Source organism: Callospermophilus lateralis, chromosome 7, assembly GCF_048772815.1.
Source record: "Callospermophilus lateralis isolate mCalLat2 chromosome 7, mCalLat2.hap1, whole genome shotgun sequence".
Taxonomy (NCBI): domain Eukaryota; kingdom Metazoa; phylum Chordata; class Mammalia; order Rodentia; family Sciuridae; genus Callospermophilus; species Callospermophilus lateralis.
In genome coordinates this window covers 33,672,592-33,816,770 of record NC_135311.1, presented here as the reverse complement: position 1 = coordinate 33,816,770, position 144,179 = coordinate 33,672,592, and the positions used below count along the sequence as shown (strand labels likewise).

General features: G+C 35.8%; 3 pseudogenes; 1 reads left to right on the top strand and 2 right to left on the bottom strand.

The window, feature by feature from the left end:
• Positions 1-35,877: 35,877 nt before the first annotated feature.
• LOC143641952 (tripartite motif-containing protein 43B-like) lies at positions 35,878-103,870 on the bottom strand (annotated as a pseudogene).
• Positions 103,871-105,197: 1,327 nt separating this feature from the next.
• On the bottom strand, positions 105,198-106,432 carry LOC143641951 (upstream-binding factor 1-like protein 1; annotated as a pseudogene).
• A 30,737-nt stretch (positions 106,433-137,169) lies between these two features.
• LOC143641950 (upstream-binding factor 1-like protein 1) lies at positions 137,170-138,404 on the top strand (annotated as a pseudogene).
• Positions 138,405-144,179: the final 5,775 nt, after the last annotated feature.

Sequence of the window (144,179 nt, the reverse complement as noted above, 5' to 3'; positions counted from 1 at the left end):
TTTGTTTTTTAGGGATTGGCTAACTTGACTTAGCATAATCTGCTCTAATGCCATCCATTTCCCTGCAAATGCCATGAATGGATAAAAAAATGTGGCATTTATACACAATGGAATATTATGCAGCACTAAAAAATAACAAGATCATGGAATTTGCAGCTTTCTTGTTTATAATCTTCTAAATGGATCAATAAAACAGGATCAATTCTCCAAATTATGAAAATACTTTTCAGAAATATTTTCTTATTTTTTCTGTCTGTACCAACTAGATTCCATAGTTGACACTCTTCTCCTCCTGTTCATTTTGCACAGTCCTTTATTAGCTAAGTATTTTATTAAACTTTTTTTCTCACTGTGACCAAATACCTGACAAGAACAACTTCAAAGAAGAAAAGTTTATTTGAGGCTCATAGTTTGGTTTTAGAGGTCTTAATTCATAGATGGATGACTCCATTGCTCTTGTTAAGAGTGAAGCAGCTTTCCATGGGGAAAGAGCCCATCAGAGGGAAGCTGCCCCACTTGTGGTGGCTATAGGTAAAGAGAAAGTGGAAAGAATAGTATACAAGGTAGATGCACCCCAGGAAAAAAATTATGAATCTATTTGGCAACTTTTTTTCAACTTTTTTTCTTACTTTAATGATGCTTCAGCAAATATTTAATTTTATTTATTTTTAATATTTTTGTGGTATTGGAGATTAACCCAAGGGCACCAGCATCTCACTGCAGCATCTCACTATGATGCTGAGGTTGGCCTCCATTTTGCAATCCCCCTGCTGCAGAAATTCAAATCATTGGCATCACAGGTGTACTCCACTGCATCCAGTTTGTTACATTTACTTACTGTATCTTTCAGCTTTGAAGATCTAAATGAGAGTTATTATTACACAGGAAATACAATAGACGACTGAACAAGGTGAGAACAGTGGAATCCTTGCCAGTTACATTAATGATATTGCTAATTCTTTTGCTTCCTTTTTTTCTTTTGGCAAAAGTATACTTTTTCATAGAAATAAGAATAAAAACTGATGTGGAGAACATGGAACATTTTGAGTTTTTTTTTTTACTTGGTTTTAGAGATCTTAATTCATAGATGGATAACTCCATTGCTCTGGTTAAGAGTGAAGCAGCTTTTTAATTAATTATCTATTTAATTATCCATGACAGCAGAATGCATTTTCATTCATGTACACAAATGCAGTACAATTTTCATTTCTCTGGTAATACACAATGTATTTGTTGTGTTCTAACAAAGCAGATGAAATGATAAAGCAGTCAGGTATGTATTGAAGAACATCATTGATAATAAAAATGAGGAGAAAGTCATAATATGAAGGATACACTGAAAAAAGTCAAGATACTAATTGAGTTGGCAAATATTGTATGTAAAAGAAAAGAGTTTGTAGCAAAAATAATAAAAGGAATGAAAAAAGCAAAAATGGCATTTTTGTCCTGAGACCTCAATGTTACCAGCAGCAACCTGTTTATTGCCCCCAAAATTACTAAGGATATTGTGAACTTGGAGGGGACATCTTCCCATTGCTTTGCTGTTATATTCACGTTGATTCATTGCTAGTGACCAATGATTCAGGAGTATGTTTCAAAGCCATTATGTAATGGAAACTGTACCACTTTCAAATCAGACAATGTTATTTTGGCTTCCACCTAAACTACTGGTTGTGTGTGTAACTGGGATCCAATTTCTTCATCTCTCTCTCTCTCTCTCTCTCTCTCTCGCTCGCTCGCTCTCTCTCTCTGTCTCTTTTATTATTTTTCTGGATATGTCTGTTAAATAAAATTTATGGGAGGACATTGATTTGGACTGAGCTACTAAAGTAAGCCTAACATACCAAGCCTGGGGCTGTGGTGTATGCCAGTAATTCCGTTGGCTAGAGAATGCTTCAATTTCAGGATCAAAAAAAAAAAAGACTATCAGATTAAGTTGTTATGGAGTTTAACCACAGTATCGGAGCTTCTATTAATCATAGAAGGCTCTGTAGACCATTATCCAATTGACTTGTCTCTAACCTCACTTCCATATTCTATAAATGCTGTTAGATCAAGTCCTGGGCTGCAGTTCCCTGAATTTGTCTTATTTCTGGGGATTTTCTGATTTGATAACTACTTTTGTTTCATTTTGCATTTCTCTTTTTTATATATAATTGCTAAAATAAATAGTTTGTATTGAATTAATTTTTTTGATTCATTTAAAGACTTTTATTTTCAACTCATGAATATCATATCATCTAAAAATAAAATATTTGTGGATCAACTTAATGAAAGTGATGAAAGATCTATATAATGAAAATTACCGAACCCTAAAGAAAGAAATCAAAGAAGACCTTAGAAGATGAAAAGAACAATCTTTCTCTTGAATAGGCAGAATTGATATTATCAAAATGATCATATTACCAAAAGCACTATAGAGATTTAACAAAATTTTCATCAAAATTCCAATGACATTCCTCATAAAAATAGAAAAAGAAATTATGAAATTCATATGAAAAAATAAGTAACCCATGATAGCTAAAGCAATTCTTAGAAGGAAGAGTGAAGCAGGTGGAATCACTGTACCAATTTTCATCTATACTACAGAGCAATAGTAACAAAAACAGCATGGCATTGACACCAAAACCGACTGGTTGACCAATGTTACAGAATAGAAGACACAGAGACTAACCCCCGAAACTGCAATCATCTTATATTAGACAAAGTTGGCAAAAAATACATTGGAGAAAAGATAGCCTCTTCAACAAATGGTGATGGGAAAACTGGAAATCCATTTGCAACAAAATGAAATTAAAGCCCTATCTCTCACCAGGCACAAAACTCAACTCAAAATGGATCAAATATCTAGGAATAAAACCAGAGTCATCATTATCCAACACATGTATGAAGACACAAATTGGTGTCAACACACTTTATATACAAAGATATGGAAAATTGTGCTGTATATGTCTACTAAAAATTGTACTGCATTGCACTGTCCTATATTTTTTTCGAAAATCAATTAAAAAAGAAACCATGTATCTAATAAAAGAAAAAGTAATCTCCTTCATGTGGGATTAAGCCCCGACTTCCTTAATAAGACTTCTGTAGCTCAAGAAATAAAATCAAGGATCAATTAATGGGATGGACTCAAATAAAAAAGTTTCATCTAAGCAAAAGGAACAATCTTTGAGGTCAATAGAGAGTCTACACCTTGGGAACAAATTTTACCCTTCATAGATAGAGCACTAGTCAGATAGGTCACTAATCTCTAGGGTGTATAAAGAACTCAAAAAGATAAGCACAAAAAAATAAATGGGCCAAGGATCTGAATAGACACTACTCAGAAGATGCTATACAATCAATTAACAAATATATGGAAAAAAGTTTAGAATCTCTAACAATTAGAACAATGCAAATTAAAACTATTTTAACATTTCATCTCACTCCAGTTAGAATTACAGCTATTATGAAGACAAACAACAATAAACGTTAGTGAGAATGTGGAAAAAAAGGTACACTCATACACTGCTGGTGGACCTGTAAATTGGTGCAGTCAATATGGAAAGCATTATAGAGATTTCTTGGAAAAATTTGGAATGGAACCACCATTTGTCCAAGCTATCCCACTCTTTGGTCTATACCCAAATGAGTAAAAAACAGCATACTACAAGGACACAGCTACATCAATGTTTATAGTAGCATGATTCACAATAGTTAAACTGTGGAACCAACCTAGATGCCCTTCAGTAGATAAAATGATTTAAAAATGTGACATATATAGACAATAGAATATTGCTAACCAATAAAAGAGTATAAAATCATGGCATTTGCAGGTAAATGGATGGAGTTAGAGAAGGTAATACTAAGTGAAGTTAGCTAATCCCAAAAAAGCAAAAGCTGTATGTTTTCTCTAATGTAAGGAGGCTGATTCACAGTGGGGAAGGGAGGGGAGCATTAGAAGGATAGAGGAACTGTAGATAGGGCAGAAGGGTGGGATTTGAAGTGGGGGGGCATAAGGTTAAAAATGATGGAGGAATGTGATGGACATTATTATCCAAAATACATGTATGAACACACAAATTGGTGTGAATGCACTTTGTATACAACCAGAGATGTGAAAAATTGTGCTGTCTATGTGAAATAAGAATTGTAATGCATTCCAGTATTGTATATAATAAATAAATATAAATAAAAATTACAAATAGAGATACACAAAAAGCAAACACAAAAATAGACATGCATTACACCCAGTTTTTATAAGGTAGTTTGAACAGAAGCTGGGGAAGGGCATAAGACAAAGCAGACTGGTTAATATCACCTTACTTTCCTCGTAAGGATTAACACACAGAACATTCTCTTACTGTGTTGGCAAAAACTGGTCTGTTTAGGTGATTGGCCATTCTCCAGAGTTTCTCAAAAGGTCAAATAAACTATTTGGTTTTTGTTTAGTGGTGAGGAACATTAGTACAAGTGGCTTTATTTTGGTTTGGATTACTGAGGACAAGTTCAAATTAGTGAATACCTATTTATTTTAGTTAACAGAATATACATTTTAAAAACCATTTAACTATATGCAGGTATAGTGAATAAATTATAATTTGAGAACATATTTAAGTGTCAAATTTCTTTAATGAGATTTAGTTTCCTATTTTCATATTTTCTGATTATTACTTGTAAAGGTTGTGGGAAAAAATAAGGTTGAGGCCAGTCACCTAATGCATATAAAGTTTTGAGACCTCAAAATCTTTCAATTGAAAACTCAGAAATTTACAAGGATGTCCTTGGTTTAAGTTGGGAGTTTAAATTCAGCATTTCCTTAATTGAGAAATTCCAAGTAAGTACAATTTTGAAAAACAGAAAGAAAATTTAGAGAAAAGTGGAACTGGAAGGAAATGATAATTATTTTTTTCAATTCTTATTATTTTAATAATTTTATATTATTATTATTATTATTATTATTATTATTATTATATTTTTTGAACAAGGTATTGAACCCAGAGGCACTTATCCACTAATCTACATTCCTAACCCTTTTTCTTTTTCTTTTTTAATTTTGATACAGAGCCATGCTAAATTGCTTAGGCTGACTTTGAAATTTTAATTCTCCTGCTTCAGCCTCCTTTGCAGCTGGATTTACAGGCACACACCACTGCTCCCAGCTCCTTCAATTTAATCTTGAAGAGCAATATTTCACTCATGTGTTCCCTTACCCCCATCCACAGGTATATCCTTCATCTACTTTCTGCATATCTAGTCCATTTCCAAAAGAATTTTGGAACATCCATAAGTAACTTTATATTACTGTAATTCTATTAAGAAATGAAAAATAATATCCAGTCCCAGTGGAGAATGCCTGTAATCTCATTGACTCAAGGCGGAGAAAGGAAGATCACAGATTTTAAGGACAGCCTTGACAATTTAGAGAGGCCCTCAGCAATTGAGACCCTATTTCAGAAATAAAATAAAAATTTATGAGGTTTATCAAGGGTAAAATTCCCCTGGGTAATCTCCAGTACCAAAAAACAAAACAAAACAATCAAACCAACAAAATAATTGAAAAAGCAGTTTACAAAGTGTTAGAAAAGGATTATAATGAAAAATTCCTCTGGTTTTTATACACCTGTTCTTTGAAGATCCACTTTGTTTTTAGAGACCTGGAGTAGTTAAATAGTTCAGTGAAGTTTTTCCTTGTTTTGTGGTATTGGGGAATAAACTCAGTATGGTTAACCCTAAGCTACATCTCCAGTCCTTAATATTTTGTATTTTGTGATAATCTCTCCCTAGGTTGCTGATGCTGCCCTCACACTTTGCATCCTCCTGTCTCAGCCTCCTGAGTTGACGGGATTACAAGTGTGACTCACCTCACCCAGCCAGGGAAGCTTCCACTATGGAGTGAAGGAAGAATTGCTTCAGTTGAAGTTCAGAACTATCTGACATCCTTTTTGTCATATCTTTACTGACATCCTTGGAAAGTAAAATAAGAACAAAATCTAGAGTTTGTTACTTTACCCATCTTCTTTTTCTTCAATACTTACCTGTAATTCTACATACTATGTATCATCAAATTGTTTTTTCCTAGAAAATGTGTTTATTATTTTCCTTTGACAATCATGTATGCTTACTTTGTGTAGGAAAAGCTTGTACTGATAATAACCAGCCCTCCCAAACAATTTTTTTTAAATCACCTTGTTCGTTTTTCCATTCTGGTCTTAGATTCTTTATCCTTCCAGGTAGCCTCAGTCTCCTGAGTACCTGGGATTATTGACATAAACCCCTGTGGATACCACTGTCTCAAAATTTTTGCCTGAGCTAGACCTTTTATATAACTGCTTTATCCAAGGTGTCAGAAATCACTGTGATTACACTGCACCTTCCAGATGTAAAGTATGGCTGCCCAAGCCAGTGTCTTAGATTTTGTATCTCCTTGATTTCTCTTTTAGGAAAGAAATTAAGCAAATGTGAACACTTGAGTTCTCTAAAAATGAGGAGCTTTCCTCATATAACACTTTGAAAATCTGTGGAAAAAAACAGGGCCCCTTGGGAAGCCTAATGCCTTTGTAGCTCAGGAAATTTCAGGGAAGTTATTTCTCCTGACCACTCTCCCTTAAAGCCCAGGATTCTTGTATTAGAAATCAAAGCTTGGGTTTTCATACCATATGGTATTTTTAAAAGTGTTGATTTTACATCCTAAAATCATAATTAGTATCAATTGAACAAATTCATTCTTGATACTAATCTGTGTACAAGGGAAGTTCTAGGAAAGTCCATTCAGTGTATAAAGAGTCTGTAAAGGCCTCCAGGTGGTACCTTTTGCATTCGAAACAGAATGGGTTGGAGGATGTGTCCTCATCTGCTCTTGCCAGTTACACTGAATATATGGTATTCCTTAAGAAGCAGTTTCAAGGCAGGACCCTAGGTCTCTTACTGGAAAGCATTAGATTGAAGTGAGAAAAACAAAATTCTTTTCTTTTCTTTATTTTTATTTTTATTTTTATTTTTGTGTGTGTGTGTGTCTGTCTATCTATACCAGGGATTGAACTCAGGGCACTTAGTCACTGAGACACATACCAGCCCTTTTTTACACTTTTGTTCAAGATAGGTCCTTTCTGACTTGCTTAGGACCTTACTAATTGCTGAGGCTGGGGTTTGAACTGCTGAGCCACCTGCTTCAGCTTCCCCAGCTAGGAATATAGGCTTGACCTCCACACCTGGTGAGTAAAATAAAATTTCTAAACTAAATACCTCTAATAGTGACAGAATAAAACTAAAATCCATCTCAGGCAAAATATTTATAAAGGATCAAAGATATTTACTAAAAATCATATACGGATGACATCCTCTTTCTATGTTTTTAAAATCAAAAAATTAAAAGAAAACAACTAAAATAATTAGATACAATCTGAAACTGAGGATTCACTTTGTTTTTTTTGTTTTGTTTTGTTTTGTTTTAAATCAGTGACTGTTGGTGAGCCTGTGAAGTTTTATTTATGAAGATTAGATAAAGTGATATTTCAATATTCTGTACCTGAAAACTAATCATCCTTAACCACCGGCACTAATCCAATCACCCACACTAACCCAATTACCTACACTAACATTGATTGGAAGCATCTTGAAATGCAATCAAGGAAAAACTGGGTATGATCTTCAGGCAATCAGTAAAAGGGCACTCCTGGAGATAAACTCATTCTTCTCTAAAGCACATTTTAGAACTTACCTGTCTGAGAGACTTTTAATCTACATACTCTACAATTTGAGCACGTGATCCTGGAGCTGACTTCATATTTTCCCTTCGGCAAAAAACACTGTGAAACCATGGACCCACTGATTCAGTAAGCACACAATTTATAGTGGAACTGTAGCTACTTTCCCAAGCCAAATCAAGTCAAATTTTATATTTTAAATGATTATCAAATTAAGTTATCTCTATGAAATGATGCTGTTTCTCTACTTAGTATAAATTATCATTCTTCTTCTTTCTTGGCTCAGATACTGTTTGGAATTAAGGTGGTAATTAATTTAACTTTGTTAGTTGTGTATTCCATAGTTGGTCCTCTGTATTTTATAAGAACTCAGAAATTAGTTTGCAGATAACTTGTAATTTTGCACTTGTAGATCTAAAAGCATATTTAGGAATATTCTGTCCCTCATATTTCTAGAAATTCAACCACTGTAGAAATGAGAACCCAAATCTTTAGCTAAATAAACTTATAAATGATGCCTTGTTTTCTGGAATAGATTAAAATAATTTCATATTTTCACAATGTGAAGTGCTGCTTTGTAATAGTTTAGACTTGGTAGAGAGTGATATTCTCTTAAATGCATAATTTATTTGTTTTAACTGTCTATTTATTAATTTTTTGTATTATATAAAAGGAAGTCTATTTTGCAATAGGCAGAAATGTGCTATTCAATAAGAACTCGAGTAACATTTTATTCAGGACTTTTTCTCTTCAAAGATAGATGAATAAAACCTATTGATATCCCTCAGAAAATGGACTTAGAAATCTCACAAGCCTTCAAGAAAGAATGCGCCTGCTCCATCTGCCTGAACTACTTTATGGACCCAGCCACCATAGGCAATGGGCACAGATTTTGTTGGCCCTTTCTCTGCCTTTCTTGGGAACAAGCCCAAACTCCTGCCTGTTGTCCTGTGTGCAGAGAGTCATCACAACAGAAATGTTAGAGTCTCTAAACAAGTATGGATGGCGCCTGGCAAAATGCCATAGGGAGTGGTTTGTGAAGTAATGCCAGTGAGCCATTAAGTGTGAAGATTCCTGATTGGTTGACTGCTGTATCTATTTTATGCTAATTAAGATAAGCTGTGTGGAATGTATAAATACCACTCCTGTCCTTCAATAAACGGCTCCCGCTCCTACTGTATCAATCTACACAAGTTGTTCATCACCCCCCGGCTTTTTTTTTTGCAGCCAGACAGCGGCAGATAGAGGCCCCGTATGGGGAGCACCAGGACACTCGGGGGTTAGTGATGAAAAAAAAGCTGCCTGTCCCTAGATAGGACGGAAGCAATCTGCTCATCTCTAGGCAGATAGGGCGAGAGGAAATATGGCCATTTCCAGAAAATGGAAAAGATTGATACAGTATGTTTGTGTCTTGTTTTGTCTCAGTGTATTGTACTGTCTTTGTGATGAAAATATGGAAGGGGTGAGAAGTAAATTACTAAGGGAAGGAGGCACCCCAGTGGAACCAAGAATATTTAGGGCATGTGTTGATGGATGCCCCGGAACTCTAGTCAGAAAGAAGAAAGTTCAGAGAAGGAAGGATTATCAGGAAAAAAGTTGCAGCAAAAGGCTATTACTGAATACTTTTCGTTATTGGAGGGTGCATGAATTGGCGCAGCGGCTGCCACCTGCCCGAGCAGGTCATGGTGCAGCAAGGATTTTCCAAGTGGCAGTTGTCGGCTCTTCCCCGCACCCTTGCCTGGGGGAGCAGGACGCCACTTCGAGAGCTCAAATCTAGACCTGACCTGGAGGCACAGTCTTGCAGGCCCTTGCTCCCTGTGCCCAGTGGCAATTTAAGTCCTTGAAGCTCCCCTCTGGGGCTGCCAGAGGACGCTGCAGCTGGGTGAAGGACGCACATGGCATCCCTGAACTTTGATTATTTCCAAGGCCAGTAGCTACAATGTTTTTCCCACACCTGGAGGCTGATAAGCAATAAGCACTATTAAGGCTTATTTCAAATGTAAAAAAACCTTGAGATAACCTACTAAATTGTTCAGAAGGTTGTTTTCTTAGTGGAATACTACAGGATTTTCTTTAGCCATCCGGAGTTCCTGCCTTCGTCCCAGTGCCGGTGAAAACAAAGGTGGCAGAATTTCCAGTGTTGCTGAAAACCGGAGGAGACTTCAGCTGAGAACCGGAGGAGATTTCGGATCAGGCTAGCTGCCTGCAGAACTTACCTGGATTGTGATTTAACTGGACTGTGAGTTAATCTATTGAGACACTGCTTTACCTGGACTGAGACAACAAACTGTAATGTATAACAAATTGTAACTGTATCTTTGCTAAGGGTGTCATTGCTGGTATAATTTTTCCAAAGGCTTCTTGCAAGGAGCCCTCAATTGGCTTGTTGTTGTGGCATTGTATTCTCCCTTTATGTTTGTAGCAGGTTATTTATGGTGTTTGTGTAAAAACCACTATGGTCGTTATTTAAGTTAAACAAAAGGGGGAAATGTTAGAATCTGTAAACAAGTCTGGATGGCGCCTGGAATTTTGCCAGAGAAATGTTAGAGTCTGTAAAGAAGTCTGGATGGTGCCTGGCAAAATGCCAGAGGGAGTGGTTTGTGAAGTAACTCCACTGAGCCATTAAGTATGGAGATTCCTTATTGGTTGACTGCTGTATCTAGTTTGTGTTAATTAGATAAGCTGTGTAGAATGTATAAATACCACTCCTGTCCTACAATAAATGGCTCCCTCTCCTGCTGTATCGATCTGCACCCCCCGGTTATTTTGCTGCAGCCGGACTGTGGCAGAGTGGCACAGAAATTTGTCAAAAACAATATTCTTCTGAAGAATTTGATGTCTACTTCCAGAAAAGCCAGTCTCAGAAAATTTCTGAGTTCTGAAGAAAATGTATGTGATCCACAAAGAGAAAAAGAAGATGTTCTGTGAGGAGGAAAAGCCCCTACTGTATTTGCTCTGCTCCAGCTCTCAAGAGCACAGGGCTCAGGAATTTTCTTCAGTATAAGAGGCTGCTGAGGAGTACCAGGTAAGTGAGTGAGAGATCTGAGGGATTATAACAAAGATGAGGATCTTGATGATGATTGCCTGTTCTTTACTGCATGCTACATAATTAGTATAAAGGAAGAAGCTAAGTACCAAATGTGTAAGCAATAAATAAATTATACAAATATACCTGCCCTAGTGAAGCTTGCTACTACAGGGCTATTGATAAGGTACATGGCTACTTTAATTTTGAGTTTAATACTAAGACATTAGAAAGTTTTCATTTCAGTAGAGTTACAGGATACTAAAATAATCAATACAAAATATTTCTATATAGCATGCATATATACTAACATAAGGGAATAAATAGTATAAAGTGGTTTGTAATTATTGGGGGATAGCATCAGAAAAACCCCAATTCTGATGTCAATTGCCACACTATCTGAAACCTATATATCACTATCCCTGGCTACATTATATTTTGCACTTTTTCAGCCTGAAATCTTCTAAAATTCATAATCATCAATGTTAAAAGAAGAAAGTATTACAATTTTTTTCTTCCTACTAAAGTATTTATATCTTATTTGTTGATTCTATCATTGTGAGATGGAAACAAATGTATTTTGTTCTCAACTGTTTTAATTTATATATATATATATATATATATATATATATATATATATATATATATATATATATGAGAGAGAGAGAGAGAGAGAGAGAGAGAGAGAGAGAGAGAGAGAGAAAGTAATTGTAATTTTTTCATAACATAGAATGGATCCTCAATGAAAACTAATGGTTTTATGTGGTTGGAAACATGAAATTTTCTTTATTATACTTCTCATCTGTGGCTCATCTAATCATAAATTGGAATTCATGTTTTTATTGTCATTTCCGACCATTTTCTAAATCATTACAAAGTTAAATTGTTGACACTGTTTTTTTAGAATGTGCTTATAAAACACTCAAAGTGTAGTTTCCATGTGCATGACTTCTGACAATCATAAAGTTCACATAACTTTCTGATCTGTTGGAAAAAAAAAAAAAAACAATTCTGCCTACATGTGATCCAAAAAAACTAAAAGTGAGATCAGTATATCAAAGGTTGAGGTATCCAGGTGGCCTCTAGTGTTTTGATGACACAACTGCAAAGGATACTTTTTCAAAATTGCTATTCCATCCTGGGTCCTGCAATCAGTCCTCTTTGTGCATATGAATACATTCATATCCATATTATCACTATGTTTCTGGTGATCAAATGTGATCCTGAAAGGGACGTCCATGACTCACAATTTAGCATATATATATGTATATCTCCACATGTTGAGCACAACGGAGGCCAAATTCAGAACATTCTGAAGGCAGTCCCTGTGTATGCCATCAGATTTTAGCTTCCTCTTGGAAGTCCTCTGAAGGCCAAAGGCTCTGTTATCTGGGTAGTGCCAGATACCATCCACTCTGATGCCCAAGTTGTGCAAGCAAATCAATTTCCTTCTGAATATGATACTTAATCTCTTCAGAGAAACCTTCAGACATGTTCCTGGTCATCACTCTTTTGCCCCCTGTTTCGATGGCCTTAGCCTCCTCTAGGTGGTCCTCTTGCAACAGCAGCTCAGATTCCTTCTCAGTCTTACCCATGCTTCTATTTGTAACTCTATTTTTTGAACTAGGTGCAGGGAAGTCTCTTGACTGAGGGGCCTCCAGAAGCAAAGGAGGGAACAAACATAAGGTGTTGTGGCCTTCTCCTAAGCAATAACAATCATTTTGAAGTGTGGTATATTTATTTATTGGATGTGGATTTTTTTAAAAAAAATTTAAAAAGGCACAGATGTACCCAGGTGAGGAAGGCTTAGGTATCTGACTCACTGCCAAGATAAAAGTCTGTGTCTATGCACAGTGTTGGGCAACCCATCTGGGGAACCCTTTTTTCACCATTTATATCACAAAAGTTGTATACCTGATGAACCAACAGGAAGAAACCTTTAAACATGTGGCCATTGCAGGGACTTTCAGATCCCTCCCATATCAGATTATGAACCTGGAAATCAATCTTTTACTTGTCTTGTGTTTAGTTGAAATTACTCATTGATATTTTCTGTCCTTACTTGTTAGCTGCAAGTTTGAGAGCATTCTAATACTATAATAGTGTTTATTGGTGCTTATATTGGTTCGTTAATCCATTCTGTCACTCTATTTGTATCATGTATTACCTTCTAAGCATTGCATTTTTAATAATGGGAATATGCTAGTAAACATGAAAAACATTACCTTCTGATCATGAATTTTAGAGTCTAATAGTAATAAGTATCTCTCATTTGATGAGAGTTTGTTGGAAATTAGGAGATGGTATACTATGCTTGGAGTGTGTAATAAGAGGAACTGCCATGATCCAGGGAGGTAGGGATGGCTTCCCTGAAAAACTTTTGAGCTGATATGTGATGAATGACTAGGAATTGAAGACATGATAATCTGTCAGATGCCAGGATCTACTCAGCTACATCAGACTTTAGAGAAATCATGTAGGGGCTTTCTGTTATTTAGTTAACTAAGATATAAGTCACTTTGTCCTTCTGCAAGTGATTGCCTGAAATATGTAGATAAAAAAATTTAGTTTGCAATGTGGGTGAACATTGACAGTTTTATACTAAATGATACAAAGAAGACACAAACAGTGACTGATATACTTCCATTTTCATGAAGTTTCTAGAACACAAATCCATAAAGACCTAAATAGTTAAGAGATTTCTGGGTGGTGGGGAGGGGGAATTAATAGGAAGTAAACATAAATAGGTATGGAATTTCTTTGACAGGACTGACAAACAAGCTTCAATTCCATAGTGGTACTTTCACAACTCTTTATTAAAATAAAAGTTAATAAACAGACATATAAATTCAATGTGATTTTTACAATTTATGATTTTAAAATGACTATATTTCTTAAATTAACACAGGCCCACAAATATCTTGTGTGGACTCTTACCAATAAATGAGAAGATCTCCAGAATGCTTTCAATAGAAATGGGCATTCAACAATGAATTAGCATTTTCTTTTCTTTTCAATTTTATTTTCCATTACTAAGAATGAACCCAAAGTCTCAAACATGGTAAACAAGTACTCTACTACTGGGTTACAGCCCTTCCCTTTCCCCCATTTCAAATCTCTTGAAAATGCCCATTCTGGCTTAAAAATTTTGTGGTCCTCCTGTCTCAGCTTCCTGTGTAGCTAAGATCATATGCATTTGACACCTTGCCCAGGAAAACTTCAATTTTATATAGAATCAAAGAAAAAAAATGGGATTCAGAGAGGAGATTAAGGAGAAAGAAAATAAAGTATATATTAGGGAACCTCAGTAAACATCATAGAAGCTCATGTTTGCATTGTTATGATCCAGAAGTACCACAACCTGACCCTCAGACCTTTGTACATAATGAGATAAGTGTGGGAAGTCAGTGGAGAGACTGCAGTGGTTTTTAATCTTCGAAGAAAAATAGAAAAAAATTCTTCCTTGCTATCAAAACTGTCACTTTTGAAATCTTTACTGATGCTGAGAATACAGTTGGAAATATTTGACACATGTAGCTCCCAATAGTTCCTACCAGGTTAAAGGCCTCAACACCCCATGCAACATAACATCCCACTCTCTGGGACCCTTCAGTTGCACTATCATCTCCAAATATTCTATTTCTAACTTCATCAGAAAAATACTTATCATTGTTGGCCCAACTTTGAATCATTCTATTATCTATTGGACAATAAAAAAAATTAAATGAGTAAATGATATTTACATATCTTGGAGCAAAGATTGACTACGTAATCAATCCCTTCTTTTGTCCCACCTGTAAGGAATGGTGGAAAGCAGAGAGAGTTCAGACTTACTGATGTATGTAGAAGGGTTCCTATGCTCTCACTAGCACACAGAAATCTTTAAACTATAGCACGAAAGAGAGAGAGAGAGGGAGAGAGAGAGAGAGAGAGAGAGAGAGAGAGAGAGAGAGAGAGAACTAAACAGAATGTATCAGGTACTGTGTGAAGGGGTGATTTAATATCTAATATTCAATAAAAAACTAAGGACATGCCCAAAAGTCTTTTTTTTAGTAGAAATTTCTTCTTGAGATGTTTTGACATCATTAATAAATAGATATCACTTTGCTCTGATTGTGTCTGATCCTTTATCAGACATCAAATAATTTAATGAAAAGTAACAACTGCACACTTTATGGAAAATAATCTCTGACTTGCATAATCTGTTGAGACCATGCATTCAATCTAACTTGGGTTTCAGCCTTCTGCTCTCTAGACCTCTTCTCTACTGGGGCACAAACATGGCTTTGTAATGTTCAGAGATCTCTACTGGGGCACAAACATGGCTTTGTCATGTTCAGAGATCACTCACCTTTCACTTGTTTTGAAATATATTTGATTGTATTAAAATTGTTCTATTTATGGCAAACGTAGTTATTTTTTTTCATTGAAACTTGGATTTTGTAAATAATAATTACTATTTCCCATGCATAGCAGAAATACACTTGAGATATAGAATAGATTTAAATCGATCAATATCTTATTTAAATCTTCAAAATTAGATTGAACTGAAATTTCACAAAATATTGATTGCTTATCTAAAAAGGAAGGATGGTATTGCTTAATAACCACAAAACACCAATAGTATTCCTTGTCTTGTACTACCTGTTTCAGAATTAAAATATGGATCTGAGCTATAATTAACAAGTGTGGTCTTGATCATTGTATTATGACTAGACAGAGAAAGAAGATATTAATTATTCCATGACCGAAAATTAAAAGTGAGAAGCGTCTTATTTGAGGAACCTATTTAAAAAAATGAACCTATTTGCCAAAGGCTCACTTTTACCTCCAAACTTATTCAGCATGTCCAGGATTCCAGTAATACATAATGAAGAGAGCTCTGGGTTCACTGGCTGGGGCTTCTGCATCTGCACCAACTAAATCCTGGGAAGAATGACATCAGTTATACTTTCAAATCAAAGGTTAAATACAAATCATTACAGAAATATCAATTTTTAATCCAAGATATTTTGCAAATCTCCTATTTTGGTGAATTAATTCTACATTTTATTCAACACTCTTGGGGATATAAAATATGCTACTTTTTTCTAACAGTAATGCACTAAAGTCCAATCTCCTTATACTTCTCAAATATTATCTAACTTAAAAAATTAATAATTGTTATTCCCTCTATTTGTGAACCCATCCTCCAGGAGTACAAAGGTCCTTGGAATCTCACAGAGAGCAGAAAGTTCAACCTTTGAAACATCATTCTGCAGAGGTCAACCAAGATATGGTCACTGATTTCTAAAGGAGAAAGTACCTTGAACCAGTGATTTTGATAATCTCTACCCATTGAGGGGATCCAGTGTAGCCTGGCAGTACTGATTTTGAGGGTTTTATGGCAGCTCTTGCCCTCTGAGTTCTGTCTACCTGGGCTGTGCAGTGATGAAAAAGAATATGCTCTTGCTACTTATGGTAATGAAGCCTCCTCCATTTCCTATCCCTGTGGAGTATTACTCTTTCCTGTCTTATTTACCTTCTACCTTACTAGAATAGAACACTTTTCCAGGATACCTTAGAAAATTTTATTTTCTAAGATTTATTGGGACTGGAATAAAAAGGATAGAAGGAATGGATAAAAGAAAGGCAAGAACACTAAATCATTTGTAGATATAATTGAATTCATCCATGTAAGAAGGATATTGTTGAGACCAAGGGATATATTGTCTTGGAGCCTCTTTTCAAACACAACATTTAACAACCACAAGAAAAGATGTTAAGAGCTGAAATCATGAACATCCTCTTTTCAACAACAACAACAACAACAACAACAAAAACAAATTCTCATGAGCCAGATTTTCTCAGGGGAAAGTGGTGCTTATTTCTATAGGCAAAACAAAAAGCTTGTTATAAAACCTTTGAAAACTTTTAGAGAATCATACATTATTTTTCTCCCAAACAAGGCAAAAACGTATTTAGATTTTACTTGCAATTACACAAGAAAAACATGGATTTGAATTATAAGGATTTTATAAAATACCAAAAAATAAAGTAATAAAATTAAACAATTTTACTCTCATTACATCTACAGAAACTTTGTAAATACTTTGGGAAAATATATACAATAGTTTCTTTTATTTTTCTTTCTTTCTTTCATTTGTTGTTGTTGTTGTACACTGAACTACATCTCCAGCCCTTTATCATTCTAAAGATCAATTTTATCTTTTTTTTGGAATGGAACCTAGAGAGAATTAATTATTGTTATATATATATATATATATATATATATATATATATATATATATATCCATTTAAATTTTTAAGACACAGTCTGTCTAAATTTCTTAGGTCCTCACTAAATTGCAGATGGTGGCTTCAAACTTTTGGTTTTTTTTCTGCCTCAGCCTCCTGAGTGACTGAGAATACAGGTATGCATCAACACTCCTGCTTGGATTTTCTTAGTATATATCATTGTTTTATATTTTACTGAGTTGAAGATGGTGCTAGGAACTTTGATTTAGAACTGGAAATAAAGCCTTTGGGTTCGACAATTTTGGGTCCTGAGAGTGTAGCACATTATAATGAAAATGAGAAACATACAGAATTTTAAAAGCCACAAGAGAAAGGAATCAGATTATATATAGTGGAAAATCAATTAGGATAATGGCAGAGTTTTCAACACAGACACTGAAAGTTAGAAGATCCTAAGATAACATATTTCAATTTCTGAAACTTAATGGGTGCCAACCAAGAATCTTGTATCCATCAAAATTAAGCTTTTTTTGAAGATGAAATAAAAACCTTCCATGATAAACAAAAGTTAAAAGAATTTATATCTAGAAAACCAGCATTACAAAACAGCCTTTACAAAATATTTCATGAAAAGGAAATAAAAAACAACAATGAATATTATCAGAGGGATGTCATACACTAAAGAAAAGACTAATCAAAGAGGAAAACTGATTCAACTTTACTAATCCTTATAATGCTACTACCCTGGCCCTGCTGTTCATAATAGTAATAATATTTTCTTGTTTTGAGATGTTTATGTCACCATATAAAGGACACAGGGGAAAAAAACAGCAATGCTGGCTGAAGTCCTTGCAGCACAGTCAGAAAGGGAAGATGTGAGTACAAGTGCATAAAGTATTGCATACATGGCATATGTTAAGAGTGTCTGCATGGCAATCCACTCTCCTCATACTAGGTGAATGAGCAGCAGGCTGCTCTCCCTGTAGACACAGCTTTGGGTGTGAGGACATCTGTTGCCATCCCTGCCCTTGCTCCACAGCCCTCTCCTTGATTGGTTGCTACAAGGACAGTTAGCAGACATTGCTTTGATGGCTGCCTGTAGTCTGCTTAGCTACAGCCTGAGTATATATACCTGTTAACAGCACAATAAAATCAGACCTGCTCCCTGTTTGGTATCTGAAGGTCTTCATTAGCAACTCCACAGCCACACTATCCTCTAACCTGTTCCAAGGACCTCCTCACAGGACAAGAGATAGCTCAAACATATATCCTTAGCTTTTTTATTTTTTTTAAGACAGGATATCAAGTAATTTCCCAGGCTTATTTCAAACTTTACTTTCTTATGCCTCAGCATCCCTAGCACCTTTTTTTTCATGACCAACTATATTTTATCAAAGAATGTTTTAGCTGGCAGCCAGGCAAAAATCTTTTGTTTTCTTTGTATTTCCTAGTCTTTTATTTTCAAAATTTCCTTATCAAAATGCTTTAGTGTCTATTCTGTGTAACAAATTGCCATTTATGTTGTTTGGTCTGATATAAAATTATCTATTTCTTCACTGGTCAATTTAATCTATTTATATTAAATCTAGTTATTATCTGTTTAATTCTTAAAGCTCATTTTTCTTGTATCAATTCATTTTTCTTTTTCTTTTGGTACTGGGGAATGAATCCAGGAGTTCTCTATTCTTGAAATACTTCCTCAGTCCTTTCTTTCTTTCTTTCTTTCTTTCTTTCTTTCTTTCTTTCTTTCTTTCTTTCTTTCTTTCTTTCTTTTTCTCTCTCTCTATTTCTCTCTCTCTTCTTTTCCTCTTTCTTTCTTCTCTCTCCCTCCTCTCTCTGTCCCTCTCTCTCTTCTCTTTCTCCCTCGCTCCTTCTCTTCTCTCTCTCTCTCACTCACTCTCTCTCTCTCTCTTTGAGATACAGCTTGCTAAATGGCTGACATTGGCTTCTATCTTCCAGACCTCCTACTTCAGACTCCTGAATCACTAGCCATACAGGGGTGCACCACATTGCCTGGCCTTTCGTCTTCTTCTTCTTTCCCTAGTGGTGACATCAATCAATAAAATTTTGCCTCCATGTCTATTTCCATTTTCAAAGAACAATAATGCTCTTATTTTTAAAATGTGCACTTCAGTAAATATACATCTAATAGTTTTCTTTGCTTTAATATTAAAGTTAATAAACTTTAAGGCATTTGATTATTTTTGTTTCACACAGTTGTACACACTTTAAATTTGTTTTTATTTGATGCTTCCTACAAAAACATTGAAACATCTATTTGTAGCAAAGTTCTGAAACTAATGTACTTGAGAATATATTAACTGTGTCCTCACATTTAAATGCTATTTGGTTAAATTTATGATTCCAGGCTTAATGGTTTGTCTTAGTAATTTAAACACTACTCAGCTTTCCATTTGCAGCCACGGATATTATGTCAAAGTTTGATGCTAATCTAATTCTCATTCTTTCAATATAATCTCTCTCTTTTTTTTACTCTTGAAAGGTTATGTACATTTTTGCTGCCTTTAATATTCTTATATTAGACCACAATATTGTTACCTTTTTTGTTTTGACATCAGGGATTGAAACTGAGGAGGCTTATCCACTGCCCCACAACACCAACCCTTTTTACATTATGACATAGGGTCTTGCTAAATAAATTAGTAAATAAATGCTCAAATAATAAATGGTAGAAGACAGTCACAGATCAGACAATTGTAATGCAGACCAAAAAAATAAGTCAAAGAAAGTCTAAAATATTGATTGGTGAAGAAAAGTTTTTTTTGCTGAGAAGTTATTAGAATTCAGAAATATTAAGAATTCACAAAAAAATTCTAAAATTTCTGTGTTTTAAATATTTTATTATAATTTTACTATATATTTTTCTAAATTTCTCAAGTAATAATGAAGCATTTGACCCTTTTGAAAAAACCTCTAAGACTATGTACTATAAAATACAATTAACATCTAACAACATTGAAATCTCTAAATTTTTAAACTTTTTCTAGATTATGAAATATTGAAGAACCATTACTGTTAAAAAGCTCAAAATGCATATTTTCAAGGGTTCTCCCAAATCTAAGAATTTGGACATTTTATTTTTATTAATGTGGGTGGGGGAAGAATTTGTGATGGTAATGCTTCCTAGATTTCATGGGATTCCTTTCTTTAACAGATCACATTTAAGAATTCAGATTAACCAGATATTTAAAATGAAATAATATTCTTGAAAATATTTTTTAAAGTTTTTTTTGGCAGTTGTAGAGATTTAACCCAGGGCCTCATCTGTGCCAGGCAACAACTCTACAAACCAATCACTTATTTAAAGATTATCACTTAACCTCCTGCCCTCTACAGAAATATTTAATTTTATGAAATAATATAAACCTACACTAATTTGTTTTGCTTATTTCAGTTTTCCATTTGCAATTAACATATTCCCTGGCACAGTGGCACATGCCTGTAATCCTAGCAGCTTGAGAGCCTGAAGCAAGAAAATGGTAAGTTCAAAGCCAGCCTCAGCAATTAACATATTGACATACTGGTAATACCTACATATGCATCCCAAGTACTTTTGCTAGACCACATACCTAGCCCAGCTCACACACAGGTAACTAATGTATTCTTTGACAGATCTGGAGGAGGGAGTTTCTGAAATTAAAAGTATGGGCTATAGCTAGGCATGGTGATTCACACCTATAACCCAAGTAACTGCAAGCCTGTAGCATGAAGATCACATGTTTGAGGTGAGGCTCAGCAGTTTAGCAAGTGCTATTTAAAAAAAATATATATAACAAAGTGGACTGGGGACATAGTTTAGATGTGAATTGCCCCTGGGTTTAATCTCCACTAATGAATACATATATATAATCTTAATGGTAAGTTCCCAACAAGTTATTTCCATTGAAGTATCTAAAGAATTTAGTCTTCTTAATATTTTATTTTACACATTGCTGTCTATGTCTATATCTATCCATAATTTTAAAATGCTTCCAAAATTAAATCATTCTTAACTATTTCTTGTTTGTCTCATTTTTTTTGTGCTACTGGGGATTGAACTAAGGAGAATTCTACCTTTGAGATAGCTTTTCTGCCCTTGTTATGTTATTCTGAGACAGGGTTGTATAGGCTGACTTTCAACTTGGAATCTTTATGCCTCTACCTCCCAGAATAACTTGGATTACAGGCATGCATCCCTCTAACTTGATTTTAGTTACTATTTTGTAAAGCTAACCATTTATTCAAACATTTCATTTACTTAATCTTTCCCAAACAACAATTAATTATTAGTTATAATCAGTTAATTACAACTTGCTAAATTATTTCTATATAAAAATTTTAAGTGGATGAAATGTATCTTTAAAAACATGTTGAATCTGCCAGTTGTGGTTGACACAAGTCTGCATTACACGGACTTGGGAGAATGATGCAGGAGAATCTCAGGTTTGAGACCAACTTCAGAAACATATCAAGACACCAGAGATTGAACCCAGGGGCACTTAGCTTAAAATTTATATGAACAAATAGTCTTTTTTTCACATGTCATTGTTTCATTTGCAACATCTTTTGACCAATTTAAATTTACACAAATGTCTTTCAACAAGATATTATTTTTTTTCTTTTAAGTGCCTATGTCATATTCCTAGATTTCTAAATTCAAAATCAAATCAATCAGGATACCAGACATTTAGTCTCTATGTCTACTTTTGTCATTGGTATTTCAATTTTTAGTTCTAAAGTCTGGTAGAAATGGGACAGGAGTGAAAGAAATTAAATGGCTAGGATAAAACTAAAGATGATAAAAGATTCTAGGTAATAATGAAGAAAGGGCATAAATTTTGAGGAAGAAAAATATTTCTGTTAGAATATTATATTAAAATTTTATCAAATAGGGAAACAGGAGTGGAAGAATGTGGTACTATACAGAAAAAGAGATAAATTTTCCTGGGAGCATATTTTTAGCAATCAGAGGGAGTAGGAATGTGATTCATTTGTAGACAGCTTGGCCTGTGACCCAGTGCCAAAGAGAGCAACAAAGAGAGAAACCAGCACTAAAGAGAAGTTTGAAATGTATTGAGGGAATTAGTAAAGGAGGTAATTGGTTCAGGAATGGTCTTGGTCTTTTGTCCTTATGCTAATCTGCTGTCCTGCTGAACTCTATTCAGGGTGGTGTACTTTAAGGATCCCAAATAATATAAGAGTTTCCTGAAGCAAAAGTGTGCTCTCTTCAGAGGCACTTGAGGTAAACTAGACTTTGGAAACTTAAAGAGGTTACAACAGTTATTCTGAGAGCTCAGAAGACACAGAACCCCTGTACCACTTGGATGAATTTTCCTGAAAGCACTGAAAAGGCCAATTAAAGAATTTTCAGGTGAGTACCAAGTTCTGGGTAAATAAACTTATACTTTTTCCTTTTATTTTATTTTTAATTCATTTGTCAGAGGGCTTTCCAAATAGATGATGAATTCTATTAAATAAAAACCATATAGTTATTTCCAATTTATGATTGAGCTACATAATTTTAAATTATCATTGTTTTGAGAAGTAGAAATTAATATATTTTATTTTATGATCCATGTGTACCTAAATTGTGAATTTATGGAAAAAAAAATTCTTGATGTCTCATACCTTTATTTTGGGAGTGGAACTAAGCTTAATTGGAAAACATTGAAGAATGTGTAAAATGCTGTTTTCAGGAACTTCAGGTTATGGCTTTGGTCTATGAAGTGCCCAATGGCAATTCAGGATATGGTGATGGCTGCGGAAGAAAGACATTCATTGGTGAAACAATGAGGTTCAGAACCTAAGAGGGTTTTCAGTACTCATTCTAGTTTAATAGTGGAATTTTGATGACCTCCAGTCATTCATTGTAAAAGAACAGTGTATTGGATAACACCAGTTGCCATTGAAACATGGGTTTTTCATATTTCAAAATGTGGATGGTTTTTTTATATCATAAGTCTATTATGATTGTTGGTGCCTTGCTCTTACACACTTCTTTCCAAATGGTAATTTTACACATGTCTTTTTGAATATGAACACTCAGAATATATTCTATACTATTTTATTTTTAATAACCATCCCTTAAAAATGGGTGGAGGCTTAAAAAAATTTTATGTAATGATTTCAGAGTAAGTTTTGACCATAAATACAACATACAGGGTTATTTTTTATTTGTTTTTTCCACTTTATTGGGTTAATGTTATTTTTTTCTCAGTTATGCTCTCTGTTCTATCATTAAGTTTGTTTTTATTTTATTTTTCTAAAGACATTGATGAAGTAGGTATTACACTAGAAAACTCAAGATTGGTAAGAGAACAGTAGCTACCAGATATGCCACTTGTCTAAGTTCTCTTAAGTAATAGATGTTCTGGAGTGACTATTGAAGGGGCAAAACTTTCACTGAGATTTCAATTTGAGAAAGAGAAAGCCAAATAAAATTGTGAGTGTTATAATTCTCATGAAAATGGGCTGTCTGACAGGAGTTTTTCTAGGACATATTTGTTTCCATCTACAAGGTCCTAAAGAATCTGTCATTCAATGACTTCAGGTTCACCTTCCAACCATAGACCACAGTTGCAGACATTTCTGGAGAGTTCATTGGAGTTCATTGGATTATCTTGTTTCATTTTCAGTTTCTTACCTTTAGCATTAGTGATATATCTTTGAGCTGCACATGGAAAGTGGCTTCTCACTTAGGCCACTTCAGAATGAAAATCCTTTCCCATTTAGTCAGTTCTCTACATTTAGTATTTTTATTCTGCCTTCAGAACCTTTATCTGAAGATTTTTGAATGAATAGACCAACATCTTTATTTTTGAGTTCTATTGAAGGGGTCTCTGCTAAGAATTGGCAGAAGCAGCCAAGGTTGGAGAGGTAGAGATTTTAAATATTGCAAGTGCAGTATATAAAAATCAAGCACAAATTCCATTTTAGAAGTAGATAATTTTCTATTTATATTGTTAAGTCTAAACTACTCAAGGGACATAATGTGAGGTTTGATTTTTTTTTCATTAACCCCTAATGAATAAAAAGTAACTTTCTCTTTCTCTTTAGAAATACAGTATCATATTTACTACAGGGCTTTAGAAATCATTTATCTGCCTTATTGTGAGACTGAAGGAATTTGAGCACTTCTTGAAGTGTTTGCACAACTGAGACCTTTTCAGTGGCCAGGGGAGAAATTTCAAAATGGCATTCTGTCACAGCTAAGGATACAGGTCTGACAAAAACATCCTGAGGTTACTGAAATTGTAGAATAGCATTCAATACAATGATAGAGAAACCTTCAAGATTACCCTGTCACATATGGACTAAGTAAAAAAAAAAGGTTTTAAGTTTTTTTTTTTCACAGAAATGTGCAAAAGCAAAAGGGTTAGAGTTTTCTTGAGGAAGTTGGATATATTGAAAGAATTAGTTCTGGAAGCCAAAGAATGTGTTAAAATTCCCCATGAAATGCAAAAATATATGAGAAACATCCAGACTTGCCCCCCAAACCTCTGACTACCTATATCCACTTTTAGAAGGAGAAGTGGACCCAGTATTGGGCCCCCTGAGCTCTACAACCATGAGTGGACCAAGGTCCTGTCCAAGAAAGAAAAGCAGGTCCCCAAATAAATAAAGCAGAAATACATTGAAGATTTCCAGAAAGAGAAATGGGAGCTTGAAGAAAAATGGGTACAATTCAAAGAACATCACCCTGATCTAGCCCAGGAATCGAAGACATCCGATGCCTACAAGAGGTGCAAAACCAAGGACCCAAATAGAAACACTGTGGTAAGCCTAAGAACATGACCAGGACAGGAGGTTCATAATCCAAGTAGATAAGAATAGACCAGAGTTTCTCATAACATGGGTTCTACAACAAGTCCTTGGAGAGAAGCAGAGGCTGAAGTCTCCAGGGCAGTATTCCCTGGAGATTTCTCAACTACCATCATCTATCAATCATCATCCCTCACCAAGATCAAAACAGAATAATGAGGAAGAGTTTGAAGAGGAAGAAAGAAATGAGTATTTAAATTCGAGCAGTGGAGATGAAGATGCAGATGGTGGATTTTGAGTGTTTAATATGTTCTTAACTTTAATAATTATTTTAAGAAAATAATGGTGATATTTTCAATTGCTGCACCTCTGCTGTCTTTTCACTACTAAAATTGTTGCATGAATATCCAGAGCAATCTTCAGCAAAAACACTGATATGACTTTATTCTGATTTTCAAGATAACTATTACTAAATTTTTCATTATGAAAATCATGCTGATATACACCTTTAAAATAAATTATGACATATGAAGGACATGTCTAATCAGTTTGAATATATACTGTTTAATAACTTGTCACATACCCTTTCTCAGAGAGTGACTTTTCTGTATATGCTAGACAAGGTTTTCCAAAAACAACATCAAAAAAACTTACAGACAGAGAGATTGCTTAATTATGAGGACCTAGTTCACACAGTCATGGAGGTTGAGAAGTCACCTGATCTCCTCTAGGCAAGCTAGAAGCTCTGGAAAGCTGTTACTATAATTCAGTCCAATCTGAAGTCCTGAAAACCAGTAGAGCCATTAATATAAATCACAGTCCATGGTGGAGAGTAACAGATGTCTTATCTCATGCAGTTTGGCAGGAAATAATAAAACCTTCCATCATTTGCTTTTTGGTCTATGTAGTACCTCAGTGATGTGAACGAAGTTCACTCATTTGGGGTAGGGAAACTCCTCTACTAACTCCATTGATTCAAGTTGAAACATAAAACTGTCACACTTAGTATTATTAGTAAAGAAATTGAGTTTTGACATTCCTACTGTTAGTTCTTTGTCACATTCCAGAAATGAACCCCCTTAATTTTAAAATTATGAGTACAGTTTATGCAATTCTTTCACATTTCTTATGTTGGTAATATTATATTTTGACACTGCTTATGAATATTAAACTTGGCACCTCTTATTTTTTACATTTTATAATCTAGATTGGTATTGATCCCCACCCCCAGTAATAAGATTCAAGGGGTATGAAAAATCTGACACATACTAAATATTTACATAAATCCCAAAGAGGTCTTTCACTCTCTATTCTAGAAAATTAAAAGAAAATGTAAAAAAAAAAAAAGGGGAGAAAATTCTCTCACCAGCTGTTACATTCTCAAAGTGTGAATACCTCTTTTACTTTGAAGGAAGTGGAATAAAAAACTGAATGACAAATATACATGGGTTCCCGTTGGTTCTCTATGTTCACAACACTTAAAGTATCAGAGGAGGGGCAAGTTGTCCTTCCTCCAGTAATGATTGTTCTAAATCTTAAGGAACTGGTAAATTCAAGGGGATAAAGAGAATACAGAGTTATTTTGGCTCATATAAGTTATTCTTTGGCACACATACACACACACACACACACACACACACACACACACACACAAACAGAGTCCGTATACTTTCAATTCTACATTCAATGTTATCTCCTCTCCTCTTCTCCATTGTCAAAGTGAATGTGACCTGCTCTTTCAATACACCATCATAAAATGGACCCCAGGAAGGGAATCATAATGCAATAAACTCTAGTAAAATTTCTTCTTTTTTTTTCTAAATGTTCATTAATATCCACTTAAACAGCAGAGGGCACAAGCAGAAACAAAAATTTATTTATTTTTCACATTGAAAGAAATGAGGATTCTGAATGTTATCTGCATTACAGACCAATTTTCCCATTATCTCTTCTTTTGCATGAACACTGTGGTTCCTACATCAATTTAAAATGGTCGTAAAGCCAGGTAGAAGATCGATCTAACTCCTGGTGTGATTTGCAACCACATACACTTTAAAAGTAAGGAGATTAAACACCCCTAACACATTAATCCCACTCATTTAAACAAAACATCTCAAGATATATACACAGGTAGAGGTAAAGGCTTTAATACAGCATAGCAGCCCACTCTATGTGTTTAAAAGATTAAATAAAAATAATTGCTTTCTCAAATATTGTACTGCTTAGTTTTCACAAAATCAAGTTTTTACAGGGTTTTCTGATTTACAATAAAATGTGCTAACTTAAAAAATCCATACTTAAGTTATCATCTGTAATTTTTTTTGCCTATGTGCAAACTGAAAACTGTGTGTTTTTAATCCCTAGAAATGTTATGTAGTATGTATATTTTAACTGTATGTGTTAGGGATAAATGAAACCATATTTTGGTGACTCATAGTGCATGCATTAAATGAAAAAAAGTCTACCAAAATACATTTTTCACTGGGAAAAATAAACATATGGGTCTATGCAATGTAAACATTTACTTTTGTAGATTTCAATGTAGGACAGTCTATCACAAACATATTTTCCATTTTTCCCCCAGAACTTCTTAACTTTCAAATTATAAAATTCAAATGTCAAGAATTTTAAAAATCTTTTAAAGTGTGATTTTATTATTTCAACATTTGTTTTTCATTTGACATGATCTTTAAGCAAGCCCTGAGCTTGCTTGTCATTGGGAGTTTAGTTAGCAATATCTGCAATACCTGTGGTGGAAGAGTTTGCTGTTAACACATTCAGCTAGTGAGGTGGTTGTTCACACACAAGTACATTTGTCAGATGGTCCACAGTGTTCTCAAGTTCACCTTGAGCTAGTGACTCTTCACCAACCTGTATTTTTTCAAGGAAGACCTTCTGAACAGCTTCAGCATCTTTAAGATGCTGTAACTTGGAAAACCTACTCTCTTCTGGGCAAACTTCTGCTTTTCTCTTTGTTCCCCAAATGTGCTCTTGAAGTTGGTGTTGCTCCACCTCTTGCAATGGAAGTAAATGCTATAACAGATGATGTGCCCCACGTACCCTTGTGGGCACTGCACTGCTTGGGCTGACCTCTTCCTCAGGTGCAGGGTGTGCCACTGCCCTCCCTGCAGAGTGGATGGTGGCTGCATGAAGAGAGAGTGAAATTTTAATAAATATTTTTATGGTAAAATTTATGTACTGATTGCTTTTCACTCATCAGGTTTGCTCTGCTTTAAATACAATAAACTCTAGTTTCCTGACATGTATTTTTAGTCTCCTTTGCTGCTTTCTCTTTCATTCAGTTGTGTGTACTTTCTTAGTCTTTAACTCACTTTACCAGGTTCTTTGATATATCATTATTATATTAAGTCCCAAATATAATCAAGACGTGTCAAAAACTCAGAATTCATCTTACTTCTAAATCCTGCTCATTTTTTAGCATGCTATGTTTTTCCTTGTAAATTATCCACCCAACAACCCACATTCTTTCCATTCTTATTTAGTGTATTTCTCTGGCTTTTTCTCCATCAAGAAAATGTGATGCTTAGGAAGAATGCTATCAGGCTGCCAGGCTCTGATAATTTTAGTAAATTTTCTTTATAGTTAAACTTTCTTTAGGCTTTGTTTGTTATTACACACAAAAGATGTAGAGATGATAGACTAGTGGAGGAGAAAATAAAAGTTCTCAAATGATGGCCTTCATTTTGTCAAAAGAAATGAGGTTATTTTTTAGACAAAGGTCTTTTAAAGATTCTTCTAGTATATATTTGCATATTTATATTATGAATTTTACATAGTGGAAACTCTTCATATCATTTTTTATTAAAATGAAAATTTTCGAAAATTGTATTAATTTTTTTATGTAATAAAGATGGAAATAATGCACAAGGCTTTTGGAACTCAAAAAATACTTTTGTTTCCTACAGAGTCTTGTGGGCAGTTTCAGCAGTATTTTGAAATATAAATATATGCTTTTGCTTTCTCAAAAACCTTTGGGAATTTAGACTATTTAGAGTAGATGTTGTGTCCACCGAAAACTAAAAAGTAAATATTAAAAATTCTCTATCTCTCTTTAAAAAAAGCTGTTGCAAATTATGTCCATTGTTTCCATTCTGGACACTAAATTTGAAAATTCAAAATTAAAGAGCCCTTATTGGGGATATAACTCAGTAGTTTAGCACCTGCTTAGCATGTGTAAGGTTTTAGATTTGTAACATGCACTGGAAAAAATAAATATTAAAAAAATCTGATTTTCATTCATATTTATTTCTTTTCTGACTGCTTTACTCCTCTCTGCTGAAGCTGTACCTCAGGGCCTCATGCTTGCAAGACAGGAACTCTATCACTGAGCTGCACCCTCAGACAAAGACCTGATTCTTTTTACTTTATATTTTTTGAGTATTTAGAAGATCTTTAATGGTTTTATCACATACATACAAAAGTGAAACAATCATGCTAGGGTGTTGTTTATGTTAAACAGTATTTCTTAAAAAAAGTCAAATTATATGTAATAAGTGAAAATTTTGATATTCTTGTATTGTGAAGTTGGGGGTGGGGTATGTGCTATTTGTATTTTCAATTAATAGAGAAGTATAATATGGTTGTGAGCACATATTATGCAAACTTATTTGTGTGTGTGTGTGTGTGTGTGTGTGTGTGTGTGTGTGTGTGTTTATGTGGGGATACTGGTGATTGAACCCAGTATTATTCATATGAGGAAAACCTTTAAATTTGGAACATTTCATAAGTCACATTTGCCACCAGATGGGAATAAGGCAGCGGATAACACAGGTTAGAAAGTGAGATGTATGACTTCAACTGGAGCTCTATGTGGCTAAGTTTACATGGACAATGTTGAATAGAAGTGGTAAAAGAGTCCATTTGTGTATAATGGGTTAAACATTGTCTCCTATAAAATATTTTTAATTTTCTTGATTTAGAATGTTGTTGACTTTGGGTTTAGCATATATAGTTTTTATAATCCTGTGTTATATTTCTACTATCCCTAGCTTTTCTAGAGTTTTGAACATGGAGGGTTACTGTGTTTTGTCAATTGCTTTTTCTGCATCTATTGATATGGTCACATGATTCTTGTATTTAAATCTATTGATATGATGAATTCTGTTTATTGATTTCTGTAGGTTGAACCAAACATACATCTCTGAGATGAGCCATTGAGACCCCTCCACAATCTGATGAATCTGATCTTCAGATTCCCCAAGCTCTTCCACACAGCAGTCCCAAGGTCTCAATGCCATTCCAGATTGCAACCAGAGAGATGACCATGGATGCACAAACACCAAGGAGTAAGCATGTAAAAATGCAGCAATATGGCAGCCACTAGCACACCCAGCACAAAACCTCAGATACAAACAAACCTGCAGGCACACCAACACTGAACCTCCAGGTCCTGGCCATTGTCACCAGAGGCATATCATGTAACCAAACCTGTAGGAACACTGACACTGGACCTTCAAGCCCCAGCTGGATGACTGGCAAGCAGCAGTCTCATTCAAAACATTTTATTTTCTGCTAGAATTTTGAGTCATGGAACTACAAGAAATGCAGCCTCCCTCTAATCTGCCAACTTTATTGAGTCTTTTCTCCTTCTTCTTATTCTTCTATTTTATTTTACTGGAACTTGAACACAGGGGCACTTAAGCACTGAGGCGTGTCTCAGGCAAATTTTATTTTTTAGTTTGAGACAGGTTCTCATTATTATCTCACTCTGTTGCTAAGGCTGTCCTTGAACTTGCAATTCTCCTGTTTCAGGCTCTGGAGTCACTGGGATTGCAGGTGTGGGCTTCCATTTTTAACATTTGCAAAAGCTTGATAGAGAAGGCCTATCTTAACAAAGTTCCTAGTAAGTGCACACATGCCTCAAGCCTTATAAAGGGCCTAGAGACCTTAACAGCATCATCAAATTGCCAAGACTCCTGGTTGGAAGAGGACATTTTCAGGTTGTTTGAATGCATGTAGAATAACCTCATACCAATGACAGCCATCACTTCACAGTAACAGAATCCAACTGGGAAATAATAGCTCTTCAGGTTTCTCTGGGGAATATACAAACTTACATTGTTAGAGATTCTCAAGAGTTGAAAAAACACTACTCTGAAAGAATTGGTTTAGAATCCAAGAAACATGTTAATGCTAAAAAAAAAAAGTCAGAATCTTGAACTTCTCAAAGAGACTCAGGAATAATTATTTCCCAGAACTATGAACAAAGAAACTGGGACCTAGCCAAAATCCCATAGAGGAGGTTCCAGAGCAAATGAAACTAAAGTACATTCAAGATTTCCAGGAGAAACAGTACTTTGAGAGAAAACTTACCAACCAAGTGAAGACTATCCAATGTAGTTCAATACTACAAGAAACCTGTGTTTCTCCAAGGGACACTGAACAAATTAGAAGCAGATTTAGGAAATGTGGAAAAAGTGAGATATCCAGAAACTATTATTTTTCTCAAGAAGTTGAAATTTCAGGGATAGCCAAAGAGGCTACTCATGAAAAGGCACCACAAATCTTTCTTTCTTTCTTTCTTTCTTTCTTTCTTTCTTTCTTTCTTTCTTTCTTTCTTTCTTTCTTTCTTTCTTAATTCATTCATTTATTTATTTGATTTGATTTGCTGGTGCTTAAAATCAAACCCACTAGCCCATTTGTGCCAGGTAAGTGCTCTACCAGTCAACCACATCCCTGACTTCAGGACACAACAAGTTCTATCAGGATTTTTATTTGAGAAGATACCCCTGAGGGATTGATTCCCTTATAGAGCTGGCATCACATCTCACAGCACCTGAAGGAACAGTGTGTGATACAGACTGTGGAGTTGCAGAAAGTTTAGAGAGTAAACCTCAATCTGTGGATTGAGATTGCTGTCTTGGAATTAACTGATAGGCAAGCTGTTGTACATTCAAGAAGCTGACCATGACAGGAGGCCAGAGTGCCAAGTTCAGATAAAAATACCTATAATACTCCTCAGTGAAAAGCCTGAAAGAGAGGATTGAAGAGTGCTTGCACAGTTTGCAGGAAGTCCTGGGTTCTTTTCCTATTCTGGAAAAAAACCCACTGACCTCTCATCCCCAATTTTAAAAGTTCCAATGGTATGTAGAGAAATGGAAATACATTTGTATTTTTGTTTTTAATGTTATGTGGTGTATTGATATCAGGAATTTTTATAAACTATAATGGGTTAAACATTCTCTCCTAGAGAGATCTGGGACATGAGACCTGGTAGTTGTAAATGTGAACTTATTTGGAAATATGAGTTTTGTAATGTAATTTATTTAAAGACCTCCATATAATATCACCCAGGATTTATGCTAGTACCTACTTTCAATGATTAGTGTCATTCTAAGAGAAAGAATATTTGAGACATGGACAGAGGACAGCCAGCCATTTGAAAAGAGAGGTAGAGCCTGAGAAATGCTGCCATAATCCAATGAGAGCCAAGCTTGCCATCAGTCACCAGGAACCAGAAGAGAGGCATAGTACAGGTATTCTTCACAGCTGCCAAAGAGAGCCAACACAGTCAGCACCATGATTTTCAACTTTAGCTTTCAGAACTAAGGGAGTTGCCTAGTTTCTGAGGCTGGCAGTAGGGTGGATGCTCAGAAACTGGGAAATTAGATCTGGATCTTGGCTTGTGGAAGAAGATGCAAGACTCAGTATGGATAATAGATATGCTATATTCAGAGGTGACAGTAGTCCCCAGCTTTAAATACCAGTTTCATTTTGCATCAGCCAGTTCCAATTTGACTCAGCCAATACCATCTAGATCCTGAGTGACTTCATAGGCCATTTTTTTAGGCAATGCAAAGAAAAACATTTCCAATAAGTTATATAAGTGGGTGCATGGTCAGAAGCAAATGTTTATGACCTTGAGTGCATATGCAGAATCAGGGTATTCCAGACCTTGGCTACATACTGAAAACATAGAACACTAGAAGCCTTGACCAGAGAGCCTAACTACTACCACTTGGGGCCTGCCCAACACTCACCTCAAACTTATGATTCTCCTGCCTCAGCCTCAAAAGCAGCTGGGATTAGAGATATGTGTCACTACACCTGTCTGAAAGACATAGGATTTTAATGACACAATCCAAAGAAATCCAGAAGCCAGCAGAATGGAAAAGACCAAAAAGGATTTGCCCACACAGCCTTTGGAGGGTGTTTGACACTTTTAATCACTTTAATTCAGACTTCTGGCCTACAGAGGTATGAAAATGAATTGTTTAAAGGCACCAACTCTGAATTTTTTAATGGCAGGCCTAAATCACATTACTAATGTACATGGAGTGTCACATTGGGAGAGTCCAAATCCTAATTGTCTTCATTTTATTTTATGTGCCTCCAATTACTACACTCAACATCCAAAGTGAAGACATCAATGCAAAGAGACTTCTGAGACTCAAAGTAATAAGAAAAACAGTAACTGACCTGTAATTGGAGTGCATGATCATACATAATGTGCATTATACAGGCTAGTAGGAAAAAAATGAAAAAAAGAAAAATATACAAAAAGGATAAATTTTTGGATTTAGTATAACTGAAACTAGATTACTCCTTGAACAAATAAGAGGAAACAGGAGTACAAAAATCCAAGAATTTGCCTTGACTGTCATTCTGTGGAACATTTCCCCTGTGAAACTAACACTCAAAGCATAGTTGATGATTATGGGGTCCTACATTTGCACCTATTTTGACCCCCATATTTTTATTTGGATGCTTTGAGAAAATAGTTTTTGATCTCTGAAATACAAAATAATATATAAGCTTTTTTAAAAAATTTATTTTTCTAAACTTTCATCAAGATATTATAGCCATATTTTTCATGAAAGTTTTACTTAGAATCATAGAATCTGGTCTTATATATTCAAATATTGTGTATGTAAAATGTAAATATTATTCATTTTTTGAGAAACCACAAAATGGCACTACTAAAAACAAATTCACCATGTACAGCAGTTGGGCCTCTTCATATTTTTAATAATAAATATATTTTTAGAGCAATTGTTCATCCACAAGAAATTGAGTAAAGTTGAGTTGCCATATGTTCTCTTTCATCCTACTCACACATCCCTGGCAACTATCCACATTCTGCCCTGAAGAAGTATGTTTGTTACCATGAATGAACAAACTCTTATCATACAAGCCATTGCCATTTTGTCATTTATATATGGCTACACTTGGCTTCTTCCATTTCTGAGCAGTGATTGCACTCATTACTTCAAATCAACTATTCAGACCCATAACACTGTATGTTCTATTAGTCCCTGAATATAATTCAATGTGAAATTTTAGATACATTAAGTTGTTTATCTTTCCTTAAAGAGAAATGGCCAAGTTTTATATTTGTCAGGCCACCATGGGCACAATCATTCTTCTGAGGCTTTCACTGTGAGGAGCAACCTCTGAAAGTGTGTTTTCATCAAGATCTGTCATCAAATTGTCACAAAGTACCAGCAAGGTCAAGCAAAAAATGTTTCACTTAAAGTGGCAACCACAACTGCTTTTGCAACTGAAAAATAGGACAAACAGCAGAACTCAGAAGTAAAGTAGTCCAAGTTCTGCATATTCAGAGGCTCCCTACTGCACATGGCTTTACACTTCAGCCACTGACCAACTTTCATGGATGAAGCATCAGTGTAAGTAAACATTTTTTTCAAAAACTTAATTAAAGTATATGTTCTTCTAAAACTTGCCTTGTTCACAACATAAGCATGTCATGGAGCATGGACATATAGATATTTGTCCTAAAAGTTTTCAAATTTTATTTGAAAATATTTTGTATTTAAAGAAATGTAAAAATGTGATAGAGTGACTTACTCTGTATTTCCATGCCCAGTTTTTTTCCCCCCCTAAAATGATCGTACATTTCCATGACACAATTTACAAAAATAGGAAGCCTACTTTGGGAGTTTATTACAAACTTAAATCAGACATTTTTCAGATTTCACCAGCTTCTATATGAACATCCTATGTTCTATTCCATGATCCAACTTAGAATGGAGCATTGAATTAACTCTCACATCTGCTTTGGTTTGAGTTGAAAGAGCTTTCTTTCTTACTTTTCAAGTCCTTCACAAATTTTGAGGAATACTACATGAGTCTTTTGTAAAATAATTCTCAATTTTGTTTTGCAGGTATTTTTCTCATGGATAGATTGTTGATATATGTTTAGAGAGAAAGAACACACAAAATCTTCTTTCCTCATTATATGATATTATAAGTATATGATATCCACATAGTCTGTGAATCAAAATAGATTCATTGGTTTTAAAAATGTGTCATTCTGACTAGGGATGTTGAAAAACAGTGAAGCTACCCACTTATATTTAGAAAGAGGGGGCAGTTAATATATGTATTTTTAAAATTCCTCTCAGTTTTGCTGTTAACATAAAACTTCTTTAAAGACTTTAGGGAATATAAGGGAACAAGAAAGGGCACACTTTACTGGCTCCAATGAAAAATGAGTCTTGTCCTAAGTGTGAGAAAGAATTTCATTTTTTTTATTTCCTAAGGATGAATAAATACTTTCTGAGATCAATAGAAAGGTGAAAACATCAAAATTGATTTGTTTATTGGTGATAATGATGTAAAAATTCATCCTACAAATGTTATTCAACTTAAATCATTAAATTATGCAATCATAAATTTGACAAGCTCACACAACATGTAAGCAGTCACAGCATTTAGTGCATCTGTAACGCATCGGTTGCCAATCATTTTATGTTCCAAAAAGATGACCCTCATTAAAAGAAAAAATAAGAAATTGAGTAAACACAATTTTGTTATTATATTTATAAAGAAAATAAACTTATATTCAACAAAATGCCATTTTTATTTTTTGATTGGGGATTCAACCCAGGGGTAATCTACCAAAGAACTGTATTCCCAGCACATTTCTTCTTCTTATTATTATTATTATTAATTATTTGGAGACAAGATCTTCCTAAGTTGCCCAGGCTGGCCTCAAACTTGAAGTCCTTACACACTAGACTCCCAAATTAAGCAAATTGTGTGAATTAATAGGCATGTGCCACCATGTCTAAATCAAGTACAAATTACTTAAAAAGCACTAAAGTACAGTATTGTAAACTGCAACTAGGAAGGGCTGCCTGAAATGTAAATTCCCCAGGCATAGAGTTCCTGACTTATCCCTGCTCACTTGTGGCCAGTATGAACAAAAGGCCTGACTGGGAAATTCAAAGAGCCATCAGGGTACCCCATATAAGAGAACTCTTGGCAACATTCACAAAATACATACTTTCACTCACAAAATCAAGGAACACACCAACCCGACCCTGAGGCTTCTCTATGTAATGAGAAAGCATTGGGGAGGTTATCAAGAGACTGTGGTCATCATCTTCTTTCACAAAGAGGAGAAGAAACATGTCTTCAGATTCAATCACTGTGCCATTCCTTCTTATCCAGGACTTCTTACAGACTCCTACAACCCTGTCCAAAGGGTCCTTCATATCTAATTCCCAGTACAATTTCCCAGAGTTGAAACTCTCTTGTCCCCATGCAGCAAAATAATTAATCCTATCAGAATTCAAAGATGAGTCTGGAAGGACATGCCCAAATCTCAAACTTCTCACATCATCAAATATCTTGAGGTTATCACTGGAAAAGGAATTTTCAAAGGATATTGCCACTGTAGAATGAAGAGAATATTCAAATCAAAATCAACTTTTAAATTGCTGTTAGATGAGAAGGCCTACCTGAGTCTTAATGTAGGGTCAGTTAACAGAAGAAGAGGGATAATTGTGGCTGATGTACATTGCACTCACAGGTTTCTAGAATACTGCAGAAGAAACAATAGTCCAACCAAAATTAAACCACTGCTAAATATATGGAGACTATAATAAAAGGGTGGGCATGTCTACTTCCAGCTTGTTACTTTTTATTTTTTTTCTGAGAAATTGGAGATCTGCATTCCCATTCAATCCAAAGAAATAATTCCTTTCTATGGTTCCTATTTAAAACTACCATGGAAATCTAAAAACTGCTTCATCATATTCCAACTTGTCTTTTTTTGATGCTTGTGAAATATTGCTGTGTGCATTCAGTTATTTTATGTTTGTTCATACATACTATTATATTAAATTTAATGCATTTATTATATTACATTTAATAAAATACATATCACACCTTCAATTTCTAAGACATTTTAAGGGTAATGTTTAAATAACCTCCATCACTCGGTGCACTTAATTTAAAATGGGAACATCCTAAACTAATTTATAATTGTCTTACTGATTGAAATGGTTTTGTATGTATAGCCCAAGTCACTTTTATTATTACACCAGTGATCACTTATTTTTTTTCCTTATTTAATCATGGTGATCACATTACTAAATATAATTATAAATACCAATTGGCAGACCATTCCCTTTGGGTATATTAAATGTTAATATAATAATGGAAAGGTTTCCCACAGAAAATCATTATTGAGAGTCATTACACTATGCTCCCATCACTGGGCTGACACTCACCTTGGAAACACTTGAGCCTGTCTATCAGTCCAGTTATGGTCTGGGCAGGAAGTGCTGGCTTTATAGGCTGAGGTATGTGCAGCTGCACTGATTCACTCCTGCAAGTAGGAAGAGGACATGAATCTTCTGGTGACAAAGATGTCATCACAGTTTTAAAGAAATTAAACAACAATTCCACTGAAAATGATTCTTGAAACCCTTTTCTCATGAGTGTACATCTGTGAACATGAGAAGGGACTGTTTCTAGGAATCTTTTTTTACTTAATTTGGCAGTTAACAACTCATTTCTCAGAGGTACCCATGTCTCTCATTAGCTAACTAGAAAAAACTGTCCCATGCACCTCAAAGTTTCTGATTTACAATGTCAAATCATACAGGGTTGTATTAATGAATATCAACATTCATCCCAGGATGACATACATCTCTCAACCAACAGGGAAAATAGAGGCTGACTTCTCATAAAGGGGAACAGGAAATCATATTCAAACAAACACATGAACACACAGTTGATTACTCTCTACATAAACTATACCTTCACTTTGTTAGAAACAACTTAAATAATTTCATAGCTCTCAATGGTATCCCAGTTTACACTAAAGTCATTTTTACCTTGTCTTTAGGTCACCCAAGTCCTGCAAAGAAAACAAAACAAAAAAGGCTTACATTTTTTAAGAAATTGAATAGTATTTTGTTTTGGGAATAATCATGTAGTATCAAATATCATCACATCAGTGTTCTTATGAATTCATTTTTATCTCTCAGGACTGTACCAGTAAAGTATATTTAAAAATTCTGAATTTGTGAATAAATCAGAATCCAGAGGGTCTAAAAAGTGTGAGAATGGAGGATATCAGTTATACACAGTGTGTACTGTCCCCAATAAGGGTGTTTCAATTCCATAACTTTTAAACAGAAAAAAAGGGAACATAAGCTTTTCCAAGATGTGTGCATATTCAAATGGCAGGCAAATAATGGAATGTTCATGAGTAAATTGTTATTTTCTGGCTCTTAGAGAAGCAAGTTACAACAGGAAAATTTAAAAAAAATTCTAGGAGAGCTACTTACAAAGTTTCATAAAACTTGCTTATTTATACTCAGGATAAAAGGTGAACATTAAGTAGATTATATCCAAAGAGGAATGAAACCCATCATTGATGCAGGATATATAAAAATTACCAAATACTGTGGTCAAAACTGGGAACCCCAAATCATATAAAATAATTTTATGCACACCTTAGTTCTTATCTCGATCAGCACCACATATGGTTTATGGAACATTTTCACCAGCTTCTCATATATTTCTCTTAGGTCTTTCTTCTTTTTAACCATTTTGGCTTTATGTTTTTTGAGTTCGTCTAAATTTTTTTTGCTTTCCTTTCTAAGAATATCTAGATGACTATTTACTTCCTCATGAAGAACTGGATGTAGTTTCCTGTACTCAGCCCTGATCATCTCTTCCCTGAGATACATGTAGTAAAGTAGGGATAGATTGTCTAGATCACAATTCCAGCATGATTTTATCCTCCTCCACCTTAACCTCTCTCTTTGACCATTGTCTTTTTGTCAGTGTGTTACATACACAATAATTTTATGTGCATCCACATTTTAGAAATTAGAACTTCACTCCTCTTTTATCTTTATTCTTTCCCTACTGTATAAAACAATGGCAAGGAACCAAACCCATCCTTCCCTCCAACCAGTTTTATCTGCTTCATGAATGCCTGAAATATCTGAAGAAAAGGATTGTTTGACAATTGATCCTCCAAATCTGAATGTCTATATGGAAGTAATTAGAATTTATATCTGTCATATAAATCACTGCATGCAATATTCTGATCTCTGGTTAGTAAATTCATTGTCATCTCAAACCTCCAATGACACTGCCTCATCATTTGTTTGATCAACAAAGTCAAATTTTACTTTTAGGATTTGAAGCCATCAGAAATGTTGTGTCTAAAATTTTTACAACATGATGCTATAGTGAATAATGGATGGATTTCTGGTAAGTCTGTTTCAAGCTGAGTCTCAAGGAAATAGACTCATACTTATGATTCATGGACTGATTATTTTGTTCTCTTCATTTATATTTCTTTGATTTACTTGGATCTTTACCCTTAATAATCTTATTTGCTTTAGGAGCTTCTCCTGTAAAAGAAATTTAAACTCAAACAATGGAGAAAAAGCACATTTGGTTTCAATCTCACAATGTTAGAGAGAATTAAAAATAAGTAAGTGATAAGTACTTTAGTGAGAAGAAAAAAATCATATTGTTTTCCATTTGCCACTGATGATTGTGAATTTTAGGAGATTTCAGACTGCAAAAGTGCATAATGTAGCCATGTGCCTAGGGATAGTGATAAAGATGAATAGTTTTTAGATAGAGTGGTAATTGGCTTCAACATTTTTTTCCTGATGCTCCACCCTGTTAATTCCCTAAAGACTTTTATCTTATTTATTCCCTAGTGTTAGTAAATATCCATGCTGTATAGAGATATATTGCATTTGTCATTTTGGTAGCCAATATCTCTTTTCAAAATGAGCAGATTCTAATACCTTAATCATGACAATCAAAATTAAAGTGACCCACTACTTTAACACTACCTCTGTGTAATCAAGCTCCATAAAGGCAGGCATGCTTGCATATTTTATTTATTGCTTACATCTTTGATTCTTAGCTTCTTCCTTGATACATATAAAATTACATAGCATGCAGATACGAGTAGGGCAATCATCATTTTCATCCAGATCCTCAGCTCTTTTGAAATCTCTTAGCTCCACTGCTCATCCTTCACAGTGCTCTCACTGGTGTCACTTTTCTGGTATTCCTCAGCAGCCCTTTCTACTAAAGGATGGTTGTGAGCCCTGTGATCCTGGAGGTTGCAGCAGAGCAAACAGAGCAGGTTCTTGTCCTCCTCGCAGAAGATCTTTTTGTCTGCAGGTGTGTCACACATATATTTTTCTCAGAGCCCAGGAATTGCCTGAGATGAGTCTGACTGGTAATTTATGTCAGATTTTTCAGAAGAATATTGTTTTTGACGTCTCCCTGCTGTGATGGCTCCCAGCATACAGGGCAACAGGCAAGAGTTTGGACTTGTCCCCAGGGAAGGAAGAAACAGGGCCAACAAAGCTGTTCCCACAGCCTATGGTGACTTGACCTGTAAGGTTGTTCAGACAGACAGAACAAGTGAGTTCCTTCTAGAAGACTTGAGGGATTTCTGAATTCATTATTCTGAGGGAAGAAAATCATAATCATCTATCCTTGGAGAGATAAAGACCTGAACAAATTGTCTAGGGAATAATAAACTTGCTTTTGTACATAACAAAACAGAAAAAATACTGAGTAAATAAAAAAACTCAAATAAATCAAATATTTAAGTGAGTAGCTCTCTATACAAGTCTGAACTATTATCAAGCACCCTTCACACTGTGAAAATGTGATTATTTTAATCTGCTCCAGAAAACAAAGTATTCTTTTCAGTTTTTATTTAGCTAAAAATCTGAGTTCTAATTTCTACTCTAGTTCAGCTTCTAAAAATGGAATGAATTAAATATTCCTAAAAATATTTTTTAATCTACAAGTACAAAATTACACATTATCTGGGAACTGGTTTCAGAGTGCTTATAAAGTATGTAAGAGCACTGGACATGGTAGCACACACCTGAGGCAGAAACAGTGCAAGTTTATTACCAGTCTCAGCAATACCAAGATTCTAAGTGACTCAGTGAGACCCTGTCTCTAAATAGAATCCAAAATAGAAATGGGGATGTGGCTCAGTGTCCAGTGCCTCTGAATTAATGCCCCAGTACAAAAATTTAAAAAAAGGAAAAGGTTTAAACGAAAAAATTACATTTGATTTTGTTTGGGAAAGTAGTAGCTAGTGCTCATGTGGCAATTGTATACTTACCTTAAGAATGACACTATGGTTTCAGCAGTTTTTGCTTCAGAAGTTAAAATATGAATTAAGCTTCAGGATTAGGCACTCAAGGTGTGGAGGAGGTCGATTTTGATGTCATTCAGCCAGATGAGCTTCAAACTTCATTCTTCTGGAGAAGAATGAGCTGGTCTCATGGAGTTCACATTTATTGAGTCCCTGAAGACCACACCCACTTCTTCTTTGATTGCATTTCAGGATACTTCCAATCAGTGTTAGTGTAGGTAATTGGATTATCATGTGTGATTAGGTTACTGTGTGTGGTTTGGCTGTGTTGGTAATTAGTTTTCAGGTAGAAAAATTTGATGTACTCTCTTCTCTAATCTTCATAAAAAAAACATCCAGAGTCTTGTCCACAGGTACTGCCTTAAAAAAAGAATTCCCAATTTCTGATTATATCTAAAGATTTTCAGTTTTTTTTTTTATTTTGCACCTTTAAAAACAGAAAGAGGGTGACATCATATTTCATTATTTTAGTATGTGTTTTTGAACATTTATAAACATATTTTTTCTGACATTTGCTTTAGTTTTTTCTCCCATGTGGAGAGGGATTTAGTTTAGAAATTTTTATTTCCTCACCAGCTGAGGTGGCCCACACCTATAATCCCAGTTCATGAGGTTGAGGCAAGATTATCAGAAGTCCAAACCCGGCCTCAGCAATTTAGTGAGGCCCTAAGCAATTCAGCAAGACTCTATCTCTAATTCAAATATTAAAAAGGGCTGAGGATGTGGTTCAGTGGTAAAGTTTCCCTGGGTTAAATTTCTGTTAAAAAACAGAAAGAAAGAAAGATGGAGAAAGAAAGAAATAAAGAAAGAAAGAAAAATAGTTTTTATTTTTTATTTTTGTTACCTCAATCTCATGCTTTTCCCAAAAAGACCCAGAACCCTTTCTTGGGGCTGCTTCTTAAGTAATGCCACATACACAGCTTGAACTGCAAGAAAAAAGATGGCCACATTCCCCACACCTCATCCTGTGTGGCAGTGAAAATTTGGCATCCTGAAGCCTCTATTGATTCTTTCTAGCTTTGGTAGGCTTTTTTAGAACCTCCCTTTTACACAGATTAATATAAAAGATGATTTTCTCCAATAGTTACTAATTATGATTTTAGGAGAAAAAAACAAGAAGGCTATAGAGGTGTATCAAAGATTTGCAGTTGGGCTGGGGATTTGGCTCAAGTTATAGTGCGCTTACCTGGCATGCCTGCAGCCCGGGTTCAATCCTCAGAACCACATACAAACAAAGATGTTGTGTCCACTGAGAACTAAAAAGTAAATATTAACAAATTCTCTCTCTCTCTCTCTCTAAGTCTCTCTCACTCTTTCTTAAAAAAAAAGATTTGCAGTCATTATTTATTTATTTCTGAAAATGACTTATTATAAATATTTTTAAAAAAGGAAAACTGTACACACATAGTCCTAACAACAGATAATAGATTATAAGAATACTGCCAATGGACTTACCTTTACCTCAGAAGCAGTTGAGCCTGTCAATTAGTCTAGTGATTTGCCCTGAACTGAGTTCTGGATTCACAGACTGGGCTACATAGCTGCATTAATTCATTTTGCAAGAATAAAGATGCAATTAACATATGTGCACTCTCAAAATCATGATTTTTCTTGATAAGACACAAGATAAGGACTCTTGCAACATACAGAAAAATAAATAAGAAAAATAAATAAAAATGTGCTAAGTGTTTAAGAGCAAACTTCAATTCCACAAGTGAGGTGGAATGAAAAGAATTACCATTCATGATAATATACTCCATTATGTAAAGGTTTTTAAAAATATTGTTTGTTCATAATATTTTGGAGAACAACATATATAATAATAAAATATTTATTGTTCAGAAAATTTTTTTCTTGTATTTAGACTGAATATTAGGACTCACAAATACTAGGCATGCTTTCTCACTTTGAGAAAATACCCAGCCATTTTTAAAATTTTTATTTATTTATTTTTAAATTTTGAGACCAGATCTCACTAAGTTGTCAAGGCTGAACTTGAACTTAAAATACTTCTAATCAGATTTCCAAGTCACTGGAATTACAGGTATCTACCACCATGCCTGGTGTAAAGAAGATTAAAAAATCTGGATGCTGTTGCAAATACCTGTAATAACAAGCAACTCACGAGGATGAGGCAGAAGGTTTACAAGTTCAAGACCAGCCTTAGGATTTAGTAAGGTCATAAGTAACTTAGTGAGCTCCTGTCTCTAAATAAAAAATTTAAAAAGGATTTGATGTGGCTCATGGTTATGTGGTCCAGTAACAATTCCCCCAAATTAAATTGAAAAAGAATTCTTAATAATAAAAGATAAAATGATGAATAAATATTAAAATTATTAAAATATGAAGATTTTTCTGAGAAGAGAGGAAAAAACTTTAAAGTCACTGAAGTTTTAATTTTAAATTATTTTTTAAAAAGCATTTTTTTCTGCCCTCAGGAAAAAAAATGAATCTTAATAATGGAATAGAGATTGTTGAGTATTTTTCTCAGCTTCTTCTCCTAGAACACGAGCTACATAGGTGCTGAAAAATAGCAGGGGCAAACATACAGAACCCCAAATACAAGGAAATGGAATTGTTAACATTCAGGGATGTAGACATTGATTACTCCTGAAGAGGAGTGGGAATGCCTTCAGCTTTCTCAGAAAAAAATTATATAGAAATGTGATGTTACAGAACTGTAGAAACTTGGCCTTACTCGTTATGACTCCTAATCATACCCAAGAATATTTACCAGCAAAGGGCATAGAACATATATTTCACAAAGTGATAAGTGAAAAATATAGAAATTGTTATCTTGACTATTTACAACAAAAGAATATATGGAAAACTACAAGTGAGAGTAAACAGCAGAAATCATATTTAAAAATTAGCTCTTGTTTACCACCAAAGAAATTATACTGGAGAGAAGCCATACAAATATGTACAATGTGGCAAAGCCTTTAGTAAAGAAAAAAAAAGTCTTATTTACCGCAGAAGAATCCACACTGGAGAGATGCCGTACCAATGGGCAGAATGTGATAAAGTTTTTAACAAAAAATCAATCTTTATTAAGCAAAGCAGAATTCACACTGAAAAAAGCCATATAAATATGAAGAATATGGCAAAGCTTTTACTCAAAAATTAAACCTTATTTACCAAAGAAGAATTCACACTGGAGAGAAGCCCTACAAATATAAAGAATGTGGCGAAAAAAATCTGCTGTATATAAGTCTGGTCCTGGGCTTTTATTGGTTGGTAATCTTTTGATGGTTTCTTGTGTTTCCTCACTTGATATTGACCTGTTTAAGTTGTTTATATCCTCCTGACTCAATCTGGGCAGATCCTATGACTTAAGAAATTTATTGATGTCTTCACTATCTTTTATTTTATTGGAGCATAAGGTTTCGAAATAATTTCTAATTATCTTTTGTATTTCTGTAGTGTCTCTTGTTATATTGCATTTTTTCATGCCAGATGCTAGTAATTTGGATTCTCTCCATTCTTCTCTTCATTAGCATGGCTAAGGGTCTGTTGATCTTATTTATGTTTTCAAAGAAACAATTTTGAGTTTTGTCAATTTTTTCAATTGTTTCTTTTATTTCAATTTCATTGATTTGAGCTAAGATTTTAATTATTTCTTGCCTTCTGCTGAATTTGCTGTTGATTTTCTCTTCTTTTCCTAGACATTTGAGATGTAGTATGAGATCATTTATTTGTTGACTTCTTCTTTTTCTGAGGAATGAACTGTATGCAAAGAATTTTCCTCTTAGTACTGCTTTCATAGTGTCCCATAGATTTCAATATGTTGTGTCTGTGTTTTTATTTATCTCAAAGAATTTAAAGAAGAACCAATAACAATACTCTCCAATCTATTTCAGGAAACAGAAAAAGAGGGAGTACTTCCAAATTCATTCTACAAGGCCAACATGACCCTGATTCCTAAACCAGACAAAGACACTTCAAAGAAAGAAAACTACAGACCAATATCTCTAATGAATATAGTTCAAAAATTCTCAATAAAATTCTGGTAAATCAGATTCAAAAACATATCAAAAAGATCGTGCACCATGATCAAATGGGATTCATCCCTGGGATGCAAGGTTGGTTCAATATACAGAAATCAATAAATGTAATTCACCCCATCAATAGACTTAAAGATAATAACCATATGATCATCTTGATAGAGAAAAAGCATTCAACAAAATACAGCATCCATTTATGTTCAAAACACTAGAAATATTAGGGATAACAAGAACTTTCCTCAGCATTGTACTAGCTATCTATGCTAAGTCTCAAGCCAGCATCATTCTAAATAGAGAAAAATTGAAGGTATTCTTTTTAAAATCTGGATCAAGACACAGATGCCCTCTCCCACCACTTCTATTCAACATAGTTCTGGAAGCACTAGCTAGAGCAATTAGACAGACAAAAGAAATTATAGGAATTACTATAGAAAAAAGAAGAACTTAAATTAGCACTATTTGCTGTTGACATGATCCTATACCTAGAAGACCCCAAAGGTTATACCAAGCAACTTGTAGAACTAGTATATAAAATCAGGAAAGTGGCAGGATATAAAATCAACACCCATAAATCAAAGGCATTCCTGTATATTAGTGACAAATCCTAAAATGTAAATGAGGAAAACTGCCCCATTCACAATATCCTCAAAAAAAAAATGACAATCAACCTAACAAAAGAGGTAAAGGATCTATACAATGAAAAATACATTATCCTAAAGAGAGAAAGAGAAGAAGACCTTAGAAAATGAAAAGATATACCTTGCTCATGGGTTGGCAGAATTAATATTATTAAAATGACAATATTACCAAAAGCACTTTACAGATTCAATGTAGTTCTGATCAAAATCCCAATATCATTCATTGCAGAAATAGAAAAAGCAATCATTAAATTCATCTGGAAAAATAATAGACCCAGAATAGCTAAAGCAATTCTTATCAGGAAGAGTGAAATAGGTGATATCACTATACCAGATCTTAAACTATATTTCAGAGCAATAGTAACAAAAATAACATGGTACTGTCACCAAAACAGGCAGGTAGACCAATGGTATAGAATGGAGGACAAAGAGACCAACTCACAAAATTATAACTACCTTATATTAGACAAAGGTGCTAAAAGCATGCAATGGAGAAAGGAGAGCATCTTCAGCAAATGGTGCTGGGAGAACTAAAAAAGTTAAACAACAAAAAACTAAATAACCCAGTCAGCAAAAGGGCCAAGGACCTCAAGAGACACTTCTCAGAAAAGAACATACAATCAATCAAAAAATACATGAAAAAATGCTCAACATCTCTAGGAATCAAAGAAATGCAAATTAAAACTACTCTAAAATATCATCTCACTTCAGTAAGAATGGCAGCCATTAAGAAGTCTAACAACAACAGTGCTGGTGAGGATGCGGGAAAAAAGGTACACTCATACATTGCTGGTGGGACTGCAAATTGGTGCAGCCAATTTGGAAAGCAGTATGGAGATTCCTTGGAAAGCTGGGAATAGAAGCACCAGTTTTCCCAGCTATTCTCCTTCTTGGACTATACACAAAAGACCTAAAAAGAGCATACTACAGTGACACAGACACATCAATGTTTATTCCAGCACAATTCACATAGTTAGACTGTGGAAGCAACCTAGATACCCTTCAATAGATGAATGGATGAAAAAATTTGGCATTTATACACAACGGAATATTATGCAGCGCTAATAAATAACAAGATCATGGCATTTGCAGGCAAATGGATGGCATGAGAGCAGAATATGCTAAGTTAACAATTCCCTAAAAAACAAAGGCCAAATGTCTTCTCTGATATAAGGGGGGAGGGTGACTCAAAATGGGGTAGGGAGCATGAGAAGTAAATTACCACTAAGTAGGAAAAAGAGGTGGCAGGAAAAGGAGAAGGGAAATTGCAAGGAAGAAGGAAGGAGACCCTCATCATTATACAGATTACATGTATGATGAAGTGAGGGGTGGAGAAGTGTGTCACATTAGATTGGGTAGAGAGAAGTTAAGGGAAGGGAGGGGAGGAGAAGGGGAAATAGAAAGGATAACAGTATAAAATATAGACTAGTATTGCTGTATGTATATTCGTGACTGTATGACCAATCTGATTCGGCAACCTGTACATTCAGAATAATGAAAAATTATACCCCATTTGATTCAAGTGTATGATATGTCAAGATCATTATACTGCCATATTTAACTAATTAAATCAAATAAAAAGAAAGAATGTGGCAAAGCTTTCCATCGAAAAACAGGCCTTATTCGTTACAGCAGAATTCACATTGAAGAGAAGCCCTACAAATATAAAGTACATGACAAAGTTTTTACTCAAATATCAACCTTTCTTTGCCACAGCACAACTCACACTGGAGAGAAGAGCTACAAATGTAAAGATTGTGGCAAAGCATTTAGTCAAAAAACAGACCTTATTAGCAACAGCAGAACTCACACTGGAGAGAAGCCCTACAAATGTAAAGAATGTGGCAAAGCTTTTAATTGAAAAACACAACTTATTCGCCACAAGAGAACTCACAGTGGAGAGAAGCCCTACAAATGTAAGAAATTTGGCAAAACTTTTAGTCAAATACACACCTAATTTGCCACAGCATAACTCACACTGGAGAGAAGCACTGAAAATGAAAAGAATTTAGCAAAGCTATCAGTCAAAAAGCAGGCCTTATTTGCCACAGTAGTACTCAAACTGGAGAGAAGCCCTGCAAATGTAAAGACTGTGACAAAGCTTTCGATCAAAAAGCAGGACTCATTTGCCACAACAGAATGCACACTAGAGAGAAGTCCTACAAATGTAAAGATGTGGCAAAACTTTTAGTTGAAAAACCACACCTTATTATCCACAGAATAACTCACACTGGTGAGAAGCCCCACAAAAGCAAAATATGAGACAAAGTTTTTACTCAAATATCAACCCTTATCTGCCACAGCAGAATTCACACTCAAGAATATCCCTACATATGTGAATAATGTGGCAAAGCTTGAAATCAAATATAAAACTTTATTCACCACAGCAAAAGTCACCCTGGTAAGAAAACCTCAAAATGTGAATAAAGTGATAATATGTTTAAAGAAAAATTAAATCTTATTAATAATAGAATTTATACAGAAAAGAACCCCTACAAATGGACACAGTGTAGTAAAGCTTTTAACAAGAAATCAAAACTTTTTTACCACTAGGCTATTTATTCTGGAAAGAAGACCTACAAATGTCGAGAATGTAGAAACATTTTAAATTATATATCATACATTACTACACATCAGAGAAAACACACTGGAGAGAAGCTCTAAAAAAGAGACCATTATATCATTTCTTTAAGAAAGGGTCAACAATTAATCCTCACCACAATAATCATAGTAGAGAGAAACTTCTAAATGTGAAAACTGACAATGTGACAATGTCACCAAAATTTATTCACCAATACTCAGCACCTGAGGATACGTACTGATTAGAGAGAATACTAAAAGTTAAGAAAATAAAATAAAACAAATTTCATATCCACATGTTTCTTAAACACTACTGATTTTTGGAGAATTCATTAAGCCCAGAAACTTAAAATGTTAAATAATATTTCCAAAACTTATTCAAATTTTAAATTCATTGAACATCTGAAAACTCATACCAGTAGTAAAAATTGAACAGGTTTTTTCCAAAATGTATGCCTTTAATAACAATAAAACATTTACAATAAATACCTTGAAAAATGTGAAAAAAATATATAGAGTCAATGATTAGGACAGAAGATTTGTTCATATGAAAAAAAACAGGAAAATATTAATAAATAAAACATTTGTTTACTATGGAGGATGACCTTAACACAAAAGTAGAAGTAAAGTTCCAGTCTCAGTCTTAAACCTCCAAAATTTTTCAATTTTTTATGACTAAAAATAAATAACAGACATAATCTAAGAGAAATTATAAATTTTATATAATTTACGTTCAAATTGTGATGTGGAAGATTTGCAATATGCTTCCAATGAGTAAGAAATGTTCTTCTTCCAGTTTTCTACAGTGTTTAGATGTGTCTGGAGCCACAGAAGGGTGGTGTTTTTCCCTTGTGGCACTTTCATGACCCAGGCATCCTACCCAGGGATTTACACTCATTTTACCATGATAATCTTTACAGCTCTGCCTGGTGTGTTTGGGAGTAATTAATTAATGTCTCTGTTACTTAGACATATTGCCATTAACATTGGAAAAGTCCACTGATATTAAAAATCACATTGTCTCACCTGGAGTGGTGGCAATGCCTGTAATCCCAGTAGTTTGGGAGGTAGGAGGATAGTGAATCTATCTATTCTGCAGCAAAATCAAGGCATTATGAAACTCAGTGAGACTCTGTCTCTAAATAAAACACAAAACGGGGCTGGGAATTTGGGTCAGTGATCCAGTGCCCCTAAATTCAATCCCCAGTATCCAAACAACAACAACAACAAAACAATTATCTTTTTGTTTTCTTTTGAATGTTTTAGCTAAAAAACTATGAGTTTATATCTTAGGAATTCTGTACTGACCTGAAGATTCTATAATAAATCTCAACAAAGTGTCAGGACAACCACAAATCCAGTAAATGATTCTGTGTCCTCTGGGCTCTGTGAAGTACAACTGGAACTCTGGTCTACACAGTGTGGCAGATTCTAAATGCCTCTGAACAGAAACACTTTCATTTTAAGGAGGTCTTTATATCAAGATGCTAACAGCCTCCTCCCAATTAGATCATGGCATTAGAGAATACCCAGAAGGGGCGTGCCTTCTGATATTGATTAGATTCTTCCCTGATTTCCATAAATGGCTCCCTACAAATAGCCTCTAATGGTGATTTAATGTTGTAATTTACTTTCACATAGGCTACACACAAATGGCTATTTCCCTCTGTTTAAGGGATCCAACTTTCCACTCCCATTCCATGTCTCACCTATGACCACAATTCCACATTATTTTTGAATATGCATCCTTCCCTTCCTTCATAATTTCGGCCTTCTTTTCACTATGGTCCAGGATTTGATATCACCTTTATTCTTGGGGTGGCTATTTAAATTCTTTCAACTCTGATCAATTTTTACAAACTCTAGAGATTAATATGTCATTTCATATCAAAATGTGAATGGCTCTAGGGGCTTTATGAGGCTGAGCATTAGCAGGGCAAATGCCTTTTATTCTCTATGAATTAACTTTGAGCTTGGAAAAAAAGAAATGAGTAATAGAATTTTTAATTTCCAGATGATTTGGTTAAAAACAATATTTGATCAAAATGTTGAATTATATCTGAATTTAAAAAGTAACTCACTGAGCAGTCCAACAACAGGATATAAATGATAAAAGACTAAATTACTGTACTGCTTAAATATATTGTTATCATTAAAAATCAATATATAAATCTGATTTTAATTGTGGATTTGATAGAATTATAGGAAGAAATGAACATAGCAACAGCTGTGTTCAGAAGAACCTCTGGAAGATTGAAAAAGTCCTACAGTCGACCACGGTAATAAGTTACTGTGATTCTTTTTCTTATCTGCTGTTTTCTTTTTATGTGTTATAATTTTTAGTAATAAAAATAAAATCTACAAAAAATCATGTTTACTAATACTATTCAATGCACTTGTCTGATACCTTGTTTTTTTAAAAAAGATAATTTTCATCTTTTAATTTTAAATTTCATCTAAACGTATATAAAATTAATCATGGATGTATGTGTTAGAGATATCTAATTGGTTTAGAAAGTTAAAATGCTGACTGTTAAATATAATATCAAATACTCTTAACTCCATAAATGCCATAAGGTAAAATACTTTAAAAAGTTGGTGTTTTCATAAATTGATAAACTAAAAAAAATTTTGAAATTATTTTGTGTTATTATAAAAACAAGGTTACTCTAAATTACAAAGTCTTAAAAGGTATACTTCTACATACAAGGAGTCAAAAGGTTTCAGCTGTATTTCAATTAAAGTACTATCAATAACAAATATTTCATCTTACTGAAATGGATTAATTTATCTAAATTCAAAAATTTATTAAGGGTTATTATTTCAAGGTACAAACAATAAAAGGATCAATGGGTTAAAAATTATTTAAAAACTACTAAATATAAAATATATTTAATAAAAATAAACATTTCCAGGTAAAAATCTTTATGTGATAAAATATAATTATAATACATCTAAGTAAACCACAAAAGGGTCTAATTAAGTAACATAAAGGTCAATAAATAAAAGACAAGTATTAAAAAGTTTATATGTATCTAAGTTGGTTATATATGTAACACAAATATTTAAAATTTTTCAAGGTTGTTCCCTAAGGACAAATAATAATGTACTGATATATTTATATGTTAAAATGACAAAAACTTCTAAAATATTAATTACATTATGTCTTGTTATGTTTTAATCCCCCAGAACAAGTAATCATGGAAAAATTAAGGTTTTTACATCTGTGGCTAAACAGCAACTGTTATTTTAAAGTATTGTCCTACATTACAAAGTCTACATTTTCCTTTAAAAGCTAACCTTGGTTAACATAAAAACATCAATAAAAGTGTGGTTCATTACTCTTCTTTATGGATTAAATGTGTTCATATCTTTCAGGTAAAAAAGTCTTTAAGGTAAAATTTTAAAGTAACATTTTATCAAGCTGGTATTCGCCAAACTAAAATTGTCTCTAATGGTGATTTAAACTTAAAAAAAGATAATAGATTTTATTGGGGATTTATTTATAATATTTGATGTTTTATAACCAAATCTTATGTTAACTTTTACACTAAAATTTAAAGGTATTTTAAAAGATAATGAAAGCCAGATCTGTTTAAAAATTATAAAACATTTTGCCACTTTTCCACATGAAAAAAAATGTAAGGGCTCTCAGCCTTTACTTAATTAATGTTTCAAATATATGTCATATTGTGCTAGCTAACATTCATACAGAGTCAGAAAACAATATATGTAAACTTTATAAAATGATATCTTTTTTTAATTAATTTTTATTGTTGGTTCTTCAAAACATTACATAGTTCTTGATAAATCATATTTCACACTTTGATTCAAGTGGGATATGAACTCCCATTTTTACCCCGTATACAGATTGCAGAATCTCATCAGTTGCACAACCATTGATTTACATATTGCCATTCTGGTGTCTGTTGTATTCTGCTGCCTTTCCTATCCTCTACTATCCCCCCTCCCCCCTCCCCTCCCCTCTTCTCTCTCTTCCCCCTCTACTGTAATTCATTTCTCCCCTTATATTTTCCCCCTTTCCCCTCACTTCCTCTTGTATGTAATTTTGTATATCCCTGAGGGCATACTTCCATTTACATTCAATTTCCCTTCTCTCTCCCTTTCCCTCCCACCTCTCATCCCTGTTTAATGTTAATCTTCTTCTGATGCTCTTTGTCCCTACTCTGTTCTTAGTTACTCTCCTTATATCAAAGAAGACATTTGGCATTTGTTTTTAAGCAATGCAGGTCAACTCAACTTAGAAGAGGTAATATCTGCAGCAGATGAAATTTCAGATAAAGAATTCAGGATATACATGCTTCAGATGATCTGGAGTCTCAAGGGAGACATTAGACAGCAAAATCAGACAATGAAAGACCACTTCGACCACTTCAACAATGAATTACATAAACAAATCCAAGAAGTAAAAGATCAATTATACAGGGAGATAGAGGTTATAAAAAACAAACAAACAGAAATCCTGGAAATGCAGGAAGCAATAAACCAACTTAAAAACTCAATTGAGAATACTACCAGCAGAGTAGAACACTTAGAAAATAGAACATCAGACAATGAAGACAAAGTATTTCAACTGGAGAAGAACATAGACAGCTCAGCAAAGCTGTTAAGAAACCATGAGCAGAACATTCAAGAAATATGGGATAACATAAAGGGACCAAACTTAAGAGTCATTGGGAAACAGGAAGGTATAGAGGTCCAAACAAAAGGAATGAGCAATCTATTCAATGAAATAATATGAGAAAACTTCCCAGACTTGAAGAATGAGACAGAATCCCAAATCCTAGAAGCCTACAGGATGCTGAATGTGCAAAATCATAAGAGATCCACACCTAGACACATTATAATAAAATGATATCTTAAAAGAGAGACAAAGGTCAGCTTTAGAACTAAAACACTTTACCTAAAATTGTAAAGAGCCCTGCCTTACCTGAGATAAGGCTCTGCCTCCCACCTTACAGCATGTCAGAATGACTTCAAAGTAGGCCAGATTTCATTTAATTTAAAGTTATATTCAAAGATTAATTTATTCGAATGGTTGCTGTGATCTCAAATAAAAAAAAATAAAATGTGTTACTAAGCCAAGGTTCAAACTTATATACAAGCTTAATATGTTTTTACTATTGTTAATTTAACTTTGTATTTTCATTATAACTAAAAAAAATGACCATGACCACTACACTTAGAGTGACCAAGGGAACTTTATTGTGGCAGTGTCTGATTAACACAAAGAAAAAGAGAGAGAGAGAAAGGAAAGTGCAAGAAAGAGAGAGAGAGAGAAAGGAAAGTGCAAAAAAGTGAGAGAGAGAATGAGAGACAGGAAAATAAGAAAAAAAAGGAGAGAGCAAGAGAGAAGGACCTGGCAAGAGAGAGTTTTTATAGCCAAAATCCAATGGGGTCTGAGTCTGCAAGCTGCCTTGTTGGTGTACAGAGATTGGATCATACAGTAGAAGCTAAGGTGTCATCCTCTGCCTTCAGGCAGATCTTCAGCATTACATATATTAGTAAATAAAATAAGGATATTGTGTTATGTAAAAATTAACTGAAAGTTATAAACATTAAAATTAAAGCCAGCATTCTTATTTTAATACTGGTAAAACTCACTTGCTGGATGTTTAAGGCCAAATTAAAATATTAAGGTTAAAATAAAGGGGTAAAAAACCCAATATTTGGCTCTTGCCCTCTAAGTCAGCCTGAACCCAGGACAGGGGGAAAAAGCTTTGCAACTCTGAACCACATAACCTCCCAATAAGGGAGATTAATGAGACCACTGGAGAACAGAAAGCCAATGAGTGCACATGCTGCAAAAGAGGAGGGTCATTTTAAAAACAGACATGCCTGATGCTTCCAAGGGAAGCCGTATGGTCAGGAAGACCTTGACCCATCCTAATTCAGATGACACTAACAGAGCTAAAATGCTTCTCACATGTTCCCCATGAATGTTCTCCAAGGAAACTCAGCTGACTCTTACCAATAGATAGGAACAAGGTCAGTTTGACCAGCTTGATCTTAAACACCTACCAAAAACAGTTAAAACCAAAGCACAGCCATTCCTGGACATTCAAAAAGAAACAACATTTATTTTAATGTAACTTAAAATGTACACTAATGTTAGCATCCCCAAAATAAATAAGAAACTGGAGACAACAGAAGAAAAATTCTTAGGCAAAAATTCCTGATATCTACCAATAAACATTTTATTCAGTTTAAGGCCTACAGATCTTCCTAACTTCCTACACAGATAGATGTAATCAATATTTATTATTATAATTATCTAGCCTTAAGTGACAAAAGGATCTTTACAGAACACAGTGGTCATGGCAAAAAGGTATTTTTTACAAAAATCAGATAACATTAACTAATTTAACTAAATGTTGTGTCTACATTCCTGATAATTCTGACAATGTTAAAGATTTTTGTTCCCTAGAAAAATGCCGTATTAGGCTTTGTTAGGCCTTGTTATGGAGACAGTTTCTCAGGTCTTTTTTCCACCTTCTAGTAAAGAATTATTAGTTTCTGTCATTTTCATGATATTCATGGACAGGTTACAGATGCTACAACTGCTATTTTGTATTAATCTTACTTTAGCACTAATGTCTTTTTGTTTCTCTCATAGAAGTGCCCACCCCAGGTGAATTTACATCCTGTTCTTCCTGAGCCAGATTTTTACCATGGACTCCTTGACCCACTCAGTTTATAAAAAGGGACTCCAAACTGCTTGCCCACTGCACATCACTCCCCTTTCAGCTGTAAGTAGTGAGAATGGTCATTGCCTTTTCCCTTACACCAGTAGGAGGTCCCAAATATTAGAGGAAAAATTACAGTCAATACAGATGTTGGCTAATGTGTCTAGCTCAAAAGATGTACCTGGAAAACTACTTCCAAGATTACACTGGGTGATTGCTGCAGTCTGGCTGGGCACAATTCAAAAGCCACTTATCAAGCAGAAACAAACTTTATTTTAGAACAGAAACGTTGCACCACACGAGCTCTTCAGGAATTCCCTCAGAGCCTAACTGCCACCACCGGCTTCCCACAAGCCTCTCAACACCCCACTCCTCCTGCTCTTGAGGCCGATTGGCTGGGTGAGCCAATCATCAGCTGGAAGCTGGAAGTTTGCTGGGGCTGCTGTGAGCCAATCATCAGCTGGCAGCTGAAAGTTTGCTGGGACCCCTTCGGCTGTGGCTCTCAACATCTCCCCCTCTCTGTTTAAACAACATGCATGTGGATTAGGGACCGTGCCAGCCTTAGGTGTTCCAATACTACATATGGTCCTTACCAGTCATTGGATGATCTGACCTCAAGGCATCAGCCTCCTGTCTTAGGTTGGCACCATTGCAATTGGATCTTACCTGTTATTGACTACTGGTTCAGCATACAGCCACACCTGTGGATAGGCCTTTGTACCAGCAGGGGGTGAGGTTCTTTGCCTCACCTCTGCTTGCCCCCAAATTTTAGCTGAACGACCATCACAAGCAGAAGGGAGGAGGATACACCAAGCCAAATGATGGCTCCTTTTGGAAAAATTGTACTATTGATGACACCATCAGGAAAAATTGTACTGCAGTCCGGCTGGGCACAATTTACGAGACACTTATCAAGCAGAAACGAACTTTATTTTTATAACACACATGCAGAACCACAGGAGCTCTACAGGAATTCCCTCAGAGCCCAACTGCCACCACTGGCTTCCCAAAAGCCTCTCAACCCCCCCCCCCCCCGCCACTCCGCCTGTTCTTGAGGCTGATTGGCTGGGTCATGTGGGCGGAGCCAAAAGAGTTCCACAATGACCAGTTCCGTGGTGTGAAAGGGCAGGGAAATAGCCCAATGATCATCACCACAGAGGAGCCAATCAGCTGGCAACTGTAAGTTTGCTGGGGCCACTGTGAGCCAATCATCAGCTGGCAGTTGGAAGTTTACTGGGGCCCCTTTGGCTGTGGCTCTCAACAGGTGATCTCCCAGAAAGAGACACTTGCTTCCACAACCCAACTTATAAGTGGGACAACTCCCCGTTAACCAAAAATTGTGCTTCCTTCCACTTCAAATTCCTTGCCTAAATCTCCAACCCATCAATAATTCTGAACTATGTAACCTACTATTTTGGTGGAGGAAAGGAGAAAAAACACCTGGACTTATTAAAAGGCCAGGCCCCACTGATTTATCAACATAGCACCCCCATTTTAGTTCCCCTCCTGGCTGGTTTTGGAAGTCCCTCAGCCATCAAATAGATATAGATTTAGGAAAACTAGAAAGATTAATCTCCAAACTAACGGTTTCCCTAGACTCTCTGACAGATATAGTCTTATAAAACAGATGAGGTCTAGATGGTCTCTTTCTGAAACAAGGAGGACTTTGTATGGCTCCAGGAGAAACTTGGATAATAAAGAACAGTTTGGTGCTTGTGAAAAACAGGTCAAATGAAAGATATGAAACACTAGAAAGTTCAGGGAATTGGTTCCAAAACCTATTCTTATGCTCCCCTTGGTTGACTACCATCATTTCAGCCAAAGTTGGGCCCCTAGCTCTTCTCCTGATTGGTATTACTGTAGGACTCTGCCTCTTAAAAACCCTCCTAAACCATATACACAAAAGAATGTAGATGAGGTCAGACTTATGGTCTTGCAAGCCCAGTATAGTCCCTTTGACACAGAAAGATTAAAAAAAAAAAACCAACAACAACTGAGTCCTAATGATGTGAAAGACTGACGTCAAACCTACTTAAACCAGTGGGGAATGTGATAGTAGGAGCAAATGTGACTCCGTTTTGTTTTATGACTTCATCCTGTAAAACAACCATGCCAAGTAGAAAGCTAGAATCCTTTTGCTATAGAAACCTTTAAGAACATGGAACTACCTAATGTGGTGTTGTTTCTGTAACTAGGGTAACGGGACTCTGTTTCTGTAACTGGGGTGACTGGGCTAACTGAGGCTTCCCTTTGCTTGATGCACTGTCTCGCTTCTGTAACCTGGCTTGCTTGCATTGGCTATACTCCCTGAACATACCTTTTGTGGTTTCCAGGCTCATAAGGAGTGCCCTTGCAATTTTTTGGGGGGCTGATCAGGGGAACACCTTTATGTTCTGGTCAGCCGCCACTGGTGGGCTTCAATAAAGGCTTAATTTGATTATACGTGAGTGGTCTGGAAGTCAGTTCATAAAACCCTGAGACAAAGCTTTATCTATAACAGTACAATACTGAAACAAAATAGTTCTGTCACTATTCTGTGAGTAAATCTGAAATTTCATACTTTGTTAACTCAATTAATTATCTTGTAAAAACCTTTGTTCCACTTTAGCTTTTCACTGCATGTACTTCCCTAATTCTTCTTCAGCATTATTATTTTATCTCATGGAAAAAGTGAGATCTATTCTTGTGACTAATTTCTTTAAAAGACCTGCAGTGTGATGGTACCCCCTCTGTCATCAAGGCTGCTTAGAAGATGTAGGCAAGGAGACTTCAAGTAGAAAGCTATAATCAGAGAAGTTCTAAGCAACTCAGTGAAAACCTGTCTGGGAACAAAAAAGTATAAAGTTCTGGGATGTGGCTAAGAGGACTCTAGCACTTAAGCACCTCTAGATTCAATCCCTTGCAGCAAAAATTAATTAATAAATATAAGAATGAAGCTAGAGCTGGTGAGACCTTTTACTCTGAAATAGCAGCATATTATTTGAAGCCACAGACTTAGTTTCAGAACTAAGTGATCATCATCATAGTTTCAGAACTGAGAATAAAGATCCTTAGTACATAATAGCCTCTGTTACACTAAGCAAAAATTCTCATTATACAGGCTGCCTGTATTCTGTGTACAATTCTGTGGAGAGATACTAAAATATCTTCAGTGTACAAGACTGTATTTTTATTTACTTATAAAATTCTCTTACCTTTTACCTTGTGTTTGTCATGGGCATGATTTTGAATTTGACTCCAGATTCTACCTCTAGCTAGCTGCACAGCCTCAGGCAGTTAAATCCATATCTCTGAAGTCACATCTGATATTCTTAGGAGATATATATTTTAGGCTTATTTTTCAGGTATTTACTAATTTTGTTATCCTGAACTCTTAAACACTGTTTTCTGTTGGTGACAAAGTATGCTATTGAGGGGTGATACTTGTGCTAACAGGTTGGTTAGTGACTTTTACTGATAGTATGACAAATCAAAAGCAGTGCGATGTTGACTGAGTAGAGATTGAACACAACCAAGAAAAATTCTTTGGTCAAACTCAAAGTAGACACAGGGTCAGGGACAGAATAGAGGTGTAAGAGGAGAGGAGCTTGTAGCCAAGCTGTGATAGAATGGGTACAGAAAAATGAGGGTTGGCTGGAGAGATAGGAAGCAGCTTAAATTGACCACCTGAGTGGTACTGTGCTGTGAGCTTGGTATCACTGGGCTCTCTGGAGACAGTTGCCTTCACTCCAGAAATAAAATGGCAGTGAGTGATTAAGGCCATTTTTTAAAAATTAAATGAGAGGTTGGGGGCTTTAAAATAACTACAACAGAATTTATGTGGTTAACTAAGTATTTATTTATTTATTGTCTCAGGGATTGAATCCAAGGGACACTTAAACACTAAATCACATTTCTATCCTTTTGATAACAGGATCTCACTGAGTTGCATAGGGTCTTGCTAAGCCCAAAGGCTGGCTTTCAACTTGTGATCTTCATCATCTTGCCTCAGCCTGCTAAGGTGCTTGGATAATAATCACTTCCCACCATGCTGGCTAACTACCAGCTACTTTTGAATGCTAGCTCTGTTTAAAACAAAAACTCAGTTCAGCTGTCTTCCCCCTAGAAACATGATTGCTGAGCACTATCCATTCAAATTGTGTAGTTTTCTTAACCATGGAAGCAGGAAGCCATGATTTTGGATAAATGATACTCAGTGAATGAGAATAAAGTCATCACAAATTTAAGTAGAGAAATATCAGCTTGAAAGCCATACACTGACATTGCACACTTGTATGGAATCTTTGGAAATAAAAACATGTATGAGGGTGTGTAATAAACTTATTTGGACAAAGATCTATTATTTGCAAAAGAGCATAGAAAGTATAGACCATCCTGTTGATGGGAGTGCTTCTATGAATAGATAACTGGAAAAATGATTATATTTTAGTGAAGCATATAAAACCTCTTATAGTGTGCATGGTAGACAATCAGTATATGTTTAATTACTCTTAACTCTGAGTAAGTTTGATGTGGATGTTGGGGTATTTTGTGGTATCATTGCCAAGGAAAACTTATATGCAACAAACAATTTTTCATTTTCTTTTCTGATAATATTACCACCAAAAGAAGAGCTAAATGAATTGCATAAACTCTAGTCATAATTATTTTAAAAAAGCAAAGCCAGGAGATTTATTTCTGGAATGTGACAAGGGAATAATCTGAGGTGTGTCATTAATTCAGTTTCCTTTACTAATAATACTGTTTTCTTTATGTGTCAGCTTCACTCAGTGGAATCAGTAACATAGATTTCCCTTCTCAAAATGAAGGAGAATTATCCACCCAACTGACAGACTGCATAGAACAAAAAGCAAATGATGAGAGGTTTTACCTTTTCTTGCTTACTTGCCAAAGCTGAGACACCTCACTAAAGTTCTCTTTACCTTGGACTATGATTTACATTACTCACTCCTCTGGTTTTCATGTTTTCAAAGTTAGGATGAATTATAGCACCAGATTTTCAGAATGTCTATCTTGCTTAAAAAAATCATGTGACTTCTCAAACTCCATAACTGTGTGAGCCATATCCTCACAAAGAAGCAATCTCTCTATGCCTGTATGCAAATACTATTTCTGTGCATAAACCTGCCTAATACACCAAAGAAAACTCACCTTGATATATGAGAAAAGGAAATGGATGAATTATTAAACACAGTATATTGAAAACAATAATAAGAAATATACATTTTCTTCATGTGTCAAAATTTATATTTAATTAAGTACATCAGCATGATCTTTATCATTTTTTAAATTTACCTTTTTGTATATATCTGTAACTTGTTTCTGAATGCACGAGTGGTATTCAGTTTTAGGCAGAAAACTTCCAGTCAAGTAGGCACAATACTAACTTATTAGAAAACCTACAAAATGGCAACATTGCATTGTGCATTTACGGTCAAGAGCTATTGTTGTAACCTACAAAAACTGCAGTTAACTTCAAATACTATTTGGTTTTGAACGTGGAGATCGCTCATCTATTTGAAATTTTGAACCTGAAGTTTATCTAAGAGCCTTTACAAAGGCCTTGCCTCTAGGCTTTTTCAAAGCAAAGAACAAATAGGAAGAAACTCACCCTGAAAACCACATGTCAACTGGTAGGAAGTACACAACCACTACATTTTCCGAAAGTGAACTTTCTATGTAACTGTATCAACTTTGATATTTCTAAATATCCAGTTTGACATCCATGTATATACTTGCCTTGGTCTTTTTACTAGAGCGGGGATTTTTTCCTTTAGAACCAGTGAGAAAAATATTTCCCCTTAATATTAATTAATGGATATGGAGTAAAAAATAAACAAACAACTCCAGGATACTTTGACAGTCCCAAAGTCCCAAGGTGGGTTCTGATGTCAACAAAGTACATCAGAAGAGGCAGACCACTTCAAGTCTGGGGCAGTATTGAGTCTAGATTTCAGGTCATTTTGGAATAATCACTCCTACTTGGCTGCCCAGGGTGGGTGGGTGATGGGTAGGTTCTGCACCACTCCGGGTTCTCATTGGTCCCCACATGGAGTCCAGAAGAGGCCTGGGCGGTGCCTTCTCAAATTCTGATCTTATACCACCTCTCCCCCAACCCAGTCCTGAGGCTCAGCACCAGTCTCGAAACAGAAAAGAGAAACTCTTCAGGCATCACACATCTCTCAGACTCCAAATCAACCTGAATTTTCCTACAAAGTCATCCAATCTGTCCAGGTCAGTGGCCTTGACCTCCCACCATTTCTCCACATCACTGCAGCACACAGCAAAAGGAGAAAACCTCGAGGTGACACCTCATTTGGGCCAATGGATCTGGTTTCTGGGCCCGAGTTCCCCAGCCCAGCTTCCTTTAGAGCCATTTTGCCTTACTTGGCAGAGGCATAAGACATCCGTGTTATGTCTTGGCAGAGGCATAAGACATCCGTGTTAGCACCAGCAGATCCACCACCTTTCCTTTGCCAGTGATAGTAGAAGCAAATATAATTCCATTTTGTTTTATGAATTCATCCTGTTAAATAACCATGCGAAGTAGAAGGGTCATGACTGGCGCAAGATTTTCTTTTCCTTTTGCTCTAGAAACCTTTAAGAACAGGAAACTACCTAATGAGGTATTATTTGTATAACTAGGGTAATGGGGCTCTGTTTCTGTAACTGGGGTGACTGGGATAACTATGATTGGTTAGGCTTCCTGTCACTTGACTGCACTGTCCCACTTCTGTATCCTGGCTTGCTTGCATTGGCTAGACCCCCAAACATCTCTTTTGTGGTTTTCAGGCTTATAAGGAGTGCCCTTGCAATAGTTCTGGGCTGATCAGGGGAGGAGTTTTATGTTCTGGTCAGTTGCCACTAGTGTGCTTCAATAAGGCTTGATTTAATTATATGTGAGTGGTCTGAAAGTCAGATTATGAAACCCCAGGACAAAGCTTTAACAGTGAATATTAAGCTTTAATGAAGCTGTAACGGTGAATATTAAGGTCAGCAGTAACTCTCAGGTGTCTAAAGCCAAGCAACTGAAAATTCAGTCTCCTCCTTAGAGGTACCTTAGAGGTGGAGAATTTCTCCAGACAAGTGCCCTCCATAAACACCTAGGAATGACCTAAGACCACACCCACTGTCCATTACTTAATCTGAAAGTGGTGAAAAATCTTATAAGAAAAGAGTGATTAGGTTTATGAAGTAGGGTAAAATGTTTGATGAGGTTTGGGGTCAGATGCAAAAAAGTTTAAAATTTCTGTAGAATTTTTATCTCTTGCTTTTCTTTTCATTCTTCTATCATTCCTTTCTTTATCTTTCCTTTTTATAAGATTTTATATTTTTTTATTTAATTACTTACTATTTTTGTACTGGGAATTAAACCCAGGTGTTCTTTAACAATTAGCTACATCTCCCACAATATTAATTTTTTATTTTTTAATTTTCTTTTGAGAAAAGGGGTAGCTAAGTTGTTTAAGGCCATCCTAAATTTCTCTGATTGGCCTTCCATTTGTAATCCTCCTGCCATAGTATCCTAAATCTATAGGATTAAAAATATGTACCACCACACCTGCTATTTTTTCAGTTTTTATTTTTCATTTCTACCTCAGAAATGTTTGCTGAGGACTTTTAATTTTGTTTTTAATTTGTTTTAACTGAGGAACGTGTTCTGGTAATTGGAAGTAAAATTATAGTAAAAGAAAATAGACACTCCCAGGTCTGGCAGAAAATCAATACCAGGGAATGAACTGCAGTAGTGGTTCATGCTACTTTGGAGGCTGATGGAGGAGGGTTGAATGTTTGACGTCAGAATGGGCATTATAGGACAACCCTGACTCAAAATAGAATAAAAAAGGCTGCAAATGTAGTTCAGTGGTAAATTATTCTTTCAGAGTATGAATTTAAGGCTCTGCATTCTTTTGCCAGGAATGAAATTAAAAGAGAAAAAAAACTAAACTGCCCAAAGGAAGCACATTTTTAGACTATTTCTTGCAACTAGAGGTCGCCAGTTGACCACTACAATGCCTTATCTTTCATGTCTTTCTATTTTCAGAAATTGAAGAGAAGCTACCTATGTCAGATAAAGAAATTTCAGAAAAAAAATATCAGGAGGATTTTGAATACTTTCAACATGAACTGAATTTTAAAAAAAAGGATTTAGGTGTGATCACACACACACACACACAGAGACAGACACACACACATATAAACACAAACATAATTATTGTCTTCCTATCTAAAATTTTTAAAAAATCATCAAATTTATGATATATTTTTTATAAAATTATATAAAATTATCATTCAATTTAGAAATATAAGAATAAATTTTAAAAAGTTTTCTGAAATAGATTAAGAAACACTGTGTTGCAGTTAGGTTTCTTTTTTTAAATAATTTTGAGAGTGTTTATCTATGTTGCTAGCCTCTAATTTTGGGGCTCAGCTGACCTAGAATTATAGGCACACACCATGATACACAACCTATAAGGCTCCTAAAAAATGTAAATGTTTAGGCATGATAGCCCCTGCCTATAATAAAAATCTGAGAAAATGACTCTTCGGTTATGTACACTTGGGTTCATTTGTCAGGACAAAACAAAAAAAACCCCACAAATATATATATATATATCTCCTGTGGCTATTCAGAGAAGTGTGTCTGTCTCTCAAATTACTTGATTAAATTTATATCTACTGAATGTTGATAGTTTAAAGTGGGCTGCTTTCACTGTAATTAGAGACATTTTGTTGGTTAGTATGTATTTTATTCAGTGGCTCGTGAACTGGAATGCATTCTTTCATTTTTTATATATTAACAACATGTGCTAGCCGTCATGAAGAGACCATGAAGAAAGCAGACTACTACTCCATGGAAAGCTAACTTTTCTCATGAAAGCTAAAGTGCACTTCTAGAGCAAGGCATTAAATAGATGGTTGTAAGAGTAATCACATTCTTTCAGAAAGTTTGAATGTTACAAAGAAAAATACTAGTCATAGTGATCTTAAGTGCTAAAGAGTGTACCCGAAACCAGTGTAAGAAAGAAAGATCTAACCATAAGAATAAAACATGATTAGGGTGTGTTTGGTTGAGATAATTAAGATGGAGAAAGTATAAGTTGAAATGAATCAAGAAAACCATTGAGACTGGAGTGAGTCTGACAAAAGAGTGAAATAAAGAAGGATATAAAGTTAGGCACCAGGAAGAATATTCAGGACCATGAAGGCTCCAGAAAGTCTTTTTTTTTTTTTTTTTTTTTGCATATGGTGGTACCAGCGACAGAACTCAGAAGCACTTGAACACTGAGTCACATCCCCAGCCCTATTTTATATTTTATTTAAAGGCAGGCTCTCTGAGTTGCTTACTCTCTTGCCTTTGCTGAGGCTGGCTTTGAACTTGAAACCCTCTTACCTCAGCCTCCCCAGTGGCTGTGGTTACAGGCATGACCCAACTCCCCAGCCAGAAAGTCATTTATTTGGAATACATTTCTCAATTTGTTGACTATATATAAAAATGACTTCTTGTTATCAACACAAAAGAGATAATGCACCTTATTATAGATTGACATAGGTCAATATTTAAAGAGTTCATACAAAACAACAACTAAATTAAAAAGCAGAAAAAATATTTAAAGGAAATTCCAAACACATGAAAAGATGTTTCATCCAATTCACTACAGGAATCAGTATTTTCAAATACACAGAAAGGAACAGAGCGTGGAGGATGGAGGAGAGTGCAAAGGATGGTCTCTGGTGTGAAAGTTCATGCAGGGCTCTGGAAGAACTAACACCCCCTGGGGGACCCAGTAATTGGGGTGCCAGCATTCAAAGAGCTGTGGTAGCACCACAACTTTGGCTCTGAGAGTACAGCCAAGCATTCTCGCTGTAAGCTTCAGGTGGGGGATCATGGGAGAGCTCTCTGCAGGAGAGCAGCTCAGCTGGAATGTTTTCTTGGTTAGTGATACAGAAGGAAATTCATTAAGTACTAGCCCCAAATTAGAACTGAGGTCTGTTTGTAAACATGCACAGAATGTGAAAAAATAAAATTGCCAAACTAAATTATTTTTCATTGTTGGCTCCTGCCATCCACCAACTAGCAACTTCTAAGCAAACTTTATTTCAGGGTTTCTGGTTCTGAGATTTTGTAGTAAATAAATAAATAAACAAACAAACAAAAAATGAAAGAGTTTGACAAGAACATTTTCATATAACAATCTAATCTTATTCTCATATTTGTGGTGGCAGTAGATACCAGTGAAGTGTTCAAAAAGTAAAAAAATAAAAACAAGGAAATATACCTGAACCTTTCCTCTGACTCTGTCATCAACTTTCTGATCCATCTTGAAAGGATCTTGGAAAGAATGTCTTAGGGGAATGTGGTGCTTAATTCTTTAGGCAAAACTTAAAGATTGCTTTCAAAACTTTGAAAACTTTAATTGAATGATACATTATTTTTCTCCCAAACAAGGCAAAAACATATTTAGATTTTACTTGCAATTACACAAAAAACACATGAATTTGAAGTATAAGGATTTTGTAAAATACTAAAAAAGAAAATAATAAAATTGAATAATTTTACTCTCATTACTTCTAGAGAAACATTATAAATACAGTGGGAAATATATATAATAGTTTCTTTCATCTTTCTTTCTTTATTTCTTTTTGTTGTTGCTGTCTTTGAATTTAGGAGGCATACTTTACACTGAACTACATCCCCAGCCTTTTATTATTCTGAAGATAAATTTGATCTTTATTTTTCTTTTTTGGGGGAATAGAACTAGGGACAATTAATTATTGTGCTTCATACCTAAGCATATATATATATATTTAAATGTTTAAGACACAGTCTATCTCAATTTCTTAGGTCCTAACTAAATTGCAGATGCTGCTTTCAAACTTTTGGTTTTCCTGCCTCAGCCTCCTGAGTGGCTGGGAATACAGGTATGCACCAACACTCCTGGTTAGACTTTCTTAGTATATATCATTTTTTTATACTTTACTGAGGAGATTATAGTGCTAGAAAGTTTGATTTAGAACTGGTAATAAAGCCTTTGGGTTCAAAAATTTTAGGTCCTGAGAGCGTAGCAAATTATAATGAAAATGAGAAACACAGAATTTTAAAAGCCACAAGAGAAAGAAATCAGATTATATATAGGGGAAAATCGATTAGGATAATGGCAGATTTTTCAAGACAGACACTGAAAGCTAGAAGATCCTGAGATAACATACTTCAAGTTCTGGAACATAATGGGTGCCAACCAAGAATCTTGTATCCAGCAAAATTAAGCTGCTTTTTGAAGATGAAATAAAAACCTTCCATGATAAAAAAAAAGTTAAAAGAATTTGTAACTAGAAAAACAGCATTACAAAACAGCCTTGACAAAATGTTTCGTGAAGAGGAAATGAAAAACAAGAATGAAAATCAGCAGAGGGAAGTCATACACTAAAGAAAAATCTAATCATGGAGGAAAACGGAGTCAACTTAACTAATCCTTATAATGCTATTACCCTGGCCCTACTGTTCATAATAGTGATAATATTTTCTTGTTTTGAGATGCTTATGTAACCACATAAAGGACACAGGTAGAAAAAAACAGCACTTCTGGCTGAAGTCCTTGCAGCACATTCAGAAAGGGAAGATGTGGGTACAAGTGCATGGAGTATTGCATACATGGCATATGTTAAGGGTGTCTGCATGATAACCTACTCCCCTCATACTAGGTGCATGAGCATCAGGCTGCTGTCCCTGTAGACACAGCCCTGTGTGTGAGGCCATCTGTTGCCATCCCTGCCCTTGCTCCACAGTCTTCTCCTTGACTGATGGCTACAAAGACATTGCATTGGTGTCTGCCTGTAATCTGCTTAGCTACTACCTGAGTATATACATATGGTAACTGCACAATAAAATCAGACCTGCTTCCTGTTTGATCTCTGAAGGTCTTGATTAGCAAATCCACAACCACACTCTCCTCTGCCCTGTTCCATGGACCTCCTCACAGGACAAGAGATAGCTCACACATATATCCTTAACTTTTAAAATTTTATTTTAAGACAGGATATCAAGTAATTTCCCAGGCTTATTTCAAACTTTACTTTCTTATGCCTCAGCATCCCTAGCACCTGGTTTCCATGAGCAATTATATTTTATCACAGAATGTTTTAGTTGGCAGCCAGCCCCAAATCTTATGTTTTCTTTGTATTTTCTAGTCTTTTATTTTCAAATTTTCTTTTTCAAAATGCTTTAGTGTCTCTTCTGTGCAACAAATTGCCATTTATAGTTTTTAGGTCTGATATCAAATTATCTATTTCTTCACTGATCAATTTAATCTATTTATATTAAATCTAGTTATTATCAGTTTAATTTTTAAAGTTCATTTTTCTTGTATGAATTCCTTTTTCTTTTTCTTTTGGTACTGGGGAATGGGTCTAGGAGTTCTCTATCCTTGAAATACATCTTCAGTCATGTCTGTCTTTCTTTCTTTCTTTCTTTCTTTCTTTCTTTCTTTCTTTCTTTCTTTCTTTCTCTCTTTTCTCTCTCTTTTTCTCATCTCTCTCTCTCTATCTCTCTCTCTCTCTCTCTCTCTCTCTCTCTCGCTTTTTGAGATAGAGCTTACTAAATAGATGACATTGGCTTCTATCTTCCAGACCTCCTGCGTCATCCTTCTGAATCACTAGGCATACAGGGGAGAACCACATTGCCTGGCCTTTCTTATTATTATTATTTCCCTAGTGGTAACATCAATCAATAAAATTATGCCTTCATGTCTATTTCCATTTTCAAAGAACAATTATGCTCGTATTTTTAAAATGTACATTTTAGTAAATATATATTTTTAGATTTCTTTGCTTTAATATTAAACCTAATAAACTTTAAGGCATTTGATCATTTTTGTTTCACACATTTGTACATACTTTAAATTTTTTTTATTTTATCCTTCCTGAAAAAGCATTAAAACACCTTTTTGTAACAAACTTCTGAATCTAGTATACTTGAGAATATATTAACTTTGCCCTCACATTTAAATGTTATTTGTTTAAATTTATGATTTCATGCTTTATGTTTTGTCCTAGTAATTTAAACAAGAAGTGGAAATGAAGATGCAGATCATGGATTTTGAGTGTTTACTTTGTTCTTAAGTTTAATAATTATTTTCAGAAAATAATGGTGATATTTCCAATTGCTGCACCTCTTCTGTCTTTTCACTTCTAAAATTGTTTCATGAATATCCACAACAATGTTCAGCAAAAACACTGCTATGACTTTATTCTGATTTCCAAGATAACTACTACTACATTTTTAATTTTGGAAATCATGCTGATATACACCTTTAAAATAAATTATTACATATGAAGGACATGTCTAAAGTTTTATTATAAATCAGTTTGAATACATAGTGTTTACTAACTTATCAAATACCCTTACTCAGAGAGTGACTTTTCTTTATGTACTAGGCAAGGTTTCCCCAAAACAAAACAAAAGAACCTACAGACAAAGAGATTGCTTAATTATGAGGACCTGGTTCACACAGTTATGGAGGTTGAGAAGTCACCTGATCTTCTCTAGGCAAGTTAGAAGCTTTGAAAAGCTGTTACTATTATTCATTCCAATCTGAAGACCTGAAAACCAGTAGAGCCAGTAATATAAATCACAGTCCAAGGTGGAGAGAAATAGATGTCTTAGCTCAGGCAGTTTGGCAGGAAATGATAAAACCTTCCAACATTTGCTTTTTGGTCTATGTAGAACCTCAGTGATGCGAATGATGTTCACTCATTTGGGGTAGGGAAACTCTTCTACTAACTCCATTGAATCAAGTTGAAACATAAACCTATCACACTTAGTATTATTAGTTAAGAAATTGAGTTTTGACATGCCTACTGTTAGCTCTTTGTCACATTCCAAAAATGAACCCCTTTAATTTTAAAATTATGAGTACAGTTTTTGTAATTCTTTCACCTTTCTTATGTTGGTAATATTATATTTTGACACTGCTTATGAATATTAAATTTGATATCTCTTATTTTTTACATTTTATAATCTAAATTGGTATTGATCCTCACTCCAGTAGTAAGATTGAAGGGGTATGAAAAATTTGACACATACTAAATATTTACCTAAATCCCAAAGATGTCTTTCACTCTCTACCCTAGAAAATTAAAAGTAAATGTAAAGGGAGAAAGGAAGAAAATTCTCTCACTAGCTGATCCACACTCAGAGTCTGAATACCTCTTTTACTTTGTAGGAAGTGGGATAAAGAATTGAATGACAGATATACATGGGTTCCCCTTGGTGTTCACAACACTTAAAATACCAGAGGAGAAGCAGATTCTCCTTCTTCCAGTGATGATTGAGCTAAGTCTTGAGGAACTACTGAATTCAAGAGGATAAAGAGAATAGTTCTTCCTTGGCAATGATACCCCACTCTCTCTCTCTCTCTCTCTCTCTCTCTCTCTCTCTCTCTCTCTCTCTCTACATTATTTCAATTCTACATTCAGTGTAATCTCCTCTCCTCCAGCATCACAGTGAATGTGACCTGCTCTCTCAATACACAATCCTAAACGGATCCCAGGAAGGGAATCATAATGCTGACAAACTGTAGTAAAATTTCTACCTCCTTTTCAAAATGTTCTTTAATATCCACTTAAATAGCTGAGGGCACAAGCAGAAACATATCTTTATTTATTTTTAACATTGAAAGAAATGAGCATTCTGAATGTTATCTGCATTACAGACTAATTTTCCCTTTACGTCTACTTTGCATGAACACTGTGGTTCCAACATTAATTTAAAATGATTATAAAGACAGGTACAAAATACATCTAACTACTGTTGTTATTTTCAACCACATTTACTTAAAATGTAAGGAGATAAACACCCCTAACACATTAAATCCACTCATTTAAACAAAACATCTCAAGTTATGTACACAGGGTAGAGGTAAAGGCTTTAATACAGCATAGCCATCAACTCCATGTGTTTAAGAGATTAAATTAAAAAATAATTGCTCTCTCAAATATTGTACTGCTTAGCTTTCACAAAAATCAAGTTTTTTACTGAGTTTTCTGATTTACAATAAAATGTACTAACTTAAAAATATCTATACTTAAGCTATCATCTGTAAGTTGTTTTTATTTTTTTTTTTTTTTTGCCTATGTGAAAACTGAAAACTGTGTGTTTTTAAACCCTAGAAATGTTATGTAGTATGTATATTTTAACTGTATGTATTTGGAATAAAAGAAACAATATTTTGGTGATTCATAGTGTAGGCATTGTGTGAAAAAAAATGTCTACCAAAATGTATATTTCACTGGGAAAAATAAACATATGTGTCTATGGAAAGTAAACATTAACTTTTGTAGATTTCAGTGTAGGACAGTCCATCAGAAACAAATTTGCCATTTTCCCCTCAAAACTGCTTAACTTTCAAATTATGAAATTCAAATGTTAAGAATTTAAAAAATCTTTTAAGTGTGATTTTATTATTTCAACATTTGTTTTTCATTCCACATGATTTCAAGCAAGCCCTGAACACCTTAAGCTGTGACTCCTCATTGGGAGCTTATTTAGCAATATCTGCAACACCTGTGGTAGAAGAGTGTGCTGTTAATACATTCAGCAAGTGAGGTGGCTGTTCACACACAAAAGTATATGTGTCAGATGGTTCACAGCTTTCTTAAGTTCACCTTGAGCTAGTGACTCTTCACCAAGCTGTATTTCTTCAAGGAAGACTTTCTAAACAGCTTCAGCATCTTTAAGATCTTGTAACTTTGAAAACCCACTCTCTCCTTGGAAAACTTCTGCTTTTCATTTTGTTCTCCAAGGGTGCTCTTGAAGTTGGTGTTGCTCCTCCTCTTGCAATTGAAATAAATGCTATAGGAGATGATGAGTCCCACATACACTTGTGGTCACTCACTGCTTGGGCTTACCTCTTTCTCAGGTGCAGGGAGTGCCACTGCCCTCCCTGCAGAGTGGATGGTGGCTGAATAAAGAGAGTGAAATTTTAATAAATTTTCTTTATAGTAATGTTTATGTACTGATTGCTTTTCACTCATCAGGCTTTGATCTGCTTTAAATACAATAACCTGTAGTTTCCTGACATGCATTCTTAGTCTCCTTTGCCATTTTCTCTTTCATTCAGTTGTGTGTACTTTCTTAGTCCTTAACTCACTTTACCTGGTTCTTTCATGTATTATTATTATATTAAGTCCAAAATATTATCAAGATATGTCAAAAATTCAGAATTCATCTTACTTCTTAATCCTGCTCATGTTTTTAGCATGTTGTGTTTTTCTTTGTAAACTGTCCACCCAATAGTCCAAATCCTTTCCCTTTAATTAGAGTATTTCTCTTGCTATTTCTCCATCAATCAAATGTGATGCCCAGGAAGAATGCTATTGGGCTGCCAGGCTCTGATAATTTTAGTAAATTTTCTTTATAATTAAACTTTCCTTAGGCTTTGTTTGTTGTTACACACAAAAGATGTAGAGATGATAGACTAGTGGAAGAGAAAATAAAAGTTCCCAACTGATGGCCTCCATTTTGTCAAAAGAAATTTTTTCACACAAAGGTCTTTCAAAAATCCTTTTTGTATATAATTGTGTATTTATATTGTGTATTTTACGTAGTGGAAACTCTTCATATCATTTTTTTATTAAAACAAAAATTTATCAAATAGTGTATTAAATTTTTATGTAATAAAGAATCATGGAAACAATGCACAAAGCTTTTGGAACTCAAAAAATACTTGGATTTTCTATGGAGTCTTGTAGGCAGATTCAGCAGTATGTTGTATATAAATATATCTGTTTGCTTTCTTACCACCCTTTTGGAATTTAGACAAATCTAAATAAATTCCAGATTGCTAACATATTGAATTTATTCGAAAAATAGCTGTTTGTCTGGGGATGTGGCTCATGTGGTCGCAGGCTTCCTGGCATGGGCGGGGTGCTGGGTTCAATCCTCAGCACCACATAAAAGTAAAATAAAGATGTTGTATCCACTGAAAACTAAAATAAATAAATAAATAAATATTAAAAAATTCTCTCTCTCTCTTTAAAAAAAGTTGTCGCAGATTATGTCCATTATTTCCATTCTGGATACTAAATTTGAAAATTTAAAATTAAAGAACCCTTGTTAGTGATATAACTCAGTAGTTTAGCACCTGCTTAGGTGTGAGGTTTTAGATTTGTAAAATGCACTGGATAAAACAAAAATAACAAATCTGATTTTTATTCATATTTATTCCTTTTCTGACTTCTTTACTCCTGTCTGCTGATGATATACCTCAGGCCCTCATGCTTGCAAGGCAGGCACTCTATCACAGATCTGCACCATCAGACAAAGACCTGACTCATTTTACTTTTTATTTTTTGAGTATTTGGAAGGTCTCTAATGGTTTTATCAAATAAATACAAAAGAGAAACAATCAGGCGACTGTGTTCTCCGTGTTAAACAGCATTGCTTTAAAAAAAGCCAAATTATATGTAATAAGTGAAAATTTTGATATTCTTGTGTTGTGAAGTGGGGGGTGGGGTATGTGCTATTTGTACTTTCAATTAATAGAGAAGTTTACCATTGTTGTGAGCACAGATTATGCTAAATTATTTGTGTGTGTGTGTATGTGTCTGTGTGAGTGTGTGTGTGTGGGGGGGGTACTGGTGATTGAACCCAGTATTATGCATATGAGGAAAACCTTGAAATTCGGAACATCTCATAAGTCACATTTGCCACCAGATGGGAATAAGGCAGCGGATAGCACAGGTTAGAAAGTGAGATGTATGACTTCAACTGGAGCTCTATGTGGCTAAATTTACATGGAAAATGTTCAATAGAAGTGGTATAGAGTCCATTGGTGTATAATGGCTTAAACATTATCTCCTAGAAAATATTTTTAATTTTCCCCATTTAGAATGATATTGACCTTAGGTTTAGCATATATAGCTTTTTAAATCTTGTGTTATATTTCTACTATCCCTAGTTTTTCTAGAGTTTTGAACATAAAGCGTTACTGTGTTTTTTCAAATGTTTTTTCTGCATCTATTGATATGGTCACATGATTCTTGTATTTAAATCTATTGATATGAAGAATTATGTTTATTGATTTCTGTAGGTTGAACCGAACATACATCTCTGAGATGAGCCATTGAGACCCCTCCACAATCTGATGGATCTGATCTTCAGATTCCCCAAGCTCTTCCACACAGCAGTCCCAAGGTCTCAATGCCATTGCAGATTGCAACCAGAGAGATGACCATGGATGCACACACACCAAGGAGTAAGCATGCAAAAATGCAGCAAGATGGCAGCCACTTGCACACCCAGCACAAAACCTCAGATATAAGAAAACCTGCAGGCACACCAACACTGAACCTTCAGGTCCTGGCCAGTGTCACCAGAGGAATATCATGTAAGAAAACCTGCAGGAACACTGACACTGGACCATCAGGCCCCAGCTGGATGACTGGCAAACAGCAGTCTCAGAGAAAACCTTTTTTTCTTTCTTTCTTTTTTTTTTTTACTGCTAGAATTTTGAGTCATGGAACTACAATGAATGCCGGCTGCATCTAATCTGCCAATTTTATGAATATAACATACTGAATCTTTCCTATTCCTCCTCCTCCTCCTCCTCCTCCTCCTCCTTCTCTCTTTTTCCTCCTCTTTTTCCTCCTCCTCCTCCTCCTCCTCCTTCTTTTTCTTCTTCTTCTTCTTCCTCCTCCTCCTCTTCTTCTTCTTCTTCTTCTTCTTCTTCTTCTTCTTCTTCTTCTTCTTCTTCCTCTTCTTCTTCTTTACTGGAACTTGAACACAGTGGCACTTAACCACTGAGGAATGTCTCAAGCAAACTTTATTTTCTAGTTTGAGACAGGTTCTCATTAGTACCTCATTATGTTGCTGAGGCTGTCCTTGATCTTGCAATTCTCCTGTTTCACTCTCTTGGGTCACTGGAATTGCAGGTGTGGGCTACCATGTTTAACATTTGCTGAATATAGATAGAGAAGGCCTATTTTAATAAAGCTCATGTTAAGTGCACACATGCCTCAAGCCTTATAAAAGGCCCAGAGAACTTAATAGCATCACCAAATTTCTAAGACTCTGGTTGGAAGAAGACATTTTCAGGTTGTTTGAATGCATGTAGAATAATCTTACACCAATGACAGCCATCACTTCACAGTAACAGAATCCAACTGGAAAATTGTAGCTCTTCAGGTTTTTCTGGGGAAATATATAAACTGATATTATTAGAGAGTCTCAAGAGTTGAAAAAACACTACTCTGAAATAATTGGTCTTAGAATCCAAGAAACATGTTAATGCTAAAAAAAGTCAGAAACTTGAACTTCTCAAAGCAACTCAGGACTAATTATTTCCCAGAACAATGAACTAAGCAACTGGGACCTGACCAAAAGACCATGGAGGAGGTTCCAGAGCAAATGAACCTAAAGTGCATTCAAGATTTCCAGGAGAAACAGTACTTTGAGAGAAAACTTATCAACCAAGTGAAGACTATTCATTGTAGTTCAATACTCCAAGAAACCTGCTTTCCCCAAGAGGAACTGAACAAATCAGAAGATTTAGGAAATGTGGAAAAGTGAGATATCCAGAAACTATTATTTTTTTAAGAAGATGAAATTTCAGGGACAGCCAAAGAGGCTACACATGAAAAGACACCACAAGTATTTATTTATTTATTTGTTTGTTTGTTTGATTTTATGGTGCTGAAAATCAAACCCACTTTCCCATTCATGCCAGGCAAGTGCTCTACCAGTCAATTACATCCCTGATCTCAGGACACCACAAGTTCTATCAGGATTTGTATTTTAGAAGTGATCTGCAACAGATACCCCTGAGGGAGTGATTCCATCTTAGAGCTGGAATCATATCTCACAGCACCTGAAGAAACAGTGTGAGAGACAGGCTGTGGAGTTGCAGAAAGTTTACAGAGTAAACCTCAGTCTGTGGATTGAGATTGCTGTCTTGAAATTAACTGATAGGCAAGCTATTGTACCCACAAGAAGCTGACCATGACAGGAGGCCAAAGTGCCAATTTCAGATGAAAATACCTATAATCCTCCTCAGTGAAAAGCCTAAAAGAGAGGGTTGAAGAGTGCTTGCACAGTGTGCAGGAAGTCCTGGGTTCTTTTCCTATTCTGGAAAAAAAACCCACTGACCTCTCATCCCCAATTTTAAAAGTTCCAATGGTATGTAGAGAAATGGAAATACATTTGTATTTTTGTTTTTACTGTTATGTGGTGTATTGATATCAGGAATTTTAATAAAGTATAATGTGTTAAACATTGTCTCCTAGAGAGATCTGGGACATGAGACCTGGTAGTTGTAAATGTTATCTTATTTGGAAATATGAGCTTTGCAATGTAATTTAATTAAAGAACTCCAGATAAGATCACCCAGGATTTATGGTGGTACCTACATTTAATGATAACTGTCCTTCTAAGAGAAAGAATATTTGAGACAAGGACAGAGGACAGCCATTTGAAGAGAGAGAGAGGTAGAGACTGAGAAATGCTACCATAATCCAATGAGAGCCAAGCTAGCCCTGATCAGCTCTTCCCTGAGATACATGTAGTGCTGAAGGGATAGATTGTCTAGATCACTTTTCCAGCATGATTTTATCCTCTTCCACCTAAACCTCTGTCTTTGACCATTGTCTTTTTGTCAGTATGTTACATATGCTATAATTTTGTATGGATCCACATTTAAGAAATTAGAAATTCACTCCTCTTTTATCTTAATTCTTTCCCTACTGTTTATAACAATGGCATGGAACGAAACCTGTCCTTCCCTCCAAACACATTTGTCTGCGTCATGAATGCCTGAAATATCTGAAAAAAAGGTTTTGACTAACAATTTATCCTCCAAATCTGAATGTCTATATGCAAGCAATCAGAATTTATAGCTGTCACATAAATCACTACATGCAATATTTTGATTTCTGGTTAGTAAATTAATTTTCATCTCAAACCTCCCTATGACATTAACTGGGCATTTGTTTGATTAACAATGTCAAATTTTACTTTCAGGATTCAAAGCCACCAGAAATGATGTGCCTAACATCCTTACACGATGATGCTACAGTGAATAATGGATGGATTTCTAGTATGTCTGTTTCAAGCTGATTCTCAAGGAAATAGACTCATACTTACAATCCATGGACTGATTATTTTGTTCTCTTCATTTATATTTCCTTGACTTACGTGGATCTTTTCCCTTAATGATTTTATTTGCTTTAGGAGCTTCTCCTGTAAAGGAAATATAAACTCAAACAATATTGAAGCAAGCACATTTGGTTTCAATCTGACAACGATAGAGAGAATCAAAAATAAGTAAGAGATAAGTACTTTAGTGAGAAGAAAAAAAATCATATTGCTTTCCTTTTGCCATTGATGTTTGTGAATTTTAGGAGATTTCAGACTGCAAATATGCATAATGTAGCCATGTGCCTAGGGATAGTGATAAAGATGAATAGTTTTTAGATAGTGTAGCAATTGGCTTCAGAATTTTGTTTTCCTGATGCTCCACCCTGCTAATTCCCCGAAGCCTTTTATCTTATTTATTCCCTAGTGTTAGTAAATATTCATGCTGTATAAAGATATATTGCATTTGTCATTTTGGTAGCCAATAACTCTTTTCAAAATGAGCAATTTCTAATGTCTTAACCATGAAAATCAAAATTAAAATGACCCACTACATAAACACTACCTCTGTGGAATCAAGCTCCATGAAGGCAGGCATGCTTGCATATTTTATATATAGCTTACATCTTTGATTCTTAGCTTCTTCATTGATACTTACAAAATTACTTAGCATGCAGAAAAGAGTAAGGCAATCATCATCATCCAGATCCCCAGCTCTTTTGTAATCTCTTAGCTCCACTGCTCATCTTTCACAGTGCTCTCACTGGTGTCACTTACCTGGTATTCCTCAGCAGCCCTTTCTACTAAAGGATGGTTGTGAGCCTTGTGATCCTGGAGGTTGCAGCAGAGCAAACAGAGCAGGTTCTTGTCCTCCTCACAGAAGATATTCTTTGTCTGGTGGTGTGTCACACATATATTTTTCTCAGAGCCCAGAAATTGCCTGAGATGAGCCTGTCTAGCGATAGATGTCAGATTCTTCAGAAGAATATTGTTTTTGACATCTCCCTGCTGTGATGGCTCCCAGCTTGGGGGGCAACAGTCAAGAGTTTGGGCTTGTCCCAAGGGAAGGAAGGAAACAGAGCTAACAAAAGCTGTGCCCACAGCCTATGGTGACTGGGTCTATAAGGTAGTTCAGTCAGACAGAGCAAGTGAATTCCTTCTGCAAGACTAGTGGGATTTCTGAATCCACTGTTCTGTGGGAAGAAAACCATAAGGATTTAATCATCTACCTTTGAAGAGATAAAGACCTGAACAAATACTCTGAAGAATAATAAACTTTCTTTTGTACATGACAAAACAGAAAAAAAAATGAGTAAATAAAAACTCAAATCAATCAAATATTCCCAACAATAAGCAGCACTAAAAAATGACAAAATCATGGAATTTGCAGGGAAATGGATGGCACTAGATCAGATAATGCTTAGTGAAGCTAGCCAATCCCTGAAAAACAAATACCAAATGTCTTCTTTGATATAATGAGAGCAACTAAGAACAGAGCAGGGAGGAAGAGCAGGAAGAAAAGATTAACATTAAACAGATTCATGAGGTGGGAGGGGAAGGGAGAGAAAAAGGAAATTGCATGGTAATGGAGGGAGACCCTCATTGTTATACAAAATTATATATAAGAGGTTGTGAGGGGAATGGGAAAATTAACAAGGAGAGAAATGAATTACAGTAGATGGTGTAGAGAGAGAAGATGGGAGGGGAGGGGATGGGGGATAGTAGAGGATAGGAAAGGTAGCAGAATACAACAGTTATTAATAGGGCATTATGTAAAATTGTGGATGTGTAACCGATGTGATTCTGCAAACTGTATTTGGGGTAAAATTGGGAGTTCATAACCATCTTGAATATAATGTATGAAATATGATATGTCAAGAGCTTTATAATGTTTTGAACAACCAATAAAAAATCAAATATTTAAGTGAGTAGCTCTCTATACAAGTCTGAACTATTATCAAGCACTCTTCACACTGTGAAAAATATGAGATTATTTTAATCTGCTCCAGAAAACAAAGAATTCTTTACAGTTTTCAGTTAGCTAAAAATCTGAGTTCTCATTTCTACTCCTGTTGAGCTTCTAAGAATGGGTGGGATGAAATATTCCTAAAAATATTTTTGCATCAATAGTACAAAATTATACATTATCTGGAACTAATTTCAGAGTGCTTATAAAGTATATAGGAGCACTGGGTATGGTAGAACACACCTGAGGCAGAAGCAGTGCAAGTTCATCACCAGCCTCAGAAAAAGCAAGACTCTAAGGGACTCGGTGAGACCATGTCTCTAAATAGAATCAAAAATAGAAATGAGTATGTGGCTCAGTGGTCCAGTGCCTCTGAATTCAGTCCCCAGTCCAAAAAAAAAAAGTTTAAACTACAAAATTATATTTGATTTTGTTTGGGAAAGTAGTAGCTAGAGCTCATGTGGCAATTGTATATTTACCTTAAGAATGACTCAGCAGTCCTTGCTGCAGAATTGAAAATATAAATTAAGCTTTAGGATCAGGCACTCAAGGTGTGGAGGAGGTCGATTTTGATGTCATTCAGCCAGGTGAGCTTCAAACTCATCTCTGGAGAAGAATGAGCTGGTCTCCTGGAGTATACTTCTTTGAGTCCCTGAAGACCACACCCACTTTAAAAAAATTTTTTGATTATTAGTTGTTCAATACATTACAAAGCTCTTGACATATCATATTTCATACATTTGATTCAAGCAGATTAAGAACTCCAATTTTTATCCCGTATACATATTGCAGATTCACATCGGTTACACATCCATTTTTTTACATACTGCCATACTAGTGTACCTTCTATTCTGTTGCCTTTCCTATCCTCCCTCTTCTCCCTTCCTCCCCTCCCCTTCCTTCCCATCTTTTCTCTTTACTGTAATTAATTTCTCTCTCTTGTATCTTTTCCCCTTTCCCCTCATTCCTCTTATATGTAATTTTGTGTACCAATGAGGATATCCTTCCTTCACCATGCAATTTCCCATCTCTCTCCTTTTCCCTCCTCCCTCTCATTCTTGTTTAATGGTGATCTTCTTCTCATACTCTTTCTCCCTGCTCAGTTCTTAGTTGTTCACCTTATATCAAAGGTGACATTTGGCATTTGTTTTTTAGGGATTGGCTAGCTTCACTTAGCATCATCTGCTCTAGCGCCATCCATTTCCCTGCAAATACCATGATTTTGTCATTTTTTAGTGCTGAGTAGTACTGCAATGTGTATAAATGCCACATTTTTTTATCCATTCATCTATTGATGGGCATCTAGTTTGGTTCTAAAGATTTTCAGTTGTGTTCTTTTATTTTTTCACCTTTAAGAACAGAAAGAGGGTGACATCATGAGAGATTATTTTAGTATGTCTTTTTGAAAATTTATAAACATTTTTCCTATTGACTTTTGCTTTAGTTTTATTCCCCCATGTGGAGAGGGATTTAGTTTAGAAACTTTGTTTTCCTCACCAGTCGAGGTGGCCCACACCTATAATCCCAGTTCCTGAGGCTGAGGCAAGATTATCAGAAGTCCAAACCCAGCCTCAGCAATTTAGTGAGGCCCTAAGCAATTCAGCAAGACTCTATCTCTAATTAAAATATTAAAAAAGGGCTGAGGATGTGGTTCAGTGGTAAAATGTCCCTGGGTTAAATTTTGTTAAAAATGAAAGAAAGATAAAAAAACAAAAACAGAAAGAAAGAAAGAAAGAAAGAAAGAAAGAAAGAAAAATAGTTTTGTTTTTATTCTTGTCACATCAATCTCATGCTTTCCTAAAAGAGACCCAGAACCCTTTCTTGGGGCTGCTTCTTAAGTAATGCCACATACACAGCATGAACTGCAAGAACAAAGATGGCCACATTCCCCACACCCCATCCTGTGTGGCTGTGAAAATTTGTCACCCTGATGCCTCAATTCAGTCTTTCTAGCTTTGGTAGGCTTTTCTAGAAACTCCCTTTTACACAGATTAGTATCAAAAATGATTTTGTCCAATAGTTACTAATTATGATTTTAGGATGTAAAAACAAGAAGACTTCAAAAAATACCATATTGGATGGTATGGTATGAAAGCAGGAGTTTTGGTTTATAATACAAGAATATTGGGCTATAAAGAAAAATGTATCTCACTGCCCTGAGATTTTCTGAGCTACAAAGACATTAAGCTGCCAAGGAGGCCCTATTTCTTCCTCAGATTATCAGAGTGGTAGATGAGGGAAGCACTTCATTTCCAAGGACTTCAAATGTTCACATTTGCTAAACTTCTTCCCAAAAGCAGAAATCAAGTAGATACAACCTCTCAGAACCTGAATTTTAGCCAGAGTAGATTTATAATACTATGGTTGAAATGTAGCTTTTCCCCAATAAAACTCAAGTTGAAATATTATTCAATAGAGCAGTGGTATTTTGAGATGTGCCCTTTAATTTAGTAAACAGAATCAGTGCCTTTCTCTTTTGGCTGAACCTGAATGAAGGAGTAAATTCTGGGCATTTGGAAAATGAGTCATTTTTGAGAAAGTGGGTTGTTATGAAGGGTGTCACACATGTGTTCAGGCTTTCTTCACTGGAAAATTTCACCTACTGATTCTCTGCTATGAGCAGATTCACCATGAAACCCTCACCAAAAACTCAGGCATCATAACCTAGAACTTACCTGTCTTCAGAACTGTGAGATAAATGAATCTTTTCTTTATAATTTACTCAGATTCAGGTATTATATTAAAAGAACAGAAAATGGACCAACACAGAAAAGAGCCACATTCTCTCACACTGAATTTTACCTTTATTAAATCAAAGATTATCTATTTCTTTTTTTTGGTTACATTTCACAAATAAAACCAGAAAATATGTCCTACTTTATGTATCATGGGTGATTATATTACCAAAATAAATTAATTAAAAATTCGTAAATTTTCAAACTTAATGTGATTTTAATATTATTACCACAATTAATAGCAGATTAAGTAGATTTTTACAAAATTTGAAGTAACCTAAGCTCAAAAAAATATATTCATTCTGTTTTTCATGTTTAATAAGACCCAAGGGAGAGGGATTCTTTACATATTGAATTTTCCATAGTATTAGCAGCACAGTCCTTATGTATATCTGGTCAGAATTGACTACAGCAGGAACCAGCTTTAATATGGGGAGAGAAAGAATAGGAAGAAATACTGTATATCAACAAACTTTGAGCAACATTAGTAAAGTTCACAGTTCTACCTTCACAATCAAGGAATACTCTTATTCAGCCAAGATCCTTAGTACTTATTGAAATACAATTGGGGAGGTCGTAAAGAGAGTGTAATGGGAAACCTCCTTAACACATTCAAAGAGAAAGAGCCCTTCACCTCATCGATCTTGTCATCTTTGTTCCCTTTCCAATAATCATTACAGACTCCAAAAGCCCAGTTTCAAGAGTCTCACACTTCCACCTCCCAGTAATATCTGCCCGTGGTAAAAGTTTGAATACCCTAGGCAAGAAAGCATTCTGATGTTGGATTGATCCAGGAGGCCCCTTGAAGTTCACATCCAACATTCCCTCTTCTCAACTCTTAGTACAGGAAGATGTGGCAGTTGAATCTTTCAGACACAGAATAAGAAAAAAAAATGTAGACCTGTATGTAAACATAATAAGAAGTTAAAGTTCTAAGAAAATTCATCCTGTGAAGAACTGACATTACTGGAAACTGTGAAGTTATAGCAGCAATGATGATTTTGGTTGTAACATTGAATACAGTTTTGGGCATAAAGAGTTAATCTACAGAACAAATAAATTTTTATTTATTTATTTATTTATTTTTATTTATTTGTTATTTATTTATTTCATTATTTATTTGCCACAGATATGGAAAATTGTTAAAATATGAAAATTTAAATACTGAGTCAAATATAAGATCAATATCTTTGAATTTAATTTTTATTTCAAAATAGCTACAGAAATTATGCCCTTAACTCTCTTCAGGCATCAAAAATTAGTATCAAAATAAAATTCTTATTTCTAAAACATGGTGTCATTAATTTGAATGATGTGAAGATTTCCTCTCTTTTCATCTTCTCTCTACAACTGAATAAAACAATTTATACATTTTACAAAGAGTAATTTAAAATTTATTTATGCAAAAATCCTCACTATCCCTGATTCTTGTGCACTGTCTACACTTCCCAGCATATTTGAGATTTAACCTGTAGATTTTTATATTGAGCAAACCAAAATTGATTTTATTATTATTATTTCTTCTGGGTGATAAAGCTGGTTTCTTCTCTTAGGTTTTATACATCAATTAAAAAATTTACATTATATAAATTAAATATACCCTTGGTAAAAACAACATAAAGTCTTAGTAAACTACTTACCTCTGAAAGCTTCTCTCAACAATTAAAATTTATGCAGGAATAAGGTGGCCCATGCCTGTTATCTCAGTTATTTGAAAGACTGAGACAAGCAGTTCAAGACCAGCTTGCAAAAATTATTGAGAACTTGTTTTTTTTTTTTTTTTAAAGTGGGATTTGCCTATTTCTCTCAGCGGTGGGGTGCTTGGCCAAAATGTTGGCAGCCCTTGGTAAAAGTGAAAGTATTATTTTTGTTATCAAAATTGAACATATTAAGCAACTGCATCATTTTGTTTGTAAAATTGAATAATGAAGCTTAAATCTGAGTTTAGCTCCATTTATTAGAAATTTCAATTTTTGCATCACTTGTTTTATATATACCTAAATAAATATGAGCCTGGGTTATTTTTTAAGTTTTTTCTTTCACTTTTTTATGTTGTAAGTCTGACTATAGAGGTGTATCAAAGATTTGCAGTCATTATTTATTTGTTTCTGAAAATTATTTGTTAAAAATATTTAAAAAAAGGAAAGTAGTACCCGCATGGGCCTAACAGCAAATAATAGATATAAGAATACTGCTAATGGACTTACCCTTACCTCAGAATCACTTGAGCCTGTCAATTAATCCAGCGATTGCCCCTAAACTGAGATCTGAATTCACACACTGGGCTACACACAGCTGCATTAATTCATTTTGCAAGAAGAAAAATGCAGTTAACATACATATAGTCACAAAATCATGACTTTTCTTGATAAGACACAAAATGAGGATTCTTGCCACATACAGAAAAATAAATAAGAAAAATAAATACAAATTTTCTAAGTGTTTAAGAACAAAATTCAATTTCACATGTGAGGTGGAATGAAAAGAATTACCATTCATGATAATATACTCCATTATGTAAAGGTTTTTAAAAATATTTTTTACTCATACTCTTTGGGAGAACAACATATTTACTAATAAAATATTTATTGTTCAGAAAAATAAGTTTTTGTTTCTTGTATCAAGACTGAATATAAGATCTCACAAATGCTAGGCATGCTTTCTCACACTTAGCAAATACCCAGTCTTTTTTTAATTTTTATTGATTTATTTTAAAATTTTGAGACCAGATCTCACTGAGTTGCCAAGGTGAACATGAACTTATAATACTTCTATATCAGACATCCAAGTCACTGGAATTACAGATGTGTACCACCATGCCTGTTGTAATGAAGATTAAAAAATCTGGATGCTGTTGCAAATACCTGTAATAACCATCAACTCACGAAGATGAGGCAGAAGGTTTACAAGTTCAAGACCAGTCTTAGGATTTAGTAAGATCTTAAGTAACTTAGTGAGCTCCTGTCTCTAAATAAAAAAAAAAATTAAAAAGGATGTGATGTGGCTCATTGGTTATGTGGTCCAGTAACAATAACCTCAAATTAAGTTTAAAAATAATTCTTAATAATAAAAGATAAAAAATTAATGAATGAAAAATTAAAATTATTAAAATATGAAGATTTTTCTGAGGAGAGAATGAACTTCAAAGTCACTGAAGTTTTAATTTTAAAAATTTTATTAAAAAGAATTTTTCTGCCCTCAGAAAAGGAAAATGAAGCTTTATAATTCAATACACATTGTTGAGTCTTTTTCTATGCTTCTTCTCCTAGAATATGAGCCCCAGGTTTCTGTGCCACACAGGTGCTGAAAAATATAAGGGGCAAACATACAGAAACCCAAAACCAAGGAAATGTAATTGTTTCATTCAGGGATATAGCCATTGATTATATTGAAGAGGAGTGAGAATGCCTTTAGCTTGCTCAGAAAAAAATATATAGAACTGTGATGTTAGAGAACTATAGAAACTTGGCCTTCCTGGTCATGACTCCTAATCATACCCAAGAATATTTACCAGAAAAGAGCATAGAACATATATTTCACAAAGTGATAAGTGAAAAATATAGAAATTGTTATCTTGACTATTTAAAACAAAAGAAAAAAATGGAAAACTACATGTGAGAGTAAACACCTGAAATCATATAAACAATCAGGCCTTGTTTACCACCAAAGAAATTCTACTGGAGAGAAGCCCTACAAATATAAACAATGTGGCAAAGCTTTTAGTTAAAAAAAAGTCTTAGTTACCACAGAAGAGCCCACACTAAAGAGATGCCCTACCAGTGGTCAGAATGTGATAAAATTTTTAAAGAAAAATCAATCTTATTTAATCAAAGCAGAATTCACATTGAAAAAATCCCTATAAATGTGAAGAATATGGCAAAGTTTTTAGGCAAAAATTAAACTGTATTTACCAAAGAAGAATTCACAATGGAGAGAAGCCCTACAAATGTAAAGAATGTGGCAAAAAGCTCTGCTGTATATCACTCCGGTCCTGGCTTTTCTTGGTTGGTAATCTTTTGATGGCTTCTTCTGTTTCCTCACTTGATATTGGTCTGTTTAAGATGTGTATATCCTCCTGACTCAATATAGGCAGATCCTATGACTTACGAAATTTATTGATGCCTTCACTATCTTCTATTTTATTGGAGTATAATGTTTCAAAATAATTTCTAATTATCTTCTGTATTTCTGTAACGTCTGTTGTGATGTTGCCTTTTTCATGCCGTATGCTAGTAATTTGGGTTCTCTCTCTTCTTCTCTTTATTAGCATGGCTAAGGGTCTGTTGATTATTATTTATTTTTTCAAAGAAACAACTTTTAGTTTTGTCAATTTTTTCAATTGTTTATTTTATTTTGATTTCATTGATTTGAGCTCTGATTTTAATTATTTCTTGCCTTCTGCTGCATTTGCTGTTGACTTGCTCTTTTTTTTTTCTCGAGTTTTAAAATGTAGCATGAGATCATTTATTTGTGTGATTTTCTTTCTTTCTTTCTTTCTTTTTTTTTTTTTTTTAGGAATGAACTCCATGCAATGAATTTTTCTCTTAGTGCTGCTTTCATAGTGTCCCATAGATTTCAATTCATTGTGTCTGTGTTTTCATTTATCTCTAAGAATTTAAAGAAGAACGAATACCAATACTCTTCAATCAATTTCAGGAAACAGAAAAATAGGGAGTACTTACAATTTCATTCTACAAGGCCAACATCACCCTGATTTCTAAACCAGACAAAGGCACTTCAAAGAAAGAAAACTACAGACCAATATCTCTAATGAATATAGATGCAAAACAATAAAATTCTGGTAAATTGAATACAAAAATGTATCAGAAAAATCATGCACCATGATCAAGTGGGATTCATCCCGGGATGCAAGGCTCATTCAATATACAGAAATCAATAAATGTAATTCACCCCATCAATAGACTTAAAGATAAGAACTATATGATCATCATGATAGACAGAGAAAAAGCATTCAACAAAATAGCATCTCTTTATGTTCAAAACATTAGAAAAATTAGGGATAACAGGAACTTACCTCAGCATTGTAAAAGCTATCTACGCTAAGCCTCAGACCAGCATCATTCTAAATGAAGAAAAATTGAAGGTATTCTCTCTAAAATCTGAAAAAAGACAGGGATGCCTTCTCTCACCACTCTAGTCAATATAGTTCTGGAAGAACTAGCCAGAGCAATTAGACAGACAAAAGAAATTCAAGGAATTACTATAGGAAAAGAAGAACTTATATTAGCACTATTTGCTGATGTCATGATGCTGTACCTAGCAGACTCAAAAGGTTCTACCAAAAAGCTTCTAGAAATAGTAAATGATTTCAGCAAAGTGGCAGGATATAAAATCAACATCCATAAATGAAAGGTATTCCTGTATATCAGTGACAAATCCTGAAACGGACATGAGGAAAACTGCACCATTCACAATATCCTAAAAAAAAAAACAAAAAAAAACAACAACAACAAAAAACCTTTGAGAATCAACCGAACAAAAGAGGTTAAGGATCTATACAATGAAAACTACAGAACCCTAAAGAGAGAAATACAAGAAGACCTTAGAAGATGAAAAGATATACCTTACTCATGACGTGGTAGAATTAATATTATAAAAACAGCAATATTACCAAAAGCACTTTACAGATTCAATGCAGTTCTGATCAAATGTCCAATGGCATTCCTTGCAGAAATAGAAAAAGCAATCATGAAATTCATCTGGAAAAATAAGAGACCAAGAATTGCTAAAGAAATTCTAAGCAGGAAGAGTGAAACAAGTGGTATCACTATACCAGATCTTAAACTACATTACACGGCAATAGTAAAAAAAAAAAAAACAACATGGCACTGTCACCAAAACAGGCGGGTAGAACAATGGTATAAATAGAGGACTCAGAAACCAACTCACAAGATCATAACTATCTTATATTAAAAAAAGGTGCTAAAAGCATTCAATGGAGAAAGGAGAGCATCTTTAACAAATGGTGCTGGGAGAACTGGAAATCTAAATGCAAAAAAAATGAAATTGAATTGCTTTCTTTTATCATGCACAAAAGTTAACTCAAAATGGATCAAGGAGGTAGGAATCAAACCAGAGATTCTGCATCTAATAGAAGAAACAGTTGGCACTAATCTCCATCATGGAAGTCAGGCCCCAAATTTTTTAATAAGACAACTATAGCACAAGAGTTAAAACCAAGAATCAACAAATGGGATGAATTCAAACTAATTTTTTTTTAACAAGAGAAATAATATGTGCAATAAACAGGGAGCCTACATCCTGGGAACAAATTTTTACCCCTCACACATTAGATAGAGCTCTAATCTCTAGAGTTTACAAAGAATTCAAAAGTAAAACAACAAAAAAACAAATAACCCGGTCAGCAAATGGGCCAAGGACCTGAACAGACACTTCTAAGAAGAGAATATACAATCAATCAACAAATACACGAAAAAATGCAACATCTCTATCAATCAGAGAAATACAAATTAAAAGTACTCTAAAATATCATCTCACTTCAGTAAGAATGGCAGCCGTTTTTAAGACAAACAACAACAGTGCTGGCGAGGATGTGGGGAAAAAGGTACACTCATACATTGCTGGTGGGACTGCAAATTGGTGCAGCCAATTTGGAAAGCAGTATGGAGATTCTTTGGAAAGGTGGGAATGGAAAGACCATTTGACCCAGCTACTCCCCTTCTTGGACTGTAAACAAAAGACCTAAAAATAGCATACTACAGTGACACAGACACATCAAAGTTTATAGTAGCACATTTCACAATAGCTAGACTGTGGAATAAATCTAGATGCCCTTCAATGGATGAATGGATAAAAAAAAAAGTGCCACTTACGCACAATGGAATATTATGCAGCACTGAAAAATAACAAGATCATGGCATTTTCAGAGAAATGAATGGCATTAGAGCAGAATATACAAAGTGCAGTTAGCCATTCCCTAAGAAACAAAGGCCAAATGTCTTCTCTGATATAAGGGGGGTGACGTAACATGAAATAGAAGGAAGAGCATGAGAAAAAGATTACCACTAATTAGGAAAAAGAGGTGGGAGGGAAGGGAAGGGAGAAGTGGAATTCCATGGAAGAAGGAAGAAGATCCTCATTGTTATACAGATTACACGTATGATGATGTGAGGGGGAAAAAAAGAAGTGTGTCACATTCGATTGGGTAGAGAGAATTGATGGGAAGGTACGAGAGGAGAAGGGGGAATAGGAAAGACAGCAGTATAAAATACATACTAGTATTCCTGTATGTATGTACGTGACTGTATGACCAATCTGATTCTGCAACCTGTACACGCAAAATAATGAAAAACTATACCCCATTTTATTCAAATGTATGATACATCAAGATAATTGTACTGTCATGTGTAACTAATTATAACAAATTTAAAAAAAAGAATTTGGCAAAGCTTTCCATTGGAAAACAGGCCTTATTTATTAGAGCAGAATTCACATTGGAGAGAAGCCCTACAAATGTAAAGTATGTGACAAAGTTTTTACTCAAATATCAACCTTTCTTTGCCACAGAAGAACTCACACTGGAGAGAAGCTCTACAAATTTAAAGAATGTGGAAAGCTTTTAGTAAAAAACACACCTAATTTGCCACAGCAGTACTCACACTTGAGAGAAGCCCTGCAAATGAAAAGAATGTGGCAAAGCTTTCAGTGAAAAAGCAGGCCTTATTTGCCACAGCAGTACTCACACTGGAGAGAAGCCCTGCAAATGTAAAGATTGTGACAAAGCTTTTAGTAAAAAAAAAAAAAAAAAAAAAAAAGACCTTCTTTGCCACAGCAGAACTCACATTGAAGAGAATCCCTACAAATGTAAATAATGTGGCAAAGCTTTCAATTAAAAAGCAGGCCTCATTTTCGAGATCAGAATGTACACTAGAGAAAAGTCCTACAAATGTAAAAATGTGGCAAAGCTTTTAGTGGAAAAACCACACCTTATTTGCCACAGAAGAACTCACACTGTGAATAAGCCCCACAAATGCAAAATACGAGACAAAGTTTTTTACTTAAATATCAACCCTTATTTGCCACAGGAGAATTTACACTAGAGAATAGCCATACAAATGTGAATAATGCAGCAAAGCTTTTAATCAAAAATGAAACTTTGTTCACCACAGCTGAAGTCACCCTGGTAAGAAAGCCTCAAAATGTGAATAAAGTTATAATCATTTTTTAAAAAATTAAATCTTATTAATAACAGAACTTATACAGAAAAGAACCCCTACAAATGGAAACAGTGTAGCAAAGATTTTAATAAGAAATCAAAACTTTTTCACCACTAGGATATTTATTCTGAAAAGAAGACCTACAAATGTAGAGAATGTAGAAATATTAAATTATATATCATACATTACTAGACATCCGAGAAAACACACTGGAGAGAAGGTCTACAAATGAGACTATTTTATCAGTCCTTTAAGAAAGGGTCAACATTTAATCCTCACCACAATCATCATAGAAGAGATAAATTTTTGAAATGTGAAAAATGAAAATGTGACAATGTCTCCAAAATTTATTTGCCAATACTCAGCACCTGAGGATACATACTGGTTAGAGAGAATATTAAAAGTTAAAAAAAAAAACATTTCATATCCATATGTTTCTTGAACACTACTGATTTTTGGTGAATTTATTGTGCCAAGAAACCCTAAAAAGTTAAAAAATATTTCCAAAACTTATTCAAATTTTAAATTCATTGAACATCTGAAAATCCATACCAGTAGTGAAAAATGAACAGATTTTGTCCAAAATGTATGCCTTTAATAAAAATGAAACATTTACAATAAACACCTTGACAAATGTGAAAAATTGCTATAGAGCCAATAATTGAGACAGAAGACTTTTTCATATGAAAAAAATAGAACAAGATTAATAAATAAAACTATTTTTTTTACTATAGAGGATGATCTTAACTCAAAAGTAGAAGAATAGTTCTCAGTCTCAGTCTTAAACCTCCAAAAATTTTCAATTTTTTATGACTAAAAATAAATACCAGACATAATCTAAGAGAAATTATAAATTTTATGTAATTTACTTTGAAAATGTGATGTGGAAGATTAGCAATATGCTTCCAATGAGGAAGAAATGTTCTTTTTCCAGGTTTCTACAGTGTATGGATGTGTCTGGAGCCACAGAAGTGTGTTGTTGTTCTCTTGTGGCACTTTCATGACCCAGGCGTCCTCCCCAGGGCTTTACACTCAATTTCCCATGGTAATCTATACAGCTCTGCCTGGTGTGTTTGCTAGTATTTCCTCACTTCACAGATGAGGAAATCAAGGAAACTGAAAGAGCATATGTCAGGTGCCAGGGGGATGGGAATGCTAGAATTTATATGTATAAAAAATTGCTAGAAACATTCATAGAATGAAAGGGATCATAAGTTTTTAAAAGGAGCAGAAGTGAAAACCTCAGTAGGAGATTTAAAAATGATAAAGTATACCAAATTAAAAAAATACAAAACACTCTGCAAAATAGAATATAAAATCTCACTCATGATTCCAGACAGTTAATAAAGGGGACAGTAGCAATATTATTAGCAAGGTGAAGTTAATCAGCTCCTGATTTTTGGATCAAAGAGAATTCTGGAATCCTCACTTTGACATGTATTGTGTTACTCATCATCTACTTTCTGTAGTCATTTTCATGTTTTAGATGGTTATGGTGTCTAGTAAAGACCAATACTACAAACTGGAGTCTCTGAAGTCATTTTTTTAACTTCTAGAACTTGTTTTTTGGGAGCATTCCCTCCAGAAATTCAGGCTATTTTTATACATGACACCAAAAACTTCAAAAACTCAATTAAACTTATCAAATTCAAAGCAATAAATGAAATTATGTTGTATATTTCAGGAAAAAAAACAAAAAAGTATTTAATTAATGTCTCTGTTATTGAGAAATATTGCCATTAACATTGGAAAAGTCCACTGATATTTAAAATAACATTGTCTCACCTGGCGTGGTGGCATATGCCTGTAATCCCAATAGCTTTGGAGGCAGGAGGATAGTGAATTTATCTATCCTGCAGCAAAATCAAGGCATTGAGAAACTCAGTGAGACTCTGTCTCTAAATAAAACACAAAACAGGGCTGGGGATGTGACTCAGTGATCCAGTGCCCCTAAATTCAATCCCCAGTATCCAAACAACAACACAACAACAACAACAAAATAATTATCTTTTTGTTTTCTTTTGAACTCTTCAGCCAAAAAACTATGAGTTCATATCTTAGCAGTTCTGTACTGACCTGAAGATTCTAAAATAAATCTCAACATAGCGTCAGGACAAACAGCAAATCCAGGAAATGATTCTGTGTTCTCTGGGCTCCGTGAAGTACACGCTGAAACCCAGGTCTACACAGTGTTGCAGATTCTAAATGACTCTGAAGAGAAACACTTTCATTTTAAGGAGGCCTTTTTATCAAGATGCTGACAGCCTCCTCCAAATTAGATTATGGAAATAGGGAATAGCCAGGAGGGGCGTGCATTCTGATATTGATTAGATTCTTCCCTGATTTCCATAAATGGCTCCCTACAAATAGCCTCTAATGGTGATTTAATCCTGTAATTGACTTTCACATAGGCTACACACAAATGGCTATTCCCCTCTGTTTAAGGGGATTCAGTTTCCACTCCCATTCCATGTCTCACCTATGACCACAATTCCACATTATTTTTGAATATGCATCTTTCCCTTCCTTCATAAATTCTGCCATCTCTTCACTATGGTCCAGAATTTTATATAATCTTTATCCTTGGGGTAGATGTTTAAATTTTTCAACTCTGATCAATTTTTACAAACTCTAGAGATTAAGATGGCATTTGAGATCAAAATGTGAATGGTTCTAGGGGCTTTTGGAGGATGAGCTTTAGTGGGGCAAATGCCTTTTATTCTCTATCAATTAACTCTGAGCTTGGGAAAACAGAAATTAGTAATAGAATTTTTAAATTCCAGATGATTTGGTTAAAAACAATATTTGATCAAACTCAAATGACTCAAAAAGACCTTTTGATGGAAACAAGTAATACTTTTGAGAATAATGTTGAATTATATCTGAATTTAAAGAAGTAACTCACTAAACAGTCCAACAATAGGATATAAATGATAAAAGACTAAATTACTGTACTGCTTAAATATATTGTTATCATTAAAAATCAATATATAAATCTGATTTAAATTTTGGATTTGATAGAATCATGGGAATAAATGGAGATAGCAACAGCTATGTACAGAAGAACCTCCGGAAGACTGAAAAGAATCCTAGAGTCGACCAGAGTAATAACTTACTGTGATTTTTTAAAATTATGTGTTGTTTTCTCTTTATGTGTAATAATTTTTAGTAATAAAAATAAAAGCTACAAAACACTTTTTAGAAAAGAAAATCTATATTAATAAGATGCAAACCTGCCATAAAACTCACATAAGAAGTTATTTAAGTGGGTGCACTTATAATTAATTTTAAATGGGGCAATATTTTGTCTATACTATTTGGTTAATTATGTATTTATTAAAATAAATCAAACAATAAATATTATACATTCATGTATTTAATTAGTATTGGAATAATTTTATCACATTCATTTACTAAAATTTATGGGCTTTAAGTACATATTTGAAAGGCTCTCAATTACTATGGAAGGCAAATTACTATCATTGTACTATGAAATAAATGAATTATGATTATTAAGGAATTATAGTATCTAATATTGTAACAATATTACATAAGTACCTCCATATACTTTTAGATATGTTTGTATGACATTATTTTGGGATTCAAAAAAATTGTACCTTAAAATCCTTAATATCTGCTTGGCCCTAGCCCAGCAATTCTAGTTCTAAGAAATGAAAAGTATTTATTATAGAGCATTTATCAAGTACAAAATCTTGCTTTAATAATTTCTCTCTTTGTATCATGGAAAACATGATATACTCAGAAGAATGTTTCTCTGTATATATATATATATATATATATATATATATATATATATATATATATATATATACATATATATGTATACATATTGTTTTCATCATAATATTAATTTTTAAGGTGTAAATGAATTGTTTTTCTCATTCTTTTGGGAAGGGATCATGGCAGGCAACCAAGTGTACCCCATATTAATTCCCCCATCTTGGACTGCTGCACTCAGTACACTGAGCATGCAACCAGGCTATGTGACCCCTGCCTCTAATGATTATTATCAGGAAAAAAGCATTCTTGATATTTATGAATTTATTACAAGGCAAAGTACTTTCTCTTTATCTGTCATTATTTTCAGTTTGATGTCTATAGGCTAATGTAAAAGTAAAAAAAAATATGTATAAATATGTTTCATTTTATAGTGACTCCAGTATAAGGGCTATAGCTTACTCCTTCAGTAGAAAATAGGAAAATATCACTGAAATTGGGCCCATTTTCTTTCCATGATTATGGAAAACTTCTCCTGTGGAAAAAATCATTCAAAATAACCTGAGCATTAGAGGAAATGCATGTATACTTACTTTTCTACCCGTGATTTTCTATTTGGGTGTTGTTACATAAACCCCATCTATCCCTGTCCATGGTATAGAATGATATATTTACAGAATAAATGCATGTATAGATTCATGTTTAGAAAATACCATTGACTTTGTTTTCTTGTTATGGCTAAGCCAGCTGTTATCCCAGTTTCAAAGAAAAATGCTTTGCAAATGTAATTAGGTAGGGTACACCAATAGCCTCAGGTGTGGTGCTGCTTCTGGAACTCTCCAGTGTGCCTTGATCGCAAAGCTGAAGAAGTAGACAGGACCACAGGCTGGTTTCAGACTGCTGGAGTTTTTTAGTCACCATCAGCCTCTTCATAGTGCAGTAGGCCAGTGACTGGCAGTGAGGTAGTTTTGAGGTTATAGTGAAGACTTTGAGATACATACACATAGCACCATCCCCAGCCAGTTATGCTATTCCCTCAGTACTCTGTATTTTTCTTTCACAACCAAAAGAAATAAAATGATTATTTATTATTTAGTTGTAGGTTTAAAGTCTTGCTGCCTGATTGAACTGTAGCTTTCATTTGAATAAGAACTTTCATACTATTCTTGGCTGCCTCTTGATAGTTATCAAATGTTTGGCGAGCATATTTGTAATATTACCAGAAATCACTGCTTATTCTGAGAAGAAACACTACTCTTTAATGTAAATTCAAATTTAACTGACAGTATCCTCTCAATCTGCCCAAAAACTCACAAAGGACTGAGTTTTGCCAACGTTCTCATCTAGATAATCTTGAGTCATTTTCCAAAAAGGATCCATTTTCTTTAGAAGTCTTTCCTGCAAAATAACCATAGGCTTTGGTGATAGATAGACAATCTTGTCGGTTTTATTCTCTAGTGTATTGGTAAAAAGCAGTGTTTGGGAGAAGAGTGATCTTGAATTTAAAGAGATCAGATTCTTGTAAATTAGTCTAATTTGATTCTACTATTTGGGATATCAGAAGCAAAAATAATAATATAAAAATATAAGTGTTTGAAGGAAGTCTACAGTCCTATAGTCTCTTTCCTAAGAAAAGAGTTTTTACATTACCTAACTATGAAAGGGTCCAGCCTGAGTAGGAGAACTTTATGGTTCTAGAGCTACCATCTGCTCTATTGTTGCCCCAATTCCATATTTGTACAATACATGCTTTTAATTCTCATTTTTTTCTTTATTTATTTATTGGTAAGAAACAGCATTTAGAAACCAATGACTATATCATTAATGACTTCTGTGGACTGAAGTTCCAAAGACTTTGCCTGAACTTTCTGTTTTCTGTAAGAAATCAGGATCTTTGCATTACTGAAGGATGAGTGAGGAATAGAGGGAGGGAATGACACTCAACAAATTTTTAATTTGGATAATGTTTGAGAAGAATAAGGAATCTGGATTTGAGTATATGCATTGTGGATAAAATAAAAGGTATACCTATTTCACAAAATGGGAGAATTCTGATAAATAGCTTGGAGTAAAAAGAGGTACGGATGTAATGATTTTGTGATTAACATTTGGTTTGCAAGTATAACTGAAGTACTCATTTACAGGATCAAGTTTTTGCAGAGGCAGCTTCCCCAGCCAGAGAACCCAGACATGTCTTCTTTGCACATCACTGGAATCCTGACATGCTGAACAAGTTCACAGGTAAGAGTGAGCAATCTGGAAGTCAGGTTCAAATTTTAGGGGATTCCTGAAAATCAGCTGCTTCTCATTTCTAATTTTCTGATATGAAAATATTTGTATCTTCTTTCCCTTTCTACTCATAATATAATGATCAAGACTGCACTTCTTAACTTATAGCTCTGAGACATATGTTAGTACAGGAGAAGAAAGAGTATTGGTGTCTGGTGGTTATTAAGCAATACAATGCACTTCACACAGCAGAAATCAATAGTTTGGTGATTTCTAATTTCTAATTCCTAATTTCTAGTTTATTCTAACTTTGAAGATTAAAATATTATTGATTTTAATCTATTCTATATTCCAACTGTATTTATAATATGCAATGGGCAAATAAAAACTACTATATATAAAGTACAAATTTTAATATACCAAAAATGACTAAATTTGCCTCAAATAGGATTATTTTAATGCCAATAGATAGATTTCAAAACAAATGAAAGATGAGTGATCTGTCAACATGACTCAGACAATTTAGTTCTTCAACAGAGAAGAGATAGCAGGAGGCTGAAAACCAAGTTAGATTGAATACAGGGTCTCAGAAGATAATGTAAGTCAGAGATTCTTTTCAGTAAAGTGTGAAGACATTACTTTCTATCAAATTAGTTGATGTTTCATAATGAAGCAGGCACAATCATAGTAATGTGCTGCCTATTAATTAGTGGTGTGAAAAACAACCAACTCAAGAAGAGTTTTCAACTAAAGACATTTGACTGTGTCCTGAAAACAAACTAGACAAAGTAGATATTTAAACAGTACATGATACCTTCAGTTTTCTTATTTGCACTATACTTTGAAAGTGTCTTGATGTTACAGAGGACATAATCACCATTCTCCATACATCAGTTTTTGTGAACTTCCTCTGCTCTCTATAATTCCTTAGAGGATGGAGAAATGAACAGATCCATTGGGGAGACAGCCTTGGTTCAAGGCATGCAAATGTAATTTTTGACCTTATGGGGTTTTTGTTGTTGTTGTTGTTGTTGTTGTTTTGTGCAGTGAATAATGAAATGATACAAAGATGGGCTAATCACTATATGAGTATTTATGACAAACTTAGAAAAAGGATATTTGGAGATGATGGCACAACTGAGGAGCCCCAGAGAGTGGAATGTTATGCTGCCAGGTGTGTTCAGGTCTTCACCTCTGGTAGGCATTACTGGGAGGGGGATGTGGCAAATGCCTCCAACTAAGAGCTGGGGGTCTGTAAACATTCCACCACAAGTCACAGTTTTGACAGTGAGCAAACTTTTCTACTATTTCTCTTGAATATGAAAAACCACTGTAGTCTTTACATAACTCCCCACCCTTAACTCATTATGTGCAAAGACCTCAGGGTCAGAGTGGGGTACTTCTGGATATGAGAACTAATATGAGCTTATATGTTTACCAAGGTTCCCTCACATATATTCTTTTCTTCCACCTTCAGTTCCCCTCTTAAGACTCTTCCCTTCCTAAGATCCCAAATGAAAATGAGGTTTTCCTGGAGGACTACAAATTTTCAGGCTACTGTGGGCATTTTAACAAGATTTTAAAAGGGAATAGTAGGGGTGTAGCCCAGTAGTAGGAAACTTGCCTAGCATGTGTGAGGCCCTGGGTTCATTCCACAGTATTGAAAAATAGAGGTGAAAAAAAAGAAAAAAATATGTTAAAAATTAAAAAGAGAGGAATAAAATGAGAGAAAAAGAGAAGTAATTTGTTTTTAATTTTGTTTTTTTTTTTAATGAGAATTAATTGGTGAATACCCATGTCTGAAGAAACTGTGTTCCTTGGACCTTTCCATGTCAAAATAAAACTCTACACATAACGTCTCTGGTATCAGACCCAGGTATCTGAAGAATTATCTTTTCTCCAACTAGTCATTCATTACATGTCAGCTCAAAAGCTTTTCAGGGAAACCACCCCTGCCTCTTTAGACCAAGGTAGTTCCTCTTTTTACATACTCCAAGCATATTATGTCATCTCCTAATATTCAACAAACTCTCACCAAATTCATGGTTAATTATACTCAATTCTAAATTTAACAACAGAAGGGCAGTATTTGTCACATTTACGACTATATTCCGATTATGTGGAATGCAATACTTAAAAGATAACACACAATACAAGTGGAATCAAAGAACAAATGAATTTTTAAAAAGTTAGTATTTTTTTTTCAGAGAAAAATATTAGTATTAACAACTACTATTATTGAGGGATTTTATTTTCTCCTCCTGATGAGTCTATTATCCCAATTTATTTCATGTTTAACAAAATGAAAGTCTAAAGAAAAAGTTTAACTGGGGCTGGGGATGTGGCTCAAGTGGTAGCGCGCTGGCCTGGTGTGCATGCGGCCCAGGTTCGATCTTCAGCACCACATACAAACAAAAATGTTGTGTCCGCCGAGAACTAAAAATATATATATATTAAAAAAATTCTCTCTCTCTCTCTCTCTCTCTCTATCTCTCTCTCTCTCTCTCTCTCCCACTCTCTCTTAAAAAAAAAGAAAAATTTTAATTGTAAAGAAAACTAATTAAAAGTCTAGTAGAGCTTTGCAGCACTCTCACACTCTTCCTGGGCCCCTAATTTAAGATTTTGCATTGATGGAGAAGATGCAAGGGAAACTTAGTGAGTAAGAAGGGGAAGGACTTGGGCTGTTTGGTACTGAGTTAACAAGGAAGAATACAACATGCACAAAAAATGACCAGGTTTTAGAAGTATGATGAATTTTCAGTTTTTGACACATGTAGATAATTTTTTTGACTCGATATACTAATGATAGATCAAAGCATCAGAAATAAACTTTATTGTAAAGAAAATTTATTAAAATTTGACTCTCTCTAGGCACCGCCAACTTCTGCTCCATGGACAGGCAGCCCCTAGTGAAAAGGTGAGCCCAAGCTGCACCTGTGCAGAGTTATGTAGGGCTCATCAACCACTACTGCATTTACTTCAATCACAAGAGGTGGAGTAACCCCAACTTATAGATCACACTTTGGGAAGGAAGAAAGGAGCACAAGTTTTTCAAGGAGACAGTGGGTTTTCTAAGTAACAGAATCTTAAACATGCTGAAGTTGTTCACAAATTTTTCCATTAAGAAAAACCTTTTGGTAAAGAGTTACTAGCTCAAGGTGAACATGAGAAAGGTGCAGACCATGTGACAAATGCAATTGCTGTGTGTGGACAGCTGTAAAGGATGCTGCTGATGTTAACAGCAAATTCATCCATCACAGGTGTTCCAGATGGTGCAGACTAAGCTCCCAAATGTTCACTTTGCATGGATCCATTTGTTTATTTTTCCCAGTGAAAATGTATTTTGATGAATAAAGTTTATGAAAAATAACAGTCCCCAAAATAAAAGGAGGACAATGGATCCTGAGGGGATGAGGTAAATACTGACCTGGGCTCTAGACTTTAAACAGTTTTCCAGTGAGGAGGCATCCTGGAGGGAGGAAGCAAACAGTGAGCTCTCAGTAACAATGAGTCCCAGAGGGAAAAAGTAAATAGTAAGTTCCAGCCTCTGGATTTTCATCCCATCCTGGTAATAATGGTTTTCAGACTTTTATTACTAGTTCTTTGACTGTCCAAACCAACAAGTTCTGTTTGTCTCCAGTGATTAAGTCACCCTCATTATAAACTATAAAACACAGACCCCTCTTATACCCAGTGACCATTTTCCAACCTGAAAATGTGCTCCTCCAATGTAATAAATTAACTAAGAAATGCAATTAACTGTACATACAACATAACCATTCTTAGGTTAAAAACACCCAGTTTTCAGTTTAAGTAAAGGCAAAAAATTGCAGAAGATAACAGGAAAAATTTGCATTAAGTTAGTGCATTTTACTGTAAATCTGAAAAATTTGATAAAAACTTATTCATTCTTGAAAACCAAGCAGTAACATCTTTGAGAGATCATTTAATTTTAATTAGTCTCTTAAATATGTGAGGTGTGCTGTAGGGCCCATAAGTTGGGAAGCAGCATATGTTGCCTATATGAGGAACTCTCAGGTTTCAGCACACTGAACCAGGATATAGCAGTTGGCACACTAACCCCACTGTGTCCATCACCTTGATAACCTGGTCTTTCTTGTGTGCTCAGCATGTTCCTTTCCTGCCGTTGACCTTTTAGCCCATTGGTCACCACTGGTAAGCATGTTGCTGGCTCATAGAGTTATATGACCCTCAGATGAATCTGCCCAGTAGCACGAAATACCTAAAAAATTTGCCTATGCAATAATAAATTAGATTGAGTTCTCCAAAACTGGTGTCCAGACGTCTTCTTTCACCTCTGTTGGCATACCCTTCTCAGCTGTTTGGTGGGCTTTGGCAGGACCAAGACAGCCCACAGTGTGCTGCTGTGCACTATTAATACCTTTACCTTCTCCATGTATGTCAATCAGCTCCAAATGTCTTGTTTAAATTAGTGGGTTTAATGTACTCTGGGTAGTTATCTCCTTGTATTCTTAGTATATGTGGTTGCAAATAGCAGTAGATAGATCAATGTGCACACTGTTCTCTCCCTGTGTGTTTCATTAGTTTCAGTCTGCTCACTTTCCTCATTTACAAAAATAGGGTGTGCTCATCTCTGAAGTATCCTTTCAGGTTTTCATTCATTTTTTTTTTTTTTTTTTTTGCATCTTCCAAACCACCTTCACTTAAATATATTTGGGCAATCGAGCCTTGCATTTTTAAATATTCTGAATTCTGCATGCTTACTTCAGCATTTTTAATGATGGTACAATAGTGAAACAAAATAATTCTGTCATTACTCTGTGAGTTAATCTGAAACTCCATGCTTAGTTATCTCAAATAATTATCTTGTAAAAACCTTTGTTCCATTTTTGCTTTCCAACTCATGTATTTCCCTAATTCTTCTTCAGCTTTATTACTTTATCTCATGGAATGAGTGAGATCTATCCTTGTGACTAATTTCTTGAAAAGATTGGCAGTGTGATGGTGCCCCCCCATCATCCTAGCTGACACCCAAGGAGACTTCAAGTAGAAAGTTATAATCAGAGAGGTCCTAAGCAACTCAGTGAAAACCTGTCTGGGAACAAAAAAGTATAGTTCTGGGATGTGGCTAAGAGGACTCTAGCATTTAATCACCTCTGGGTTCAATCCCTTGTAGCAAAAATTAATGAATAAATAAAGAATGAAGCTGGAGCTGGTGGGACCATTTACTCTGAAACAGTAGCATATAGTTTGAAGCCACAGACTTAGTTTTGGAACTGAGACTAAAGATCCTTGGTACATAATAGCCTCTGTTCCACCAAGCAACACTTCTCATTATACAGGCTGCCTGTGTTCTGTCTACAATTCTGTGGAGAGAACCTAAAATATCTGCTGTGCACCAGACTGTATTTTGATTTACTTATAAAATTTTCTTACCTTTTACCGTGTGTTTGTCGTGTGTATGATTTTGAATTTGGATCCAGATTCTGTCTCTGGCTAGCTGCACAGCCTCAGGCAATTACTTTCATATCACTGAAGTCGCACCTGACATTCTTAGGATATATATTTAGGCTCATTTCTCAGGTATTTACTAATTTTGTTATCCTGAACTCTTAAACACTGTTTCCTGTTGGTGACAATGTATGCTATTGAGGGGTGATACCTGTGCTAACAGGCTGGTTAGTGACTTTTACTGATAGTATGCGAAATCAAAAGCAGTGTGGTGTTGACTGGCCAGAGACTGATCACAGCCAAGAAAGAATTCTCTGGTCAAACTCAAAGTGGACAGAGTGTCAGAGGCAGAATAGAGCTGTAAGAGGGGATATCAGGAATAGAATGGGCCCAGAGAAATGAGGGTTGGCTGGAGAGATAAGAAGCACCTTAAATTGACCACCTGAGAGGTACTATTCTGTGAGCTTGGTATCACTGGGCTCTCTGGAGACAGTTGCCTTCACTACAGAAATAAAAATGGCAGTGAGTGATCAAGGCTTTTTAAAAAAAAAATTAATGAGAGGTTTGGGGCTTTTAAATAACTACCATGAAATTTATTTGTTTTATTGAGTATTTATTTATTTATTGTCACAGGGATTGAATCCAAGTGTCACTTAACCACTAAACCACATTTCTACCCTTTTGATAACAGGATCTCACTGAGTTACATAGGGTCTTGCTAAGCCCAAAGGCTGGCTTTCAACTTGTGATCTTCACCATCGTGCCTCAGCCTGCTAAGGTGCTGGGATAACAATCACTTACCACCATACTGGCTAACTACCAGCTACTTTTGAATGCTAGCTCTGTTTAAAGAAAAACATCAGTTGTCTTACCCCTAGAAACATGATGGCTGAGCACTATCCATTCAAATTGTGTAGTCTACTTAATGATGGAACCAGGAAGCCCTGATATTGGATAAATGATACTCAGGGAATGAGAATAAAGTCATCCCAAATTTAAGTAGAGAAATATCAGCTTGAATGCCATACACTGACCTTGCACACTTGTATGGAATCTTTGTAAATAAAAACATGTATCAGGGTGTGTAATACATTTATTTGGACAAAGATCTATTATTTGTGAAAGAGCATAGAAAGAATAGACCATCCTGTGGATGGGAGTGCTTCTATGAATGGATAACTGGAAATATGATTATATTTTAGTGAAGCACATAAAACCTCTTATAGTGTGCATGGTAGACAATCAGTATATATTTAATTACTCTTAACTCTGAGTAAGTTTGATGTGGATGTTGGGGTATTTTGTGGTATCATTGCCAAGGAAAACTTATATGCAACAAACAATTCTACATTTTCTTTACCAATAATATTACCAACAAAAGAAGAGCTAAAAGAATTGCGCAAAATCTAGTCATAATTATGAGAAGCACAACCAGGGGATTTACTTCCGGAATGTGACTAGGGAATAATCTGAGGAGTGTCATTAATTCAGTTTCCTTTACTAATAATACTAAGTTTTCTTTATGTGTCATCTTCACTCAGTGGAGTCAGTAACGTAGATTTCCCTTCTCAAAATGAAGGAGAATTATCCACCCAACTGACAGACTGCATAGAACAAAAAGCAAATGATGGGAGGTTTTACCTTTTCTTGCTTACTTGCCAATGCTGAGACACCTCATTATAGTTCTCTTTACCTTGGACTATGGTTTACATTACTGACTCCTCTGGTGTTCAGGTTTTCAAACTCAGGCTGAATTATAGCACCAGATTTTCATAATGTCCATCTTGCATATAAAAGATCATGTGACTTCTCAACCTCATAACCGTGTGAGCCATTTTCTCACAATGAAGCAATCTCTCTATGCCTGCATGCAAGTTCTATTTCTGTGCATAAACCTGCCCAATACACCTAAGAAAACTCACCTTGATATAAGAGAAAAGAAAATGGATGAATTATTAAACACAGTATTTTAAAACCAATAATAAGAATTATGTGTTTTATTAATGTGTCAAAATTTATATTTAAATATGTACATCAGCATGATTTTTATCATTTTTTAAAATTACATTTAGCTTTTTTTACATATCCGTAACTTGTTTCTGAATGCACAAGTCATATTCAACGTTAGGCAGAAAACTTCCAGTCAAGTAGGCCCAATACCAACTTATTAGAAAACCTACACCATGGCAACATTGCATTGTGCATTTACGGTCAAGAGCTATTGCTGTAACCTACATAAACTGCAGTTAACTTCAAATACTACATTTGGTTTTGAACGTGGAGATTGCTCATCTATTTGGAATTTTGAACCTGAAGGTTATCTAAGAGCCTTTACAAAAGCCTTGCCTCTAGGCTGCTTCAAAGCAAACACCAAATGGGAAGAAACTCAGACTGAAAACCACGTGTCTCCTCATAGGAAGTAGACAACCACTACACTTCCCAAAAGTGAACTTTTTATGTAATGGTAACAACTTAGATATTTTTAAATATCTGATTTGACATCCATGTATATACTTGCCTCAGTGTTTTTACTAGAGCAGGGATTCCTTCCTTTAGAACCAGTGAGAAAAAAAAATATCTCCCCTTAATATTCATTAATGGGGTATGGGGTAAAAAAAAAATAACAATAATAAACAAAGCCAGGATACCCTAACAGTCCCAATGACCCCAGGTGGATTCAGATGTCAACAAAGTACATCAGAAGAGGCAAACATCTTCACGCCTGGGGCCTGCAGGTGGGGCAGTATTGACTCTGGATTTCAGGGCATTTCGGAATAATCACTCCCACTTGGCTGCCCAGGGTGGGTAGATGAGTAGGTTCTGCAGTCCCGCCGGGTTCTCACGGGGTCCCCACATGGAGGCCAGAATAGGTCTTGGCTGTGTCTTCTCAAATTCCGACCTTATCCCACCTCTCCCCCAACCCAGTCCTGAGGCTCAGCACTGGTCCCCAAACAGAAAACAGAAACTCCCCAGGCATCACGCATCTCTCAGACTCCCCATCGACCTGTATTTTCCTACAAAGCAACCCAATGGGTCCAAGTCAGGGGCCCTGACCTCCCGCCATTTCTCCACATCTCTGTAGCACAAGCAAAAGGAGAGATTCTCAAGGTGATACTTCAATTGGGCCAGTGGATCCGGGTTCTGGGCTTGAGCTCCCCACCTGGCTTCCTTTAGAGCCCCATTGCCTGGCTTCCTTTAGAGCCACATTCCCTGGCTTCCTTTAAAGCCACATCACCTCACTTGGCAGCAGCATAAGATATCCGTGTAAGCATCCTGCGCCAGCAGATCCACCACCTTTCTTATGCCCTCTTTTTCCCACTGCAGGATGAGCACTAAGGTCACTGGGTTTCCTCCGGGCCTCGCCATGGGAAGGCCGCAGTCACCTTTGGGCAAAGAGGAAGCTGCTGGGTTGGTGTCCAGGAATGACGTGGCTCAGGTGAGGCAAAGCGGGCCAGAAAGAGAAGTGGCAGGTGAAGAGTGCCCAAAATGAATTTCTCTGCTGCAGCCAGCCATGTGCGGAGGAAGAAGGAACCAGAGGTCGGCCCTGCCCCCGTGGCCCCCGCCCCCCCCCTCCACCGCCCCCTTCCATTCTTCTAGATGGGTTTTCCTGCCTGCAGTCTGGCTGGGCACAATTCACCAGCCACTTGTCAAGCAGGCAGGAACTTCATTTTTAGCACCCACAATGTATGCCCCATCATCCACCACCTCCAGCACTCCTGTGAGCACTCAACCGGAACTCTACCAGGCAACTCCACCCACAGGAACTTTCTAGGAATTCAGCTGGAGCTCCGCCAGAACTCCAGGAACTCCACAAGAACTCCACCCTGGCAAAATGCCAGGCGCCATCCTGACTGGGCTGCGGCTCTCAACACTGGCAGATGCCTGGGAGCAACAGTAAAATCCTGTACCATTGTGAAACTGAGAAAGTAAACCCTAATTTGTTCTGCGTGGATTAACCCTAAAGGACAAAGAGGTGCAAGTCCCATGAATTCAGCAAATCCCATAAATCCAGTGGTACTGCCTAGTTTAATTGTGTTGCTGCCAGCTCAGGCCCAGGGTCCCCATCTTCCCGATAGACCCCCGGCTAGGGCACCTGTGTCCGCGCCCGCCAGGGGGGCGGGGGGCCCACCTGGAGACCCGCAGAGCAACCACGTCTGGGAGGCAAGAGCGGAAATGGTCTCTTCCCGACCTGACCCCTGGAGTCTGCCAGCCTCCGCCAAAGAGGCCCTCCTGTCTGAAACCCCCGGGTCACACACTTCCAGGGACGGGGCGGTCTGATGGCCAAAGGCCGCAGACTACACTATGCCGGGTGGAAGCTCAGGGGTCTGGCGGCGACGGCCGGGCACCAGGCCCACTCTTGCCTCAGCCCGCGCCCTGAGGAGGCGTGGTGGGCAGCTTGGATCCTCGGACACTGCTGGCAACCAGAACCAGGAGAGGGCCGCCGCCGGGGCTGTGGAGGGAGGTGGAGACAGGGCGGGCTACCGCAAGGGAAGGCGGGGACATGGAGCAGGACGCAGGAGTCGTGGAGTGGCCATTACCAGGGTGCGCGGCTCTCAACATCTTCCTTTCCCAGTTTACAAAACTGCCATAGATACTAGTGATCCACATTCCCTTCTTTCCAACCTGAACTGCTTTTTGTTGATAGTTCCCTCAACATAACAACATAGAGTATGAATAAAGATGAAGTCTAAGTCTAAGGATTGCCCCATGGAGATAAGCTAGAGCCACTGCCCTCAGACCCACCACATCCAGTTTCATCTCCACTCCTACAGTCTATGGAGTCACTTCCTTCATCCTATTTCTACTTGTTCTTTGCTGATCCTTGTGAGGGATGATCTTTGTCAGTTGATTGCCATCTGAGCAGTGTCTGGTGAGACCCTCCCTGGAGACTTCAGTCCCTGCTTTTTTTGTAGGCTTTCTTGAAGACTTTCAGCTGATGGGGACTGTTGGTCTATTCGTTTGAACTTGGGGTTTGGGCCTCCTGCATTGGTTATGTTTTTACGCTTCCCATAGCTAGTCTCTTTGTAGGTGGCATACTCCTTTGGTGACAAACTCATGAGCCAGAGGTCCAGGTCCACCCTGTACTGTTTCTGCAACTCCTCAGCCTGTCTTATATATTGTTCCTTCATGCTCTGTGGGACATGCTGCCAGCGCCTCCCAATCTCTACCATGCGCTCCCTCAGGGGCAAATGTTGCAGCTCCCTACTAGACCACAAATCTTGATGAAATTTGTGATATCCATTCATGGGAGGCTTCTTGGGCTCTCCATGAAATTTCACCTTCTCAGAAAATCCATCAGTTTCTGTTAGAGATCTCACATTTTTTACATTTCCTTGTAACTTCTTTCTGGCTTTGGTTTGGCACCTCTTATAGACATCAGATGTTTTGGAGACCTGAGCTAGATCAGGGTGATTTTCTTTGAAACATGCCAGGTTTTCTTCAAATTCCCGTTTCTCCTTCTGAAAATCCTCAATATATTTCTGCTTTATATCTTCTGGAAGCTGCTTGTACTTCTCAGTCAGGATCTTGGTCAACTCCTTGTTGTTCAGCTCAGGGTGCTCTTGGGAATACTCGGCCCAATTCTCCTTGTAGAAGCGGATGTAAGCAGTCAGGGTTTTTTTCGGGAAGTCTGGATGTTTCTCATATTTTTTTGCATTTTGTGGGAATTTTAACACATTGTTTGGCTTCCAGAACTAATTCTTTCAATGTACGTAACTTCCTCAATTTACGAGAAATCTCTAACCACTTGCCTTTGCACATTTCTGCAGAGAAATGCTTAAAAGCTATTGTTTCCCAGTCCATATTTGAAAGGGTTGTCTTGAATGTTTCATTATCATTGCATTGCACATTATTCTCTATATTTTCCAGTAACCTCAGAATGTTATTGTCTGACCAGCAGCCTTGGCTGTGGTATGATGCCATTTTGAGATTTCTCTCTGGGCCACTGAAAAAGTCTCAGTTGTTGAAAAAGTCTCAACAGGAACTCAAACTCCTCCAGTCTCACAACTCAGCAGATAAATTATTCCTAGAAGTTCTGTAGTATGTGTGATATTGTATTTCTAAACAGAAAGAAAAAGAGGGTTACTCTTTTTCATTTGTGGATAATGAAAATAATCAAACCTCACTTGAATATGTTGCTTGAGTAGTTTAAAGTTAAAAATGTAAATGGAAGAATATTTACATCTAAAATGAAATTTATGCTTGCCTTTTATATGCTGCATGTGCAATATTTGAAATCTCTACCTCTCCAACCAGGCTGCTTCCAAAATCTTGGCAGAGCCTCCTTGAGATAGAACACAATAACACAAATGCAATCTACTCACTCCAAAAGCTTCAGATAACCCAAAGACCCTGAAGACCAAGTAAAAAGACACAATGAAGAGAACTGGCTTAAAGGGAAATGCATTTCATTCTGTTGTGCCCTAAGTGAGGCACTCCTAAAGGCAGCCGAAATAGGTATCAGTAAAGGTGAAGCTAAGGAGTTGGAAACAATACAACATAATCCAATGGACTCCAGTTAACTCCTCAAAAACGCCTCAATCATGGTCTATGGGTGGAAGGTGGTTCTGCAATCTGTGACTGATGAACAGATGCTTCAAGACCCTGGCAGTCACAAACAAAACTTCTCTAGAAAATCACACTATCTCTCCCTTCAATTGGCAGTGTTTCAGGAGAATTAAAACACTTACAGCTTTATCTGGCTTTCTATTTCTTATATTGTAGTCTCAATGAAAATACTACCTCTTCTATAGTCTCTTCAGAAATCTGTTACCTAAAAGAATTTCAACATATGGCAGATCTGGTAGCTACTATCTTCTTACCATTCTTGTCTTTTATAATGTAATACTTCATCATCATTGTGGTTAGATAAATGAAAATAAAAACAAACTTAATTATAGAACAGAGACAGTAACTGGGATAAAAGTGACAAATTCCCAACAAAGTTGCAAAATAAATGCAAAAATAATTCCATACTCTGTTATTCTGAAATGTTTGGAAAGAAAAAAAACATTATTTGTCTTAAACCCCCAACTATTTTGTAAGTGGAGATTGTTAAAAATAACAATAGGACACAATATATTTTGAGCTTTTATACTCAAAAAGAGATGTATAAAATTAACATTGTAAAAGAAGTGTGTAAGAGCAATGCACCGCACAGTCATATCAAACTCACTATTCACGAGGTAATCCACCTTTGGAAATGCAAAAACTCCAAGTTTAAATGGCAGCTAGTGTTTTCCAATATAGTTTGCTTTTGAATGAATGACTGGAGGGTCTGGGGTTGGGGCTCAGTGGTAGAGCACTTGCATAGCATGTGGCAGGTGCTGGGTTTGATCCTCAGTACCCCATAAAAATAAATAAAAAAAGATATTGTGTCCAGCTCCAACTAAAAACAAAACAAAAAAAATGAATGACTGGAGGTCATCAAAATCCCCATTTCTAAATAGGAATAAATACTGAAAACCCTCTCATTTCTGGCACCTCATTGACTCACCAATGTCATCCTTCCACAGCCATCAGTAGATTCTGGCTTGACATTGGGCACTTTATAGACCAAAGCTAAAACCTGAAGTTTCTGAAAGTAGCATGTTGCACATTCTTCATCGCTTTCTAGTGAAGCTCAGATGCCATTCCCAAATAAAGCTACATAACATCAAGGATTTTTTTTCCTCCATAAATTTAAAATTTGGATAAACATTTTTAAAACAATGTGTGAATGAAAAATAATTACTTTTTTTTTATTAACCAGACTTCAGCATCTATTTTGGGAAGCCTTCTGAAAACTGAGTTTAAAAAAATTATGAGAAAAAGAATGAGTTCATTTACTCAGAACTCAGTACTCACCTGAAGACTCTTTACTTTGTCTTGTCAGCAGTTGCACAAATATACATTCAGCTGGCTCAGGATTTCTGTGTCTTCTGAGATCTCTGGATGACAGGAGTAACCAACCTATTGAGGCTTCCACATTCAAGCTAACTCCAAGTGCCTGTAAAGAGAACATATTTCTTCTCTGAGAAGCTTTTATATTAGTTGTGATCCTTAAATCCCCACCCTGATTAGATTTCTTCAGGATAGATTACTAGCTTAAGGGCAAAAGGTCAAGTGCATTCTTGATCCAATTGACTTCTTTTCTATATCCTGAATACATTACAAACACCTCTAAGTGCTGGATATTCTCCCTCTCTCTCTCTCTCTCTCTCTCTCTCTCTCTCTCTCTCTCTCTCTCTCTCTCCCTCTCATATTTCTACATTGAAAATCAAATCAGTCAGGATACCAGATATACTCTTTGGCCATATCAGATTTTTTTTAAGTACTAGAGATTGAACCCAGGGACACAGACTGCTTAACCACTGAGCCACATCCAAGCACTTTTACTTCTTTTTGAGACTGTCTCACTAAGTTGCTGAGGCTGGCCTCAAAGTTGGGATCCTCCTTCCTCAGTCACTGGGAATACAAGATTGAGTTACTGCCCCTGGCTGCTTCAACATGTTTTTAAAGAAACATTTCATCCACTTCAAATGTTAATATCTAAATAAGTTAGTAGTAATTAACTGAATATTAGTAAAAATGGGTTATTATTTAGAAAAGACTAGGTTAATGAAATGTTTGAGTAAATGGTTAGTTTTATAAAATAGTAGCTAACAACCTGGTTATAAACTATCCACATTATTTAGGGAGATTTAGGCACAAGGATTCCAAATTCAAGGTCAGCCAAGGAAATCCTTCTCAAAATAACATAACTAGGGCAGGAAATGTAGCTCAGAAGTAGAATGTTCATGGGTTCAATCCCACTAGCATAACAAAACAAAAAAAAAATTAGTAAACATTTTACAGTCATTGATATACATAACATAGAAACAATGTGTGTATGATACAATACTCAGAAGACTAATCTCCTTAGATCTTTCAATAGAAGTAAATTGTTGAGAATCCTTTTAAAAACTTTTCATTGTTACAGCTGTACATGATTATTTTTCAGCACTGAACATTGAACCCAGAGGCACTTTACCATTAAACTATGCCCCTAGCACTTTTAATTTTTTAAAACATTGTTTGCTAAATTTCTGAGCTCAGTGGTCCAGTGCCTCTGAATTCAGTCCCCAGTACAAAAAAAAAAAAAAATGAAAAAAAGAAAAATGGTATAAACTACAAAATTACATTTGATATTTTTGGGAAAGTAGTAGCTAGAGCTCATGTGGCAATTGTATACTTACCTTAAGAATGACTCTATGGTTTCAGCAGTTCTTGCTGCAGAAGTGAAAGTATGAATTACATTTCAGTATCATGCACTCAAGGTGTCCAGGAGGTCAATTTTGATGTCATTCAGCCAGGTAAGTTTCAAACTCTACTCTGGAGAAAAATGAGCTGGTCTCTGGAGTTCACTTTTATTGAGTTTCTGAAGACCACACCCACTTCTTCCTAATTCCATTTCAGATGCTTCCAATCAGTGTTAGTGTAGATAATTGGATTATTATGGGTGAATAGATTAGTGTGATTGGTTTGGATGTGTGGGTAATTAGTTGTCAGGTAGAAAAATTTGATGTAATCTCTTCTCTAATCTTCATAAACAAAAATCCAGAGTCTTGCCAACAGTTACCAACTTAAAAAAAAAAATGAGTCCCCAAATTCAGATTAAGATTTTCAGTTGTGTTCTTTTATTTTTCAACTTTAAGAACAGAAAGAGGGTGTCATCACACGTGACTTTACAGTAAGTGTTTTTGAACATTTATAAACATTTTTTTTCTGACTTACCTTTAGTTTTAGTCTCCAATGTGGAGAGGAATTTAGTTTCAAAATTTTGTTTTCCTCACCAGCTGAGGTGGCCCACACCTATAACCCCAGTTTCTAAGGCTGAGGCAAGATTATCAGAAGTCCAAACCCATCCTCAGCAATTTAGTGAGGCCCTAAGCAACTCAGAAAGACTCGATTTCTAATTAAAATATTAAAAAGGGCTGAGGATGTGGTTCAGTGGTAAAGTGTCACTGGGTTCAATTTCTGTTAAGAAAGAAAGAAAGAAAGAAAGAAAGAAAGAAAGAAAGAAAGAAAGAAAGAAAGAAAGAAAGAAAGAAAGAGAAAGAAAGAAAGAAAATAGAAAGAAAGAAAGAAAATAGAAAGAAAGAAAGAAAGAAAATAGAAAGAAAGAAAGAAAGAAAGAAAGAAAGAAAGAAAGAAAGAAAGAAAGAAAAAGAGTAATAGTTTTGTTTTTTATTTTTGTCACTTCAATCTCATGCTTTCCCAAAAGAGACCCAGGACTCTTACATGGGACTGCTTCTTAAGTAATGCCACATATACAACATGAAGTGCAAGAACAAAGATGGCTACATTCCCCACTCCCCATCCTTTGTGGCAGTGAAGTTTTTTGACCCTGAAGCTTCTATTGACTCTTTCTAGCTTTGGTAGATTACCCTAGAAACTCCCTTTTGTACAGATTCGTATCAAAGATAATTTTTTTCTGGGGTTACTAATTAACATTTTAGGATGCAAAAACAAGAAGACTTCAAAAAATACTATATTGGATGGTATGGTATGGAAGCATGAGTTTTGGTTTCTAAAAAAGAATCCTAGCTATAAAGGAAAAATGTTTAGGAGAAGTCACTGCCCTGAGATTCCCAGAGCTACAAAGACATTAGGCTGCCTAGGAGGCCCTATTTCTTCCTCAGATTTTCATAGTGCTATTTGAGAAAGTCTCTCTTTTTCAGGGACCTCAACGTTCACATTTGCTAAACTTCTTCCCAAAAGCAGAAATCAAGAAGATACAACTTCTCAGACCCTATGTGAGGCAGCAAATATTTTCCCTCTGAAAGATGCAATTTGGTCATGGTGATTTCTGACACATAAGATAAAGCATTTACTTAAGGTCTAGCTCAGGCAAACATTTTGAGACACCTGCTGTGCGCAGTGGTTCATGTCAATGATCCCACCTACTCAGGAGGCTGAGGCTACTTGGAAGAATAAGAAATTTAAGGATACACTGGAAAACTGAGCACGACTATCTAAAAAAATGTGTGGGGTTGAGACAGTTTTAATGCTGCTGAAATGTTAGCCATGGGCTTGACTCTCACCAGCAAACCAGTGAAACTTTCACCACTTTCTGTTGGAGTGTTTGGAGGGTAGAAGTGGGCAAAGACATAAACCTGCCAAATAGCAAACTCAATTCTCTGGGGTCTGTGAAGTCAAGATACTTAACTTCTGAGACACTGTTTTTATCTCTTTTGCAGGTGGAGGAGTGGTGCTTATGGGAGCTTCAAGCACAAATTGAAGACCCCCACTTTCTGCACAGGCAGGCAGGTCAGACATTGTTAATCCTGTCACATGTAGCCAACAGCATGAAACTTTGGAACACTTCATCCTTTGTGTTTCATCCTCATGATTTTATACTTTTAAAAGTTTACATCACTTGCTTAACTTTTAAAATTTGTCTTTTTAAAATTAAACAGAATAATAAGTGTAAGACTTTACCAGATTTGAAATACTAAAAACAAATGAGTGATGTGTAGAAAATAATAAATCTATTTACAAAACATTCTATAAAATTTCATTTTCTTTGCCAGCATGGTGGCATAATTCTATAATCCTAGCTATTCAGGATGGAAGGAGTATCACAAATTTGATACCAGGATGAGCAATTTAGCAAGAACTTGTTTATTTCTACTGGAATAACTAGGCACTGGGAAATGCTTTGAGTAAATATGATTTTTTTTCATTCTCAAGCTTTGAGTAAACTTCATTTATTATATTTTTTTATCAGTCCATATTGATAATTTTGCTTATTCTTTTGGAGGTCTAGCAGTTTAATATGTGGTTCCAATTTGTTTTAATATAGTGACTCATAAAAGTGAATACATTTTTATATTTGACGATATATACATATATGTATATTCTGTTTTGTGATATTATCTTGCTGGGAGCCATCAGCCAAGTAGGTATGACAATTTCCTTGCCAGCGTACCCCCATGTTTCTTTAGTGGAAGAACTCATGGAAATAGGACATTTTGCGGCGACATTGCATGTAAGGTGACCTTGCTCAAGGACCAGGGCGGATCAGTGTTTAGGGTGTTCCGGGTTTAGCATAATACAAGATTAGGGTGTTCCCGGTTTAGAATAGGGCGTATCCTGCGCCTGAGTTCCTCTTGAGTTCTTAGGGTCAGACAGTATATTTGGGAGACAGAAGCCCAGTGGGTGTGGATTTGGGCAGTGAACGTGGATTTCCCCAGAACGTGTTTGTAGAGGGCCGGTGTGAGATCGGGAATAAGGAATTGCTGTTTGAATCTACAAGCTGTGAGTGGCTCGTGATTTGTGCCCAGTCAGACTGCGGCATTATCTTTCAAAAATTAACTTTTTTACAGGTTGTACTTTTGTTTGTTTCTTTGTTTATCAAATATAATGCCTCTGTATTAGATTCAGTCTTGCTTTGGTAGACTTTCCTAGAATCTCCCTTTTACACAGATTAGTATCAAAGATGATTTTATCCAGTAGTTACTAATTATGATTTTGGGATGTAAAAACAAGAAGACTTCAAAAAATACCATATTGGATGATATGGTATGGAAGCATGAATTTTGGTTTCTAATATAAGAAACCTGAGCTATTAAGTAAAATGTTTAGGAGAAATCACTGCCCTGAGATTTCTGAAGCTACAAAGGCATTAGGCTGCCTAGGAGGAGCTGTCTCAAAATTTTTGCCTGAGCTCGACCTCATGTAACTGTTTTATCCTTGGTGTCAGAAATCATTGTGACTGCACTGCATCTTCCAGAGGAAAATACTGCTTCCCAACCCAGGGTCTGTGAGGTTGTATATTCTTGATTTCCGCTATTGGGAAGAAGTTTTTAAATGTGAACATTTGAGGTCCCTGGAAATGAGATGCTTTCTTTATCTAGAACTCTGAAAATCTCAGGAAGAAATAGGGACTCCATGGCAATCTAATTGCTTTATGGCAGTAGGTTCTCTAGAGTAACAGAACCAACAGAATATATGTGGTTATAAAAGGGGATGTATTAGATATCCTTACAGAACTAGAAGTTGTATATTCCCAAAATGGCTCTCTGCAGGCTGGAAAGCTGAAGGAACCACTAGATTTTTTAGTCTAATGTAGAGATTCTGACCATGGAAATATATAAGGAAGCATTCCCCTGGTGAGCAAACTCCCCAGGGTAACAGTCACTCTGTTTCCCACTCTTAGATGTCCTGCAATTTCTCCTAGGAACTAGTAACTTAACTAAAATAAATGCAATGCCTGACTGCTGGGAAAACTTCTGTGAAAAGACACAGAATGCCTCATAGCCATAGCAATGTCTTTTATGAGAAGGTTCTGTTTTAGAATCTTATCAGCCTCAATCTTGATGTCAGGCACACAGTTTCTGAGGATAAAGGAACTTTCTTGTTAGACAACAATAATGTGTCACTGAGCCAAACCCTGTGCAAATAACAGTAACTTTATACAGTGTACCTTTTTGAGAGCTACACAAAGCTCCTTATATTGCACATTGCAACTCAGTATATAACTGAGGAATAAGCTTCATAAAGGTTCTAAGTCTGTAACCTGCCTAGTAAGACACAGAACAATATGTACTAATGATGCCTATGACCTAAAGTAACATGTGGATATAAATAAAGTTAGCAGTTCTGCACTTTGCTTTTTTCTCCTTTTATTTTCTTTACAATCTAACATGCTGGAGCCTCATAACAAGAGGGATCAATGATGTAGCCCCATTAGGACACAAGGCCTGGAATCAAACTGATATCCACTGGTTAGAATCAACTTTGGAGTGAAGGTGCTGGAGTCTGATGTCCTCAAGGGTTTGCAGCAGCAATCCAAAATCTCTAAAAGAGAATCTAATTAGAGAGTACTGCTGCCTCTTTGCTCTTCTAAATTTTGCTTCATCCAGGCCCTTAGCCTATGCTGCCCACCCTTAGAGTAAATCTTCACCTCACTTTGCTATCCCACATGTCAATCATTGCTAGAAATATTCTCATTGACACATCAAGAAGTTTCTTAGTCTTAGGCATCCTTTAATCCAAATTGATAATTCAAATAATCCATCATAGCATCTTGTATTTACATATATGATATATTTGATACATGTTTGGTAAATATACTATTTTGGGGAAGAGGGGCACTGGGAATTGAACCCAGGGTGCTAAACTTCTGAGTCACATATGCAGTTTTTTCTATATTTTGAGAAATTCTCTCAACAATTTACTTTGAACCTTGATCAACTTGTGATCCTACTGCCTTAGGCTTCCAAATGGCTGAATTATAGGCATCCACCATCATAACTAGTTCTGTATTATATTTTTTTCCAGACAGGATCTTGCTATGTTGCTTTGAACACCTGAATTCAAACCAATAACCTTATTCAAGCTTCCAAGTAGCTGTAACTACAGGCACAGCTTATATTCTCCAACTTCTGTGAAATTGTGTCTTTAACAAAAAAAGTCACTAATTTTAATGCAGACCAATTCACTTTCTCCTAAATGGTTATTGTTTTTATGTCTTGTCTTGGCCAATTTTCTCTGTGAGACAATTATATTCTCTTAGGTCAATCTGCAACTCCCTCTGTATGCTATGAAATAGGGGTTCTTCTTGTATTTTTGTCCATTTATATAACCATTTCACTCAGCACTAAATGGATTGTCATGTGATTGCCAATGCAGAAGAGATTATTAATAATTGTAAATATTCACATGTAGAATTTTGATTAGAAAGGAAAATATCAAACAAGTGATTAAGCATGATTACCAATTATTATAGACAGAGTGTATATTTAGTACTATAGTTTGAATATGGATGGTCCCCATTAAAATTCAAGTTGAAGTGTTATAACATAGAGCACTGGTAATTTGAGATAGGGTCTTTGAGTCATTAAAAAGAATTAGTGCCTTTCTATGGGGACTGAACCTAGCTAGATGAAGGAGTGAATTCTGGGCCCTTGGAGAAAAAGTCATTTTCGATAAAGTGGATTGTTATAAAGGGTGCCACATGTGTTTAGACTTTCTGCACTGGACGATTTTACCTGTTTCTCTGCTAAGAGCAGATTCAGCATGAAATCCTCACCAGAAACTCAGGCATTAGGATCTAGAATATACCAATCGTCAGAACTGTGAGCTAAGTAAATATTTTCTTTATAATTTACTCAAATTCAGGTATTCTATTAAAAGAACAGAAAACAATCCAAGATAGGTAAATTACAGTTGAATAAAAAAGGAGAAAACTATGTTCTTATAACCATTGAATTTTTATGGTCATGCTTTTTTTTTAGAAATGAAAGAAACACATTCTCTTACATTGGATTTTATCTTTATTAAATCAAAGATTATCACTTTCTTCATTTTCTTATGGTTCACAAATACAGTAAAACCAGAAAGTATGTGCTACTTCATGTATCATGGTTGATTATATTTCCAAAAATATAAATTTAAAAAAATCCATACATTTGAAAAGTATATTATTTTAGTACTATTACCATAATTAATGAAACAGTTTGTAGGTTTTACCACCTTTGAAGGAAACTAAAGATGAAAAGATATAACATTTTTATCATGCTTGATAAGACACAAAGAAAGGGGTGTCCTTAGATATTAAATTTTCAATTTGCACTGGGGGCACAGTTCTTATGTATGACTGGTCAGAAGTGACTACAGAAGAAAACAGCCTTGAGACAGGGATAGAAGAAATACAAAGGAATACTGTATATCAGCAAACTTTGAGCAACATTAATAAAACTTACAGTTCTACATTCACAATCCAGGAATACTCCTTTTCAGCCCATTGCCTTAGTATATACTGAAGTACAAGTACAAATGTGGTAAACAGAGTGTAATGGGAACTCTCCTTCACACATTCAAGAAGAAAGAGGCAGCCCATCTGCCTCATCCTTCTTGTCATCTTTGTTCTCTTTCCAATAATCATTATTGGAAATAATGACACCAGAATCCCAGTTTTAAGAGTCTCCCACTTTCACCTCCCAGTAATATCTGCCACTGGTAAAAGTCTGAATACCCTAGGAAAAAAGCAATCTGAATTTGGAGTGATCCAGGAGGTACCTTGAGGATCACTTCCAACATTCATGCATCTCTACTCTCCATACAGAAAGATATGACAGTTGGCTCTTTCTAGACCTGTATATAAACACAATGAGAAGTTAAAGTTCTAAGAAAAGTCGTTCTGTGAGGAAATGGCATTACTGGAAACTGAAATTATAGCAGCAATGATGATTTTGGTTGTAACATCTAATACAATTGTCGGCATAAAGAATTAACCTACAGAGCAAATAAATTCCTTGCCACAGGAATGGAAATTTGTTGAAAATGTGAAAATTTAAGTATTTGAAATCAATATCTTGAGTTTAATTTTTCTTTTAAAATGGCTACAGAGATTATGTGCTGAATTCTCTTCAGGCATCCAAAATAAGTATCAAAACAAGTTCCATTTCTAAAAGATGGTGTCATTCATAAGGATGAGATGTGAAGATTTCTCCCCTTTTCAGCTATGCTAGACAACTGGATAAAAACAATTTACACATTTTAGAAAGAGTAATTTAAAATTTATTTATGCAACACTCCTCCCTGATTCTTACACATGCTCTGCACTGTTCAGCATTTCTGAGATTTAACATGTAGCTTTTTATATTGAGCCAACCAAAATTGATTTTGTTTTTATTATTCCTTCTTGGTGATAAAGCTGATTTCTTCTCTTAGTTTTAACATATAATTCAAAATTTTATGTCATATAAATCATATATATTCAAGGTAAAAACAACATAAAGTCCTAGTAAACTATTTACCCCACAATGCTTCTCCTAACAATTAAAATTTATGCAGGGAAAGTTGGCCCGTGCCTGGAATCTCAGTTATTTGAAAGACTAAGAAAAGCAGTTCAAGGCCAGCTTGTGCAAATTTTTGTTTCCTTGTTAAAAAAAATGAGTTTTACATATTTGGCTTAGTGGTGGGTTGCTTGCCTAATATGGGAGAGGTGTCTGGTTAAAATGACAGTAGCATTTTTTTTCAAAATTGAGCATATTAATCAATTACATTATTTTATTTGTAAAATTTAATAGTTAAGCTTAAATGTGAGTTTTACTCTATTTATTAAACATATCAATTTTTACAACACTTGTTTTATATATACCTAATTAAATATGAGCCAGAATTACATTTAAGTTTTTTATCTTTCATTTTTTATGCTGTGAATCTGACTACAGAGACATATTCAAAGATTTGCAGTCATAATTTATTTGTTTCTGAAAATTACTAAAAATATTTTAAAAAAATAGTATCCACATGGTTCTAACAACAAATAATACATTATGAGAATACTACCAATGAACTTACCCTTACCTTAGAAGCATTTGAGCCTGTGATTAGTCCCTGCACTAAGTTCTGAATTCACAGGCTGGGGTACACACAGCTGCATGAATTCAATTTTGCAAGAAGGAAGATGCAGTTAACATATGTACAGTCAAAAAATCATGACTTTTCTTGATAAAACACAATATAAAATTTTTTACAACATACAGAAAAATAAATAAGAAACATATATAAAAATGCTCTAAATGTTTAAGAGCAAAAGAAAATTTCACATATAAGGTGGAATGACATTATCTTCCATGATAATATACTCCATTATCTAAAAATTTTAAAAAATATTTTTACTTTTACTCTTTTGAAAAATAACAGATTTAATAATAAATTATTTACCACTCAGAAAAATAAGTTGTTGGAGTTTTAGAGAAACATGGCTGTGGGAAGGGAGTGAGCCATCCCGTGCCCTGTGCCCACAGATCTCACCTATTCAGAATATTCCATCTCTGAGAGTGTTAGAGGACCCCTATACAGCTGCTTTCCACAGAAATCACCAGCACTGTGACCCCATGTGGGGCTCCAGGCCTTAGCATTCCAGTAGAATGCACAGCATTGAAGCAGGTCCCAAAGCCCACACAAATCACTCAGCTGCTACCTACCCACAGCCCAACATAATCACCCAGCTCCCCCCACTTCACAAGGTTCCCCCAACCTCACCAGACACCCTGACACTGAAAGCAGACCACCACCATCTTGACTCAATATTTTTACCATTTAGCTGGAGTCAGTTCCCAGATCAGATCTCCAGTGGCCAGGTACCAGTATTCCAACATCCTCTCTCCCCAGTGGTAGAAATCCAACACAGTAGCTTCCTAACACAGGTGTGCAGTGCGACCAGGGAGTTGCCTATTGGAGCCCTGAGGTGATAGCTTCCTCAATTGGGAACTGCTAGGGGAGAGGGAAATGGGGCTAAGGTTTGAAGCCTAACAGAGTCATGAAACTGGGAAATCTCCAGGCAAGAGAGGGAGATAGTACTGGGTGCTCAAGTAATATGAGTGGTCCCAGAATGAGACCATGAGAGTGAGGTGCAGTCTTTTGGCAGGGATGAGTGGGTGCCACTCCCTGCATCCAGGTGCCCTATGCCAAGACCAGTATTCCCACCCTGGTTACCTTCACCATCCAGAGAGCAGAGACACCAGCTTACAACAGATGACCCTACCTATTGGATGAGAATAGAAGCAGGAAAGATACAGTTCTCTAAAGCAAGCTACAACCATGATTTTCTCCATGAAGTTTTTTGTTAGTTTATGTTGTTTGTTCTCTTCTAACCCTCTGTCCTCCAACCTTTACATCCACAACATATGTGAAGCCAAGAACTTTGCATGAAAAAGAACTTTGAGGACTGAGTCTTCTGAATAATATAAGGTATTGTATATGCCCTTTTTTCTTTTCCTTTTAATTCTTACATTTTTCTTTCCATTCCCAAATTTTAAAACATCTCTATATTTTCAAATACATATGTGTGTTTGTTTTATGTACTCTACTGTCATCCCATATACTTGACTACCCTAAATTACTTTCTTTCTATTCTCTGGCTACTAACCTTCTTCAATATATTTCTCTTTCACACTTCCTATATTAACTATATATCTTCACACCCTACCTCCTCAGCCTATAATCCTAAGCTCTACACCCAGTTTATTTTCCACTGTGGAAACTGTAAGTCTTTATACAAATCTACTAATTATATTTTAGATAATAATTGAATCCAACATTTCTGTACATCGAGGCTAAACTGTAAACATCTTAATAACAACAAATTGTTCATAGGTGGTTTATTGTTGATATTGGATTCTGTTAACATTGTCCTTCCCCACAAAGGAGAGGTCTTGGAACCCTACAAGAACACTACAAACCTATAGCATAAAACAATAACAAGTTAGAGCCACAGAGCTGGAAAGGAAGACACACATGCAACATGAAAAGACAAGGGAAGAAAGTGCCACAAACAAATGAAGACAACACATTATTAGAATCATTAGCAGCCATAGCAGAAGAAAGAAAAGTAGTTTAGGATGTACATGGTATAAATGTTCTGTGGACTCAAGGAAGATATAAGAGAGCAAATTCAGGCAGTAAAAGATCATTTCAACAAGGAGCTAAACAAACATACAGGAATCAAAAGATCACCTAAACAGGGAGATATAGGTTCAAAAAAAAAGTAAACCTTGAAATAAAATAAAAGAAACAATAAACAAAATTAAAAGCTAAAATGAAAGTATCACCAAGAGAGTAAACCATTTGGAAGATAGGACATTAGACGATGAAGACAAAATATATAATCTTGAAAAGAACATAGGCCTCAAAGTGATAATAGTAAGAAATCCTGAGAAGAACATTCAAGAAATATGAGATAGTATAAAAATACCAAATTTAAGATTTGGGATAGAGTTCCAAACCAAAGGAATGAACAATCTATTTAATAAAATAATATCAGAAAAATTTCCAGACATGAAGAATGAATTAGAAATCCAAATTCAAGAAGCCTACAGGATGCCAAATGTACAAAATCACAACAGCTCCACACCAAGGAATATTATAATGAAAATTTCAAACAAACAGAATAAGGAGAGAATTTTAAAAGCCATTAGAGAAAGGAATCAGATTACAATTGGGGAAAACCAAATTGGATAATGGCAGATTTTCAACACAGACCCTAAAAGCTAGAATATCCTGGAACAACATATATCAACCTCTGAAAAAAAATGGGTGCCAACCAAGAATCTTGTATCCAGAAAAATTAATCTTTAGTGTTGAAGATGAAATAAAAACCCTCCATGATAAAAAAAGTTAAAAGAATTTATAGCTAGAAAATCAGCACTACAAAACATTCTTGGAAAAATATTCTATGAAGTGAAAACAAGAAACAACAATAAAAATCAGCAGAGGAACGTAGTGCCGTAAAGGAAAAACTAATCAAAGAAGAAAATCAAGTCAAGTTAAATAACAAAATAAACAAAAATGGCTGGGAATACAAACAATGTTTCAATAGTAACCCTGAATGTTAATAGCATAAACTCACCAATAAAAACACATAGGCTAGCAGATTGGATTAAAAAAGAAGACCCCAACAATATGCTGCCTCCAGGACACTCAACTGATAGTAAAAGACATACACAGACTGAACGTGAAATGTTGGGAAAAATCATATCACTCACATGGACTGCAGAAGCAAGTAGGGGTTTCCATCCTCATATCAAATAAAATAGACTTCAAGCCAAAGTTAATCAAAATATGTACATTATATACTTCTCAAGGGAATTATACACCAACAAGACATAACAATCATAAATATATATGCCCCAAACAATGGTATAGCTATGTTCATCAAACAAATTCTTCTCAAGGTCAAGAGTAAAATTGATCATAAGACAATATTCTTGGGTGACTTTAAAACACCTCTATCATCACTGAATAGATCTTCCAAACAAAAGATGAATAAACAATCTAGAGAACTCAATAATGCAATCAATAACTTAGGCCTAAATGATATATATAGAATATTTCAACCTTCATTATGTGGATACACTTTCGTCTTAGCAGCACACAATCTTTCTTTAGAATAGACCATGTACTATGCCACAAAGCAACTCTTAGCAAATACAACAAAAGGAGAGATACTACCATGCAGTTTATGAGATAATAATTGAGTGAAATTGAAAATCAATGTCAAAATTTGAAAAAAAAAATAAAATTTATTCCAACATCTGGAGACTAAACTATATGCTACTGAATGAAGAATGGGTTGCAGAAGACATCAAAGAGGAGATTTAAAATTTCTTAGAGGTAAATGAGAACAAAGACACAACATATAAAAATCTCTGGGTCACCACAAAAGCATTTCTTAGAGGAAAGTTTATTGCATGGAGTTCATTCCTTAAGAGAAGAAAAAGTCAACAAATAAATGATCTCACTTTACACCTCAAAGCCAAGAAAAAGAAGAACAAATCTACAAAAAAAGCAGTGAAAGGCAGAAAATAATTAAAATTAGAGCTGAAATCAATGAAATCAAAAGAAACAATTCAAAAAATAAAAAGGTGGTTCTTTAAAAAAATAAATGAAATTGACAGACCCTTAGCTATTCTCATGAATAGGAGTGAGAGAACTCAAATTACCAGCATTCTTGATGAAAAAGTTAATATCACAATAGAAAATTCAGAAATACAGATGTTAATTAGAAATTATTTTGAAAACTTATACTCCAATAAAATAGAAGATATTGAAGGCATCAACAAATTTCTTAATTATATTACTTGTCCAGATTTTATTGAAAGAAAATAATCACAATAAATTTGATTAATATGTAACTGTCTTTTATTTTCAACTCATGAATTCCACTTCATTTTATAAGTAGAGATGTTGGAAAAAATAAAGAAACAAAAAAGGAAAGAAAGAACAAAGAAAGAAAGAAAGAAAGAAAGAAAGAAAGAAAGAAAGAAAGAAAGAAAGAAAGAAAGAAAGAAGAATGAAAACAGAAAACTATGCCAGAACTGGCAAAAATGGGTTGTTATAAGGTAGTTTGAAAAGATGCTAGGGAAGAACATAAGAAAAAGTGAACCAGAACATAAGGCAAAGTTAACATAAGCTGATTTTCCTTGTAAAGTTTAATGTCCAGAATATTTTCTTACTGTGTTGTCCCAAAAAGGCCTGTTTAGATGACTGGCTATTCTAGTCTCTCAAAAGGTCAAAAAACAAAACAAAACAAAACAAAATACAAAACAAAACAAAACAAAAAACTTGTTTTTTATTTGGTGATATGCAACATTAGTGTAAGTGGCTCTATTTTGGTTTGAACTGTTGAGGACTAGTTTAAATCAGTGGACACCTATTGATTTTATTTAACCAAATATACATTTGAAAAAAGCATTTAATTATGTAAAACTATAGCACACCAATTAGAAATATGAGAAAATACTTTAGTGTCAAGTTTCTATGATTTATGAGATTTAATTTCCCATCTTTGATGATTCTGGTCTTTCCATTGAAAGGTTAAGGGTAAAAAGAGAAAAAATAATGAGGCCTGTAACCTTATGCATATAAGTTTTTGAGGCCTCAAAATCTTCCAATGGAGAACTCAAAAATTTGCAAAGATGTCTTTGGTTTACGTTGGGAGTGTAAATTGATCATTTCTTTAATTGAAAAATCTAAGGAAGTACCATTTGAAAGGGAGGAAGAAAATTCAGTGAGACCTGGAACTGGATGAAAATATTACTTAGAAAAGAGACCAAGGATAATTATTTCCTTCACTTATTATTGCTTTTTGTTTGTTTGTTTGTTTGTTTGTTTGTTTTGAACCAGGGTTTGAACCCAGAGGAACTCAACCACTGACCACTGAGCTACATTTTCCAACCCCCCATCTTTTTTGTTTGTTTGCTTTTTTGGAGACACAATCTTCATAAATTGCTTATGCTGACATTGAACTTGTAATTCTTCTGCTTCAGCCTGTTTAGCAACTGAGATTAAAGGCATGTGTCACTGCTCTCAGCTTCTGCAATTCAGTCTTGGAGAAAGATCATTTGTTCACTCATGTGTTCTCTTACCCCTATCCACGTGGATGTTGTTCATCTTCCCACATCACTAGTCAATTTCCAAAGAAATTAGGGAAACATCCAGTCCTAAAGATATTTGGGGAGGTCTCCTAAGTAACTTTGCATTACTGTAATGCTATTAAGAAATGAGAAAATTATCACCAGGCCCCAGTGGCACATGTATGTAATTTCATTGACTGAGGCTCAGTCAGTAAGTTCACAGATTTTAAAAACAACCTTGGCAATGTAGAGAGAGCCTCAGCAATTTAATAAAACCCTACTTCAAAATAAAATATAATAAGGTCTGGGGATGGAGCTAAATGATAAATTGGCCCTGTGTATAATCTTCAGTAAAAAAAAAATAGAATGGAGGCATTTTGCAAGGGTTTTTTTCAGGATTGTGAAGAGAAATTTTTATGGTTTCTATAGTCCTGTTCTTTGAAGATCCTCTTTGTAAAAACAGAAAGAGCTGGATTAGTAAAGTAGTTCAGGAAAATTTTGTCTTGTTTTCTGGTAGTGGAGAACCAACTTCAAGTGATTGCTCCTGGGTTACATCCCCAGTCCATTCTTATTTTTTATTTTATAATAAAATCTCTCTAATTAAATTTTGTATCATTTACCTTATCTCAGGCTCCTGAGTTGAAGGGAATACAAGTATGACTTACCTCACCCAGCTACAGAAGACTCCTCTACTGAAGTGAAGGAAGGACAGCTTCAGTAGAAGTTCAGAGCAATGTGATATAATTTGTAATACACCTTCACTTACATTCATTTTGCAAAGTCATTTAAGAACAAACTGTGAAAGGTGTTACTTTTCCCAACATCCTTTTCTTAAATACTTATCTGTAATTCTATGTAGTATGCATCAGAAACTGACTTTTCCTAGTAATTTTTTTGCTAAGTTGCAAGTAAATAATGTTTAGTATTTTTTTTTACAATTATACTTATTCACTGGTGTGCTTATATTTTGCAAACAAAGTTTGTACTGATAATTTTATATTGTAAATAATCTACTGACTCTCTTATGTGTTACTGCCTTATGTGTTTATCTGGATTTGAAGAACCAGGTCACATGTCTAAACTGTTTTTAAGATCTTATAAATGTCTCTTATTTATTTATTTATTTATTTATTTATTTATTTATTTATTTATTTCTCAATAGGTTGTGCAGCAGTTTCAATTATATTGGTACTTCTTTCCAGGGTACATTTGTAGTTGTATGAAAACATTTATGATTGTCATAGTTTGGTGCTTACTCACAGGTATTTAGTGAGTAAAGACAAGTTATTTTGTTGAACATGTCACAAGGTATTGGACAGCCCCTCAGAAAACAACAATCCACTTTTAAGGTATCTAGCTCTGATGTTAAAAAGTTGTGAACTACTGAATCTTTTTTTTTTAAGAGAGAGAGGTAGAGAGAGGCAGAGAGGCAGAGAGAGAGAGAATTTTCAGATTTATTTTTTAGTTATCGGTGGGCACAACATCTTTGTTTGTATGTGGTGCTGAGGACCAAACCCGGGCCGCACGCATGCCAGGCGAGCGCACTACCACTTGAGCCACATCCCCAGCCCCCTTAATCTTAACATAGGTTAACAATAATACTTAAATTAAAGGGCTAAAGATGCAGCTCAGTAAAAGAGGTTATGTCTAGTATATACAAGGTCCTGAGTTTGATTCCCAGCACTGCAACTAATAACAAATAAATAATTCCTAATACTTAGCCAGCAATTGGAGAGAATAGGCAATTAGTAGAAGTCTTACATAAATTGCAAAGATAATGCCAAAAGCCAAAATTAGACAAATTTAACTTAGTAAATAAATACTTCCTTCCATAAAACAACCCCAAAGAGTTGATCAGAAGAGTTTTGGTATTTTGTATAGAAAAAGGCCAAAGAAAGCAGAAACAAAAAGCAGACTGATGTCTTCAAAATTATCTACCTTGTAAGGAGGGAACAGAGACAGGGAGCAATCCAGAAATAACCTATGGTTTAATATCCCATTACTTAAGTTTACTTATTTTGTGTAAGGATTAAGGTGGAGAAAATTTATTATCATGCTTATGAAATTGTCCTGTGTGGGCAATTTTGCTTTCTCCTATTAGTCCTTTTTTTAGGGAGGATTAGGTACCATGGATTCAAACAAAGTATACTTCACTGCTGAGCCAAGTCTCTAGCATTTTGTAATTTTTATTTTGAGACAAAGTCTTCTTGGGTTGCTTAGGGCCTCACTAAATTGCTGAAGCTGCCCTTGAACTTGATTGTTAAAGCTGTCCTTGAACTTGTTGCCTTCTGCCTTACCCTCCAGAGGCACTGGAATCCAGAGATTATAGGCTTGTGCCCTGGAACTCAGCTTCTTTAATCCTATTTCAGTAAGAATCAGATTTGGCAGTTTAGTCTCACTCTGATGAGGTGTGGGTCCATTTTGTTTTTGTTTTGCTCTGTTGGTGATGTAATCCACATAGTGACACCTTCCTCCACAGAGATACTTATTCAGACTCTCCATTTAACTTATATTCTGGTCTGTGTGATGTTATATGCAGGACCTTAAATTAAAAAGTGATAAAGCTTTGTCCAAAAAATGATGTTCCCCTGTGATTTCTGTTTAATGTTAAATCTTTGAGTAAAATGCTTTTGGCCTAAGATTTATATAGTATTCCCTGAAATTATTCTAGATGATAAACTAAATTTATATATATTAGAGAATGATACTGTAATGTGATGATTGTTATTATTATTTGATACTCTGATTTTGGTTTGTAAATATGTTTTCAAAATTGTGAATAATGATTCAAAGTGTATTAATAAACTTTTTTATTGCATATTTCTGGGTACTGAGAGTCAGCCATGATCAGGCAACTATCTAACTCATTGAATGTAAAGTCAAGTCTCCTCAGGGAACAGGGTATTAGACTTACAAATATAAAAATTAGTTATATTTTTTCTATGAAAATAGTAACTAAGAGAATAAATATAAAGAATATAAATTGAGACCAGAGTAAGAATTTGAAGATGGATTTAAAGAATGGTTAATGTGTAGTAGGTGGGGATTGAAAGATTGGAAGGTCTTCAAGTATCTGAAAAAGCCAGTGAATAAGAAAGGTAGAAAGAAACACAAGTGGAATGAGGGACAAGTACATTTGAAGTTTTGTAAATCTCATCTTTTTTCTTTTACAAATATGTTTTTAAACTATTGTAATATTTGTACAAATTTATGGGTAGAGTACTGTGATTACTGTGATTTCACACATATACACAATGTATGAGGATCAAATCAAGGCATTCAACATTTCTTTTTTCTAATTCTAATTTGTTATAGATGACAGCAGAATTTCAGTCTTGTCAAATATAATTATTTCTCTGTCTTGGCAACCTTCAAATTTCTTCTAGTTATTATTGCATCAGATCTATATTTTAGCATCAGATTCACCATTTTAGGTTGGTAGCCATTTTATCTGGAGGCTTCACAGTTTGGCTTCTGAGGCAATGGTGCTTACCTTCCCATCAGAACATGTGCCTCCTAAACAGTCAACCACACCTCAGGTTATAATTCAACTTCTAAACAGCTTATGAAATTCCTCTTGGGCTATAAAGCTGCTCTTTGTGTGTCCATGTGCTGCTGCTCTCCTAGGAAGCACAGCCTTGTCTCTTTGCCTCATTCTTCTGACAATAAATCTCCTACATGAGATTTCAGTGTGTGTGTGTCTGGTCTTTGGACTTTGGGTGGACTCTGTGAGTCTACTTTTATTTATGATTAAGTGTATAATTAGTCTTTAATTAATTTTCTTACCTGTTTTATTTTTTGTCTAATGATTTGTTAGTATATGTTTTTTCCCCTCATAATTTTTCCCTTGAGGTAAGGAATACATCAACAATTTTATGTTCTTACCAATATCATAATTTTCTCTTTTCCAATGATTTTTCCCTCTTTTTTATACAGTGCCAGATAGGAAGTCCTGGCAGTATTTTATTTATTCATTTTTGGTCTTAGTGACTGAACCCAGAGGCACTTTACTACACCATTAACCCCAACCCACTTTTTTAAAAAAAGGGAAGTTCTTACTAAAATGCTGAGTGTAACCCTAAATTGCTGATGCTGGTCTCATATGTGATCTACCTGCCTCAATTTCCCAAGTTGTAGGTTTACTTCAATGAATGGAAGTAGTACTAAGGAATATCCTTATTATCGTTCTTTTTTTTTTCATCTTTCATACATTTGATTCAAGTGAGTTATGCTTTTCCATTTTTACCCCAAATACAAATTGCAGAATCACATCAGTTACACCTTCACAATGTTTACATAATGCCATATTAGTGACTGTTGTATTCTGCTGTCTTTCCTATCCCCTACTACCCCCCCTCCTCTTCCCTCCCATCTTCCCTCTCTACCTCATCTGTTGTTGTTCCGTTCTCTCCCCTTTCCCCTCACAACCTCATATATGTGATTTCATATAACGATGTGGGTTTCCTTCCGTTTCCATGTAATTTCCCTTCTGTCTCTCTTTCCCTCCCATCATTCGTCTCAGTTTAATGTTAATCTTTTCCTCATGCTCTTTCCCCCTGTTCAGTTCTTAGTTGCTCTCCTTAAATCAAGAAAGTCATTTGGCATTTGTTTTTTAAGGATTGGCTAGCTGATTTGAAAAAATGATTTTAAGAACTCCACATGTATAATGACATTAATCATATTCTCTTAAATATATTCTTATTTGTGGGGGGAGGCATTCCTGGAATTAAACCCAGAGGACTGTATATTGGCATCAGATCAATATTGGCATCAGATTCATCGTTTGAGGTCAGGAGCCATTTTATCCACAGGCTCCAAAATTTCAATCCTGAGGCAAAGCTGATTAACTTTCCATAAAAGCATGTGCCTGTGTCAGGATGGCCTTAAGCCTGAGCCTAAGCAACTTCATTTTAAAAACTCCAGTTTGAAATCTGCAGTTTCACCAGGCACACCCACAGAGTGCTCCAGTATGGCCAGAAAGAGTTAATTCCGCTCACCCTGATAAACAGAGTAAAGCCCCTGGCAGGCTGCCATCACTTGATAAGAGGAAAAGGTGAGAAGATAAAGGTGGAGACCACTAGATCAGAAGTTTCTGACCCCAAGGTAAACTATGTTAGTCACAAATCAAGTGGTAGCTGTTAAGGACTTAAAGGGAGTCAACAAGACCTAAAATTTAGTATAAATTATGGAGCAAGTGATCAGGATTTAACCAGCTGAAACAAGGATGCACTGGAGATGGAGAGCCTGATGAGGACCTGACATCACATCACTGTCATCATTTCCTGAGTCTCTGCATGATCCTCACCACTCTCAAACTCTACCACCTTATCAGGACCTTGGTGAGAGCCACAACTCCTGGCTATGACCCCATTCTCAATAGGTCATCAACTCCACTCCAGGAAAAGCTTCCTTGGTTCTGGTTCTGGTCCCCGTGGTCTGAGTGAGTGTGCATCTCCTGTACATAAAGCCTAAGGCTTAACACTTTTGAACTTAACATGCAGAGGAAATGTCTGTCAATAGCCTATCATGATTAAGTGTGTTTTACTGTGCTTAGAATTAATCTAGAATTGTTTACTGTGAATTGATTATGTCTATTGAAGTGCCTAGCATTAAGGGTTCTCATTTTCTTGATTAAGAACCTATATAGTGAAACTGTATTGAGTAATTTGAGTAAAGAAATCATTTAAAAGGGCAGAAGAGGATGGACATTCTTTGTTTCTCCCCTCTACTTCATAAGTCACATTCTGCCCTTCTCAAAACAGTCTGCTAAAAGATCAGCCCCACCCAGCATGAACTCCTAAAGAGCTTATGAGCAAACCCATTCCAGTTTTTGATATAATTACTAAGTAGCTTATGAAATTACTCTTGAGGGCTATAAAGCTGCTCTGTGTATACCCACATGGTACTTCTCTTCTCTTAGAGACAGCATTGCCAGTTTGCCTCATGCTAAGGACAATAAATTTCTTGGTGAGATTCTGGTGATTGTCAGGTCCTTTGGACAATGCATGAACTCATTGAGTGTGCTTTAACTTTGTTACTGAGTTTCATTCTCACACTTTTTATTTTATTTTGAGACAATATTTCCCCAAATTTCTGAGACTGTCCTTAAAGTGGCATACTCGATCTTCAGGCTTCAGAGAAACTCCTAATATTGTGTGTGCCACTATGTTCCCAGTAAAAAATACCTCTTTCATTAATGGTTTATTAAATGTTTTCAATGTGACAGTGTATATGCTGTATTAGGTTAGAATTTAGGCCCTCAAAAAGTACACTGTATAAAGTTACTGTTATTTGCACAGGGTTTGGCTCAGTGACACATTATTGTTGTCTAACAAGAAAGTTCCTTTATCCTCAGAAACTGTGTGCCTGACATCAAGATTGAGGCTGATAAGATTCTAAAACAGAACCTTCTCATAAAAGACATTGCTATGGCTATGAGGCATTCTGTGTCTTTTCACAGAAGTTTTCCCAGCAGTCAGGCATTGCATTTATTTTAGTTAAGTTACTAGTTCCTAGGAGAAATTGCAGGACATCTAAGAGTGGGAAACAGAGTGACTGTTACCCTGGGGAGTTTGCTCACCAGGGGAATGCTTCCTTATATATTTCCATGGTCAGAATCTCTACATTAGACTAAAAAATCTAGTGGTTCCTTCAGCTTTCCAGCCTGCAGAGAGCCATTTTGGGAATATACAACTTCTAGTTCTGTAAGGATATCTAATACATCCCCTTTTATAACCACATATATTCTGTTGGTTCTGTTACTCTAGAGAACCTACTGCCATAAAGCAATTAGATTGCCATGGAGTCCCTATTTCTTCCTGAGATTTTCAGAGTTCTAGATAAAGAAAGCATCTCATTTCCAGGGACCTCAAATGTTCACATTTAAAAACTTCTTCCCAATAGCGGAAATCAAGAATATACAACCTCACAGACCCTGGGTTGGGAAGCAGTATTTTCCTCTGGAAGATGCAGTGCAGTCACAATGATTTCTGACACCAAGGATAAAACAGTTACATGAGGTCGAGCTCAGGCAAAAATTTTGAGACAGCTCCTCCTAGGCAGCCTAATGCCTTTGTAGCTTCAGAAATCTCAGGGCAGTGATTTCTCCTAAACATTTTACTTAATAGCTCAGGTTTCTTATATTAGAAACCAAAATTCATGCTTCCATACCATATCATCCAATATGGTATTTTTTGAAGTCTTCTTGTTTTTACATCCCAAAATCATAATTAGTAACTACTGGATAAAATCATCTTTGATACTAATCTGTGTAAAAGGGAGATTCTAGGAAAGTCTACCAAAGCAAGACTGAATCTAATACAGAGGCATTATATTTGATAAACAAAGAAACAAACAAAAGTACAACCTGTAAAAAAGTTAATTTTTGAAAGATAATGCCGCAGTCTGACTGGGCACAAATCACGAGCCACTCACAGCTTGTAGATTCAAACAGCAATTCCTTATTCCCGATCTCACACCGGCCCTCTACAAACACGTTCTGGGGAAATCCACGTTCACTGCCCAAATCCACACCCACTGGGCTTCTGTCTCCCAAATATACTGTCTGACCCTAAGAACTCAAGAGGAACTCAGGCGCAGGATACGCCCTATTCTAAACCGGGAACACCCTAATCTTGTATTATGCTAAACCCGGAACACCCTAAACACTGATCCGCCCTGGTCCTTGAGCAAGGTCACCTTACATGCAATGTCGCCGCAAAATGTCCTATTTCCATGAGTTCTTCCACTAAAGAAACATGGGGGTACGCTGGCAAGGAAATTGTCATACCTACTTGGCTGATGGCTCCCAGCAAGATAATATCACAAAACAGAATATACATATATGTATATATCGTCAAATATAAAAATGTATTCACTTTTATGAGTCACTATATTAAAACAAATTGGAACCACATATTAAACTGCTAGACCTCCAAAAGAATAAGCAAAATTATCAATATGGACTGATAAAAAAATATAATAAATGAAGTTTACTCAAAGCTTGAGAATGAAAAAAAATCATATTTACTCAAAGCATTTCCCAGTGCCTAGTTATTCCAGTAGAAATAAACAAGTTCTTGCTAAATTGCTCATCCTGGTATCAAATTTGTGATACTCCTTCCATCCTGAATAGCTAGGATTATAGAATTATGCCACCATGCTGGCAAAGAAAATGAAATTTTATAGAATGTTTTGTAAATAGATTTATTATTTTCTACACATCACTCATTTGTTTTTAGTATTTCAAATCTGGTAAAGTCTTACACTTATTATTCTGTTTAATTTTAAAAAGACAAATTTTAAAAGTTAAGCAAGTGATGTAAACTTTTAAAAGTATAAAATCATGAGGATGAAACACAAAGGATGAAGTGTTCCAAAGTTTCATGCTGTTGGCTACATGTGACAGGATTAACAATGTCTGACCTGCCTGCCTGTGCAGAAAGTGGGGGTCTTCAATTTGTGCTTGAAGCTCCCATAAGCACCACTCCTCCACCTGCAAAAGAGATAAAAACAGTGTCTCAGAAGTTAAGTATCTTGACTTCACAGACCCCAGAGAATTGAGTTTGCTATTTGGCAGGTTTATGTCTTTGCCCACTTCTACCCTCCAAACACTCCAACAGAAAGTGGTGAAAGTTTCACTGGTTTGCTGGTGAGAGTCAAGCCCATGGCTAACATTTCAGCAGCATTAAAACTGTCTCAACCCCACACATTTTTTTAGATAGTCGTGCTCAGTTTTCCAGTGTATCCTTAAATTTCTTATTCTTCCAAGTAGCCTCAGCCTCCTGAGTAGGTGGGATCATTGACATGAACCACTGCGCACAGCAGGTGTCTCAAAATGTTTGCCTGAGCTAGACCTTAAGTAAATGCTTTATCTTATGTGTCAGAAATCACCATGACCAAATTGCATCTTTCAGAGGGAAAATATTTGCTGCCTCACATAGGGTCTGAGAAGTTGTATCTTCTTGATTTCTGCTTTTGGGAAGAAGTTTAGCAAATGTGAACGTTGAGGTCCCTGAAAAAGAGAGACTTTCTCAAATAGCACTATGAAAATCTGAGGAAGAAATAGGGCCTCCTAGGCAGCCTAATGTCTTTGTAGCTCTGGGAATCTCAGGGCAGTGACTTCTCCTAAACATTTTTCCTTTATAGCTAGGATTCTTTTTTAGAAACCAAAACTCATGCTTCCATACCATACCATCCAATATAGTATTTTTTGAAGTCTTCTTGTTTTTGCATCCTAAAATGTTAATTAGTAACCCCAGAAAAAAATTATCTTTGATACGAATCTGTACAAAAGGGAGTTTCTAGGGTAATCTACCAAAGCTAGAAAGAGTCAATAGAAGCTTCAGGGTCAAAAAACTTCACTGCCACAAAGGATGGGGAGTGGGGAATGTAGCCATCTTTGTTCTTGCACTTCATGTTGTATATGTGGCATTACTTAAGAAGCAGTCCCATGTAAGAGTCCTGGGTCTCTTTTGGGAAAGCATGAGATTGAAGTGACAAAAATAAAAAACAAAACTATTACTCTTTTTCTTTCTTTCTTTCTTTCTTTCTTTCTTTCTTTCTTTCTTTCTTTCTATTTTCTTTCTTTCTTTCTTTCTATTTTCTTTCTTTCTTTCTATTTTCTTTCTTTCTTTCTCTTTCTTTCTTTCTTTCTTTCTTTCTTTCTTTCTTTCTTTCTTTCTTTCTTTCTTTCTTTCTTTAACAGAAATTGAACCCAGTGACACTTTACCACTGAACCACATCCTCAGCCCTTTTTAATATTTTAATTAGAAATCGAGTCTTTCTGAGTTGCTTAGGGCCTCACTAAATTGCTGAGGATGGGTTTGGACTTCTGATAATCTTGCCTCAGCCTTAGAAACTGGGGTTATAGGTGTGGGCCACCTCAGCTGGTGAGGAAAACAAAATTTTGAAACTAAATTCCTCTCCACATTGGAGACTAAAACTAAAGGTAAGTCAGAAAAAAAATGTTTATAAATGTTCAAAAACACTTACTGTAAAGTCACGTGTGATGACACCCTCTTTCTGTTCTTAAAGTTGAAAAATAAAAGAACACAACTGAAAATCTTAATCTGAATTTGGGGACTCATTTTTTTTTTTAAGTTGGTAACTGTTGGCAAGACTCTGGATTTTTGTTTATGAAGATTAGAGAAGAGATTACATCAAATTTTTCTACCTGACAACTAATTACCCACACATCCAAACCAATCACACTAATCTATTCACCCATAATACTCCAATTATCTACACTAACACTGATTGGAAGCATCTGAAATGGAATTAGGAAGAAGTGGGTGTGGTCTTCAGAAACTCAATAAAAGTGAACTCCAGAGACCAGCTCATTTTTCTCCAGAGTAGAGTTTGAAACTTACCTGGCTGAATGACATCAAAATTGACCTCCTGGACACCTTGAGTGCATGATACTGAAATGTAATTCATACTTTCACTTCTGCAGCAAGAACTGCTGAAACCATAGAGTCATTCTTAAGGTAAGTATACAATTGCCACATGAGCTCTAGCTACTACTTTCCCAAAAATATCAAATGTAATTTTGTAGTTTATACCATTTTTCTTTTTTTCATTTTTTTTTTTTTTGTACTGGGGACTGAATTCAGAGGCACTGGACCACTGAGCTCAGAAATTTAGCAAACAATGTTTTAAAAAATTAAAAGTGCTAGGGGCATAGTTTAATGGTAAAGTGCCTCTGGGTTCAATGTTCAGTGCTGAAAAATAATCATGTACAGCTGTAACAATGAAAAGTTTTTAAAAGGATTCTCAACAATTTACTTCTATTGAAAGATCTAAGGAGATTAGTCTTCTGAGTATTGTATCATACACACATTGTTTCTATGTTATGTATATCAATGACTGTAAAATGTTTACTAATTTTTTTTTTGTTTTGTTATGCTAGTGGGATTGAACCCATGAACATTCTACTTCTGAGCTACATTTCCTGCCCTAGTTATGTTATTTTGAGAAGGATTTCCTTGGCTGACCTTGAATTTGGAATCCTTGTGCCTAAATCTCCCTAAATAATGTGGATAGTTTATAACCAGGTTGTTAGCTACTATTTTATAAAACTAACCATTTACTCAAACATTTCATTAACCTAGTCTTTTCTAAATAATAACCCATTTTTACTAATATTCAGTTAATTACTACTAACTTATTTAGATATTAACATTTGAAGTGGATGAAATGTTTCTTTAAAAACATGTTGAAGCAGCCAGGGGCAGTAACTCAATCTTGTATTCCCAGTGACTGAGGAAGGAGGATCCCAACTTTGAGGCCAGCCTCAGCAACTTAGTGAGACAGTCTCAAAAAGAAGTAAAAGTGCTTGGATGTGGCTCAGTGGTTAAGCAGTCTGTGTCCCTGGGTTCAATCTCTAGTACTTAAAAAAAATCTGATATGGCCAAAGAGTATATCTGGTATCCTGACTGATTTGATTTTCAATGTAGAAATATGAGAGGGGGAGAGAGAGAGAGAGAGAGAGAGAGAGAGAGAGAGAGAGAGAGAGAGAGAGAGAGGGAGAATATCCAGCACTTAGAGGTGTTTGTAATGTATTCAGGATATAGAAAAGAAGTCAATTGGATCAAGAATGCACTTGACCTTTTGCCCTTAAGCTAGTAATCTATCCTGAAGAAATCTAATCAGGGTGGGGATTTAAGGATCACAACTAATATAAAAGCTTCTCAGAGAAGAAATATGTTCTCTTTACAGGCACTTGGAGTTAGCTTGAATGTGGAAGCCTCAATAGGTTGGTTACTCCTGTCATCCAGAGATCTCAGAAGACACAGAAATCCTGAGCCAGCTGAATGTATATTTGTGCAACTGCTGACAAGACAAAGTAAAGAGTCTTCAGGTGAGTACTGAGTTCTGAGTAAATGAACTCATTCTTTTTCTCATAATTTTTTTAAACTCAGTTTTCAGAAGGCTTCCCAAAATAGATGCTGAAGTCTGGTTAATAAAAAAAAAGTAATTATTTTTCATTCACACATTGTTTTAAAAATGTTTATCCAAATTTTAAATTTATGGAGGAAAAAAAATCCTTGATGTTATGTAGCTTTATTTGGGAATGGCATCTGAGCTTCACTAGAAAGCGATGAAGAATGTGCAACATGCTACTTTCAGAAACTTCAGGTTTTAGCTTTGGTCTATAAAGTGCCCAATGTCAAGCCAGAATCTACTGATGGCTGTGGAAGGATGACATTGGTGAGTCAATGAGGTGCCAGAAATGAGAGGGTTTTCAGTATTTATTCCTATTTAGAAATGGGGATTTTGATGACCTCCAGTCATTCATTTTTTTTGTTTTGTTTTTAGTTGGAGCTGGACACAATATCTTTTTTTATTTATTTTTATGGGGTACTGAGGATCAAACCCAGCACCTGCCACATGCTATGCAAGTGCTCTACCACTGAGCCCCAACCCCAGACCCTCCAGTCATTCATTCAAAAGCAAACTATATTGGAAAACACTAGCTGCCATTTAAACTTGGAGTTTTTGCATTTCCAAAGGTGGATTACCTCGTGAATAGTGAGTTTGATATGACTGTGCGGTGCATTGCTCTTACACACTTCTTTTACAATGTTAATTTTATACATCTCTTTTTGAGTATAAAAGCTCAAAATATATTGTGTCCTATTGTTATTTTTAACAATCTCCACTTACAAAATAGTTGGGGGTTTAAGACAAATAATGTTTTTTTCTTTCCAAACATTTCAGAATAACAGAGTATGGAATTATTTTTGCATTTATTTTGCAACTTTGTTGGGAATTTGTCACTTTTATCCCAGTTACTGTCTCTGTTCTATAATTAAGTTTGTTTTTATTTTCATTTATCTAACCACAATGATGATGAAGTATTACATTATAAAAGACAAGAATGGTAAGAAGATAGTAGCTACCAGATCTGCCATATGTTGAAATTCTTTTAGGTAACAGATTTCTGAAGAGACTATAGAAGAGGTAGTATTTTCATTGAGACTACAATATAAGAAATAGAAAGCCAGATAAAGCTGTAAGTGTTTTAATTCTCCTGAAACACTGCCAATTGAAGGGAGAGATAGTGTGATTTTCTAGAGAAGTTTTGTTTGTGACTGCCAGGGTCTTGAAGCATCTGTTCATCAGTCACAGATTGCAGAACCACCTTCCACCCATAGACCATGATTGAGGCGTTTTTGAGGAGTTAACTGGAGTCCATTGGATTATGTTGTATTGTTTCCAACTCCTTAGCTTCACCTTTACTGATACCTATTTCGGCTGCCTTTAGGAGTGCCTCACTTAGGGCACAACAGAATGAAATGCATTTCCCTTTAAGCCAGTTCTCTTCATTGTGTCTTTTTACTTGGTCTTCAGGGTCTTTGGGTTATCTGAAGCTTTTGGAGTGAGTAGATTGCATTTGTGTTATTGTGTTCTATCTCAAGGAGGCTCTGCCAAGATTTTGGAAGCAGCCTGGTTGGAGAGGTAGAGATTTCAAATATTGCACATGCAGCATATAAAAGGCAAGCATAAATTTCATTTTAGATGTAAATATTCTTCCATTTACATTTTTAACTTTAAACTACTCAAGCAACATATTCAAGTGAGGTTTGATTATTTTCATTATCCACAAATGAAAAAGAGTAACCCTCTTTTTCTTTCTGTTTAGAAATACAATATCACACATACTACAGAACTTCTAGGAATAATTTATCTGCTGAGTTGTGAGACTGGAGGAGTTTGAGTTCCTGTTGAGACTTTTTCAACAACTGAGACTTTTTCAGTGGCCCAGAGAGAAATCTCAAAATGGCATCATACCACAGCCAAGGCTGCTGGTCAGACAATAACATTCTGAGGTTACTGGAAAATATAGAGAATAATGTGCAATGCAATGATAATGAAACATTCAAGACAACCCTTTCAAATATGGACTGGGAAACAATAGCTTTTAAGCATTTCTCTGCAGAAATGTGCAAAGGCAAGTGGTTAGAGATTTCTTGTAAATTGAGGAAGTTACGTACATTGAAAGAATTAGTTCTGGAAGCCAAACAATGTGTTAAAATTCCCACAAAATGCAAAAAAATATGAGAAACATCCAGACTTCCCGAAAAAAACCCTGACTGCTTACATCCGCTTCTACAAGGAGAATTGGGCCGAGTATTCCCAAGAGCACCCTGAGCTGAACAACAAGGAGTTGACCAAGATCCTGACTGAGAAGTACAAGCAGCTTCCAGAAGATATAAAGCAGAAATATATTGAGGATTTTCAGAAGGAGAAACGGGAATTTGAAGAAAACCTGGCATGTTTCAAAGAAAATCACCCTGATCTAGCTCAGGTCTCCAAAACATCTGATGTCTATAAGAGGTGCCAAACCAAAGCCAGAAAGAAGTTACAAGGAAATGTAAAAAATGTGAGATCTCTAACAGAAACTGATGGATTTTCTGAGAAGGTGAAATTTCATGGAGAGCCCAAGAAGCCTCCCATGAATGGATATCACAAATTTCATCAAGATTTGTGGTCTAGTAGGGAGCTGCAACATTTGCCCCTGAGGGAGCGCATGGTAGAGATTGGGAGGCGCTGGCAGCATGTCCCACAGAGCATGAAGGAACAATATATAAGACAGGCTGAGGAGTTGCAGAAACAGTACAGGGTGGACCTGGACCTCTGGCTCATGAGTTTGTCACCAAAGGAGTATGCCACCTACAAAGAGACTAGCTATGGGAAGCGTAAAAACATAACCAATGCAGGAGGCCCAAACCCCAAGTTCAAACGAATAGACCAACAGTCCCCATCAGCTGAAAGTCTTCAAGAAAGCCTACAAAAAAAGCAGGGACTGAAGTCTCCAGGGAGGGTCTCACCAGACACTGCTCAGATGGCAATCAACTGACAAAGATCATCCCTCACAAGGATCAGCAAAGAACAAGTAGAAATAGGATGAAGGAAGTGACTCCATAGACTGTAGGAGTGGAGATGAAACTGGATGTGGTGGGTCTGAGGGCAGTGGCTCTAGCTTATCTCCATGGGGCAATCCTTAGACTTAGACTTCATCTTTATTCATACTCTATGTTGTTATGTTGAGGGAACTATCAACAAAAAGCAGTTCAGGTTGGAAAGAAGGGAATGTGGATCACTAGTATCTATGGCAGTTTTGTAAACTGGGAAAGGAAGATGTTGAGAGCCGCGCACCCTGGTAATGGCCACTCCACGACTCCTGCGTCCTGCTCCATGTCCCCGCCTTCCCTTGCGGTAGCCCGCCCTGTCTCCACCTCCCTCCACAGCCCCGGCGGCGGCCCTCTCCTGGTTCTGGTTGCCAGCAGTGTCCGAGGATCCAAGCTGCCCACCACGCCTCCTCAGGGCGCGGGCTGAGGCAAGAGTGGGCCTGGTGCCCGGCCGTCGCCGCCAGACCCCTGAGCTTCCACCCGGCATAGTGTAGTCTGCGGCCTTTGGCCATCAGACCGCCCCGTCCCTGGAAGTGTGTGACCCGGGGGTTTCAGACAGGAGGGCCTCTTTGGCGGAGGCTGGCAGACTCCAGGGGTCAGGTCGGGAAGAGACCATTTCCGCTCTTGCCTCCCAGACGTGGTTGCTCTGCGGGTCTCCAGGTGGGCCCCCCGCCCCCCTGGCGGGCGCGGACACAGGTGCCCTAGCCGGGGGTCTATCGGGAAGATGGGGACCCTGGGCCTGAGCTGGCAGCAACACAATTAAACTAGGCAGTACCACTGGATTTATGGGATTTGCTGAATTCATGGGACTTGCACCTCTTTGTCCTTTAGGGTTAATCCACGCAGAACAAATTAGGGTTTACTTTCTCAGTTTCACAATGGTACAGGATTTTACTGTTGCTCCCAGGCATCTGCCAGTGTTGAGAGCCGCAGCCCAGTCAGGATGGCGCCTGGCATTTTGCCAGGGTGGAGTTCTTGTGGAGTTCCTGGAGTTCTGGCGGAGCTCCAGCTGAATTCCTAGAAAGTTCCTGTGGGTGGAGTTGCCTGGTAGAGTTCCGGTTGAGTGCTCACAGGAGTGCTGGAGGTGGTGGATGATGGGGCATACATTGTGGGTGCTAAAAATGAAGTTCCTGCCTGCTTGACAAGTGGCTGGTGAATTGTGCCCAGCCAGACTGCAGGCAGGAAAACCCATCTAGAAGAATGGAAGGGGGCGGTGGAGGGGGGGGGCGGGGGCCACGGGGGCAGGGCCGACCTCTGGTTCCTTCTTCCTCCGCACATGGCTGGCTGCAGCAGAGAAATTCATTTTGGGCACTCTTCACCTGCCACTTCTCTTTCTGGCCCGCTTTGCCTCACCTGAGCCACGTCATTCCTGGACACCAACCCAGCAGCTTCCTCTTTGCCCAAAGGTGACTGCGGCCTTCCCATGGCGAGGCCCGGAGGAAACCCAGTGACCTTAGTGCTCATCCTGCAGTGGGAAAAAGAGGGCATAAGAAAGGTGGTGGATCTGCTGGCGCAGGATGCTTACACGGATATCTTATGCTGCTGCCAAGTGAGGTGATGTGGCTTTAAAGGAAGCCAGGGAATGTGGCTCTAAAGGAAGCCAGGCAATGGGGCTCTAAAGGAAGCCAGGTGGGGAGCTCAAGCCCAGAACCCGGATCCACTGGCCCAATTGAAGTATCACCTTGAGAATCTCTCCTTTTGCTTGTGCTACAGAGATGTGGAGAAATGGCGGGAGGTCAGGGCCCCTGACTTGGACCCATTGGGTTGCTTTGTAGGAAAATACAGGTCGATGGGGAGTCTGAGAGATGCGTGATGCCTGGGGAGTTTCTGTTTTCTGTTTGGGGACCAGTGCTGAGCCTCAGGACTGGGTTGGGGGAGAGGTGGGATAAGGTCGGAATTTGAGAAGACACAGCCAAGACCTATTCTGGCCTCCATGTGGGGACCCCGTGAGAACCCGGCGGGACTGCAGAACCTACTCATCTACCCACCCTGGGCAGCCAAGTGGGAGTGATTATTCCGAAATGCCCTGAAATCCAGAGTCAATACTGCCCCACCTGCAGGCCCCAGGCGTGAAGATGTTTGCCTCTTCTGATGTACTTTGTTGACATCTGAATCCACCTGGGGTCATTGGGACTGTTAGGGTATCCTGGCTTTGTTTATTATTGTTATTTTTTTTTTACCCCATACCCCATTAATGAATATTAAGGGGAGATATTTTTTTTTCTCACTGGTTCTAAAGGAAGGAATCCCTGCTCTAGTAAAAACACTGAGGCAAGTATATACATGGATGTCAAATCAGATATTTAAAAATATCTAAGTTGTTACCATTACATAAAAAGTTCACTTTTGGGAAGTGTAGTGGTTGTCTACTTCCTATGAGGAGACACGTGGTTTTCAGTCTGAGTTTCTTCCCATTTGGTGTTTGCTTTGAAGCAGCCTAGAGGCAAGGCTTTTGTAAAGGCTCTTAGATAACCTTCAGGTTCAAAATTCCAAATAGATGAGCAATCTCCACGTTCAAAACCAAATGTAGTATTTGAAGTTAACTGCAGTTTATGTAGGTTACAGCAATAGCTCTTGACCGTAAATGCACAATGCAATGTTGCCATGGTGTAGGTTTTCTAATAAGTTGGTATTGGGCCTACTTGACTGGAAGTTTTCTGCCTAACGTTGAATATGACTTGTGCATTCAGAAACAAGTTACGGATATGTAAAAAAAGCTAAATGTAATTTTAAAAAATGATAAAAATCATGCTGATGTACATATTTAAATATAAATTTTGACACATTAATAAAACACATAATTCTTATTATTGGTTTTAAAATACTGTGTTTAATAATTCATCCATTTTCTTTTCTCTTATATCAAGGTGAGTTTTCTTAGGTGTATTGGGCAGGTTTATGCACAGAAATAGAACTTGCATGCAGGCATAGAGAGATTGCTTCATTGTGAGAAAATGGCTCACACGGTTATGAGGTTGAGAAGTCACATGATCTTTTATATGCAAGATGGACATTATGAAAATCTGGTGCTATAATTCAGCCTGAGTTTGAAAACCTGAACACCAGAGGAGTCAGTAATGTAAACCATAGTCCAAGGTAAAGAGAACTATAATGAGGTGTCTCAGCATTGGCAAGTAAGCAAGAAAAGGTAAAACCTCCCATCATTTGCTTTTTGTTCTATGCAGTCTGTCAGTTGGGTGGATAATTCTCCTTCATTTTGAGAAGGGAAATCTACGTTACTGACTCCACTGAGTGAAGATGACACATAAAGAAAACTTAGTATTATTAGTAAAGGAAACTGAATTAATGACACTCCTCAGATTATTCCCTAGTCACATTCCGGAAGTAAATCCCCTGGTTGTGCTTCTCATAATTATGACTAGATTTTGCGCAATTCTTTTAGCTCTTCTTTTGTTGGTAATATTATTGGTAAAGAAAATGTAGAATTGTTTGTTGCATATAAGTTTTCCTTGGCAATGATACCACAAAATACCCCAACATCCACATCAAACTTACTCAGAGTTAAGAGTAATTAAATATATACTGATTGTCTACCATGCACACTATAAGAGGTTTTATGTGCTTCACTAAAATATAATCATATTTCCAGTTATCCATTCATAGAAGCACTCCCATCCACAGGATGGTCTATTCTTTCTATGCTCTTTCACAAATAATAGATCTTTGTCCAAATAAATGTATTACACACCCTGATACATGTTTTTATTTACAAAGATTCCATACAAGTGTGCAAGGTCAGTGTATGGCATTCAAGCTGATATTTCTCTACTTAAATTTGGGATGACTTTATTCTCATTCCCTGAGTATCATTTATCCAATATCAGGGCTTCCTGGTTCCATCATTAAGTAGACTACACAATTTGAATGGATAGTGCTCAGCCATCATGTTTCTAGGGGTAAGACAACTGATGTTTTTCTTTAAACAGAGCTAGCATTCAAAAGTAGCTGGTAGTTAGCCAGTATGGTGGTAAGTGATTGTTATCCCAGCACCTTAGCAGGCTGAGGCACGATGGTGAAGATCACAAGTTGAAAGCCAGCCTTTGGGCTTAGCAAGACCCTATGTAACTCAGTGAGATCCTGTTATCAAAAGGGTAGAAATGTGGTTTAGTGGTTAAGTGACACTTGGATTCAATCCCTGTGACAATAAATAAATAAATACTCAATAAAACAAATAAATTTCATGGTAGTTATTTAAAAGCCCCAAACCTCTCATTAATTTTTTTTTTAAAAAGCCTTGATCACTCACTGCCATTTTTATTTCTGTAGTGAAGGCAACTGTCTCCAGAGAGCCCAGTGATACCAAGCTCACAGAATAGTACCTCTCAGGTGGTCAATTTAAGGTGCTTCTTATCTCTCCAGCCAACCCTCATTTCTCTGGGCCCATTCTATTCCTGATATCCCCTCTTACAGCTCTATTCTGCCTCTGACACTCTGTCCACTTTGAGTTTGACCAGAGAATTCTTTCTTGGCTGTGATCAGTCTCTGGCCAGTCAACACCACACTGCTTTTGATTTCGCATACTATCAGTAAAAGTCACTAACCAGCCTGTTAGCACAGGTATCACCCCTCAATAGCATACATTGTCACCAACAGGAAACAGTGTTTAAGAGTTCAGGATAACAAAATTAGTAAATACCTGAGAAATGAGCCTAAATATATATCCTAAGAATGTCAGGTGCGACTTCAGTGATATGAAAGTAATTGCCTGAGGCTGTGCAGCTAGCCAGAGACAGAATCTGGATCCAAATTCAAAATCATACACACGACAAACACACGGTAAAAGGTAAGAAAATTTTATAAGTAAATCAAAATACAGTCTGGTGCACAGCAGATATTTTAGGTTCTCTCCACAGAATTGTAGACAGAACACAGGCAGCCTGTATAATGAGAAGTGTTGCTTGGTGGAACAGAGGCTATTATGTACCAAGGATCTTTAGTCTCAGTTCCAAAACTAAGTCTGTGGCTTCAAACTATATGCTACTGTTTCAGAGTAAATGGTCCCACCAGCTCCAGCTTCATTCTTTATTTATTCATTAATTTTTGCTACAAGGGATTGAACCCAGAGGTGATTAAATGCTAGAGTCCTCTTAGCCACATCCCAGAACTATACTTTTTTGTTCCCAGACAGGTTTTCACTGAGTTGCTTAGGACCTCTCTGATTATAACTTTCTACTTGAAGTCTCCTTGGGTGTCAGCTAGGATGATGGGGGGGCACCATCACACTGCCAATCTTTTCAAGAAATTAGTCACAAGGATAGATCTCACTCATTCCATGAGATAAAGTAATAAAGCTGAAGAAGAATTAGGGAAATACATGAGTTGGAAAGCAAAAATGGAACAAAGGTCTTTACAAGATAATTATTTGAGATAACTAAGCATGGAGTTTCAGATTAACTCACAGAGTAATGACAGAATTATTTTGTTTCACTATTGTACCATCATTAAAAATGCTGAAGTAAGCATGCAGAATTCAGAATATTTAAAAATGCAAGGCTCGATTGCCCAAATATATTTAAGTGAAGGTGGTTTGGAAGATGCAAAAAAAAAAAAAAAAAAAATGAATGAAAACCTGAAAGGATACTTCAGAGATGAGCACACCCTATTTTTGTAAATGAGGAAAGTGAGCAGACTGAAACTAATGAAACACACAGGGAGAGAACAGTGTGCACATTGATCTATCTACTGCTATTTGCAACCACATATACTAAGAATACAAGGAGATAACTACCCAGAGTACATTAAACCCACTAATTTAAACAAGACATTTGGAGCTGATTGACATACATGGAGAAGGTAAAGGTATTAATAGTGCACAGCAGCACACTGTGGGCTGTCTTGGTCCTGCCAAAG